The sequence below is a fragment of the Acipenser ruthenus genome, chromosome 37 (assembly GCF_902713425.1).
Source record: "Acipenser ruthenus chromosome 37, fAciRut3.2 maternal haplotype, whole genome shotgun sequence".
In the NCBI taxonomy this organism is placed as follows: Eukaryota; Metazoa; Chordata; class Actinopteri; order Acipenseriformes; family Acipenseridae; genus Acipenser; species Acipenser ruthenus.
In genome coordinates this window covers 10,127,101-10,268,380 of record NC_081225.1, presented here as the reverse complement: position 1 = coordinate 10,268,380, position 141,280 = coordinate 10,127,101, and the positions used below count along the sequence as shown (strand labels likewise).

The 141,280-nt window shown below is 44.1% G+C and overlaps 8 protein-coding genes and 1 long non-coding RNA gene across 14 annotated transcripts in view; 5 read left to right on the top strand and 4 right to left on the bottom strand.

Moving 5' to 3' along the window:
• The window catches only part of LOC117397907 (actin, alpha skeletal muscle 2), a 5,976-nt gene extending 296 nt beyond the window's left edge, over nt 1-5,680 (top strand). Inside the window, exons 2-9 of the mRNA XM_059008731.1 lie at nt 1,072-1,220; nt 1,707-1,835; nt 2,284-2,394; nt 3,394-3,478; nt 3,916-4,077; nt 4,194-4,385; nt 4,594-4,775; nt 5,464-5,680. Coding sequence (XP_058864714.1) covers nt 1,092-1,220; nt 1,707-1,835; nt 2,284-2,394; nt 3,394-3,478; nt 3,916-4,077; nt 4,194-4,385; nt 4,594-4,775; nt 5,464-5,607 — 1,134 coding nt within the window. The 5' untranslated portion in view covers nt 1,072-1,091 and the 3' untranslated portion in view covers nt 5,608-5,680. The remainder of the gene's footprint in view (nt 1-1,071; nt 1,221-1,706; nt 1,836-2,283; nt 2,395-3,393; nt 3,479-3,915; nt 4,078-4,193; nt 4,386-4,593; nt 4,776-5,463) is intronic.
• A 1,683-nt stretch (nt 5,681-7,363) lies between these two features.
• On the bottom strand, nt 7,364-16,877 carry LOC117969036 (STAM-binding protein-like A). 2 transcript variants are annotated; one of them, XM_059008728.1, is made up of 11 exons: nt 16,732-16,877; nt 15,223-15,302; nt 14,231-14,449; nt 13,375-13,450; nt 13,007-13,102; nt 12,083-12,440; nt 11,241-11,365; nt 10,741-10,878; nt 10,264-10,376; nt 9,654-9,753; nt 7,364-8,884 (listed from the first exon to the last, which is right to left on the bottom strand). In XM_059008728.1, exons 3-11 carry the CDS (start codon nt 14,431-14,433, stop codon nt 8,828-8,830), a joined length of 1,266 nt encoding a protein of 421 aa, XP_058864711.1. In that variant the 5' UTR covers nt 14,434-14,449; nt 15,223-15,302; nt 16,732-16,877; the 3' UTR covers nt 7,364-8,827. The 2 variants fall into 2 exon arrangements, with proteins under 2 accessions (XP_058864711.1, XP_058864712.1); XM_059008729.1 differs by having other exon boundaries at nt 14,240-14,449.
• A 1,412-nt stretch (nt 16,878-18,289) lies between these two features.
• LOC117969001 (RNA/RNP complex-1-interacting phosphatase-like) lies at nt 18,290-23,796 on the bottom strand. The gene is made up of 9 exons (XM_059008730.1): nt 23,365-23,796; nt 22,943-23,018; nt 22,077-22,208; nt 21,039-21,162; nt 20,892-20,952; nt 20,671-20,717; nt 19,896-19,971; nt 19,209-19,352; nt 18,290-18,968 (listed from the first exon to the last, which is right to left on the bottom strand). Exons 1-9 carry the CDS (start codon nt 23,646-23,648, stop codon nt 18,650-18,652), a joined length of 1,263 nt encoding a protein of 420 aa, XP_058864713.1. The 5' UTR covers nt 23,649-23,796; the 3' UTR covers nt 18,290-18,649.
• An 80-nt stretch (nt 23,797-23,876) lies between these two features.
• LOC117968959 (caspase-7-like) lies at nt 23,877-28,269 on the top strand. The gene is made up of 4 exons (XM_034916858.2): nt 23,877-24,854; nt 26,372-26,535; nt 27,012-27,144; nt 27,482-28,269. The coding sequence occupies exons 1-4, from the start codon at nt 24,644-24,646 to the stop codon at nt 27,730-27,732; spliced, it is 759 nt and encodes a 252-aa protein (XP_034772749.2). The 5' UTR covers nt 23,877-24,643; the 3' UTR covers nt 27,733-28,269.
• Nucleotides 28,270-32,014: 3,745 nt separating this feature from the next.
• Nucleotides 32,015-38,452, bottom strand: LOC117968958 (collagen alpha-1(I) chain-like). The gene is made up of 4 exons (XM_059008594.1): nt 37,865-38,452; nt 34,653-35,434; nt 34,232-34,315; nt 32,015-33,350 (listed from the first exon to the last, which is right to left on the bottom strand). Exons 1-4 carry the CDS (start codon nt 37,935-37,937, stop codon nt 33,345-33,347), a joined length of 945 nt encoding a protein of 314 aa, XP_058864577.1. The 5' UTR covers nt 37,938-38,452; the 3' UTR covers nt 32,015-33,344.
• Nucleotides 38,453-60,021: 21,569 nt separating this feature from the next.
• Nucleotides 60,022-61,821, bottom strand: LOC131706761 (uncharacterized). The gene is made up of 2 exons (XR_009310779.1): nt 61,640-61,821; nt 60,022-60,486 (listed from the first exon to the last, which is right to left on the bottom strand). It is a non-coding gene; the product is annotated as an uncharacterized LOC131706761 (long non-coding RNA).
• A 3,907-nt stretch (nt 61,822-65,728) lies between these two features.
• LOC117962397 (transcription factor 7-like 1-A) lies at nt 65,729-103,295 on the top strand. 4 transcript variants are annotated; one of them, XM_059008455.1, is made up of 12 exons: nt 65,729-66,826; nt 67,006-67,078; nt 67,219-67,346; nt 87,270-87,353; nt 97,315-97,525; nt 98,103-98,205; nt 99,025-99,108; nt 99,966-100,109; nt 100,527-100,728; nt 101,009-101,116; nt 101,255-101,309; nt 102,404-103,295. In XM_059008455.1, the coding sequence occupies exons 1-12, from the start codon at nt 66,641-66,643 to the stop codon at nt 102,865-102,867; spliced, it is 1,842 nt and encodes a 613-aa protein (XP_058864438.1). In that variant the 5' UTR covers nt 65,729-66,640; the 3' UTR covers nt 102,868-103,295. The 4 variants fall into 4 exon arrangements, with proteins under 4 accessions (XP_058864438.1, XP_058864440.1, XP_058864439.1 ...); XM_059008457.1 differs by having other exon boundaries at nt 65,731-66,826; nt 97,315-97,447; XM_059008456.1 differs by having other exon boundaries at nt 65,733-66,826; nt 100,569-100,728.
• A 10,395-nt stretch (nt 103,296-113,690) lies between these two features.
• LOC117397941 (ubiquitin-conjugating enzyme E2 D4) lies at nt 113,691-124,527 on the top strand. Its single transcript, XM_034916828.2, has 7 exons — nt 113,691-113,945; nt 115,479-115,542; nt 116,681-116,712; nt 116,937-117,014; nt 118,428-118,533; nt 121,662-121,755; nt 122,533-124,527. The coding sequence occupies exons 1-7, from the start codon at nt 113,922-113,924 to the stop codon at nt 122,576-122,578; spliced, it is 444 nt and encodes a 147-aa protein (XP_034772719.1). The 5' UTR covers nt 113,691-113,921; the 3' UTR covers nt 122,579-124,527.
• A 2,611-nt stretch (nt 124,528-127,138) lies between these two features.
• The window catches only part of LOC117397900 (drebrin-like protein B), a 14,613-nt gene continuing 471 nt past the window's right edge, over nt 127,139-141,280 (top strand). Inside the window, exons 1-15 of one of the 2 annotated variants that reach the window (XM_033996848.3) lie at nt 127,140-127,355; nt 131,431-131,486; nt 132,329-132,441; nt 132,738-132,812; nt 133,259-133,405; nt 133,830-133,907; nt 134,394-134,545; nt 134,637-134,691; nt 134,787-134,861; nt 135,316-135,427; nt 136,345-136,461; nt 137,405-137,476; nt 137,788-137,891; nt 137,970-138,051; nt 138,691-141,280. The exon at nt 138,691-141,280 is cut by the window's right edge and continues 471 nt beyond it. In XM_033996848.3, the coding sequence (XP_033852739.3) occupies nt 127,273-127,355; nt 131,431-131,486; nt 132,329-132,441; nt 132,738-132,812; nt 133,259-133,405; nt 133,830-133,907; nt 134,394-134,545; nt 134,637-134,691; nt 134,787-134,861; nt 135,316-135,427; nt 136,345-136,461; nt 137,405-137,476; nt 137,788-137,891; nt 137,970-138,051; nt 138,691-138,833 (1,464 nt within the window). In that variant the 5' untranslated portion in view covers nt 127,140-127,272 and the 3' untranslated portion in view covers nt 138,834-141,280. Of the gene's footprint in view, nt 127,356-131,430; nt 131,487-132,328; nt 132,442-132,737; nt 132,813-133,258; nt 133,406-133,829; nt 133,908-134,393; nt 134,546-134,636; nt 134,692-134,786; nt 134,862-135,315; nt 135,428-136,344; nt 136,462-137,404; nt 137,477-137,787; nt 137,892-137,969; nt 138,052-138,690 lie in introns of both variants that reach the window. The other variant, XM_033996850.3, reaches the window with a different exon arrangement.

Here is a 141,280-nt window from a genome sequence, read left to right as displayed (position 1 = left end):
GCCTGTTTTATTGGAAGAGAAATATCTTTTTAAGTTGAAATATATATTGTGAAATACTGGGTTCTGTTCAACTTTAACTCTTGAGTTATTTAAAGATTTATTTTTCAAAGTCTACGGCTAGTTAAGTTCTTCTTTTGTTAATGAATCCGACAGCTTTGGGAATCGGGTCCATGTTTCTTGTGTTTGTCTTGAACACCTGATTTTGAAACACAGTTCTCTTCAGTTTGTGAGTGGCAGCACTTTGTTTTTTTTTAGCCTCTGTTTAAAATCATGAAAAAATGATTACTTCTGGGGCGATACAGAACGGGGTTTGACGTGATGCTATAGGGATTATGTTGGTGGAATGTATGACTTTTGATAGAACAATGGTTATCTTTACAGTTTCATTTTTCAGTAGCGCAGCTACAATGTTACAGCATGAGGCTGTCATTAATAGAATGGACACTTAATGGGAACGTTCTCCCACTTTGACATAGCAATGGGATCACAATGGTTTGACCACACAGTCCACACTGCTGGTAATCCATTGCAGTCCCACGGTACCCTAGCAGTACCAGCCAGACAGAGTGCTCCTGTATCAGGACCGCTGTACTGTGCAGTATCTCATATCCATTGTGTTGCCATGGCTGCTAATGCTGTGGTCTGCTTATGGTTCTGCTAGCTGGGGCTTCTTCAGGGTAATGCATTAGGATCGCAATGGGATTTTGACGGAATATCTGCATGCTGTTTCTGTTGGATTTGTCTCCCCCCTTTAGTGCTGATAGAGTCGGAGGGGAAGAGTTACTGTATCTCGCTGCCTTGTTTGAAATTGAGCTGGAAGAGACAGAGTGGAGAAAGCCAGGGCTGTATTTAGAAAGCTCACAGCTGGGGCAGTCGGCCAGAACAGCTGAAAGCAGTTTAACCTGTGAATGAGCAAACTGACAGCTCTGTGTTAAAGGATCCATGGGCTTGTCTTTCAGCTTGATGTATTGCAGAGCCTGTGTGTGTGGGGGGGTGGGGGGTGGGAGGTGTCTCATTTCTGCTGGCACTCAAGGAGTTAACTCTTCTCTCTGCCTCTCCCCCCTCCTCCAGACCACACCCCCTGACCAATCATGTGCGACGAAGACGAGACCACCGCCCTTGTGTGTGACAACGGCTCCGGATTGGTCAAGGCCGGATTCGCTGGGGATGACGCTCCCCGTGCTGTCTTCCCATCCATTGTGGGCCGACCCAGACACCAGGTACTGTAGAAACTCTATACAGCATTGCTACAGAACACCAGGTACTGTAGAAACTCTATACAGCATTACTACAGAACACCAGGTACTGTAGAAACTCTATACAGCATTACTACAGAACACCAGGTACTGTAGAAACTCTATACAGCATTACTACAGAACACCAGGTACTGTAGAAACTCTATACAGCATTACTACAGAACACCAGGTACTGTAGAAACTCTATAAAGCATTGCTACAGAACACCAGGTACTGTAGAAACTCTATACAGCATTACTACAGAACACCAGGTACTGTAGAAACTCTATAAAGCATTGCTACAGAACACCAGGTACTGTAGAAACTCTATACAGCATTACTACAGAACACCAGGTACTAGATATACTCTATACAGCATTGCTATAGACACCAGGTACACTTTGTACATGATTGCATTGCTGTGGGTCGTTGCTCCTGGTTCCTGACCCTCTCTCTCTCTCTCTCTCGCAGGGTGTGATGGTGGGTATGGGTCAGAAGGACAGCTATGTAGGAGACGAGGCCCAGAGCAAGAGGGGTATCCTGACTCTGAAGTACCCCATTGAACACGGCATCATCACCAACTGGGACGACATGGAGAAGGTGGGCATCGCCATGTCTCTGCTTGCACTCTCTCTTAATGCAGCACGATGCAAAAGCATTGCACAAGTGAGAGAGGTCATTATCAGTACAACAGCTGCAGTAACACAGAATCCAAAATACTGCAGTGTCAGTACAGCTGGACTCTCGTCCTCACCCCTCCCTCCCTCTCCCTTACTCGCTCACTCTCTCCCTCACCCTTTCTTCCTTCCCTCTCTGCCCAGCTCTTGCTTTCTCTCCCTCCCCCTCTCTCTTACTCTCCAGCCCTCTAAACCCTCACTCCAAACCAGTAGCAGGGTCTGCCTCCATGCCTTCCCAGTGGAAGGTGTGCGGTCAGTATAGTGTGCTCTCTTCCCATGCTGGTTTAATAACGTGACCCCTGTGCTTTTTCACTCTCCTCTGCGAGGTTTGGAGGTCAGCTCGCTTTACTAATCCCCTCTCTCTCCCCTAGATCTGGCACCACACCTTCTACAACGAGCTGAGAGTGGCCCCTGAGGAGCACCCCACCCTGCTCACTGAGGCCCCCCTCAACCCCAAGGCCAACAGGGAGAAGATGACTCAGGTAAGGGACCACACCACCTCAGGGGCCAGAGGAACAGATGGGCTTTAAAAAAAAAAAATCATATTCATTATACTGGAATCAGAAGGTTATAAATGGTGATATTTAGTTCAGAGTCTACAGCTATGGACAAAAGTTTTGCATCACCCTATAGAATGAACTAATTTTGCTTCATAAAGTCGAATGAAACCTGCTGAGTAATGTTACGTTAGCATACTGAATTACACCCTGCTTTGTAGTATACTTCACAAAAAACTGACAAATTGAAACGTGACATTTTGAAATCGAACATGAAATACTGTACTACTATGATGGCTTCTGGTAGACTTTTGCGATTTAATTTTGTAATGAATTAATTATGTCTCAATCCTAAAATTCTCGGTGATGCAAAACTTTTGGCCAGAGCTGCACAGCTTCCCAAAATGACAACTGACCTCCCAACGTGGTGTAACGTTGTAACGATCACGTTTGGGGTCCAGAATTCTTAACAAAATACAATTCAATAATCAATGCAAGCATTACTGTCATGAACTCCGTTTCATTTTGACAAACCCCAATGACTTCCAAATCCAGATAAGTGCCTTCGACAATAAAGAACCAAACTAGACAAAGTTACAAACCGAGACCTGAACCTCAAATCTCAATGGCAGTCCAAGCCCACCAACATATATATATATATATATATATATATATATATATATATATATATATATAATAATGCCACAGAGCTGAAATCCTGCGTCTTCTTGTACTTGTGCCAAAACAAGTAGAATTAGGAGGTCCGTTCCTGTGAGGTCATGATTTACAGACTATGACATTCCCAAACAAAACTACCAGCTAATAACTACTTTAATTGATTAATTATTTCCAGTCAAATATAATAGCTGCGATTCATTTTGAAATATCTACAATTCATTTAGAGATATCTACAATAGATTCTGACAGGGTGATGGTCTCTTCCGCTCTCTCCCAGTTCACACTCCTCTTTTTCTCTTGTTCCAGATCATGTTTGAGACCTTCAACGTCCCCGCCATGTACGTGGCCATCCAGGCTGTGCTGTCCCTCTACGCCTCCGGCCGTACCACCGGTCAGTATCCCAGACCACACTGATCATCAGACTGACCACCCCCTGCACTGGTCACTATCTACAATAGGGGGTCTAATTTAGTCTTTAAGAGAAACACAATTGAATTGATATTAACAGCTCCATTTTTTATAATAATAATAATAATAATAATAATAATAATAATAATAATAATAATAATAATAATAATAATGCAGTTTACAATATTCTGCAAAAGGTAAACAAAAACACCTCAAAAGTGAGCCGTTTAGATTCAAGTTTTTGAACCCCCCTACCTCGCTGCAGTGTTGCAGATGTAAGGAGCACTCTCTCTCAGGGTTAGACTGGGACCTCCAAGCTCAGGGGATGGCGCTGGATTTGAATCCCCTGTGCCACCAGGCTGCAGTGCAGCTCTCCAGCAACGGTGGTCTAACTTGGCTTGTGTGTGTGTGTCCCTGCAGGTATCGTGCTGGACTCTGGAGATGGTGTGACCCACAACGTGCCCATCTATGAGGGGTACGCCCTGCCCCACGCCATCATGCGTTTGGATCTGGCTGGCAGAGACCTGACTGACTACCTGATGAAGATCCTGACTGAGAGAGGCTACTCCTTTGTCACCACCGGTGAGTCCGCTCTCACGCTCACCTAACCCTAGGGCCGTTAAAGGCGTGGATTTACTTGCAATCAGATGGCTTTTTTTGAGTCCGTTGAATTCATTGCGAACGTGTCTCCCCCTCAGCCGAGCGTGAGATTGTGCGTGACATCAAGGAGAAGCTGTGCTACGTGGCTCTGGACTTCGAGAATGAGATGGCCACCGCCGCCTCCTCCTCCTCTCTGGAGAAGAGCTACGAGCTTCCCGACGGCCAGGTCATCACCATCGGAAACGAGCGTTTCCGCTGCCCTGAGACCCTCTTCCAGCCTTCCTTCATTGGTGAGCAGCTTCAGCCTTCACCCTTCAGCCTTCAACCCGCCCTCACAGCTCTAACAGCTAGACCACATCGCTTCCCTCCCTCCCAATCCCTCAGCAATAACCACTAGACCACACCGCCTCCCTCCCTCTCTGTCCCTCAGCTACGCTGCATCCCTGCTCTATTCCTCTGTGAATTAACCACCTCCCCCCACCCTTCCCTGTTGAACAGGTATGGAATCCGCTGGTATCCATGAGACCGCCTACAACTCCATCATGAAGTGCGACATTGACATCCGCAAGGACCTGTACGCCAACAACGTGCTGTCTGGCGGTACCACCATGTACCCTGGTATCGCTGACCGCATGCAGAAGGAGATCACTGCCCTGGCACCCAGCACCATGAAGATCAAGGTGAGAACAAGCACTCTACAAGCAACCATTCCTCACAATACACACGCAAAATACACCACTTCTCTATATATGTTTTAAATACGTTTTCAGGAATATAAAATACTCTAGGGATACCTGCCAGGAATAGTACAACACACTTGCACCTCCATGAGAGATTACTTATCCTGGCGAAGGACAGAGAGGTTATAATATTGATGAAACTGGTCTGTATTCAGCAACTAATCAAGTCTCTGACTCAGGCACCACAGGGGCAATAGAGGGGTTCTCTACTAAGGGGGTTGCAGTGGGATGAGGATGCCATTGGAAGAACAGCGGCCTCTGTGCAAACACCGTCACGCTTTTCTGACAACAGAAAAAAATAAATAAATAAAATCACTGGGATCCCTTTACAATCCAAGTGTATTCCCTGAAAAAAAAATTTGCCAGCTAGCAGACCACAGCATTACAAGTTAACCCAATCGACTTGCAACAGATATTAGGCAGCCCTGATATTGTCAGTCTGTGATTGAGAGAAGCCCGGGGCTGCAGACAGGGGGTGTTCAGGTCAGGATTGAAGTTCTCTCTCCCTTGCAGAGCTGCATGAAGAAGCTCCTGCTGTCATTGACCAAACTCTTTAAAAAGCAAATGAATTGCTGTCTAACGTCCTGAAAGCAGAGCTCCCTGACGCCTCTCTTTCTCCTCCCCGCAGATCATCGCTCCCCCCGAGAGGAAGTACTCAGTCTGGATCGGTGGCTCCATCCTGGCCTCTCTGTCCACCTTCCAGCAGATGTGGATCACCAAGCAGGAATACGACGAGGCAGGCCCCTCCATCGTCCACAGGAAGTGCTTCTAAGCCCCGCCCCTTCCATCCTCCACCGTTCATCTACCTGTCTATTCAGTTGCAATAAAAGTCCCGTGCTTGTAAACGCTGCCAGCCTGCTTCATTCAGTTCTTTACATTCGCACTGCGATAAAGGCATTGTGCTTGTCACAGAAAGTCTCATGGTAAAGGAGAACGGTTTAAGATGTACCTTTTGTTTCACAGGTACATCCAGTACATAGATAATACATATAGTATTAGATTTGCATTGGAGTTTAGTTTTAGTGGTCAGTATCTGAGTTTTAATGCTGGTCAGGGTGGAAAAAATAAATTAGATGCTTCAGGAAAACTTATTTTCACAGAGATGCTGTCTGCTGATTCTGCACCATTTTTTGAAAAGTAACAAAAATCATTATTTGTTCCTGAAAAGTAATCCGATTACTTGTCAAAAAGTAATCCAATTACAAGTTACAGTAATTTATCAACCTTGGTAATATTTTTGTGTTGCGTTAGCTGGACTGCATTTCAGAACTGGAGCTGTGGAAAATCTGTCAGCACAGAACTATATAGGAAAAAGTGATTAATCGCACATTTAGATAGAAAATCGGAAGGGATACTTAGTGTTCTAGGTGGAGCAGAGCTACTCAACTTAATTAAACAGAGCAGAACTATTTAGTTTGGCTTCCAGCTTCATGGTTGTGGTGCCCTAGGCCCATGTTGCGTTTAGAACAGCAAATCTACTTTTCCTGGGACTCAGTGATAAAGACAGCTGAACAGTACTGGTACACGGTTACAGGGTGCTGCACAGCTGTCTACCCGCCCAGCCCCTGGCAGCATTCTCTGCAGGACACCTGTCTGCGTGGATCACTCTGCGAGTCAGAGTGCTGAGCGGTATGGCGTGTCGACACTCCCATTCCTCTCCTCTCCCCATCACTCACACAGAGGGGGAAAGGGACTAGCACTCTCCCTGCGACGGACACTATGCATCCCTGCTCTGCAGGCATCTGGCTTCGGAAAGCTGCATTAGAAACCAATCTTCACACAGGGATCCAGTTCCTTGAAATCTGCCTTCACTGCATCCCACAGCCCCCGCACTTAAAACCTCTGACTGAAGAAAACTGCTATCTTATAAGCAGGGGTGTTAGATTCAGTTTCTCGTGGCTGGGTTCACAGATCCCTGTTAGCACTAATCTTCGGCCACCTAATGCTAGCTTCAGTAAGGTGAGCCAAGACTAGGGCTTGTCAATACACTTTAAAATAATGACTACACTATTAGTGTGGAGGAGGAGACTATTACTAATGTGTACATGACCTAGGCTCTGAATAAGTACATATCCTCACAGTGTACAGTTAAGACTGTATAAGCACCAAGGCCAGCGTCTGTATTTTACCTGCCTATTTCTGTTAAACACTTTTGAAATTCTAAACATTAGAACTTAGATAAAAACTGGTAGTCCCTGTAGAAAATAGCATGCACAGAAAACATACCATTTATCTTTTTTTTTTTTTAGGCCAGAAAAACTGTGGGTCATTTAAAACACACCAACGCAACACTATTATCCCATTGAAAACACTGTTGATTCAAAACCCACTTTGATGAACCCAGTTTTCGGCTGAATTGGAAAACTGAAAGATCAGTGGAGACGTCCCAGTGATGTTTAGGAGACACAATAGATAAACGTGAATAACCCTGGCTTATTTACCTTCGCAGATCTCCAACAACATACCTCAGAAAGTTTAAAATAAACCAATTTTAAAAGAGAAAAAAAAAAAAAAATAAGACTTTGACACAATGTTTACAAAGTATATTCTCCCAAAACAAGCAGGCAAACATCATGATTTTCGAAAAACAACAAACGCATTTTTAAAGGCTCTGCGACGGTCTGTTTTTCTGACCGATTATCCTCAACACCAGTGAGAGATCAGGGATCCAGAACGGGTCTACCTCTTCTGTTGATTTTTAATGAGATATGTAGTGCTGGATGCAGAGAGGCACTGTGCTCAATTCCTTACTGCCCTCTAGTGGATGCACAGTGCCGCCATTCTTCTCAGACATTCCTTTAAAAATAAAGACTATAACATTCCTTTAGAAGGGGTAACTTTAAACAAAAGTTAAAATAATAATAAAATAATAAGAATAAAATCAAAAAACCCTATCATTTAAGTTTTTTTTTTTTTTCTTCACATTTCTCTTACTGTTTTATGATGTTTCTATATCATTCTGAATTTAGTCTGCGGTTACAATACTGAATGATCGTTTTTACTCTAAATCTGTCTTTACCCGGCTGTGAACTGGCTTTCAGCTTGTCTGGGGAATCCTAACTGCCAGGACTGAAGAGCCTTCTTCATCCCATTCAAGTCCTGTCACAGTGTGATCTTTCCACTCTGTCTATCTATCTATCTACCTATCTATCTATCTCTCTATCTATCTATCTATATGGTTGTACAGCTCTGGCCAAAAGCATTGCATCACCTAGAATGTTAGGATTGAGACAAAATAACATTTAATTTTATTTAACATCATGTATTCAAACTACAAAATGATATCGTAAGAGTCTACCGGAAGCCGTAATAGAAGCACAGCATTATTGGTCAATTAATTAATTAATTAATTAATTAATTAATTAAATTAATTAAATTAATTAAATTAATTAAATTAATTGTCAATATTTTTTGTATGGGAACACTCCAAAGCACTGGTGTGTAATTCAATATGTTAACAGAACATTATTCAGCAGGTTTCATTCAACTTTATGAAGCAGAATCTGTTCATTCTATACAGAGGGTGATGCAAAACTTTTGGCCAGAGCTGAAGAGTAAGTGGGTCTGGCAGAGACAGAGATTACAATGATAACTCTTTCAGCACTAAGCCACAGAAACACCTTCCGGGGTTATTATAGTTTCAGTGTCTTATACTGAGAAATAAATACAAATGGGCATATAAACATTAGCATGTGACATTCCCTTACTGGAATGCAGTTTTGACTGGAGTTATCTTTACTGCTAGAATGGTCTAGAGTTCTGTTGAAAGCGCAGAGTAATCCAAATACGGGAATCCTGTCCTTTAGTCGGGATAAATTATGCAAAGTGCTTTAAGACAACTGGAGAAGGCATTCTATATAAAAAGATGGTTGTTAATGTGAGGCTCTGTTACTGTAGGCTGCTGTCACAGGGTCTGCTCTTTCAAAAGCAGCTCCTCCTCAACACCTCTCAGAAGTTACTTGGCGATTTTCACAGGAAACAGAGGGGCCGGATCATCGCAGGTCCATCACCGTCACACTGCTGTCACTGATGGTGACGTGCCCGCAAGACTGCATGAAAACAAATGAAACTCAGGCTGGCTCCTGCAGGCATTGCACCGTCCGATTTGAATCTGACCCTAAAATAAGCAAGCACACAAGGCCCCCCTCGCCCCTCTTCACCCTCGTAGCTGCCCTATTTCATTACGGGCGGTCTCGTTGCCCAGATGGTGGGTCCTCAAACCAAATGGGTTTGAGGCAACGGGTGTTCATGGTCACGTGACAAATCAGGAAAACTAATTCATGCAATTTCACTTGTCTGGTGTCCTGAAGGGCAGGTTAGCAGAAATGAATACGGATGATGGATGCCACATTTAAAAGTAGTTCTGCTTTAAAATTATTAGTATTATTATTATTATTATTATTATTATTATTATTATTATTATTATTATTATTATTATTATTATTTATTTCTTAGCAGACACCCTTATCCAGGGCGACTTACAATTGTTACAAGATATCACATTATTTTTTACATACAACTACCCATTTATACAGTTGGGTTTTTACTGGAGCAATCTAGGTAAAGTACCTTGCTCAAGGGTACAGCAGCAGTGTCCCCTACCTGGGATTGAACCCACGACCCTCCGGTCAAGAGTCCAGAGCCCTAACCACTACTCCACAGACTAAAATGGTTGTAGGTAACTAACACTCATAAAATCACAGTGACACACACACACACCGACACACAGTGACTGACACTGACACAGTGTCACGCACACAGCGACAGTGTCACACACACACACTGACACACACAGTATAATGCAGCACTGGTGCTCACAGTGAAGAGTGGGGGCTCCTTGGGGTGCGGGTGAAAGCTCTTCTGTTTGCAGGATGAGATCTCCTCCATACCGTGCTCAGTCAGTTTGAAGTAGCCAGTCCTGCAACACAGACACACAGGCAATGGATCGACCTCCATAGAACGGTTATGTCTAGATAATGTAACACAGTTTAGAGTTTAAACATGTCACTGCTTAGCAACTGATAAACATTTAGATAAACATGTTATCTGATAAACATTTATCCCATGCATGCAACATACAACAAAAACATGTATATATGTTTAATAGCAGTTCAAAGTGTGGTTTGGAAGTTCATGCATTCTAGAAGGCATCTCTGTCACAACAGAAAGTTGCACAGTTTGAGCAGCCACAATCGCACAAGAGTGCATCTCGTATTAAAACATGAGGAGCCCTACACACAACCTTTCAACTATAATGTTGCATAACAGGCACGCTAAGGGGGCAGGATTTTCTGATTGGTTCCCAATTGATTCACTGGTTCCTAATGCATTGAAGTCAAACGCATTTAACCCCTAAAGTGTAAACGTTCAGGAAAGGAACATCTCCAGTTTTGTCCCCGGGCTGCAGCTCCACCGACGGGACACTCACTCGTTGAATTTGGGCGAGCAGACGATGGCGATGGACTCGGGCAGCATCATCTGGTAGGAGCAGTGTGTGTGCATGTCCACGCTGGACAAGAAGGCGGTCTGGGTCGGGTGTGTCTGGGGAAGGAAAGAGACAAGACTGGAACCGAGGGATGAGAGGGGAGGGCAGGAAAGCCTTCGGGTTAGGGTTAGGGTTAGGGTAAGCCTTCGTCACGGGGGGCTCGATTTGATCAACCTGGGATAAGACACAGCTGCAAGACCACCTGAACTGGATAATCCCAAAATAACCCCAGTGGTTGATGCAATCAAAGGTGATTCACCAGTGTTATAAAACACTCCAAAATCCATCCGTGGCTTATCAGGGCACTGGCTAAGTAATATTTCTTTGTGGTGGTCGTAGTCTTTCGTACATTTACATTGTGATCGAATGCTGTTGTCCTGATTAAAGACGCAGCACAAGGTGAATAATGAAGCTGCTCACGTGAATCCAGCCCAGAGTGATGAGGCTGAGCTGGTCCTGGATGATGAAGAGTTCCTCCTCGTTCTCTGTGTCGCAGGAATCCGGCCCGCCCCTCTGCTTCGGCACGATCACGTGGGTCAGAGTGAACTCGCTGCGCGTCTGAAACGCACACACACACACACACAGCTATTAGACACTCCGCAGCGCCGAGTTGAGAAAATAAGAACATAAGAAAGTTTACAAACGAGAGGCCATTCAGCCCAGAAAGACTGAAAGAACGAGAAACGTTTACGACTGGAAGTCTTTCTAAACATCTGAACGTGCGTGAAAATATCCATAAGCCAATTTGTGTGCTTCCTTATTTATTTATTTTTTTTAAAAGAGAGGAGAGAGCAAGAGAGAGAGAGAGAAAGAGAGAGAGAGCGAGAGGAGAGAGGAGAGAGAGAGCGAGAGGAGAGAGGAGAGAGAGAGCGAGAGGAGACAGAGAGAGACAGAGAGAGACAGAGAGCTTGCCAGCGCACCAGTTTTCCACAGAGAATGCCGCACGTCTCCACGGCCCGGGCAGTGTTGGCCTCAGCCAGCTTTAGGAACTTGCTGCACAGCTCCCGGGGAACCACCAGGGGCTGCAGCCCCTCCACCATCACACCTGCACAGACACACAGCATCACCACCCTCAGCAAACTCCACAGGCAATTCACATGCTCCTCATAAACTCTGGGAAGCAATGTCCTAACTGAGCTACCGAGCTGCTGAAGCCTGGCTGGTCTCGCCTCCTCGGCTACCTGACCAGCAGTGTCTGAAGGGTTAACAAGCCACTGGTCTAGCTAAAACTGGTCTTATCAAGGCTGTGTATGTGGCAGAGGGAACAGAACACAGGTTCAAGTACACGGGGTGATGGAGAGGACTTGGCATGATATCTGTTAGCTGTAGAATAGAAACACACAGAACTTAGATCCATCACTTGGGTTATTGGGGAGACTCATGATGACATTCTTTGCTCCTGTTCCTGAAACACTGCCCTCCGGTTCAGGTAGATTGAGCAGCTATTCTTGTAACTGTTTTTTAAAATAGACGGTATCAGAGGTATAATTGCAAAAATCGTGTATAAAACCTTTGAATGCTAATCCTTGAATAATGTTCAATAAATACCGTTTGATTGACTTTACTCACTGTTGTCAAGTATCATTAAGAAGATGAATTAAGATGAAAAGTGATTATAGTTGCTTCCACAACTCATCAGCAATAACCGTGCACTCCCGAATGTTACCTTATGTAGTCTAAGATCAGCGTGGGTGTATGGAACCAGCCAGTGTGCTTGTTACAATGCCATACCTAGAACAATACAGAACACAAACTAACTCACTTCTCCCAGGGCTGACGAGCGAGCCCGGTTTGAGCGAGCGGTCGACGGAGGGCGTGGGTCCGGGGGGGGGTGTGGCTGTTCCCCCGGTGCTCTGAGGCGGGGCGGGGGCTGCAGCGGGGGGCAGTGGAGGGCCCTGTATTCCGGGGAGGAGGGGGGTCTCAGAGGGAGGGGCGGTGCTGAACTCTTGCTGGATCCTCAGCCTCTCCTTCTCCAGCTCCTGCCTGCGGATCATCTCCTCGAAGGCACTGAACTGCTCCTGCTCCTGCTGCCTGCGCCGCTGCTCCTCCACGCGCTGCCTCTCCGTCTCCAGCTCCTTCTGACGGGACAGCTCCCGTGCCAGCTGGGCCGCCTCCGCGTTCTGAAACGCACACGCACGCTTTTACAGCTAACAAAATGACTCTAAATCTCACCCAGTATGTACTGCCAGCATTTCGTAGTTCTCAGCTGCTTTATTTCCACGGGAACCCCTCCAACGCACACGGACGCAAGCATCTTGAACTGACAGGAGATCATGATGGTGATCAACGGGCACAACTGCAGTCACTTCAGGTGTTAAACCAAAAGAAAAGTCAATGTATCACCTCACCTTAAATATTATGACGGGTGGCAGTCGAGGGGTTACCATGGAAACAAACTGTGCCCGCTGTGGTTCGTACCCTGGTCCCAGTGCACCGCCCTACCCTCGATGCCAGGGGAGGCCAACCCTGCTCCTGGAGAGCCGCTGGGTCATCTGTTTTTCGTTCCACCCGTGTTCTCACTTACTTAGTTGAAACAGTCCTTTTCTTAAATTGGTAACGTTTTTCTCCAGGTCTTAAGAAACTGACGATTTTGAGATACCCAGAAAAGCAGCAGGACCGTGGCTCTCCAGGACCAGGGTTTGGCCGCCCCTGCTCTGTGCTAAGCTCTCTCCCCAAGCCCCGCTACCTTCCTCTCCAGGTACTCCGCGTGCTCCTTTACGTATCTCTTCAGCAGCTCTTTCTTCAGCTCCTCAGCCTGAGGGAACGCAATCTCTTTCAGCTTCTGTTTCACAAGACAAAAGTAAGAATCCAGTTTGATGCTCATTTCTTTGCAAATAAGGGTTAGACTTATTTTTTATTTTATTTTTTTTGAATCCCTGCAAAGTCAGCGGTTTTATCTGGGGTTTAATGTTTGCAGGCTATGCTTTTGGGGTAGTGCTTCCTATCTCGTGGAGTTCCCAACTCTTCTTTTCTCCCATTAACCTTCCAGCCGGATCTCCTTGTGACCGACGCGCTCTCAGCCAGTCACAAGCTTTAGGCTCCAAAGCTTCCTACCTTCATGGTCTCCTTTTTTTCAGGAATGTTGGCGGTTTTGTAATCCCGATGTTTGGGAAGCTTTTCAATGAAGAGCCTATATAAAAAAAAAATGAAATAGTTACAGATTAAAACAGATTCTTTATTTCGATTTCTCTTCAACATCTTGCTTTTTTTTTTTTTTTTATTAAAAAAACTTAATCTCAAAATAAAATAAATAAAAGAGCCCCTCAACACATGACCTATTACCGTATTAAACATCACAGAAACAAAGACTGTACTGCTCTGGCCAAAAGTTTTGCATCACCCTACAATTTTAGGATTGAGACATTAATAAATATATATATATATATATATATTTTAATGATGTCTCAATCCTAAAATTCTAGAGTGATGCAAAACCTTTGGCCATAGCTGCATAATATATATATATCTATATATATATATAGATATATTATTTATTTCTTAGCAGATGCCCTTATCCAGGGCGACTTACAATTATTACAAGATATCTCATTATTTTTACATACAATTACCCATTTATACAGTTGGGTTTTTACTGGAGCAATCTAGGTAAAGTACCTTGCTCAAGGGTACAGCAGCAGTGTCCCCCACCTGGGATTGAACCCACGACCCTCCGGTCAAGAGTCCAGAGCCCTAACCACTACTCCACACTGCTGTCCTAAATATATTTCTGGATGTATAATAATTGTTTGCAATGATGTTATTGTTGTTTCGTTATTTTTATTGAGTGTGGTTTGCTTCAGTCTCTCTCTGTATTGGTGCTGCACTCTTGAGATGTACCTGTGCTGACCCTGCAGGCACAAAGTGAGTAAGCTAAGCTAAGCGAAGTGGCGCGGCTGCACAGGCTGCTCACGTGATGTACTTGTTGTAGAGGATGAAGGCGTGCTCCGTGTTCCCCTCCTCGGTGTAGATGTTGGCCATGCGGATGATCTCCATGCCCGAGCGGAAGTATCTGCGAGGGGGCACGTCTTCATGGACTGGCACAGAGCTTCCCATCTCCGTGAGGGCTCGGACCCGCTCCTCCGGAGTCAGACTCACATCACTGTACTCCGGCATGGTGCTGCCCCTTCGCCTGCCTGAAACCGTCAACACAGGAATGCATTCAAACACACGCTGAGCACGCTCTCACGCGTTACAACGTTTCAAACCTTGTCTTGCAAACCCGCGTTTCTTTGAAAAGACCTGCTTCCTCAGCGAATGGAAATGTTTATTTATTTAGCAGACGCCTTTATCCAAGGTGACTTACAGAGACTGTGTGGAACGACTTTCTTGGCTGCAATCACTGAGCCAGCACAGCCACGAGAGATAATCCCCCTGCAGTCAGACAGCTCTCCTTTTATTAATGCACCATTTCAGAACGTGATGCTTGGGTCAATGCTTGTGCAAGTGCATATATATCAGAAATATGCAATATCTAAAATTAGGCTTGTGTTAGGGACTGGGTTATCCCTTACAGCATGAAAATATATTTTAATATGTTGAGAAATATAATGTAATATACTGATTAATATATTTCAATATATCGAAGATTTAAAAATATATTATAGAATATATGCCAATATATTTTCATTATATTAGTATTATTATTATTTATTTCTTAGCAGACACCCTTATCCAGGGCGACTTACAACTGTTACATGATATCACATTATTTTTTACATACAATTCCCCATTTATACAGTTGGGTTTTTACTGGAGCAATCTAGGTAAACTACCTTGCTCAAGGGTACAGCAGCAGTGTCCCCCACCTGGGATTGAACCCACGACCCTCCGGTCAAGAATCCAGAGCCCTAACCACTACTCCACACTGCTGCCCCCATGCTCCTTCCCTGTGTACATGTATACTTGCCTGTGTGTACACTCTCCTGTGCACAGTATACAGAGCAGCGCTGAAGGAGGGTCGAGTGGAAACTGGTCACAATCTCCTGCAATACAGAGAAGGAAAACAATTAAACAGCCACAGGCAGAAGTGTTTTACAGCCCCAGGGAATCCCTTGTAGAGTAACCATTTATTTTTAGAAGCTATCCCTGGGTAACCACAGATATACACGACCGTGAGGAATCCCTTGTAGAGTAACCAATTATTTTTAGATGCTAGCCCTGGGAAACCACAGATATACCGTTAGGTGGTTGATGCAATTCAAGGTGATTCCCCAGTGTCTGTAAAATGCTGTGAAACCCCAGCGGTGGCTTATCCCTGCAGGATCCGAAGATAAAAGTTTGTGAAAATTAACTGCTGCTTCCTATGCTGTGGGTCAAACCACAGGACTCTCCTGCGTGGGATGAAGTGACAGGATAGCAGGAAGCAAGGAACAGCAACATTTCATTTGAAAACAAACAAACAAAAAAATAAACACATTCCATAGACCACACAAAAAAAACAACATCAAAAAGAGAAAACATACGCTTTGAAGGAACACCTCGATTAAAGATTAGAATGAGGCATTGTGTCATGAAGCGTATGTAACTAATAATAATGACAATATCAATAATGAATATTTTCAAACAAGGAAAACGTGTATCAGGTAACTAGTGCCATCTAGTGGTCATGACGTGAACTTTATTGTAATGCAAACGTACAGTTAACTTTTTTTATTCATATAGTTAATTTTTTTATGAGGGTTGGGCAATTTATACAATTGAAGAATTGAAGTAACAATTTTATAGAGTGTATACACTTGGATAGCTCCCCGACATCAACGATTTCAACACCCGGCTTTCAGACCTCTCGCCCCCGCACGGTTATAACTCCAGCCCCAGGCCCTACGAGAGCGACAGGCCTCGTTTTCATCTTTACTTAAATAATAATAATAATAACAATAATAATAATAATAATAATAATAGAGTCAAGTAAACAACGTTTTAGATCCCTGTGAAACGCTCTTGTAGGCATAAAATAGCGTGAACGTTCAACAGTACGAATAATAATAATAATAATAATAATACATTTGTGTTTGAATTCCGTTGTTGAATATTAAAATATGAACAATAACGAACACGACTGGCAATAATGTCTATGTAAAGAGAACAGACCAGTAAATAAATAAATTAACAACATTTTTTAAATCCACCTGCTAATTAATTGTGTATCAAATGATTAAGCGAGGCTTGCTACAACTGAAAACACTAAATTAAAACTCAAAGCGTATATTTAAAACTGCACAGTAACGCTCGGTGTGTGTGTATATATATATATATATATATATAATATATATATCGTTATATTGATAATAACTACTCAAATGTCACAGCAACGGTTAGAAACTTCTACCACACCATAAACCGCCTTCTTATATAATAATACATCGTTTAATTGTATGAAATTCAACTTCACCGTCTCCCAATAGATCTTACCTAATGATCCGCTTATTTACAGATAATTAATATCCGGCAAAATCATCGATAAGACCGCTTGATGTCTCAGAGGCAGAAACATTTAAACAACAGAAACGCCATTTACTTCCTGATGCAGCCCCGCCTTCTTTCTGCTACGTCACCGACACTGCCCCGCCCTCTCCTGATCAGTCGGGGATGACGTCACCGCGCCCAGGTATCGCCCGTGGGTTCATTTTTTAAAATGGAATATCAATTAACAAGATTCATCATTTAAATTCAGTATTACTTTTACACGGCAGTGCATTTAATGTTTACATCACTCCACTGTTTAACCGCCTGTGCATCCAAAATAAAAGGAATGGTAATCTGTTTGTCCAAACTGCGCTTTTGTGAAAAACATTTTATAGTATAGTGTGAAATGTAACTTTACACTTATGAGTTAAGGATTTGGTCTGTTTTTATTATATTTTAGTGTGAGTGGGGCTTTTATTTCACATTAAAAGTGCTTATACAAATGTAAATATGTAACGGAAAATGTACACTAAAGTGATGCAAGTAAATCGAAACTTCAAATAAGACAGGTAGGCATTTTTTTGTGATATTTATTAGCAAAGGTCACACCCCAGAACCAATACACAGGTATTACACCCCCTCCCTAAATAAACCCACAGCTATTCCACCCTAACTGCACACGAGAACCCGATCAAGCATCTCATTAACAAATAAAAAGAGGTTCACAACTAAACGCTACTGGCTAGTTTAACAGACCCAGCTTAGCACTGCACACGTACATCTCTTGATCTGCCCCCTGCTGCTCTGCACTGTATTCGCCTGACCTCTGCACCACGTTACTGGACCCTCAGCTGATGCACGATCCTTGCACAACAACCACCATGTCATTGTAGATATAAATGGTTGTAATCCTTACTTGTTGCATACACTTATTTCACATTGTGTTTTAGTAATTTGCAATTGATTTTTTTTTACATTGTAACCGTCCTGCCCGTAAATCTCCTCGGATAAAGGCGTCTGCCAAATAAATAAATAATAATAACAACTAATCCTGGACTACCTAATGTTATTTTAGCTAAACCCAAGGCGAGTGCTAATCTGGGTCTATGAAACTAGCCTTCTTCACTTCAAAGCCAGCACAGGAGTATTAGAGGGAGGAACAGTCCCATGAAGATCTTTTTTCCCCCTATCTCTATCGCTTTGGCCACAGCTGTATAGTGAAGCATGTTTATAAACACTTGATCATGGGAGCACATGCAGTCAGTGGCATGAGCTTCTATTCGAAACCGGAGAAGGTACTGCATACTCAGAAAGCAGAGTCTCCTCAGGTATAACCCCACACAGCTATCTGCATGGTCACACACTGTGTGGATGACATCAAATCCAACAGAACAGGCTGGGATTGCCAGTCTAAGGCCAGTTAAACTGGCCCTCAAAGGGGCTTCCAGTATATCCTACAACAAAGCATAATGTTACCAACGACTTCCCATTCGATACTTACGAAACCGACTGCTGAAGAAGATGGTACAGTTTCATGATTAAACTATTTACCGGAACTCATTAAAACAATTAAAGAGAATATTATTTATTTATTTATTTATTTATTTATTAAAATAACTCTTGATGAATGCCCATCTCCCTTAATGGTTTAATGCAGATCAAGTTTGAGCCATGCCAGAGATTTTGAATCTGCCCGATTAAACTCAGAGACAATGAACATTTAAGTTCACAGGAAAAAAACATGGTAGGGCTCAAACTGCTATGCAATTGGGTACCTTTTTATTTTAATAATACATACAGGCACTTTTGAGATGGAAAACAAAAAAAGTTTGGATCAGCAAAACAACACGTCTGTCTGAGACTGCAAGCAACACCTTGTAATAACCACAGAGTGTCTCGGAGCGAGTTTGCATTTCGTTTTTTCTCAAGTCCTGTCCTGCGGCTGTCCGCTCTGGGCTTTCCTGTGCAATTTCCTGCGTCTCCTGCTCTGGGTGTCCCATCGGTTTTCGGGGGGCGGGGGGTAATGCCCGGCCCAGGGCGGGTCCTGTCTGAAGTAGGGGTCACAATCGCTGCCGGTGTATCGGGGCAGCGGTGGGTATCTTGGCAGCGGGGGGTAGCTTGGTCCTGGGGCGTCCCATGGCTCTGGGTGTCTCCTCCAGGTCTCCATGTACTCGCTGGGTCTCAAGGGCCCCCTCCCCGCACCATGAGGAGGGGGAGGGGGGTAGAAACGGGGAGGGGGCTGCCTGAAAAAGACAACACAAAATTTAGACCACTGCAAGACTAAATTGCACCATTTCAGAACGCGATGCTTGGGTCAATGCTTGTGCAAGTGCATATATATCAGGGATATATTTCTACTTGGGATTCCATATCATTCTTGCTTGCATTCGTTTGTTCGTTTTACAACCTGCCCCCCCCCCCCCCCCCCCATTTTTGCTTAGCGTGACCCAACAGTAAGTTGACACAATGGAAACGGTTTGTACTGGTAGGGAGGTCGGCAGGGTCCTGGGGGGAGACGCCTCTCAGTGTGGGGAGCAGCACCAGAGACAGCGGAGGAGCTCTCAGTCAGAGCCGCCTGGCCGCGGACAGGCTCCAGCTCATGCACCGACAACTCAATCCCCTTGTTGCTGAAGAAAAAAAAGACAGAAAACATTAATTCAACCTTTTCAGAGAAATCTACCATTTAAAAAAAAAACTCTTTCTGGCCATTGGGAAAATGAAACCTCATGCAATGTGGGTTTTAATGCAGTTTGAAAACACAGATGCGTAAGGCAACTGCAATGGCTCGTCCGAGGATTATTTTCCTGCAATCTCTACATAAACCTTGCATAAAACACAGAGCAGATATAAATATCTTACAATGTAATGTATTATATACATTTTGGGAGTTGATAGCGCTGTTTCTAAATCTGATCCCACACACATACACAGACACACAGTCATAAATTCTCCGGCTGCTACAGATTTCTGATTTCTCATCTGAATCTTCATGTTATTCCTGCACCAGAGTGTTTTCTCCTAGATTTAAATGAACAGACTGATGCTGTGTGTTTGTAAAACACTGCGGACGTGTCATGTGTGCCCTGGCACAGCAGGAACACAAACCCCCTATTTACTGGGGGCAGACAAAAAGGAAGTATTCTTGTAGCAGTAAACGCTCCCGGGCTTACCTCCTCGTGGGTCCGTTCCGCAGGTCTTCAATGTAGTTTTGCCTTTCTATGGAGTGGCCTCTGGACTTATTGAAAACTGAAGACAACAGGACAAAAAGGTGAAAAGATGGGCAGAAAGACACACAGATACTCTCATGTCAAAGCTGAACCGTCTGGGACTGCTAAAACATTGCCAAGGATCTCTCTCTGTGCATACAAAACGTGAACGCAGGTCACAGATTTCTGCTAGCAGGCGCTGGGCACGCAGGTCAGGGGCAGTGGGAGTGGGCTGGGCTAATTCCCTATTGCAGTTCAAGATACTGAAGAAACAGCTGCTTGGATTTGTGCAGATTCATTTTACGAGGTAGAAGACTTTTCGAAACGTTTATCATTTTATCGGCACAAATTCAAATTCAAATCTAGAGACATGTATTTTTCCTGTTCACTTGATTTATCAAACTTTCTCTGCAGGAATTACAGAGCCTTACACTCGTGCTCCCAGCACAGCCTCGCTGTATTGCACACAGGGCAATGCTTGTCTGTTGACATTATAAATCCCAGATAGAACTTCAGTAGCCTTAAACCGAGGGAACACGGAGACACTTTCTGGCTTGGAACTTGGTTTCAGGTCACTGCACGGCACACCAGGGGAGACTTGGGGGTTTGATACAGCAACCTCAAACTAGGTCTCCTGGAACCAGGTTTCAAGCTGCTGCTCCTGAACAAGTATCTATGTGTTCCCTCAGCTTTAGACTTTTAACAGGGATCTGGTCAATACTCCATACACCACACTCACGGTTTATCGCCACACCGGGATCCATTCCATCCACATCAATTAGGTACCTGCAAGAACAGAAGAGAGTAACGCAGGTGTAATCATGAACGTGGCACACACTTTGTCATGAAGATTTTTAACGTTAAAACGATTACAGGTCGGATCAAAAGGAGGCAGCGGGGGCTGTACGATGTGAACTCCTAGTGGCTTTACAGGCAGTGTTTTTAAAAAAAAAAACATACCTGCAGACAAGATACCCGGTTCTGTTTAGTCCGTGGGTGCAGTGGACTCCAATCAACTTGTCTGGAACAACAAAAACAAAAGCGACAATCAGAAACGGCCGCGCCAAAAAAAAGACGCCTGTCTGGAAAGCAAGAAATCCAGCTCACCGTTGCCTTCGTTCTCCCGCAGGAATCTCCGGACAGCCTGCTTGAACTTCAGGATGGTGGCATTGCAAGGCACCTCATGTCCTGCAGTGAAGATCTTTAAATAAAACAAGCTCTCCGGCAAGTCCTGACAAGACACACAGAGAGTACATATTAAAACTAACAAAGCCCAGTTTACAAACCTCTCTCTTTCTCTGGTTATTATTTAATCGATCTAAACATGGAAATTTTATCCTTGACAAATTAAGCCAAAATGATTATTATTTCATTATTATTATTTATTTATTAGCAGACGCCCTTATCCAGGGTGACTTACAATTGTTACAAGATATCACATTATTTCACATTATACAGATATCACATTATTTTGACACGCAATTACATTATTTTTTTACACATTATTTTTACAAAATAATGCAAGCAGACCACATGGGTATCCAAAAACCTGATGAAAACATTGAGAGGAGAAGCCATTAACCCCTTCAGGTGCACAAGGAATTGAGCGCTTGTTCAAAACGGTTTCTTCTTAATCAAATACATTTGAGAGCGAGTCAACTATCTCAAGGAGGAAACTGACAATTTGGATGAGCACATCCCACCTGTTTCGTGCACCTCAGTGCAAAAGTAAAAAAAAGGTTTGCATCACTTATTTGGGGACACATACATCCCTTGTAAAGCATTATTGAGTCATTTAGTAGACACTTATCCCAAGTGACTTTCCAGAGACTAGGGAGTGAACTATGCTTCAACAACCGAGGAGGTAACTAACCGTCACTTCCAATAGGACCTCGTTTGTCTCATCCGAAAGACAGAGCACAAGGAGGTTCAGTGACTTGCTCAGGGTCACACACAGCGAGTCACTGGCTGAACTGGGATTTGAACCGGGGACCTCCTGGTAACAAGCCCCTTTCTCTAACCACTGGACCACCAAGCCTCCATAAAGAGGAGGAGATGGAAACAGAAATGTATCATCCTGCAGGCAAGTTTGAAAACAATCCCTGAAACAGCCCAGTGGGGTCTGGCAGCGGAAAGGGGTCTCACCTGGGGCTGGTAGTAGCGGGTGGTGAAGGTGAGGTCGATGATCAGCCCCAGCTCCTCTTTCTGTTCCCCCAGCTTCTGCACCAGGTCCAGGGGGGAGAAGCGCATCTCAGGGGGCAGGTGATGCTCAAACGCCTGAGGGGAGGGGGAGCACAGAGGGGTAAGACTGAGTCAACCTTCAAATATGTGTTTGTGTGGAGCACGGTCCATCCAGGATACAACAGGATACCTACTGACATGTTTCAGGTTTTGAAATTCATGCCATGCAGCTCATCATCTGCGTTCCTGGACCGTCACCTCACACATATTATTATTATTATTATTACTACTATTTAGCAAACACCCTTATCCAGGGCGACTTACAATTGTTACAAGATATCACATTATTTTTACATACAATTACCCATTTATACAGTTGGGTTTTTACTGGAGCAATCTAGGTAAAGTACCTTGCTCAAGGGTACAGCAGCAGTGTCCCCCCCACCTGGGATTGAACCCACGACCCTCCGGTCAAGAGTCGGGAGCCCTGACCAAAACTCAACACTGCTGTCATCAGCTGTCGTGCACCAGCATTCAGGGTCAACCACTACCCCACACTGCATAGGCAGTCCAAATAATACAAGGCTTACAGTACAGTCTATACTTTGTCAAAGAAATCTTGAGAACAGAAACAGTTAAGTTAAAATGGTAGTGTTCTTTGCCATTTTTCTGAAACAAGCAGTTGTTTATAATGTCTCATTTCTGAGTCACTGGACGATTGAGAACCGCTCCGTTCTTAATTCTGAAGCTACTTACTTTCTCAGTTTAAAATGCTGAATTATACAGTGCATGCAGTCAAAAAAATAAAAAGCGTGTAGGGCGCATCTCACCTGCCTCAGGGGAACTTTAAACGCAACGAAGCGCGTCCCAGGAATCCTCTTCCCAACCGCACTGTACGCAGTCCACCTGCGCAGCGACAATTTGAACACAGTCAGACGGATGAAAAGCACACAGCTTAGTGATTATTATTATTATTATTATTTATTTCTTAGCAGACGCCCTTATCCAGGGCGACTTACAATCGTAAGCAAATACATTTCAAAGTGAAATCCAAAAAAAGCCTAACTGCTGGTACAGAAATACGTTGCCAACAAACGGGACTGTTTCCAAATTTTACGGCAGCTTTGAAGACGTGTCCCGAACGCATGCAATCGGGTTTTACTAGTGTGGTATAAAATTAAACATCGTCCCACTCCACAACATCACAAATAAACAACACAAAGCCATATTCATGTGCGCAAAGTTTACTAACCTGTCCGGCACGTGATTTTTCTTGCGGTTTGTCATTGCTGGTGCCTGTGTGAAAAATCCTCTCTGAGATATTCCACCTCTTCCCTCATAAAATGGACTTCGTGCGCTGCCCCGCCCGTCCGTCTTCAGCTCGCCGGGATTTCCTGACCTCGCACCCGGACGCCCGGTTACTATCAGCCCCCGGCTCGGTCCGGCCCTGTCGCTAGTATTTAAACCGGAGCCATTCGCATTCATTAAGGCTTTCAATAGCGAGCGCGCTTGCAGGACAGGACGGGGTTTCAGCATGTACAAAAAAACACAAAATTACACAAAACTGTTACATTATTAAGATAATACTACTTTACTAATAAGCACCCCCCTCTAGAAATGAGCCTTCTCTAACGCCGTACGTTTAAAAAAAATGAACATCCGGAACAGTCTATAATCCAATATTATGACGTCATTGTCGCGCAATGAATTGATTTTTACATTATTCCACCAGATGGCGCTGTTGCGATGGAGCCACGCGTGTGTCAGCAAGGTACAGAACAGCATGACATCATCGCGCCTGCTGCTGCTGTCAACGAGTCAGGGCTCAGCCATGTGAAACGCGTAGTCCATTGGCTTCTTTAGAATTGCCTTAGTGTCGATATCCTGGAATTTCCAATAAACCGGTGTTGCAATTCCTTATGCCCCTTCGACTTTATGTGGGCCGATCGAAACAATGTTCTGAAACGATCTTCAGTGGCAGTGCAATAGTTTTGTACTCAGGGCATTTAAATTTCAATCAATCAATCAATCAATCTTTATTTTATACTGTTAAGAAACGTGTGTTTTAATGTACAATGTGTTTTATTTACAGCAATAGAACGCCATTCCTGGGGTCGAATTCTCACTTAAACATCTTAAAACCAGAACCACTATTTTATTTTTTATTTTTTTGAAACACAAATTGCAAATTTACAGCGAAAACTTGTTGTACTACAGTCAATGAGAAATTAGACAGCATATCTGCGTATGTTATTTTTTTTTTATTTCTCATGTGCTGAAAGAGTTAAACATTACACCTCATATCATTAAACACAGGGCAACTCCACCCTGTATCAACACTTCCCAGCATGATAAAGCAATCATGTTCCAGGTGACTTATTCAGGTGAACAGGGAGGAGCTGAAACATCTATTTAGTGATCCAACACTTGCTGTTAGTCTACTTTGGAGAGGGAATACAGACAGCTGCAACTCTGAAACACTACAGCAGCTGCATTCATTTCTAGTTCATCGACTGGTCTTGACTTCAGCTATGCCGATTTTTGACTCAAAAGCTCCTCCCAACAAGAACCAGGCTTTGCTGGTGTCAGTTATGGAGTTTTACCACGGGGTTCCCCTGGCCCCCAGGAGAGGGGTAAAGAAAGATACCAAGCGGCTGCACAAGATCCTGTCCAGACTGGGCTTCCAAGTGACCATCCACAATGACCTGACAGCTGAGGAGATCCGAAACGTCTTCAAGACAGGTGAGGAGCCAGCCACGGGCCGCGGCTTTAACCCACGAAATAAAAAACCACGCCAACTTTTCTTATTGTTTGCAACGAGGGGCACGAAACGTGGGTTTTAAAATGTACTGACCGGTTGGATCCGGTCATCCAAATGGTCAGTTTCCTCCTCGTGATACTTGAGTCGCTCTCAAATGTATTTTAAGGAAGAAAGCGTTTGAACAACAAACCCCTCATTTCAGAGCAGACTTACCAGGGGCCTGGTTGCTCAAACTCCTGGCACCTACCTGGTCCTTTGAATAGCAGACCTAAACAAGGGGAGCTCTGAAACCCAGGACTGGGTGCAGCAGGGCTAGTGGGAGTTTCAAGTGGGAGTTAGGGACTCCTTCAAATTCGTCTGTCTGTATTGTCAACTACATGGTAAACAGGATAACTGCTTATTGACTTTGGGTGTTGATATATGTTGAGAGCTGCATTCAATTCAAATAAAGAGTTCCTGTAAAGTAGTCAGAGATAAGAGTCAGAGGAGAGCGTAGGTGTTAAAACTTACTGAGCATTTTCAAGTTAAAAGCATTGCAAGTGTAATAAAGCAATGGCCAGAGAGGTATGGTAAAGCAAACCACGATACACTATAGTAACCATGGGGGGGAAGTGAAAGATTACTGTGCAAATGTACTGTTTGAAGGGTGCACTGCCTGGCCGTATTGTTAGGACCTATTATCGGGTTTTGGTCACTGTTTGCGTGGATCAAAGCCTGCATTCAAGTCAAATTTGGATGCCAAGCAGGAGACAGTGTGGCTCCATTGACTGATATAGAGGCCCTGAAGGCTTATCTGATACAAGGAGACAGCTGTATTTACTGGAAGCCACGCAGGTATGAGAAATCACCTGACGACTCTCCGTGCATGAAATCGGGTTTCCCTCTGATTGTGTAATCATCTGCTAGCCCTCATAAAGCAATCAGCACCCGTTTCTATGGTTCCTGCCTGAGGGCTTTGTACTAGAAATCCACTTTACAGTAACACATTGCTCACTTCTCTGTTATAAAAGAGAACAACAGGAAACGCTAAACTTCGGACTCGACCACACCCACAGTACAGAAATGTTCATTAATGATCAACAAAATGAGAATACGATGTAAAGCTGCTACATTCGTATCTCAAAGAAACTGGAGAAACGGATAACGACACAGAGCGTCTGTACAGCGCTGTAAATGACGTCTTCTTTAATATTAGCATCACAAGGGTATCCGAGGATTATAAAAAATAACAGACGGGCCTCTTCAGTGAGTTACAGGAAAACAATTCCATCTTGGGTTTCTGTGACAGTTTATAAACCACCTTCGCTCTCGTAGTTTATGACATCACAGAAACCCTGGATGGAATTATTTTCCTGTAACTCAGTGAAGCCCATCTACATATATATATATATATATATATATATATATATATAATTGTTAAATTTGGATACAGCAACTTTGATGACTGGACAGTGGATAGCAGTGTTGTTGAGCTCTTGTTTCATTTTATTCCCTGTAGCAAGTTTGGAGATGGGGGGAACATGCTTCGTGGGGGTCCTGTCCAGCCATGGAGAGGAGGGGCTGGTTTTCGGGGCAGACGGGAATGCAGTCAGGCTGGCAGAGATCTTCAGCTGGTTCGGGGGTCCCGGGACGTCAGAGACGACCAAGCTGTTTTTTGTTCAGGTTGGTGTTAGCTGTGGGATACCATCCTCTTTTAGCTGCATCCCCCTATAGAATGAACTCACCGTGCTTCATAAAGTCGAATGAAACCTGCTGAACAACTATACGGTAGACTTTTTTTGTGCTGTCATTTTCTAGTTTCTTTGATTACATGATGTTAAATAAAATATCTAAATTATGTTCATATAGTTTTGTCTCAATCCTAAAATTCTAGGTGATGCAAAGCTATTGGCCAGATCTGTATACCTTGAGATGTATATTGAAGACATGTAGCTGCTTTCAATGTTTCTTACTTGAGCACTATCGAGTGGTTTACAGTTATGGATGAAACACAAAGCATAAACCTTTAAAGACCTGCAATATATAAATATATAAAGGATGATTGCAGTACTCTGTTCTGCTGACCTGAGTCTTGGAAACGGCTTGTCCGAACTGTTCGTGGTTTGAGATTCCTGCTTGACGGTGGGTGTTGTCTGCAGGCCTGTCGTGGGAAAGAGCTGGACGATGGCGTGGAGCTGCAGGCGGACAGTGTGTCTGTCAGTGAAGAGGACAGCTTCTCTCCCTGTTTCTCCATTCCCATTGACTCTGCAGTCATGTTCGCCACAGCCCCAGGTAGACACGTTCACAGCTCTGGCACCACAGCGTCCAGCTCTGAGGATATTTACACCTTTTGAAATGCCTTTGCGCTGAATGTATGAATCCTCTAATTAATGACAAGCTTGCACTATAATGCATGGTCCAGCGTACATAATAACCAATGGCCTTTGTTTTAATACATTTCACAATTTATTTGTGTTAATTAAAATAGCAGTCTGTGCAGATAAATCATTTCCCAGTTTAGCCTCCTGTCCAAGGGGTTGTTTGTTATCCTAGCCCCCCCACCCATGCCAGGGGTACCCCTGGTTTGTAATCTGTAGGATGCACAGTAACCCTGCTTGTGTGTTTTCAGGGTACGGTGCTTTCTTGCACCCTATGGGGTCAGTCTTCCTCCAGACTCTGTGCGACCTCTTGGAGGAAGAAGGGGGACGGAGCCTAGAGGTCACTCAGCTCATGACCCGCCTCAACTACCGGGTCGCGCACAACTTCGAGGCCAAGGGGCGGGAGTTGGGCGGGAAGAAGGAGATGCCTTGCTTCGTCACGAGGCTCACGCGTCAGGTCTTCCCATTCGCCGACAGACTCAAGGAGCCCCTCCCACTATAGGGGAGGAGACAGTGAAACCACACCCCCCCAGGCACCAGCTGTGCTTCTCATTAAGGAATGTGCAATATCAAATAATGTTTACAAGTAAAAGACTGATACAAAAGGAAGTAAAATAAATATAAAAGGACATTTGACATGGTATAATTACACAGGCAGGGGTAGTGTGTGTGTGACAGTTCATTTCTGTTTTTGTTCACTCACTAACAGAGGGAATGGTGGTATATGTGGGTTAGAATGTGTACATTGAAAGTACACATGTTTTTTGGGACACAAAAACATTTCAAACACGTACTGTGACACGTATGTGTTAAAGTGGTCGGCGTCATTTCCTGCTGTTTAGTTTTCCAATCGATGTGTTTTGTGACTGATCACGTATGTGCTGAAGATCTGTGAGCGGAAGTTATTGTATTAAATTGTGATTTCGGATTTTTCGTAAAAATAAAAATGTAATGAAAGTACATTGTTTGACAGCAGTTGTCATTATTTTGTCATTTACTCAGGTATGATAAATACATACACAGCACATAGAGAGCTATTAACGTCTGTACAACGAAATGCAATTTGCACCATTCTGGTGAAAGAATAGATAAATACTACTGTTGATGTTATGGAGTTTTTTCTTTATATATTCTATACAGGTGTGCTCCCCTTCAAAGTTTCTCAGGGGCTCACATAACGCTATAATAAACCACTCACCTTTCAGAGTAACAGATTTCTTTTTGACTCGGGGGTACTCTATTGAAACCTCGTGAAATCTGTTCGCTGTGCAGTGCTTTGCAATGCAATCAAATTGCAATGTATTCCTTGCTTCTGACCAGCAGTGACCAAATGCAGCCGGGGGAGGAGCTATCCAAGCTCAGGAAAATCAAATGAAACGGGTGTCAATCATACCCAACGCTTTCCTGGTGCTGACTTTGAATAGCAGTATCTCGGCACCGGTCGATCACAGCTCCGCTGCTCAGGAACGACTCCTGCACTGAAAGTGGCGGAACCTGTTGTAGAATTAAGATGCTTCACGGTGTTCCAATGAAGAATCCCGGTCAAATACAAACTCTAAAAGGCGAGGGATTTATTACAGTGTTTTATGAGCCCCTGAAAAATAAACTTGTAAAAAGAGCAAGCCTAGAGATAACACTGAGACAACTGAGGTCAGCTGATAACGGTATCTTATGCAAACACGATGCTGTCCAGATGTTCTCCGAGTGCGGAGTTTGAACCTCCTCCACCCCAAAACAACTTAACAGCAGCCCGGAGACGCGTGCGTGCAACGCTGCAGGTTGTTTTTATACTCGCCTTGGTCCTGAAGCGGTTTCTTTATAGTGTGCTGATCAAACACACCCTGTTCTGATAAAATCGTGTGAGCTACGATTGGCACATACAGGGCTTTCCATTCCTGATGGTTTCAATATGAGCGCTCCTCTGTGACTAATCATATCAAGGAGGCTGTGTGGTCCAGTGGTTAAAGAAAAGGGCTTGTAACCAGGAGGTCCCCGGTTCAAATCCCACCTCAGCCACTGACTCATTGTGTGACCCTGAGCAAGTCACTTAACCTCCTTGTGCTCCGTCTTTCAGGTGAGACGTAATTGTAAGTGACTCTGCAGCTGATGCATAGTTCACACACTCTAGTCTCTGTAAGTCTCCTTAGATAAAGGCGTCTGCTAAATAAACAAATAATAATAATATGCATTGCCGGGATTCCACATTAAGGGCTGATATAAGGTCATTCCTCAATCAAGATATTTTTAATGTATTTTATTCTGTGTACTTGCTGTATTTAATGTATTTTATTCTGTGTAGGATGCTGTGTGGTCCAGTGGTTAAAGAAAAGGGCTTGTAACCAGGAGGTCCCCGGTTCAAATCCCACCTCAGCCACTGACTCATTGTGTGACCCTGAGCAAGTCACTTAACCTCCTTGTGCTCCGTCTTTCAGGTGAGACGTAATTGTAAGTGACTCTGCAGCTGATGCATAGTTCACACACTCTAGTCTCTGTAAGTCTCCTTAGATAAAGGCGTCTGCTAAATAAACAAACAATAATAATATGCATTGCCGGGATTCCACATTAAGGGCTGATATAAGGTCATTCCTCAATCAAGATATTTTTTAATGTATTTTATTCTGTGTACTTCAGCGCCTGTGTTGAGAGTTCTGGCTTGGCGTGACGTCATTTTAGAATCGATCACAAATTAAAATACAGCAGGAGTCGCTCAGCAGATAGGGAGCCCTTTGAGGTGCAAGGGGCAGACACGTGTCCCACAAATCAAAAAACACGCTAACTGTCTTATTGCTTGCAACGAGGTGCGCGAAACTGGGTTTAAAATGCACTGGCAGGTTGGATCTGGTCATTCAAACCGCCTGTTTCCTCTTCGAAACTGCAACACTGTCTCTGTCATACAGATGCAAGTGCAGCAGTGTGGAGTAGTGGTTAGGGGCTCTGGACTCTTGACCGGAGGGTCGTGGGTTCAATCCCAGGTGGGGGGACACTGCTGCTGTACCCTTGAGCAAGGTACTTTACCTAGATTGCTCCAGTAAAAACCCAACTGTATAAATGGGTAATTGTATGTAAAAAAAAATAATCATAATAACAATGTGATATCTTGTATCAATTGTAAGTCGCCCTGGATAAGGGCGTCTGCTAAGAAATTAATAATAATAATACGTGGCTGGATCACTTTCCAGTCTGCTCGCATTCCTGGCACATAGGCGGTTTCATTTCCGTTCACACTGGAGATAATTGACAGGATGTGTGGCATTCTGAAATTATGCAATACTTTGAAAATAAATTCCATTGGCATTCCATTATACCGCCCTTGTATTAAGAATGAAATGAATCCCCATTATATATATATATATATATATATATATAACAAATGAATGCACTTACCCGTCACACACGACTCCGTTCAGTTTTCTGATACAAAGACACAAGTCCTTTCACATCTGTATTTTTAATATTGTCCGTTTTCCAGGGAAGATAAATAAAATAATCACATATGCGTCACACACGTTTAACCGTCACTGAAGTCAAACTGTTATAGGGTCGGATATGCGAGTGCTGACTGTAATCTACCATTACCCCGAATACAACCTTGCAGATCCATCAGCAGACCACAGCATTGCCCTCCATGGCAACGCAATGCATTGAGAGCAGATACTGCACAGTGCAGTGGACCTGATACAGCAGCACACTGCCTGTCTGCTGCTGATAGGAGACCGCAGTACTTCACACATAACCGTTGCACTGCCACTGAATAAGCAGAAAACTCCATATCCAGTATACTGAACAATGAAAAGGGAGACATCAGTGCGTACGGCCAGGTCCGCTATACCCCGGACGCAGGGGGTATATATATATATATATATTTAAAAGCGCAGCTCATAATGCTGTCCTGCTGCTGAGTAAGAACAAACGTTTTTTCGTTATTCTCGTTGCTCAGTTGCTGCCTCTGGTGCAGCTTTCGGGAATTGCAGTATATTAAATAACCAGCCTGCACTACCACCACAGGCCATAGAGGGCGCTGTAGATCTCTCGGGGGGCAAAAAAATTACAGAATGAAAGCGGCATCCACATTCTAGAACTAGAAAGAGTGTTCTGGGGTCCCCAGTAGCTCCCCTAGTAAAAGCAATGCTGTTTGGAGTCCAGATTGGTTCGGTCTTAGCCAGGGGATACGCACGATGTGTGTGATTGTACCGTGCCTGGAGACCTGCTGGTTTGTTTTACATTAAAACGAGCCAACTTCAAATTGAACTTATATTAGATTTGATTTTTTTCTGCATCACAATACTGCCCAGTGAAACGCTATTAAAGGATCCCACACCCTATTCTTGTACTCGCTGAAACATTCCTGAAGTAAGATCAAAAGCTCTCTAAGGGTTCCATCCTCTTTCTGACCGTTTCAAAACTTCTTTGTGGAATTGAGTCAAGTTTCCAGACACTGCAGGACATGCCCCTCAAACACACCAGAAACGCGTGCTGCACAGGGACGTTCTTAAAACCAACACCACATGATCACCACTGCCCCAGCCACAACACTATACAACGAACTTCCTTCCTGTGCTCATGTAACAGGAGTCCCCTTCAGTCGTGGGGATCCTTATCTGCTGCAACACTGCAAGTGAATATGTGGTGTTGTAGCTTTGAAAAAAAAAAACAAACAGGAACACTTTGGGGCTAGTGACAATGTTACGCTAAACTTTTGAAGGCTTTGATTATTAAAAGTGATGGAAACCACGACTCAGGGGGGTTTGATTGAGTTCCACCTTAAGACAGGCAATACCAAGGGAAAGGCTGTAATATATATATATATTTGATTTTATTTGATTTAATCCACCCACAAGTGCAATTTAATTCCGGTTTAACAGCCATCCAGATTTAGGAGGAGCCTTCGATCTGCAAACAAGCTCAATGTAATCCAGTCTCTTCAAGAATACGTTCCCTCAGGTGTGATTGTGGCTGTCACAGAAAGTTACTCTCCTGCCTAGAAGACCCACCTTTCTTTACAAAAACAAAACATACACAACATCAAGCTTCCCTCGTCATCATAAACAGTTACAGCGCTAGCATTACTGCACAATTTAATACAGATTACATACTTAGTCAACAGTGCATCCCCTCATCTTAGCCACACTGCCTCCCTCCCAGTCCCTCAGCTCTAACCACTAGGCCACTCTGCTCACCTCCCAGTCCCTCATCTCTAACCACTAGGTCACACTGCCTCCCCCAGTCCCTCAGCTCTAACCACTAGGTCACACTGCCTCCCCCAGTCCCTCAGCTCTAACCACTAGGTCACACTGCCTCCCCCAGTCCCTCAGCTCTAACCACTAGGTCACACTGCCTCCCCCAGTCCCTCAGCTCTAACCACTAGGTCACACTGCTCACCTCCTAGTCCCACAGCTCTAACCACTAGGCCACTCTGCTCACCTCCCAGTCCCTCAGCTCTAACCACTAGGTCACACTGCCTCCCCCAGTCCCTCAGCTCTAACCACTAGGCCACACTGCTCACCTCCCAGTCCCTCAGCTCTATCCACTAGGCCACACTGCTCACCTCCCAGTCCCTCAGCTCTACCCACCACACAGTCCACCAGTCCCTAAACTCACCCACATGTATACATAAAACACTTTTTTTTTTTTTTTTTCACATTTCGGTTGCCACAGAAATTGCAGGCAAAACAAGGAAGCATCAGAGTGAACTGCTGCAGCGGCCCCTGCAGTGGTAAGAATCTCACGCCTGCAGCATTGACATCCACACGCCGGCAGCACTGACATCCACTCGCCAGAAGCAAGCTGGGGGGCGCCAGTGAGCATCTGCAGGCTGACCGTGGAGCATGCAGCACATTTACAGCATCATAAAAACAATCATCATTATCAAAAATAACGTATTAGAAAGATCGCATGGTTTTTCTTACTAAAAAAAAAAAAAAACAGAATTAAATGCCGTGTGATTTGAAAAAAAGAGGAAAAACTGAAAAAAAAGTTAAAGTTCATCAACATTTTTAGCTGTAAAAAAAAATAATAATAAAAATATTTCTTCGATTGCAAGCGGGTCCTTCACTCGTTCGTTCTGCCAGTGGTTTACAGATTTGCCGTGCTTCTGCATTCCGCTGCGCAGGCGCCTCACAGCTGAAAGAAAGGAGAAGGAGAAATCGCGTCGTTTTTTTATTCCAACTGTATTCCAGTCTTGTTTTTAGACTCTTTCAATTGTTCCATTGTTACAAACTTCGCTTTTTTTCTCATTTTACAATTAAAACCACATTTTTTAGCTTTTTTTTTAACTTCTGTTTTTATCAAATTCTGTATTTTAATTAAATGGTTTAATGGTTTATTTTTTTGGTGTGTGTGTGTGTATGAGAGCAACGCTTTGGGATCCTTGTGATGGATGTCGCAGGCTTCTAGGAACAAGATATGTGTGTGTGTGTGCACGCGTGGGTCTGTGTGTGTGTGTGTCTGTGTGTGTGTACGTGGGTCTGTGTCTGTGTGTGTGTGTGTGTGTGTACGTGGGTCTGTGTCTGTGTGTGTGTGTGTGTACGTGGGTCTGTGTGTGTGTGTGTGTGTACGTGGGTCTGTGTCTGTGTGTGTATGCGTGGGTCTGTGTCTGTGTGTGTGTGCGTGGGTCTGTGTCTGTGTGTGTGTGCGTGGGTCTGTGTCTGTGTGTGTGTGCGTGGGTCTGTGTCTGTGTGTGTGTGCGTGGGTCTGTGTCTGTGTGTGTGTGCGTGGGTCTGTGTCTGTGTGTGTGTACGTGGGTCTGTGTCTGTGTGTGTGTACGTGGGTCTGTGTGTGTGTGTGTGTACGTGGGTCTGTGTCTGTGTGTGTGTGCGTTGGTCTGTGTCTGTACGTGGGTCTGTGTCTGTGTGTGTGTGCGTGGGTCTGTGTCTGTGTGTGTGTGCGTGGGTCTGTGTCTGTGTGTGTGTGCGTGGGTCTGTGTCTGTGTGTGTGTGCGTGGGTCTGTGTCTGTGTGTGTGTGCGTGGGTCTGTGTCTGTGTCTGTAAGGGGTTCTGTCTTACCTTCTGATCCAGTCTCTGGTAGTCTGTGGATTTGGGCCGACGGGCACCCTGTGACCTTCGACCCTCCAGGACAAAGGCGATAATCTGGGGGAACACGACGAAACAAGCCGCTGTTAACCGTCTTGTAGCATCTCCTGTGTAGAGCAACAGGAGCCAACACCGACTCACCCCTACAACTAAACACTAAGTGATAACCTCGGCTTACTGGCATTATCCAAAGAACTGACACGGACTGCAGCTGGGCTGACAAAGGATGGAAATGACACATCTTGAGGTGTTCTAAGAAATGAGCACACAGCTGTCCGCACTCTTTAAATCATTTCAAAACCTGACTGATTTCCTGTCTGAGACACCTGCGCCAGGACGGTGGGCGTGTGACGAGAGAGGGAGGGGCCTGTGATGCGCAGCGGAGAGCCCTTACCTTTCTCTTGTTGTGGTAGCCAACGTAGAGCACAGCCACCAGCACTGCAGCCGTCACCAGGTACGCAAAGAAGTGGCTGCTCTCGGTGTCATCGCTGGGGGCCACAGGACCCAATCCGGGGGCTTGGGGCTTCTTCTCTGGCTCCCTGTCCCCCGGACCCTCTCCCTCCCCCTCACGCGGTTTCGGGGTGGGTTTGGATGTTCCTGGAGGAGAGATCGCCTTGGTGGAGTCTGGATTTTTAGGGCCAGGCTTCCCTCCCTCGGGGCCGGGCTTCCCTCCCTCGGGGCCGGGCTTCCCTCCCTCGGGGCCGGGCTTCCCTGTCTCCGGGACGGGCTTCCCTGTCTCCGGGACGGGCTTCCCTGTCTCGGGGCCGGGCTTCCCTGTCTCGGGGCCGGGCTTCCCTGTCTCGGGGCCGGGCTTCCCTGTCTCGGGGCCGGGCTTCCCTGTCTCCGGGCCGGGCTTCCCTGTCTCCGGGCCGGACTTGCCGTCCTCCGGGCCGGACTTGCCTCCCTCCGGGCCGGACTTGCCTCCCTCCGGGCCGGACTTGCCTTCCTTGGGGGTAATTTCTGATGGGCCACCACCTGGTTTCTGATTTCCAGTTTTCGACGATGATGATGATGCTGCTGTTGCTGCACCTGCAGCACCTCCTTTCTTAGCTTCTACAGGGTCTGTGCCTGGGTCTGTTTTATGAGGGTCAGGATTCACCCCTTCACTGCTGTCTGTCTGATCAGGCTGTCTGCCTGATGCAGTTGTTAAAGACGTTGTACTGCTGACTGGTATACCTGGCAGAGAAAAAAAAGGGGGGGTGGGGAGAGCTAAAATGAGTTACCATTCTTTAAATGTTGACTTCCCTGGTGCCCGAGAACAACACAACATTAGCTGGCCGTATTTGAATCAACAATGTTTTCAATGGGATAATAGTGTTGAGTAGGTGTGTTTTTAAATAATCCAGTTTTTCTGGCCAAAAAAAACTTGTTCACATCTGAAGATTGCATGTTTGATTATCTTGCACGCCAAATGAAAGAAGCACCAAATTTGATATACTGATATATAATACATGACACAGTTAAGAGGGAAGTTGTCTGTGCAATCAGTACTTCCTTCTACTTGTGTATAAACACAAATGTATAATTAAGTTGACTCCTATAAAGAAGTCACCAATTTTGTTTGTCCCGGTTTGCTGGCGTAATTACATTGTCGTAGAAGTTTAGCTGTATGCAAATGTCCGGTCCTTATAACACACACAGGGTATGAAACGGTAGGGTTTATAAAACGTTTTGTTTGGTTTTTTTGTTTTACAAATATCCCTATATAGTTTGGGAAGCGATTTAATTTATAATCCAGGTTACAAAACATGACTGAAGCCTTTCTCCAGCTGTGTACACGCAGTCAATCATTATCGTGTCATTTGTGCATATTTTAGTCGTTATTATCTGTAACTGTAATCCTATAGAGGGTCGCGGTGAGCCGGAGCCTAACTCGGCAGCCACAGGACGGGACGCCAGTCCATCGCAGGGCAACTAAGGGGCAATTTAGAGAGGCCAGCGTGTCTTTGGACTGTGGGAGGAAACTAGAGTACCCGGAGAAAACCCACGCGAACACGGGGAGAACATGCAAACTCCACACAGACAGAACCGAACCCAGGACCCTGGACCTGCGAGGCAGCAGCGCTAACCACCGCATTATTTAAGGAGGCTGTGTGGTCCAGTGGTTAAAGAAAAGGGCTTGTAACCAGGAGGTCCCCGGTTCAAATCCCACTTCAGCCACTGACTCACTGTGTGACCCTGAGCAAGTCACTTAACCTCCTTGTGCTCCGTCTTTCGGGTGAGATGTAATTGTAAGTGACTCTGCAGCTGATGCATAGTTCACACACCCTAGTCTCTGTAAGTCGCCTTGGATAAAGACATCTGCTAAATAATCAAATAATAAATAATAATTATTTATATTCTTATGTTTTATTCACGGTAATATTGTATTCTTGAGTTATTCTGTGTTGTATATTTTCAGTATTCAATGGGGCGTCATCGTTACACAATTTTACAGAATACCGTACAAACAATGTGCCACGCACACGCAATATAGACACACGGAAATTACATACTGGAAGTACACCGCGACGATAATTGTACATAACAAGGCAGGCGTTTTATCTAATAGGTATCGGGTTTACTGAAAAGGTTCACTTTTGTTGTTTTTTTAAAAAAAGGCTTCCAAAAGAGATTATTTGAATTTTTTTCCCCATATAGCAAATTTACAGTCTAGTTAAGCGCGTTTTCTTTTTTTCTTGTGTGAAGTGTCAATCATACTTATCAAACGTATTTGACAGAAATGAAAAGTTTTTGATCATTTCCATGGTTTTAAGTTTTCAGTAAATCACTTTTATTACAGCCCTCATTAGAACCGCAAATCCTTGATATTTGGTCCCGGTTTGTCGGTTGCAAAGCAGGAACCGGGTACCCGGCTTCAAAAGGAACCGGTTCGCACGTCACTAGTGATTACTGATCCACTGCGCGCACACGCACACGCACACGCACACGCACACGCACAGGTGTTTCACAAGTCTCATCCTTATAACAGCTTGCTATGGTGAATTTGCACAGTAACGCTGCAGTTTTCTCGTGTTAAATAACGTTTTTACCACAGTTAAACCCCGTGTGTGAGTATGCTGTCCCATGCCTCTCTGTGCTGTGCAATGCTTAACCACGCTTTAATACTCTTTACTGTGTTTAACTGGGTCTACTGGAACCAGGTTTCAAGCCGCTGTCCCTGACACAGTGACGTCGTGGTCCCAAGGTTTCGCTCATCCCGTTTTGATCAAATATATACCCCTTACGCGGTGTTTACTGGTTATGTGTGGGTTTGAACTGACAAGCAAGGACTACCCAATACAGAAGCAATAATAAATACCAAATTAGCTACTGGTACTTCCTGAATAGGGCCGGTAGTAATAATATTATTGATAACAACACACACCACCTGCGACTGAAGAACGCGTCACCATTAAAATCATAAAACACAACGCATCAAACTAATATAGAAAAATACATCTATGCATACACCAAGGGCCGGCGTCTTGCAAAAGCAACGCGTAGTCTTTGCACGCAACGACGCGACGCATCACTACCGACAGGCTGCAAAATATATATTAAAACGATTTTTTTTTATTTTTATCCCGCCTCCCAAACGAAGCCCATTCACGATGAAACACTCACCCTGTGCACACCACAGCCCGACGGCGGCGATTAGGAAGACTGTCGCTTGCATTTTGTTGCTCCTGCTGTGCATTTGGAAGACGCTCGCTCTGCGCTGCGCTGCTTTCCTTCCTGGGTCTCTGCACTGCGTCACCCGGCAGCACAGCCCGCGGTCTGAGCGAAACCGCGGCGTGGAGTCTGGAGTCGGTGCGGATCCAGCAGGTGCGTGGAGTTGGGAAAGTGTGTGCGTGCGTGTGTTAATGTATATCGGGTATTGTGACTAGGCTTATAGAATAAGTTGTATTTTTTTATTGCACAGTGTATTTTTTTTCTCAAAAGCCGGCACAAACATGCCCCCCCACCGTAAATTATAAAACACTAATACGAATATAAAAGGTAGTTTTAATAATATAACATTAACAGTGTTCACTTTTTATTTTACTCCTGCATGTTCCAGGGCTGTAAAGCAGCTTGAATGTGCCTATGCTAGTATAATATATCCTTCTAGGGCTGCTGTTTAGGTGCATATTAGTGTCGTATGGTCCATTGCAATCAAATAACAGGAAGTGTCGCGCGGTAAGAAATAAGTTCTGATTACGTAGTTGAGAATCCATTCCAGCTTTTTGTTCAAACCAGGAGCAGCCATCTTTGTAAGGGCATTGAGAGAGGGATGTTTTGTTTGATACACGAATTAATGGGCTCTCCTGCCCCCTGTAGTGGCTAGAGGTAGGGAAGTATACACCTGTGCCACCAGGGGGCAGACTAGCGCCAGGAATATAAAACCAGACCACAGTTTATACCACTGTGATGGTGGTGTGTGTGTGTGTGTGTGTATATATATATATATATATATATATATATATATATATATATATAGACTGAGCATATATCACTTATATCTGAGCATCAAAAGAAACTTATCACTTTTATTTGGATAAAATTCACTAGATGTGATCAAAAAATGACACACGCTGTTTTAGAGCAGGTGCAGTGACATTTTATCGTGCTGATTAAAAATTGACATCACGAAGATGCTGCTGAATGATCTGCCGATCTCGGGCAGGTGTTGTGACTCTTGGTCTCCCAGTTGGTGGCGCTGTCACTGACAGAGTGTGTCTGGTTATACCGTCTCGCCAGGTTTGAAATCGCTGGCTGTGAGCACCCAAGACTGCGAGCCACAGCCCGCTGCCCCAGTCCAGCCTCCGACATGCCGATCGCACGAAGGCGCTGCTCTCTTGACAGACGTGGCATGTTGTTTTTTTCTGTGATTTTCTTTAATTGCTTGCAATTCAGCAGCTGAAATCGCTCCCTATCCAGCGTCCAATCGACTGTCACACTAATTAGGTGATTAAGTGCATATGCTTTAGTCATGGTCACTCAAGCGTGTCATGGTCAAGGATGAATGATCGAGTGATTTAAAAAAAAAAATTAAAAAAAAGAAAAAAACACATTTTGTCGATGTTATATATTAACCAGCAGACACTCTGTGCTGGTTTTCATTCCAACTGAGCTCTCAATTACTGAACTAGACCCTTAATTGAACGGATCATTTGCTTAATTAGACCCTTTTAATTGTTTTCAGCTGGTAAACACTTACAGACTTCAAGTTACTTATAACATGTTACAGCTAACTTGAACTATGCAACTGTTAAGAGCTGTTTATTAAGGTCTAATTAAGCAAATGATCGATTCAATTAAGGGTCTAGTTAAGTAACTGAGAGCCCCGGGTTGAGAAACAGTGCTGTAGAAGGCACCAATTTCAACAGCAATAGTGTCTGGTAAATAAAATGATGCGTCTTGTGTGTGTTGTTAGTATATTCATTAGGGTCTAGTCTGTGTGTACCTCACTGACCAGGGGGCGCGATGCAGCGTCCGAGTTCCTCCCTCACACACTGAGAGTGCCAGTCTGTGTGTACGTCCCTCACTGACCAGCAGGGGCAGAGTTCCCACTGTTTGACCTATTTAAGTGTGATATTTAAGGAGGGGGTGTGTGTGGGAGTGTTGTTTTTGGCTCCCCGCTCGCTCGCTGAGAGATCACTCCCTCGGTTTACTGTATCTCTTCATTACAACTTCAAACAGAGTCGGGTCGTTAAAATTTCAAGAGGTGTCGCACTGCAGGCTGCAGAGAGAGAGAGAGAGAGAGAGAGAGAGAGAGAGAGAGAGAGAGAGAGAGAGAGAGAGAGAGAGAGAGAGAGAGAGAGAGAGAGAGAGAGAGAGGGGGGGGGGGCAGGAAACCGGGAGAGAAATTAGGACAATAAAAACCCTTTCCCTACCTCTAAATGATCTGTGCCATTTATCATTGCATAACATGTATACACTCCGGTAAGTAGCGGGACACACGAATAGATTTTTCACCTTCATTTTACCCCCAGTAACTGATTTCTATGACTCAGCAGAGAATTATTCCACGTTTAGAGTTATTTTATCAAACCTCAAATCCGCCTGTCTCTACCTTGAAATTGAGAAATAAAAAAAACAGGATTTGAAATGGTGTTGTGAGATGAAGATTTAATATAACTGCCACTGCGTATGCCAGCAGGAATGAGACTTTTTTTTTTGCCAAATTCTTAATTCCTCCACATGTATGGGATCCTATGCAAGTCCTTGTGATTTGAATCCATGGTTTATTAGGTGATCTTTAAACAGCATCGTCTTTAATAGTCATCAAACCTCCAACATACTCGAGACTGTTTGTTTAAAGACGCAGTTCGCATTATAAAAATAGACACGAGCAGCACTTCGAATTGAGCAAAATACCAAATACAAAATACACAGAAATATCATTTTTGTAGATCTTGCCCAAGTCGTTTGCATTAAAGACGAAACAACTTCCGTAATGAATACTTCATTTCCGGGGGATGTCCGGATGTCACACTTTTTGTGCAGAACTGCTAATCCAATCATCAGGAAAATGGCATTCACTTTTATTTAGCTAAATGTTGCTGGCAGTGTCGGATTGTGGAGGTGTGTGTGGGTGTCTGTCTGTCCCTATCATTCGGAATGGCGCTCTGAGCTGCGCTTCTAGGCCAGTCCTCCAGGGGGCGCCGCGGGGGCTTCTGGTTTTCATTCCAACTTCAGCTCTCAATTAACAGCTCTATTAGACATTTCTAATAGAGCTGATGATTTTAAATATGCACTTGACTCAAGGTACACGACCTGGAAAACACTTGGAGGCCTGGAGAGAAGTGTTAAATGTGTCCGATTAATCAAATAATTAGACCAATTAAGTAATTGGTCTAATCGGGCAGCAGTGTGGAGTAGTGGTTAGGGCTCTGGACTCTTGACTGGAGGGTCGTGGGTTCAATCCCAGGTGGGGGGCACTGCTGCTGTACCCTTGAGCAAGGTACTTTACCTAAATTGCTCCAGTAAAAACCCAACTGTATAAATGGGTAATTGTATGTAAAAAAGAATGTGATATCTTGTAACAATTGTAAGTCGCCCTGGATAAGGGCGTCTGCTAAGAAATAAATAATAATAATAATAATAATAATTGAGAGCTCTGGGGTGGAGCGAAAGCCAGAAGACACTGCGCCTCCCCCCCTCCAGGAGCTGAGTTTGACAGCCCTGCTCCAGGCCATTCCTATAACCACACTATCCGCTGAGCCACACACGTGGTAGTGCTGGGCAATCATTTACCAGGCACAGCCCTCCACGCACGGCGGTGTGGGGTGATCACGGGGCTTGAGACCTGCTGGCTTTGTCTGGGGATGTTTCTTGGTGCGCTGGTTAATTATCTAAACGGTAATTACCGGTCGCGTTATTTGTACCCCACAGCATGGAAGGAATACCGACAGAGATCTGATAATCATGAGCTTTAATTATGCTGCTTGACATTTACAGAGTCGGCACCACCCTTTGCAATCTCATTTGCATTGCGCGCATTAAGGTCAAGCGATCGTCAATAATAAATGAAATGTGACGCAGCCGGAATCACCTGTCTGTGTGCTGTGGATAAACAATCAATTTATCTATATCAAGAGCTCTCTTAAATATACCTTACTTAATTACAGGCTGAGATGAGAGGTAGAGCTAACAATCTTGCGCGAAAACAAGAATTTAACCAGCCTTGCCCACCGATACGCCTGCCCTCAACTAACATGGCGTTGAAGCTAGAATCCTTTCCCACAATACCCCGCTTCTGTGGGCAACAGCGCTGACTCAAGTTCCCCCGGGTCCTAAAGCCCTTTTCTCTGTACTCAACTGTGTCCTTAACTTTTTATGACGTTTGCAAACATTCTGAATTTGAGAAGGTGCTTTTGAGTGTAGGGTCTTTGATATATATTGGCAGCAGTGTGGAGTAGTGGTTAGGGCCCCGGACTCTTGACCGGAGAGTCGTGGGTTCACTGGGGGACGTGGGGGACACTGCTGCTGTACCCTTGAGCAAGGTACTTTACCTAGATTGCTCCAGTAAAAACCCAACTGTATAAATGGGTAATTGTATGTAAAAATAATGTGTAAAAAATAATGTAATTGTATGTAAATAAAAAATAATGTGATATCTTGTAACAATTGTAAGTCGCCCTGGATAAGGGCGTCTGCTAAGAAATAAATAATAATAATATTGTATATCATCAGTTCTAGGTGACAGCTGTAGGTATATGTATCATAGGTTAGATCAGCCAGAATGGGTTTGTTTTTCTAAGCGCCAGAGTAAAAACATAGTAAAGTGTAATTAATAAAACTGGATGCATAGGTAAGCATTATACAACCCAGAGGTGTATGGTAAAGGTATATTATAATGAAAGGCAAACCATGGTAAATGCATAATATAACTAAGGGAAAAGCAGGGGGAAAACTCTTTAAGGGTTGGCTAATCTAGAAGGCTGTGTGTGTGTGTGAGCCCGAATTGCCTTAGTAAGTATCGTAGATTGCCTGCAGGCCTGTGTGCAGATCCAGACCTTCTCATAACCCCGGATAGCACTGTCTGAAGTTCTGCACAGTGCTGAGTGACTCGCATCTCTCTGACATCGCCAGGGGGGGTCTGAGGGATTCATGAAGGAGCACATTAGTGTGGCTGCAAGGTTGGAAAAGGAGACAGATGGATCCAACTCTCCAACTGCCAAGAGCCTCAGACTCTGAAGGGGGAGAGGTTAAAAAAAATGAATATATTAAGCATGCTGAAGACCATGAAAGGGACTAGCTAAACACTGCTCTTATTAGACAAGCTGTGTGTGTTCTGCATCGCATACAGAGCGGTACAGCGCAGTACAGTTCAGCAGCCCTCAGTGGACCTGTTTGTTCAGTCAAGTTTCAGGGTTGCTTTTCAATTAGTTATTTTTTTTCTTCTTCACATTTGCTTTTATTCCAGACATTGCTTGCAGGAAACTGTTGAAAACCCCCCATTGGGAACCCACTGTAGTTTATTAGCGTAAAGAAATCTCAGCAGCAGAGGTAACACAGCGGAGCTGGAAGCAATGCTTCTGTTCTGATACAGTAGCAAGCTTTCTGTCTGTCACAGCAATTATTTGTTTTTATTATTATTTGTTTATTTAGCAGACGCCTTTATCCAAGGAGACTTACAGAGACAAGGGTGTGTGAACTATGCATCAGCTGCAGAGTCACTTACAACTACGTCTCACCCGAAAGACGGAGCACAAGGAGGTTAAGTGACTTGCTCAGGGTCACACAGTGAGTCAGTGGCTGAGGTGGGATTTGAACCGGGGACCTCCTGGTTACAAGCCCATTTCTTTAATCACTGGACCACACAGCAATGGGTTACCTGTCAGTGTGTGAAGGTTATCCAGCGACTAGGATATACTGGAGGCTGTCATCCATACCTATGTCACACTTCACACTATCTTTACATAGTAACCCTTCACATCAAGAGTCTCTAATTACCGAGTATTTACATAGCAGTAACCTAGTAAATACATGTGCACTTGCACATAATTACATGTTATTATGCATAGTTGCAATGTAATTCAGGTGTCAATCTTTTTGCATGATATATGTAAGTACACAATTGCATCAGAAAAGGGTTAGAGGGGGTTAGGGATAGGATTAGGGATATAGATGAATGAAACTGCTCATCCAGTTGTGATGAAACTTGGCATTGACAGTATTTAGCACAAGCTATTGCAAGTAGCAGATTGCAGGGATGTATGGAGGTGGCTTTCTGTCTGTACGTCCGTCTGTCTGTCTCTCTGTCACTCTTACATTTTTACATGTACAGCTGTGTTGTTAATTCTATAGGGTGATGCCAAACCTTTGGCCACAGCTGCACATGTTATTTATCTTCGTCTTGGTCATTGTCCTAATTTGGCTGTACAGCCACGGTGGGTGTATGTTACAGAAATCCTTGCACACTACCAGTGTCGGTATGTCAAAATACGATATCCCTGCAGCCCCATTCAGCCAACGGCAGCCTCATTTCATTGTAGCTGCTCTGGTGTTCCCATTGCAGTGCCTACATTCGGTTAGGATATTGCTTTTTAAGTACAGGTTGGAGGAAAATAACAAGTCTTATTTGAAGCCGCTGTTGTTATAAGAAAACTATGTTTTATGAATGTCAGCCAGCGTTCGCTATGCCCGCTGTTCCTTCTCCCCGCGCACGCTAGCCTCACTCTGTCAGTTTGAGAGGCTCTGTGCAGATAATACTGCATTGTTCCTCACAGAGAGCTCCACAGCCTCTCTCCAGGACCTGGTGTAACCGGATTCAGCTGGGAGGTAGGAGGCCTGAGGGCAGGGGCCTTGGATAGTCAGTCTGCCTGCTCTGAGAGGCTCTATGTCTGCAGACCTGCCCCTGCAGCTCCTCCCCTCCGCCCTTGTGTGGTGCCTCTCAGCTCCTGTTTTTTTAAAATCACATCGCACACATTTCATGAATTAGTCATAGTGTTCTCAGCTATAGCGTACTATTCTGGCTTTTGTAGGGTTTTTCAGTTTTATATTTTCGTCTGGTCAGAAACAGTAGTTATTAAATGGTCACTCCACAGGGACTGAGCACACATGGAGGCACTAAGCAGAGCTCACATTATCAGGAGCTCACTGATTACCTGGAAACCCAGCTTTAAAACGCACGCTGACGAAACGCATCTGCCTGCTTTGCAGTGGAACTCAAAAACAGTACCAGCTATTGCATTGACTACAATAGTGTTCGGTCCTAAAATACATTTACAATTATTATTTCTTTCTTAGCAGACACCCTTATCCAGGGCGACTTACAATTGTTACAAGATATCACATTATTTTTACATACAATTACCCATTTATACAGTTGGGTTTTTTTACTGGAGCAATCTAGGTAAAGTACCTTGCTCAAGGGTACAGCAGCAGTGTCCCCCCAACCTGGGATTGAACCCACGACCCTCCGGTCAAGAGTCCAGAGATCTAACCACTACTCCACACTGCTGCCCACTATACACAGTACTTTTCAATAGCACCACCCAAGTAGAACACACTGTAACAGCTGTCAATTCATATTCAAAACACTTCGATAAAACCGCTTACTGACTTAGAAAGCTTCTAATCTTTTGGTATAGAAAATGCATTCCTCCTAACTTGTTCAGTGGGTTTTCCCCTGTGCTCTCCCCTCTCAGAAGATCTTCCATGGCAAAGCAGAGTACTGGCAATGTCAGTTCAAGCTGTAATGGAATGAGTCTGTCTTGCCATAGCTTATAATGCTGTGGTCCGCTAATGGTTCTGCTACAATCTCTAACGCACTGATTTTAAGAAGGTAACAGAATCCCTGGCTTGGTCTTCAGGTATTTACTGCAGTGTAATAACTCTGCTTACTAGTGTTACATGTGTGACCTTGCATATTTTGACAGACTGGTGTTTGCTTTCTCTTGTCCCAGTATGTGTGCGCCTGGGGCTGAGTTTGATGCATGGCTATCGTGGGCGCGCTGTTGAGAGATTGATAGAAAGCGTGTCTGACCCCTTTCGCGCTGCACACAATCGATTGTCACGCTGTAACAGGAGCCCCACGCTCCAGGCAATCGCTGCTGCAGGGTGAGGGGTACGTTTCATTTCCACGTCACTCCGTCTGCGTTACCCCAGCTCTGATACTGTAACGACTGTCCCCCCCCCCCCTTTTAAAAACATACCCCCCCTTGCTAATCCCAGGCACAAAGCGGGCTTGTCATTTGAGATGAGAATGTTCAGATCGGACTATTAAGAGTAGTGGAATTTTCTCTGAAGCACACTAGCACTTGCAGTGTTCAGCCACCAGGGGTCACTACGTACATAGGAAAAAATGACATGTATTTATTTATGTATGCATCTATATTTTACACACACCAGGCAAACCTAATTAAGTTGGCCCAATCCGCTTGTTTTCAAGAGGGCCGTTTAACGTGGTCCAGTCTTCCACACGTTTGTCGTCTGCGATGTACTGAAGGAAAGTATCATGACTTGAAGCAGAGAGGCTGCACTTCAGCAAGCCCAACGGCATTCCATTAACTTGCTGACGTGGATTGTCAGTATCTTGGTCCATCACCACGCCTGCATATGTAAAGCATAGAAGGAAAATGCAATGGTAAAAGAGCTGGCAAAAACTCACTCACGAAATGCATTGCGTTACCCAACCTGTAACCATTTCATATCCTAGATATCCGTACAGGGGTACGCCGTTATCCTGCAGCCTCTCAGAACTCTTCACAGAGCAATCTGGAGGGTGGTTGTGTATTCTCTCAAGCTGATTGATTATGCAACCCCCCCCCCCCCCCCGGACCATGCTATTATCAAGTTTCCAATCAGGTGAAGCACCCTCTATGCACACAATAAGGATTATTCTTTTACCTGCTAATTGAAAGACATGCTCGCCGGCGTGCAAACTCAGTGCCTATGGGCCATTTCCTTAGCCAGGATTTAATTCCACGAGTCAATATTATCAGACAGTTTGATAAGGCTCACGTCTGCAAGGTTTTGATTTTGTCTCTTGTAGTGTCGCTTGGCTTTAAGAGGGCTGGCTTTAGATATGGAGGGCTTTGTCACTGTAACTTTGGGCATTGGGTGTCCAGTCTTATGCATTTGTAATTAAACCTTCTTCAGCACAAGTTATCTGGAGCCACTAGTCTGTCTGTTTTAATGTGTTTGCAATGTAATACATGTACAGCAGTGTGCAGATTTATTAAAACATCTCAAGATGTGTTATTTATATCCTTTATATACCTGCCTGCATGGATACCTCTGGGTGTGAGAATTTCAATTTCCGCTCAGTAATCAGTGATATAGAAACACACTCATGTTTGAAAATGTTAGATCACTTTGTGCGTTAATCAGGCATCTCAAACAACTTCTAAAAAGTCTCCTGCGTTTTACCATTTCTGGCTCTGTGTTCCTTTTCTCTTAGTATTTTTAATTAATTGCATGTGTGGCTTATTAAAGTCATCAATTAAATTAGACAATCACTAATTAGACAACCACTAAGTGTTTCAAGATTTTTCAGTTCCAGCGGTTTGATTTCATACGCACAGCGTAATGACCATTATTTGGAGTAAAGAGCTCTGAGAATATAGCTTGGATGTCTTGCTGTATAAAGAACAAAAAAAACATTTAAAAGAAAAGGAATTCCCTAAATAACAAAATGTAAAACACACTGGGGTCTATTTTAATGCTCTTAACAGCATGGGATCTTAATACCCCCGCCCTTTATTAATCCGAGCAGTGTTTACCCCCCAGGGCCAAACATCTATTGACCCACTTCTTACCATCACTGAGGGCAGTTACATTCAAGTGGAAATCACTCTGAAATAGTGGTTTGACACACAGAAGGAAGCTACTGAAGGAATTTTAGTATTGAGACATCATGTAAAAAAAAAAAGAGATATTTTATTTAACATCGTGTAAGAAACTACAAAATGATCTACCGGAAGCCATAATAGTAGTACAGCAGTATTTCATGTTAGGTTTCGAAATGTCCCATCTTTCAATGTTTGTCAGTTTTTTTGTTAAGTTAATGGAAAACTACAAAGCGGTGTGTCATTCACTGTGTCAACGTTATTCAGCAGGTTTCGTTCGACTTTATGAGGCAACATTAGTTCATTCTATAGGGGGATGCAAAACTTCTGGCCAGAGCTGTATAGATTTTTAGTAGTAAATAGCAAATTCGTTTTGTAATATTCCGTCTCTGGCGTTTGATAAGGATTAGCCTTCGCTCTCGTTTTTTATTTCACCACCAGATCCCCTTGGTGGAATTATAGTACTCTAATGTCTATTATTCGCTATGTAAGTCTATACAGAAAATACACATTTTGCAGGTTTGACACTGCTGTAGTGTAAAAACAATTGTGAGCATACAGTACGTGGGGCAATCTTAACACTTGGCCCCCCTCATTAGCCCTCCCTTGTTTGCTCTGAATAGCAGGTAGATGATGTGTTTGTGAATGGGGGAGTGGGGGGCTCCCCTGGGGGCTGGTGGGTTTATCAGCAACGCTCTTAATGGGGGCTATTAGAATTCCAGTTCACACCTTTATTACCAGCTGGGTAGCAGATCAACTGGGACAGGGGGCTCAGCCTGACTTGCACAATGGCACAGGGAGTCATTCTCAGGAAGAATCTGATCGGCAGTGCACATGCCCTCCTTTTGCAGGAGAGGGAGAACCAGCGACCAAACAATGCAATGCATAATAGATTGATTACATTTGTTTTGGTGCTAAGGGGGGGCTTGAGACTCCCCTCACAGCCCAGAGAGAGAGGTAGAGAGAGAGAGAGAGAGAGAGAGAGAGAGAGAGAGAGAGAGGGAGGGAGAGATCACCTCAAGCCTGACCTGAACACCCCCTGCCTCCCTGCCTCCCATTCAGTCCTCTCTCAAGCACAGACTGTGCCGTGCCAAATCATGTGGTGCTTTGATGGGAGGTGAAGACCAGCAGACATTGAGGACAGGCTAAGGGCAATTTTATTCGAGTCTTGAGCAAGTTAATATGCACAGCCGAACCTGCTTCCTACAGTATAGGAGGGTCGTCTCGTTTCTTGGCTTTCCAGTCCTCTTACCCACCCAAAGGGACGCTGTTATACCAGCTGTACATATTAACTTATACATTGTTTCAATCCTGTGCTCATTACACTGCAATCCACTGGTAAGCTGTTTGTGGAAAGCACATCATCGCACTGGTTTCCAGCACTGTTTCCGTCATCATCTTTGAAAAGTTTCTTGTTAATTTTATCATTGATCTCGAGATTGAGTTCTTCAAGTTATACAGCGAAACATTTCTCTGCTTGACTTGTCCCTAATCATTTCTGCTTAGTGCTTGAAGTTCTTGATTACCTATATTAACTACATTAGGTGTGACAAAACCCTTATTACCCCCACTGGAGATAATACCGGGGGAAGAGGGGGTTTTAGGGTGTAACATGAGGCAGCGGTGTGGAGTAGTGGTTAGGGCTCTGGACTCTCGACTGGATGATCGTGGGTTCAATCCCAGGTGGGAGACACTGCTGCTGTACCCTTGAGCAAGGTACTTTACCTAGATTGCTCCAGTAAAAACCCAACTGTATAAATGGGTAATTGTATGTAAAAATAATGTGATATCTTGTAACAATTGTAAGTTGCCCTGGATAAGGGTGTCTGCTAAGAAATAAATAATAAGATGGGGAAGTTAACTCAGGGTAGGGAAATGGTTTTTAAAACCCTAGTCTCTACATCTTTAAATCAATCTCTATAATCCTGGAGCTGCCCAGCATGGGGCGCCATGGAGCATACCACCCTCCCTCTCCCAGCAGCTTCCCCTCAGGCTGTTAATCAGAGATGGCCATTAGGGGTACCGTTAACACCTTATTGACACAACAAAGGAGCCTGTTGCCCCTCTGAGTGATCATTGAGTCCATTGTCAATGCAATTGGGACAGCCGGTCACCAGCTGAGTGGTCAGAGCTGAGGGACTGGGAGGGAGGGAAGCAGTGTGGCTCTAGTGGTTAGAGCTGAGGGACTGGGAGGGAGGGAAGCAGTGTGGCTCTAGTGGTTAGAGCTGAGGGACTGGGAGGGAGGGAAGCAGTGTGGCTTAGTGGTTAGAGCTAAGGGACTGCATAGAGCAGAGGCGTCCCCAATTCAAAATGATTTCAATGAAGCAGTATCCATTGATGGTAAATGCCACACTTACTTAAAAGAATAGTCCTTGCTCACGGGAACTGCCACTTACTCAAGAGAGTCAGCAGGATGTCATTGTACTGAGCTTCATATCCTGGGTCTTTGAGAGCTTGGGCAGGACAGAGCATTCCTCTCCCCCCGGAGCGTGGCCACACAGACGGACAGTCCGGAAGTCGAGGACAGGAAAGTAAGAGATTCAGTCCACACAATAAACAGTTTGTTTCCCAGGCGCTGTGTTCATGTATCTGTTGTTCCCATTGACTGCACACACTGGGAAACGGTCAAGCGGCCATTGTCTCTGGGGTCAAAGGTTACAGGATGCTGCTCCCGGATTAAAAGAAGGTGAAAGGTCAGGTGACAGCCGTGATAAGAAGGCGCACTATAGAAAAAGAAAGAAACTTTTTCTGTTACTTTTTAAGAGGCTCTTCATTCAGGGACAATACAAGATGTTTTAGTTAATAAAAACAAAAAAAGTACTTTAGTTTGCCCAATGAGATCCCTTATAAAAGTTTCCCACAGTAAAAGCACAGCAAAGTGTAATAAAGCACAGTGAAAGCATGGTAGCCAGGTTTGAAAACAAAACAAAAACAGATGAGCTATTGCCATTTAGACAGATTGCGTGCTGTGTGAGAGAGAGAGGGAGAAGGGTGCTCTGGGGTAGGGCTGTTTTAAACCACCAGGAGGCTCAAACAGAAAACGATTTTTAATGAAAGTAAACAAAACAGGAAGATAATTAGTCGAGACACTGTAGCTGTGATATTACTTCAGGTCAGGAATCTCACGCTTGCGATCTTCTCTCTCTTTCGTATCGAAGCCCAGCCCGGGGTGGCGCCGATACATTTTGAAATCATTTTGCTGCCGTTTCAATTTCTTTTTTAATAGATTACATATTTTGTTATTTTTTTTCGTCTTGATCAAATAAACACTTATCCTGCCAAAGAACCGAAGAATCCCGGGATTAAAATTCCTGTTTTGCTGCGTCGATCCCTGAGGACGCAATATTTATTTCAATGTTATTAAAAACATGAAGTGCAGAGATACAGTACATACATTCTATACAACATAACGACTATGCGTTTTCCCTGCAATGAATGAATAGATAAAGGGGCATTCAGAACAGAAAATAGGAGGCACTTTTTTACACAGAGAATTGTGAGGGTCTGGAACCAACTCCCCAGTAATGTTGTTGAAGCTGACATCCTGGGATCCTTCAAGAAGCTGCTTGATGAGATTCTGGGACCAATAAGCTACTAACAACCAAACGAGCAAGATGGGCTGAATGGGGCCGCCTCTCATTTGGAAACTTTCTTATGTTCTTATGAATATACTTTTTTGTTGTTGTTATTATTATTATTATTATTATTATTATTATTATTATTATTATTATTATTATTATTATTATTATTATTATTTAGTCATTTAGCAGACGCTTTTATCCAAAGCGACTTACAGTGACTTGGGTGTGAACTATGCCTCACAGCTGCTGCTGCTGCAGAGTCACTTCCAATAGGAGCTCGTTTGTTTTACGTCTCACCCGAAGGACAGAGCACAAGGAGGTTCAGTGACTTGCTCAGGGTCACACACAGCGAGTCGGTGGCTGGGATTGAACCGGGAGCCTCCTGGTAACAAACAAGCCCCTTTCTCTAACCACTGGACCACCAAGTCTCCCAACAGCCAACTTCCCAACGTTTCTGGGTGTTTAACACGCCTTTGTCAAGGGAAAGCGTGTTTGAAAACAAAACAGTGGAGGTACTTACAGGCTTTTGATGTCATGGCAACCACACTCACTTATTTCTATTGAAATCTACTAATGTGTTTGTCATTTAATACACAGTTAACGATGTACCAATCTACTGTTCCTTTCTATTTAAACCTCCAGGCATCGTGGGATTTAGTCTAGGATCCATTTATTCTTCTGTAGAGCATATCTAACTTAGATTTTCATTTTACAATCTGGTGTACTAGGTTAAAGAAAGCTCTGTTTGCAAGACATGTTTTCAAACTGTCCTGCACTTTCTGGAGAGTGAAATCATCCCCACCCTTTCTGGGTCTTTATTTCCAGTCAGTAACCAGCCAGCTCCGCCCCCTGTTGACGGACATGCTTTACAACCAATCAGATGCTTTGACTCAGAAGACAGTGCTCCGATGAAACGACCCAGGAAGTAAAGCCGTAACCGACTTTTAGGAAAGCAAAGCCAGCAAACTGGAAACTTTCTTTAACCAGATATCATGTTTTAAATGAAAGTACAGTAAGAGCCAGTTACTGTGAAACCCCTTTAATCCGAATCGCCTTATTAACCGCACTGCAGGAGTGTCTCCGACAAATTCAAAGTGGCGGACGAACGAAAAAGGACAGTACTCACTCGGGATGAAAATGTATTGAGCAGCTGGAAAAGGCTGAACACGCAGTTCAACTCGCTAAAGAGTATGGTGTGGGAAAGCCAACAAATACTGACACAAAAAATGCAAAACAATAACTTGTCCAAGCACCACCACGTGGTTCGTGTAAGAAAGGGGAAAGGACTCTCCGATTTCAAGAGAAAGCGCTTTTCTTCCATCGGCGACTGCATCCAGAGGACAAGTTTTAAAGCTAGTGATAGATGGCTGGACCGATTTTAAAAAGACACGACATCAGGAGGCTTTGCTTAGCAGGGGAAAAACTCAACGCAGATACAAGAGAGTTAGAACCGTTTCATAACACTAAGGAAGTGTTTGGGGCTATGACAAGAATGCTACTGTTTAAATAAACCTTTAGTGTACAATATATGTTACTATTATTATTTATTTCTTAGCAGATGCCCTTATCCAGGGCGACTTACAATTGTTACAAGATATCACATAATTTTTACATACAATTACCCATTTATACAGTTGGGTTTTTACTGGAGCAATCTAGGTAAAGTACCTTGCTCAAGGGTACAGCAGCAGTGTCCCCCACCTGGGATTGAACCCACGACCCTCCGGTCAAGAGACCTAACCACTATTCCACACTGCTGCCACATATGTACATCCATTGCTGTTTCTAGACTTCTGTAGATCAGAAGCATTTCTCCAGACCCTGATATTCTCAATGTGATAAAGTTTCATGACTAGATACAGTGCGTTTAAACAGCTAAATAACTGACTCCAAATCTGAAGCCAAAGGGCGTCAGAATATTAGTGTCAAACTGGACGTGATTGTGGGTCGTTGCAGCTGAAAAGGTCTTTATGTGTGTGGAATGTACAGAGCAGCATTGCATACAGGTTGCACCCTGCATGCTGTCATTGTGTGTGCCAGCAACGCAGTGAATAGACCCAAGGGGGGTTAAATTAGCCAAGAGAGACTTCTACAAATGTACCTCTGCAGCAGTCAACGTGTGAACTGGGGAGCTTTAAGAGATGGAACGCACAGACAAAACATAAATAATAAAGCAGGAAACTTTTCACAGTGGAGCTGAAAGGATTTGATCAGCATAAATCAGTCTCTGTTCACAGGTAGCCCCTTCCTTGTCTCTGTAATGAGCCTCGTAAATACTGCCGACACAAAGGAGACTGACAGGTCACTTGAGGGGGAGGCTGTAAATTCGCCGTTGAATGAGAGCCCTGTGGTGTTAAAGGAGTTTAAAAACAGCATTTAAAATGTCTTGCATATTTAACAGTTAAATACGACCGATTTGGACTTCGTTTCGTAGCGGAGGGGCCGAGGAGGGGGAGGGTTACACAGCTAGGGAGGGTTAGATTGACTCTCTTTGCCTTTGCTGGCAAGGCTGTGTTCTCTTAGGGTTCTTCAGGGTGTGTTACTCACACAAGAAGCTGCAGATGCTTGTGCATTGGGCTTGTGTGAAATGTAACGCGTGTGACTGTGTTTTAGAATTCAGGAGAAAGAAATCAGTGAAACTGTATTAGAAATCCAGCTACAATTGTATCGGTGTTCTCCCTTCAAAAGGTTTACCACAATGTAGTTTCCCATGCTTTTCCTCTGGTTATACTACCAATTTACTGTAGTTTATTATGGTTCGCCTGCCATGCTTTTTTAATATGCTTTACCAGACCTCTCTGTGCTTTACAATGCTTCCCTATGCTTTACCACACCTCTCTGTGCTTTACAATGCTTCCCTATGCTTTACCAGACCTCTCTGTGCTTTACAATGCTTCCCTATGCTTTACCAGACCTCTCTGTGCTTTACAATGCTTCCCTATGCTTTACCAGACCTCTCTGTGCTTTACAATGCTTCCCTATGCTTTACCACACCTCTCTGTGCTTTACAATGCTTCCCTATGCTTTACCAGACCTCTCTGTGCTTTACAATGCTTCCCTATGCTTTACCAGACCTCTCTGTGCTTTACAATGCTTCCCTATGCTTTACCAGACCTCTCTGTGCTTTACAATGCTTCCCTATGCTTTACCATACCTCTCTGTGCTTTACAATGCTTCCCTATGCTTTACCAGACCTATCTGTGCTTTACAATGCTTCCCTATGCTTTACCAGACCTCTCTGTGCTTTACAATGCTTCCCTATGCTTTACCAGAACTCTCTGTGCTTTACAATGCTTCCCTATGCTTTACCATACCTCTCTGTGCTTTACAATGCTTCCCTGTCCGTTACCAGACCCCTCTGTGCTTTACAATGCTTCCCTATGCTTTACTATACCTCTCTGTGCTTTACAATGCTTCCCTATGCTTTACTATACCTCTCTGTGCTTTACAATGCTTCCCTATGCTTTACCAGACCTCTCTGTGCTTTACAATGCTTCCCTATGCTTTACCAGACCTCTCTGTGCTTTACAATGCTTCCATATGCTTTACCAGACCTCTCTGTGCTTTACAATGCTTCCCTATGCTTTACCACACCTCTCTGTGCTTCCCTACTGTATGCTTCACCATGCTTTCACTGTGTTTTATTACACTTTGCTGTGTTTTTACTGTGAGAGACTTGCATCAGGGTACGGTTAGACTGTACCACGCTGGTGTATAGCAAAGCAGATGTGTATACAAATCATTGGCTCTCATTCTTTGCATTTTCACTCCTCTTCAACCATGCCCTTATACTAAGAGACTGCACACGGGCTTACATATGAAACCAAAGCAGTAAGAACATGGCTCCTATCCTTCAGCTCCCAGGTGGTGAATACCAGGCAATGTGAAAAACAACTCTAACAACAACAAGCCTTTTCATCCCACAATGAGGATAAGTGCATTTTTTGAGAACCACTTATAAAATAAATACAAAAAAAAACAAGTGGGCTGCATTCTTCCAAGAGAAACGTATTGGTAAGCTTTGAAGTCTGAAAGGAGGTTGTCATGCATCAGAAAAACAAGATGATTTGAAGTGATCATTACCAGACAGTGTGCTGCTGTATCAGGTCCTCTGCACTGCGCGGTATCTGCTCTCAATGCATTGCGTTTGCCATGGCTGGCAATGCTGCAATGGATCTGTGCAAATAGCAAGGCTTGGACAATTAGAAATGTTTTCCTTCTCGTGTCATTAAGGTGTTCTGAGCCAACTGGTATTACTTCAATCTGAAACACTGATCCTCCCTCCCAGTCTCTCAGCTCTAACCACTAAGCCACACTGCCATCCTCCCTCACAGTCTCTCAGCTCTGACCACTAAGCCACACTGCCTCCCTCCCTCCCAGTCTCTCGGCTCTAACCACTAAGCCACACTGCCTCCCTCCCTCCCAGTCTCTCGGCTCTAACCACTAGAGCCACACTACCTCCCTCCCAGTCTCTCGGCTCTAACCACTAAGCCACACTGCCTCCCTCCCTCCCAGTCTCTCGGCTCTAACCACTAAGCCACACTGCCTCCCTCCCTCCCAGTCTCTCAGCTCTAACCACTAGAGCCACACTCCCTCCCTCCCAGTCTCTCAGCTCTAACCACTAGAGCCACACTGCCTCCCTCCCAGTCTCTCGGCTCTAACCACTAAGCCACACTGCCTCCCTCCCTCCCAGTCTCTCGGCTCTAACCACTAGAGCCATGCTGCTTGTTTTGGTTAGCCTGCACTATGAACTGAAATTATAATTTGTGTGCACATTTTAACCTCATTTTTGGGTGAAATCGTGTTAAAATCGTGGGGGGTTCTTTCTGAATACAAACTGCATTTTTGCAGCCCTCGTCTCACTTCCCTGGTATCAATGCTATGTAGTAATATTATTAAGTGTGTTTAGATTACTGAAACAGACCCCTTTTCTGCAGCAGACTCGGCATTGTTATTTAATGACAGCTATGAACTACTCTGCCATTAGAATACATTGGGGGCTCACATCAAAGCAAGTGAGACCAGAGAGAGTCTTTGTGAATAAATGAGTGACAGCTTTCACGAGGGGAGGGGGGGTCTCCTTATTGATATTTCGGTCTCATGTTATTTTATGGGTAACACTTTCCATTGTGTCTCTAAGTACTGTGTATTTACATGGTAGTTACTTAGTAAATACATGTGTGCGTACACATCATTACAATGTGATTGTGCACAGTTACAATGGGCTTAATGTGTACATCTCTGTGCATGATATATGCAAGTACACAATCGCATCAGAAACGCACAGCAATTAGAGACACTTAATGGAAAGTGTTGCCAAAAAACTAAGGGGTAGATTTCCATTTACTTTGAAGGAGAAAAACACCAAATAAACATCTCGGCAGCATAATTCCAAAATCGCTTGCTTCTCATCTTGTAGTCGAATACCCAAGCACTCGGAATAAAATCACTATTCTTTGAGAACTTTGGCGTATTTTCATCACTCTCAAAAAAAACAAAAAAACCTGATTCTTTAGTGGCGTCAATGCATTCGATTGATTTGTAAAAGCTGTGAGAACGCGTTGGCCACAAGCATGACGCAGCTCTCGGGGGGGTGTGTCTGTGTGGATCTGCCTAACGCAGGTGCTGAGAGAGCTCCCAGTGTCAATCACTGCCCATCGTCACCCCGCTGGGCTCCTCTGACTCTGCTGATTGCTCATTATGGATTCTGAGTAGTTTGAGTTTCTTGATGAAAGTTTATTGTTAATCTGCGCTGTGTTTGTGCTCTGGTTTATATATACTGTGTGGATTGTTCTCTGTGTGTGTTACTCTGCTTGAACTATTGCATGCTATCATCTTGCTGTGCTTTAGTTATGAACTGCAGCCAGCTTTGATAAGGGATACACACACACACACACACACACACTGACACTGAGACACACACTGACACACACGCACACTGACACACACACACACACACTGACACACACACACTGACACTTAGACACACACTGACACACACGCACACTGACACACACACACACACACTGACACACACACTGAAACACACACACACACACACTGAGACACACGCACACTGACACACACACACACACTGACACACACACTGAAACACACACACACACACTGACAATGAGTCACACTGACACACACACACACACGTACACACACTGAGACTCACTGACACACACGCACAAACACACACTGACATACACACACACTGACATACACACACACTGACATACACACACACGCACACTGACTGACTGACGCGCACACACACACACACACACACACACACACACACACACACACACACTCTGACACACGTGCGCGTGCCCGGTGGGAGCAGAGTTTTAATGAGCCCTGTGGAGACCGCCACAGTTTGTCAATCAAGCTGTCTCTCTCACACAGCACACAACATCAATGAGAGAATCTCAGCAGAGGATGTGAGAGACTGGGAGGGAGAGGGGAGAGAGAGAGAGGGGGTGGGGGGCAGAGAGAAGCGGAAGGGAGGAGGTGGGAGAAGGGGGAGGGGGAGAGGAGGAGTGCAGTGGTAAAAGTGTGGTATAACAAAGTCTAGGGAAATTCAAACTATATGATACCCTAGTTGGGGGTCTAACTAGATTAGCGTGTTCAGTTCACTACATTAGTTCACTTGAACAGAAAGAGGGAGAGTGATAAGGAGGAGGGGAGAGAGGGAGAGGTAGAGAGGGGACGATAGAGTGGGGGAGTAAGGGAGAGGTACTGTAAAACAGGATTATTTTGCAGCAACTTAATTTCGCTAATGGCCTTCAAGGTCCATTTTTGCTGCAATAAATGTTTCACGCTTTTTTCTTCTAAGGTATGGCACATGTATGAATAATATATTTCACGACACGTTCATTTTGCGGCTTTTTAATAAACGCAAAATTAGCAAACAGGGGGGAGAGAGAAAGAGATAGGGAGAGGGGATGGGAGGGAGAGGGGGATAGGGGAGAGATAGAGGGGAGAGAAAGGAAGAGATAGGGAGAGAGATAGGGAGAGGGGATAGGAGGGGGAAGGGAATAGGGAGAGAGATAGAGAGGAGAGAGAAAACAAGAGATAGGGAGAGAGGTAAGACAGGAGAGAGATTGAGAGGGTAGAGAGATAGGGAGAGGGGATGTGAGGGAGAGGGGAATAGGGAGAGAGATAGAGAGATCGAGAGGGTAGAGAGAGAAAAGGAGAGGGGGAGGGAGATGTCAGTGCGGATCTAAAGAGGGTTTTCAACAGCTGTTGTTAAACCTTTAGAGCTCTGAAAGATTTAATGAGATCCAGCGGAGAGGAGTGCAGTCTGACAGCGCAGAGAGTGACAGAGAGAGGCAGATCGAAACACAGGCACAGGCTAATCATGTGTAGGCCCTCTTATGCAATCCTGCTCGTTTTTAAGGTCATTTTTCCGACTTTGATTCCATTAAAGTGAGCGCCGTCTTTAAACGAGATCACCTTTTAATATTTATCACATTTTATAAAGCTGAAGAACATACCGAAGACTGAAGCGGTTTAAAGGTGTGAAATATGAACAACGACATTAAAACGAGCAGAATTGCACAAGGAGTCCTCCGCAGGATTCGACATACTGTGGAAATAGACCCGTGCATTTCTCGGTTCCATTGAAGGCCGCACGCATTTAATTTGAAAAGATTTGTGTTTTGATATCACAGGGCTGAGTCTTCTGTCTGAAAGAAGATGCAAATGGACTCTCTGATGTCATTTCAAACAGGGATCCCCTCCACAATAGCATTGCATTGGTTCTGCTAAATGGTTGAACTGCCTAAGATCAAGTTAGATCCCCACCTAGAATACTGGTCAAAAAAGACATTGCAACCAGGCTTCTTCCAGGACTCAGCGGCATGAGCTACGAGGACTAGAATTAAAGCAACTGTGGTTTATAGAATAATCCCAGAAATCTGCTTGATTTTGCATTTCCATTAACAAATAGTTAAAGAAATATCTTTCCTAGCCACACTCGTGGACCGTTTTGCACTCCCTGGGTCATTTCACCTGGAGGGTGTCCCCACCCCTTCACCGGCTTCTTTCCTGTCAATCACCAATCAGCTGCCTCCCCGATTGACTGACATGCTTTCAGCCAGTAAGACGCTTTGACTCAGAAGACACCGCTGGGCTGAAATGACCGAGGAAGTGAAGCAGCCGCAGACTTCCTGAAAGGAAAGGCAAGCGAATTGAGAACTTCAGCGTAGTACCATGACGTCTGGGTCAAAATGAAAAGACAAGCTTGCAAGTGCATGGGTCTCTTTACAAATGCACACGTCAGGATTTATGGATTTGACTTTAAAAGTCCGCTTCTTTGAATGATTTAAACAACTGTGCTTTTTTTTTTTTTTTTTTTTTAAGATGGGCTTGATTAATTGAATAGACCGCATTGATCCGGAACGTAAGAAGACTTCATCAAACGATCTTTCCTTCATACTCTTATATCGCTGTAAGAGTTCTTGTGGATGGGTGGAGAGCATCTGGAAAAGGCGAGTTGGTTCAATATTCACGGCTGTACTGAAAGCTTTCTCCAAATAGCGCTCATTAGATGTTTCTTTTTCTCTACGATGAACTGGACTGATACTGGCAGTACTGTTGTTATGGTGATATGAGGGAAAGATGCAGTTCAATAAGAGAGCCCCTATCCTACTCCCTGCCTTTGATCTGCGAGAGACGAGTCGAACCTTTTAGTTGCCGCGCTCCCTCTCTCTCTCTCTCCCTCCCTCCCTTTCTCTCTCTCTCTCTCTCTCCCTCTCCCTCTCTCTCAGTAGGAGACTTCGATTCCTATGTCGTCGTGCGTAGGTTTCATCTTCCAGCCTTTGAACAGACACAGACATGAGACTTTGATTTGTGACTATCCAGGGTGAAATTTTAAAAAGTACCAAATAACAAAACAAGATGCTATAAGAATGCAGGTGCCATAGTTTAAATTGAATACCAGGGTGCGTTACATTCACTGGGGTCAGGTCTCCCTAAAATTACACCAGTTTCATGCAATTATAATGTAAAAAAAAAAAAAAGTGCTTCCGACTTTCTGTTCTGAACTTATTTGTTCTCAAAACTTTTAAAGCACTTTTCAACCCAAGACCGTGTTTATATATTTAAAAAAAAGTCCTTAAAAGAGGTTTTATGAATAGGGCCCCACATGTTGGTGCGGTAGATCTGTTTTTCTAACTTATCTGTTATTATTTTTGTAAAATGGGAAATGAAAGATTCAGGTTATCCCATCCCTACTCAAACTGTGATAAAACTTGGTAAGGACGTTCCTTAAGATTCTTTCTGAAGGAGACTTCCATGGTTGAGAAAGGTGTTCTGTCAGCTGCTCCTGTAATGATCTTCAAATATCAGCCCAAAGTCTTGCTGTTTTTTCTCACTGAAATGTAGAAAAGAAAAGATCTGTCATATTATTTTCTATAAAGGACCTATTGCAGAAATATCAATTGACATCAATATTATGCAGAAAGGATAAGGGTCTATAAGATGGGAGTTTTGTCTAGCAGGGATATCGGTGCTAATTGTACCCCTGCCTGGGGAAATGCATGGTACTTCTTTGATTAGTGTGATAATGCCCGGGTTAATATTTTGCTCATGAGAGTAACATTCAACATTTAATACTCTACGATATAGCTGTATATAGTCAAGTCTCGGAGTAATTGAAATAAAGATGAAGACACACTGGCAGCCAGTGCTGTTGGAGAGATGAATTATTCAAGTCCTAATATATTCAATTCTGTGAAAGATAAATTATTGACATGTTGACTGCATGCTTATCTAAAGCCAGGGGGATCGTTCCTCACTACCACCCCCGGCAACAAGGAAACGCACGCACTGATAGCGGTGGTGCCTCTCACAAATCAAAGCAGGCACCAAAATGAACAGGTACATGTCTGGCAACAACCACAATGTCCCCACCACCTCCAGGTGTCTGTGGGTTCACTGTACTTCCATGCCTCTCTGTCACGGCATACTTCTGTACTGTAATTATGTTTGTATTTTTTATTAGAGATATACAGAGGATACACAACGGATTTTCATAGAGTCGAATAACCCATATATATACTGTATATACTGTTGTGTTGTGAAAGATTGTCTGTATTGATCTCCTAGCAACATTACATCAGTAACCAAAACCATCCATTGACACTTCTCCGTTCAGATTTCCCATGCTGCACTGCACACTGGTGCTCTCCCAGAGGCCTCCTGTACAGAATACCCATCCACATCTTCCAACATCCATTCATAAATTCTGCATGAAGGTAAAGCTGAAGTGTGATTGACTTGTGGGTATGTTTTCCAGTCCTGTCTTTAAAAATACTTTTTTTTTTTTTTTTTTTAAGAAAAAACACCAGTTCAATTACAAAACTAAACTACAGAGTCATATAAAACGTAAGGAGCACTTCGCTTCAAGTTATGGGGTTTGAAATCATTCGGAGCGGTTGTGAGTTCTGTTTCAATCCTGTACAATTACAAAAAAAAAAACCATCTTTTTAGCTGCGGTCAGCGAACGTTACTAGCGACCAACTTACAGAGGGTTCCCAGCCATTGGCAGTGACATGGTTAATGGAGAGCACAATGATATTCATCTGATTTCTTCCCGTTCCGCAGGAGATGTATATCTCTATAAAGTCGAGCTGTCAGCACTGTGCACTGCTGAATACCTGTCAGACCTGTCTGTGGGTGCAGTAGCTAAGCCCCCAGCAGGTAACACTGAAACCTGAAGCAGAAACAAAGGCTTCAATCATTACAGCCACAGACACCCCCACCTGCAAGGGGACTGAGGCTTCCAGCGATCCAGACATCTATCAATCACTTTCTTATAGGGGCAAGGTGCTGCAGTGCGCTTAGCTCCCCGTGCTGTTTCATAGAACCATGTCTCCCACGGACACTTTCTGATTGTTATACTATGCATTTACCATAGTTTTCTATGTTGTTGTTTTTTAAATATGCTTTACTGTACCTCTCTGGTCTTTACAATGCTTACCTATGCTTTCACTGTGGTTTATCAGGCTTTGCTGTGCTTTTACTATGGGATACTTTTGCACGGGGACCGCCTGTCTAATTTTTGGTGGCATTGTATATTTTTCGTGTTCTGTGCGGCCTTGTGTGTTACCCAGGCAAGAACAGATTCTCACTGAAGTGAGACGTCCAAAGAGACGTCCTCACAAGAATGCTGCTGGAACAAGGTGTGTGTGTGTGTGTGTGCAAAAAAAACTCAATTTTACGAAAAAGCCAAGATGCCCCGATAGAGTCTGAGGGTGCTGTCTCAGTAGGAGGGCCTACGGATTCCTATTCAGGACGGGTATCAGTGCAAAGCCAGGCTAAAGCCCCGAAAAACAAGCCGTCTGATCCCTGCTGATAAACTGCATTTAAAATCCACGAGGCTTCTATTGTTCGTGTGCGCTAACGTGTCATTAACGCGGGGGCAGCGTGTAATTAAGTTCATTTCATAGCCTCTTATTATGACGCTGCGATTCTGAGCTGCTTTGTCAGGCTCCTGGGGGGCCCTGGGGGGTGGTAATGAGACCGGGTACTAGGTAGACACCAGGGAGGGTGGGGGTCAGACTGTCATAACACAAAACATACTGACACAAGCATAATTGTCATTATTTTGCCAGCAACAGGTAGGTTTAAACACCGGGCTGCATTACAAACTGTATATATGATACTTTGCACATGCTAGTATGCTTTCTTTTTGTATATCTGCCCCCCCCCCCCAGTACAGGTTTGCTCAGGGAATTTCAATAGCATAGACCCCCGAGCAAAATGCACCCATATAATCCTTACTAAAATGACAATAATAATCTATTTTAGACAGATAGATAGCTAGATAGATAAGCAGATCAATACTGATAGATAGATAGATAGGTAGATAGATAGATAGATAGATAGATAGATAGACAGGTGGATAGACAGATAGATATCATTGCTAATTAGGGTAATCACATGTAACATTATTTTAATAAGGAACACAGTATTTTATAATTCAGCGAGGTACCCCCTTTCCCTTATCAGCTCAGCGCAGTTGTGTTTCATGTCGCGATTGTGCTATTGCAGCATTTCCTTCAGTTTCCGGGACCTCCTTGAAATGCACGTTTCATCTCGATGGGGACATCTTGTTTTGTTTTTTTTGTTTTTCCTTAGGGTATGTAATTAAGGACAGGCAAATAATTGTTTATTTGTTTTCCGGGGAGTGGGGGGTGCGTTGTGCACCTGTCCCCCGTCAATTATACTGCATTAAAACCGGGGTACATTCAGCACGACGCGCAGCACCATTTCAGATCCATTCTTAACTCAATCATAAATCCTAGTGAAACTAACCGCACGGATGGAGTATTTTCAATGTTCTGTTGCTGGTCGGATGCGAGTTTATTTTTACAGCAGCATTACCTCCCCCCCTTCAATTTGACCACTGTAGAAAGCGTATCAAAGTGAAATCAAGCACAGTGATAGAATGGTTCCGAAAGCATTGTAAAACCTAGAAAGATATGATAACTTAAAGCAAAGTAAACTATGATAAATGCACAGTGTATAGCCTCACCCTGGGATGACTGTAAAAGTGTCGTGTTGATTTTAGAAGCGGATATTGCCAGCGAAAATACCAAACAAACACAAGGCCGTCGACCTCCTGCGGATTTTGTAAAGCCCTGTGTATCTCCCACAATAACGACGTGCAAACGTGTTAATTATTAAAATCAGTGGCGGTCTATAGCCAAGCTTGCCATTTGAATGCCAATTAGGAAGCCTGTTGTGATTCTCGCCAGACGAAAGTTTATATTTTTAAATAAATAAACTGTCAAGTTCTGACTAATGTATTTTCTAAAAGTAACACAACATGTAAATACCTTCAGAGATAATAGCAACAAAAACTCAACTGATTAGTTGCAACTAAGTAATTAATAACATTGCAGTTTTATTTTATGTCAGAAAGAGCGTGGGGGTCAAACTGCGCTCTCGCTTGAAAACAAGACCTCACACATTAGCCAGCGGCAGCGTGTCCTATCCCGAGCCAGGGAGATTGTCTCACCTCTGCCCAAAAACAGGGCGACCCCCGCGGAGGGACAAATCACAGCCCCTCCCTGTGTCTCCCGTTCGGCGCGGCTGACAAGGTGGGGCGCAGCGCTGTCAGCCCCGCCGGAAACAACGATGTCACATCTTTAACTCACACAATTTATCCCGATTTACTTATAAATATAAAGTACATGATACATATTTATATATATATTTTTTATTGATCAGGGTTTACTGTTTGTATTAGACGAGTTTGCGCTATTGAGATGTACACACACAGACACACACATAAATAGGTTATTTTAAGCTACTTTTCAACATTGTACACAGCATATTTTTATACAGTTTAACACATTTTTTTATTTATTTGTTTGTTTGTTTGGTATGTGACATATTTTGTGAAACAGATATTTGTTAAAGTCAGTAGTAACATTCCACAGTGGGTAACAGTTAGCCTAATTAAAGCTGTTGAACTCAAATGTAGGCCCACTCTGGTTGCCGTGATGGGATGCAACGTTGCGTAAATATAGCTTATGAGACTCTCATAAAATATACCATTAATTAAAAGCAACCCGAGCAATTGTTCAGCGATTGAAATTAGAGGGTGACCGTCTCTGGTTGCTGCGGGGAAGTACAGTCCCGATAAGGTCAGCTCAGGTAAAGTCCGACAATCACAGTTTAATTTCGTTAAGTCTCCAGTATACACGGCGCCTTTGTTAATTGAAACTCAGAGTTTCCCTATCGGTAGCTGAAAGCTCTTAGGTTAATGTGTTGTGAACGTCTTATCAAACAACTGTTTGTTTGTGGACAACTCGAGGCTATTTATTTACCAGGTATTGATATTGCTTGTTGAAATACAATGATCATCTGGATATTGCCTAACAATTATCAACACTCACGTATTTTAGAGGGTGACGTTTTGCCTATTATTATTATTATTATTATTATTATTATTATTATTAATAATAATAATAATAATAATAATAATAATAATAATAATAATAATAATAATCAGATATTTACAACATTTAAAAAATACATACGCCCTATATGGTCAGTAATTGTATATATTATTAATAGTAGCTATATTCTGATTTATTCGGAAATATATATTACATGTGTGTCATATTGTGTGTGTGTTGGACTCATTGTTAGAATTGTGTTTTATTTTTTCTAGACAGAGAATACAAATAATAATAATAATAATAATAATAATAATAATAATAATAATAATAATAATAATAATAATAATAATAATGTTGCATTAAATCATAGAATATTCTGAAACTTTTTTTTTTAACAAGTGGGTTTTTTGTAAACAGCGTATGCGTCCAGATGTTAAATAAAATAATCATACCAATACAAGAAAATTGCAGTCAACTGTTACATGAATAAAGTATTTATTTGTTAAAAAGGCGGTGATAAATAATTACAAGTTTGCGCCACTCCGTCCAAAATACACAATTGTTGGTACTCTGGTTCAATTCGTCGGTATACAGCTGCTTTCTGTTATATTTCAAGAATAAACCCACTGTGTTGTAATAATACTGTGTGGCTGAGACTGGTTTAGAAACTGCTCCCCGACCCGGCCCCCGTAAACGCGCTGTTTTGAATGGAGTGTCGGTTTTCATCGCAAACTCCGCCTCTGTGTTATAATGAAGCCTTCAATCTCCCCGTCTGGAACCAAACTAATATCTCCGCACATTCCTCCTCAACCTCGCTGTGGGAAGATCGCCTTTTCACGCAGCTATGCAGAGTGGTCGATAGCACCTAACCGGACCCAGCGCTACACTCCAGTGGGGACCGCAACCGAGAAAAGAGACTGGTTAATACACAAACCAATCAAGGACCAGGCTAAACTTCATCGCTGAAACTTTGTGTTTTTTTTGTAACAGCCTTATTGTGTAAATTTCAAGTCTGCAGCAGGCGCGCCGCACAAGATCGAAGAATCAGACTTCGTCCTAACTTTCTAGGCGTACAGCGCAAAAAAAAGCGAACCGCCTCTAATGGATCATACGAGATGTTTGTAGTTTATTTTCTTTTTTCGTTTTTATTTTTGTGTATCTACCTCCAAAAAGAGACCGAGGCTGCATTAGTCGTCCTATACCAGCGCGGGGACGGGGCACAAGTCTGAACGACACGGACTCTCCTTTCTGCGTTTCACTGTGGGCTTTTTAAATTTGTGTGCGTTGCGTTTGTTATTACTTTGTCATTTTTTTTAAGCCGTTGTGGATTACTTCTTATATTGATATTTTTTAAATTCGCTTTTTGTTTTTAAACATGAAAAGGAGAGAGATTCTGAAAATGTATATTCACAAGAATATCTGAACCGTGGGATCCGAAACACGCACCACTTTTTGCAGAGAAACTAAAGTGGACTCGACTGAGTGCTGCTGCAGGGTTGTTTTGAACGGGAGCCGGGTGCAGGCGGCACAGGATATAACAGGACGGCACTAAAGGGTTTTATATAGATATATTTTCTTATCTACTGGATTTAAAAACTGTTTTAACGCGCAGATATGCCGCAGTTAAACGGAGGCGGTGGGGATGACTTGGGGGCGAACGATGAGATGATCCCGTTTAAAGACGAAGGGGAACAGGAGGAGAAAATCTCCGAAAATGTTTCGGCGGAGAGGGACTTGGACGACGTAAAATCCTCGCTGGTGAACGAGTCTGAAAATAACAGCAGTTCGTCAGATTCGGAGGTAAATGTAAAAAACACACAACTGCCCTCGGTGTCAACTTTTTTTTCATCCAGCTGCCTGTCTCGTTTTACCCTAAACCACCGTGTCACTTTTTTAAAAAAAAAATGCGTTTTTGACTTGGTTTCAAAAGTTTTAAAAATGTATTTCTCTCGTGTGTGTCTCTGCGTTTCTTTTCACAGGCGGAGAGGCGCCCTCAACCAACGAGACAAGACTTAGAAAACTACGAGAAAGCTAGAGAATACTTTAGCGAAGGTAATCCGACTATACTTATAACGATACGAAAAAAATGCCTTTTAATATTGCCTTCTAACTGTGTTTTCGGGTTGCATGACGGAATCGTTGAAGAATGTCTGACCTAAAGTTTTTGTTTTCTCTCCGTGTCGCTTTCCCAGCTTTAAGAAGACAGCAAGATGGAGGATTTTTTAAGAGTCCCCATTATCCTGGATATCCGTTTCTAATGATCCCAGATCTCTCAAACCCATACCTATCCAGCGGTTCCCTCTCCACCGGCGCTAGAACGGTGAGTCCCAGCCCCCAGCTTGATTATTTTATCGACCTGCTTGTAACATTTTCTCCCTAGTTTACCTTCTCATGAAAAGTATACCCCCCCACAGAAAACAAATTCAACTTGCAGTAACTACCCCACACCGGAGCGCCATATTCCTTAAGTGGCTTCTCAAGGAGTTATAGTCCTTTGTTCGTTTTTAGGGATGTCATTTTTTATTTTTCAAAGTCTGTGACACGCTGTTTTGGTGTTGAGTGAACATTACTTCGTTGTCTTTTTGTATCTGGTTTGTTTTCAGAGGTCTGGTAATTCGGACGTAGAAACATAAAGGGCAAAACTCGGGACAGAAGTTTGCAGTTCAAGTTTTGAAACTTTTTTATCCCCCCCTCCTTCCCTTAAAGGGACAGTAGCGTTAAGAGTGTAAGAAAGGGTAGTTTTGTTTGCAAGGTGACGTATTGCTTGTCAGCTGGAGATTGCATATTTAAAACAAGTTTATTTAATCCTCAACACTCCCGACGAAGGACTTTTGTATTTTAGTTATTTCAATCCAGTTAAAGAATTGGAATGCATGCAGGATTGTTTTAGAAGTGATAGGCAGATGTTTAAATTCTTTTAATTACATCAACCGTTTAATATTTCTAGTTTTGGCAAGTGGTGACGTAAACAGTGGAATAATGTCCCGTCATCCACGGGCTCCGGAGACTTGAGTCTGTTTGGAATTAATTACGTACAGTATTCTGATAACAACGGGGACACTTACATGACACTGTACTTGGAAACGTGCCCAGACATCGCCGTTTTAATTCGCGTTTTTCAAGCAATTGTACTTGGATTTGCTTACATTAGAAGCAGTTGCACAGTCTGCAAAGTCACTGGTCTAATTTTCCTAACCTCCGAAGTATTAGTGTTTCACAGTGCTTGTATCTGTTGGAGTTTGAGAGCGGTTGCAAGCTGTCAATCTGTATCCCGTGTCGTCCCAGCAACGTTAATGTCAACAACAGTAACGTGCGCCAATAAAAACTACATTAGTAGCCAATATTATTTAGGCCTAGTCATAAATAAATAAATAAATGAGTGGATACAAAACTGGTATAAATAGTCAGCTGGTACCTATTATTATTATTATTATTATTATTATTATTATTATTATTATTATTATTATTATTATTATTTTCCACACATTTCACTTAACTACAGGTCATTTTAAAATGTTAAATTCCACACCGTTTTTTGGGGGAGGATTTTAATTTAAGAGTAAATTCTACCCCTGGTCTTGGTGCAATTAATCGCGAGTGGGTTCCCGAGCATGCACGGATTTGATAGCAGCTGGGAGCGCTGTGTTGTGTTTTCAATCAGTGACAGTGTCCTTAAATCATTAGTTTTGAACCCAGGTCCTGAGGACCCCACTGTGTCTGCCGGTTTCCATTCCAGCTGAGCTCTCAGTTACCTTAAATTGAACTAATAATTTGCTTAATTAGACCTTCTTAATTGTTTTCAGCTCTTAAACAGCTGCAGAGTTCCAGTTATAAAATTATAGCTCTGTTGAAATCTGCAACTGTTTTTAAGAGCTGAAAACAATTAATTAAAAAAAAGGGTTTAATTAAGCATATCATCAGTTCAGTGAAGGGTCTAGTTAAGTAATTGAGAGCTCGGTTGGAATGAAAACCGGCAGTCACAGTGGGTCCCCAGGACCGGGTTTGGGAAACAGTGCTGCAGACTGTTGGCAAGCCAGACTCCGAGGCCAACTGATATGATGTATACACATCTGTAACGCATCAGGCGGTTCCCAGTGAAATCAAAACTAAAGTTAGTTACGGACTTAAACAAATACACAGTACATTTATTTTTTTTTAAATGTATAAACCGTTTAATTTGGAAGTTCTTTTGTTATTTTGCAACATTTTTAATTTTCACAAAATGTTATCCGGCCGCTTTGTGAATAAACGTTGAAGCGTAGGCCGCTACTGTATTTAGTATTGCAAATATAGTATTTCAGCCCATACAGTGGGTTTAAATACATCATTCAATGGCGCTTAATTTATTTTTAAGCAGTCGGTCTTTACGAGTTTATAGCCTGTGAATATTAGCCTAGTTAAAAAGAAAAACGACGAAGGACTCAACAGCCAGCGGCAGTGCGGTTTCCCCCTCCTCACCCCCCAATTTCCTTACTGTACATTTATAATTAATGTTTCGGGCATAATATTTTTAATTGGATGTTTGCTGAAGGTGAAGACAATACATGCATTTAAATAGGTGTTACAGTTGTTAAAAAATAAAAAAAACGAACTATTAAGTCTCAGGTTTCCAGGTTTTTTTTTGTTTTGTTTTGTTTTTTTAAGGGCGGGAATATTTAATTCCAAAACCATACAAACTCGCGTTGTTGATTTCAAGGATTTCTTTTGTTGTTTGCTGTTGCGATATTTAATAGCAGCAGTCTTTTCAATTGAATGTGACCCAGCTTTTAAATTCGGGAGTTAGCTGTTTTTTTTTTTTTTTTTAAATAGAAAAACAAAGTTGAGCGCCAAGCGGGAAGTCAGGATTCTTTGAGACACACATCTGTGGAGAACTTGCTCCTTTTTAATACGTTTATGTGGATAACACGTTACAGTTGTTTTCCCTGGAGTTGAATGCAGTTCAGTATTACCTATATACCCTGGACCGCTGTGTTGAAAGGTACGCTTTTGAGGGGGTAGGGCCGCCACGACAATAGCCGACATTCCTTGGTTAAGTTGAAGGTTTTTTTTTTTTTTTTTTTCCTTGTGTGGGAAGGTCGTCACCCCTTTTAGATCAACGTCAGATTGCTGGATTCAGTGCATCTGGTTAAAAAGAGGGAGTGAGATATATACAGGGAGTTTTTTTTAATGGCAATTTCTATCAAAGCGTCAGAATTGTGCAAATAAAATACTATGCAGATAACAGGTCAACTAAATAATAAGAATATAAAACTGTTCTACTGGTTGCTGCTTTTAACCCCCCAGAATGGACTGTGCATGATACCCATACGCTCGCTTTGCCAAAGCTTAAACAATGCCAGTATTTATTTTAAGCTGGTATTACACCCACACTGCCTCCATTCTCGTGTATAGCAAGTGAGAGACCCCAGTGTAATCTAAGCAACTGGATTGATATTGCTAAGTGTATTTGCACCCCCCCCCCCCTTTCCAAAAAAACAAGTGATTTAACCCAAATCAACCAAGCGTTAGACTGCAAGCAAGTGGGAACCAATTACACCCAACCCCCACCCATACCAACTCCTCTCCAGCCACCAAACCAAACTATCCCTCCCACCTCCAATCGCTCCATTCAATTAGAAAGGAGTTAGCGGACCATTGTCGTTTGAATGGGGCTCTTGATGGCTTCATTGGCATGGGTCCCACACTCCCCTGAGCTAATCGCCTTTAACGGGAGCTCTTCATCTTAGGTGTGTGTGTGTGTGTGTGTGTGTGGTTCCGCAGGTGAAGGGATGGACTGTGCACAGGTTGGGTCAGTTTTAAAATGCAGAGCAATATTTAAAAGGGGTTGTTAGCAGGTTATTTTTTTAGCAGGACTTACAAAGACTCGGGTGTGTGAGCTATGCATCAGCTGCAGAGTCGCTTACAACAACGTCTCGCCTGAAAGACGGAGCACAAGGAGGTTAAGTGACTTGCTCAGGGTCACACAGTGAGTCGGTGGCTGAGGTGGGATTTGAACCGGGGACCTCCTGGTTACAAGCCCCTTTCTTTAACCACTGGACCACACCGCTGTTTTGCCTTTTCTAAAGCAATGCTATGTTGACCACAGGGATTGCACATGCTGTTTTTGTAATGTGTGACTTCACAGTAACACTAAAAAAAGACTAACGTTTTAATGAGTATAGTGTTATTATAATAGGGGAAGACAGTTCTTGAAGAAACGTTGGTATGATTGGTGTTTTAAAGTTAAGATGTGAGTGCTGTTTGGCTTCCAAAGTGGCAAATCAGGGTTAAGGGGAAAAGCAGCTGCATCTAAACTAGGGGGAAGTAAACAAACTGGACAGTAATCTGTCTGCGAAGGACACAGGAGTGAAAAAAAATGCAATAAAGCTGCTTGTTGTTGTTTTTATTCTTATTTATTTCTTAGCGGACGCCCTTATCCAGGGTGACTTACAGTTGTAAACAAAAATACATTAAGAATCGCAATACAAGTTTTAATCGAATCTTGTGTTTTGCATATTCTTTAAAACAGGAGCTTCATTTTGCAGATGTCTCGCTACAGATGTATTTACAGGAACAAATATTTGTGAACTTTACTAATACTGTATACGCACTCCGTTGAGTGATTGTGCGGCATGTTGTGTGTTTTGCAGACCTTTAATAATAAAGGCGTAGTGAATATTTCTTGCCAGTAATCCACCCCCCCCCCCTTCACTGACTGCACTGCAGGCACTTCCAGTGGGATTGTATTTATTTGTTTCTCGGCACATACATGGAAAATGTGAACGCATGTGCGGTTTTCTCGAATTCCTAAGCAAATCTGTAGCCAACCAAAAAAGTCGCCCCCGCAACATAACTGAAGCACCCCTCAGAACGTCACGGGTCGCTGCGGGCTCCCCATTACGATGCGCCTCTAATTTTAGCTCTGGAAAAAAAATTAATCTTTGGCTCCTAAAATTTTATGGAAAATGGAAACAGATGGCGTTGCAATCCAGGGAGGGGGTCATTAAATAAGTTGATGCGTCTTAGCGATGTAAATGGGAATTCTTGCATTTTCCAGTGAAAACGGGAAAAGAAGGATGGTCCCTTAGCTGGAACTGTCAATCAGCAATGTTTAAGAGTGGAGAGGGGAGGGGGGAGGGGGGCAATGGAGGCTGGCAGAAAGCTTCTCCATTCACATGACCTAAAACTGAAGAGCCAAACTTACTGCACAAGATATAGCGCACACTCCTAAACACTGCATTGCATAACGCGACCTCCTTTGCTGGAATCATCGTAATGGTCTGTTTAATGCATTGGCAGACTTTGATGAAGGTCCAGTTTGTTTGCACCCTCTAAAGATCGCTCTAGCTTTTGGGTCTAGCCGTGTTAACAGAGTAGGTTTGCAGCACTGAGAGGCTATAAACAGTGGACCATACCCACAAAAACCTTTTCAAGAATGAGTTTTTATTTTCTTAGATTTTTAAACTGGGCTTTTTAGAAACTGATATTTTCAGCCAACATCTTAAATTAAAAATGTTATATATATCTGGTACATAGTCCTATTGGATCCCTATAAGGACTACTGTAGTCTTTTGTTTCTGAGTGTAAAAAGCCCCTCTGTATTGAGTCGGCTTGGGTGTAGCCAGTGTTTTTCTTCTCTCTCCGTCGTATCTGTGTTTTTCATGTAACTCTAGCGCTACATTAGAGCTCCCAAGGCAGTTGGCACAACTAGCTCTAGCGGATTAAGTCAGAAAGGGTTTGAGTAGCTCAGTGGTTAGTGCTGGGCTGCAGTGTGGAAGGCAGTGGGTTTGAGTAGCTCAGTGGTTGGAGTCTTGGGCTGCAGTGCTGGGCTGCAGTGGGTTTGAGTAGCTCAGTGGTTAGAGTGCTGGGCTGCAGTGTGGAAGGCAGTGGGTTTGAGTAGCTCGGTGGTTGGAGTCTTGGGCTGCAGTGGGTTGGAGTAGCTCAGTGGTTAGAGTGCTGGGCTGCAGTGTGGAAGGCAGTGGGTTTGAGTAGCTCGGTGGTTGGAGTCTTGGGCTGCAGTGGGTTTGAGTAGCTCAGTGGTTAGAGTGCTGGGCTGCAGTAGTGGGTGGTAACTGTTAGACACACTGACAAGCCCCTTATTCAGAAAGCTTTCAAAAGCAGTTTACCACACAGCCCACAGAGTCTGCTTGCTGTTGTGTGTCGGGCCCAGGTAAGCTCAGTAAACTCTGCTTTGCACGCTCACCCAAACAACTTCCCCTAATCCCAGAGTCTGGTCTGCACAAAACAGCAGCTACACTGCGTCCCAGTAACGAGGGGTGGGGGGCTGGTGGAAAGGGGAGGGGGAGGGGTTGGGGGCTGCGTATGATGTTTGAACAAGTCTTTTTTTTCGTCTATGGTATTTTAAGAAGTGGAGACAATGCAAAGTAAACAGAAGGATTGCCCAGTAGTATAAGGGCCCCTCCTTACATAAACAAACAGCCTTTCGGAGAGTCAGTCTGTCAACAGCAAGCTGTTCCATTCTCTCTCGCACACACTCGCTCACACACACAGACAGACATGCAGGCATGCAGCCACTTCCACGCCTCTATTTGCATTTACAGTCAGGACAGACAGCCAGGCGGATGGAGAGGGGTAGGGCTCGGCACACCTTGTTTTCAGGGTTAGCTGGATCTCCACGTCTGGCTCCAGATCAGCTTAAAGTGTGTACTGTGTGAATTTGTGTACTGTGTGGTCCAGTGGTTAAAGAAAAGGGCTTGTTTACAGGAGGTCCCAGGTTCAAATCCCACCTCAGCCACTGACTCACTGTGTGACCCTGAGCAAGTCACTTAATAATTATTATTATTATTATTATTATTTATTTCTTAGCAGACGCCCTTATCCAGGACGACTTCGTCGTAAACAAAAATACATTTCAAGGATCACAGTACAAGTATTAATACAATTAAGAGCAATATACAATTAAGACTTAACCTCCTTGTGCTCCGTCTTTCGGGTGAGATGTAATTGTAAGTGACTCTGCAGCTGATGCATAGTTCACACACCCTAGTCTCTGTAAGTCGCCTTGGATAAAGCAGGCGTCTGCTAAATAAACAAATAATAATAAAAATGTCTACGGCTACATAGTAATTAAAGTTTGTGATTTTAATGTGCAGGCAGGTAAAATGTTTTGTGACAGACATCACGGCAGATATTTCCTTATACATACAAACCTTGACCCCATTTCAACACTGCCTGCAATTTTATTTTTATTAGAAATGTCCCCAAACTTTGTGAAACAATCCTAATATACTGACAAATAGCCCCTGCTTGTAAAAACATTTTTGGACTATTTTATGTAAGCAGATTATCATTATCGTCCCCTGAAACGGCACAGCCCTTTGGTTCCTAGCGTTGTGGTTTTGTTTCGAGCTCTTCGTCTGATCTGTGCTGAGCTGCCTTACGTTAGATCTTGTGTTTTTTACCCCCTCGCTGTGCGAGGGTGAAGCTCGCTGTCATGAGCACTAGCAGATCCGCTCTCGCTCTCTCTGCTGTGGTATCAGTGAATCCCTTTGATGTGCTGAGATGCATCCTCTTCTATCCAATCTAGTGGCTCAGGTGCTTCATCCTGTAGTGTTATTTCTGTAATGAGGATGGGTTAGAAAAATCAACACGGCTTGTTTTTTTGAGGTTTTGTTTTGTTCATCGATTCCTGTTTTGCTTGTGTGATTTCCAGCAGAGAATCTTGGAGTGTAGTTGCGCCATGGATTTGAGTCAATTCTGTTGTGCCCATGAGGGGCCCAGTAGTATAGAACTGTAGTTTTCCATGTGTAGTGAAGCCAGCATAGGATGTTTGCAGGGACGGCAGAGCAGTAAATGTGAGTCTGCTGATCTGCTTTTCCTTTCCAGTGAAGCAATACTTCTTTCATAACGTCAACCCGTCAGTCAAGCCAGAAGAAAACAAAAAAAGAAAAACCTGCACCTCGATGAGGTGTTGGCACACGTCCCTGTTTGTTGCAGTGGGAGTGGGTGAAGAAGGCAGAGGGAGGGAGGGAGGGAGGGAGGTGCTGCTCAGGTGGCTCCCAGGGTTGGGTCCAGCTCAACCCCCCTACCCCCCACTCCCCCACCTCGGCTGCCCCTTTTGTTCAGACCCTCCTTGCCTTTGCTTGTCGGACATTTTTACTAGATTATCTTTGTGGCGCGTCGCCATGGAAACGCCAAGAAAACATCTCTCATTGTGAATGGAGACAGGAACTTGGTTTCTGTTTACCAGAAAGACTAAAATCATATAGAGCCACCTCAGTTAATCTGTGTGTGTGTGTGTGTGTCTCTCTCAGTGAGTGAGTGAGTGTGTGTGTGTGTGTGTGTGTCTCTGTGTCTCTGTGTGTGTGTCTCTGTGTCTCTGTGTGTGTGTGTGTGTGTTGTCTCTTCAGCAGTGGTCTGGTCCTAAATCTGAAAGCACCGGAATGCTGCTGAAATACAGATTACTTTCTTAATCAAGAATGATTCTTCAAATTCACTTTATCTGTGTACTGAACGTCTAGTAGCGCATTTATCTCCATTTCCACAAAGTGTCTCTCTCCAGCTTGTCAGAGTGCTTTGCTTTGCGTGCCTGTGTGCCCGTGGCTTCGTTTGTGTCCACAGTCCTAGTCAACGCACTGTTGCTCTCAGCGTTTCCAGCCTTCTCAGAGAAGCGCTGTGTAAGAGAAGCAGCTCCTGATGCTCTTTGCACTGCATCGAGAGGACCGCTGACGTGCGGGAGATGGGAGTCATGTGACTTCGCTGGCATGTTATGGAATATTGTGTTCCGATGCAGTTTCAGTATTGCCACCAGCGCTCTCAATAACAATTGTTTGTAGACACACACTGCTGATCCTAATGTCTCCTAAGAGAAAGGTTACATACAATTAAAGTGGCTTTTTTTGTGCCAGAGAAGGAAACTGCTTCACTAATTGGCTAAGACTTTATTGCAAAATTCGAGCAGGGGTCAACTTATTAAGCATAATATATATATATATATATATATATATATATATATATATATATATATATATATATATATATAAATAAATAAATTAGTGTGTATCTAAAAAACGACTAACGTCTTGACTAGGAGTCTTTAAAACATTTTCTTTATATATATATATAAAAGCGCTCCACTCAGTGCTAATAAAACCCCATTGTTTAAAAGAAAAACGAAATCCTTCATCAGTCTGGCATTCCGAGCAGCTGCTTTTAGTTAGTGTCTCCGAGTTGCAGCTTCCTGCGGCTGGAGGGGGGGTGGGGGGGGGGGTGTGAGAGAGAGAGCAAAATGCAAAACGTAGGCATATAGCGTGCGGCACTGCACGACCAGGCCAGCACTGTAACGAGTGTGCATAACCCCCCTACACCCCTGTAACCCTCCCCTCCCCTCCCCTCCCCTCCTCCAGTGAGCGCTGCTGCTCCGCTCCCTTCAGAACGAGTGCACTCCCCCATCGCTTGCCGTGGAAGTTTATCTGTAGGAAGGTTCTTAGCTTGACATTCATTTTGCTTGCTTCTGAACAGATGCATTTTTTATACCGTAACTGGCTCTGTAATAAAAATAATGAAAGACAAAACCCCTCTTTTGAGTTCCTTCCATTTATCTTGAAAAACAGCCATTGTTGATTGTGGGCTTCTTGTTAATAAACGGCCTTGAGAAGATAAAAACAGGCATGAATCACAACGCAGTGCTATCAGAAGAGAGGGGGATAAAGGAGCTGGACGTGTCTAAAGCTACTCTTTGTGAAAACCGACACCGTTAGCAATGCCGTCTATTTAAGATGGAACTGGTTAGATCTAAGAAGTGTCGGATAGATCCGTCGCTTATCGGGGCGAAACACACAGAAACACACTGATGATCTTTAAAATCGCGTTTTAAGAGGACTTTTTAATCTTCAAATTTTAAGATACTCCTAAACCTATGCATTGGGCTCCTGTGCATGCAGTTATGGCTTTTTTAAAATCTTTAAACATTGCTGGGTTGTTCTGCCCTGATATGGTAGCCCTGCAAACACTGAGCATCTGATATAAACTGTTGCATGCCCCAGTTTTTCTAGCAGATTATTGAATCGTACTGTACACTGTTGTAAGTTGCTGCTGGGTGTACACAAAGCATTGGGGTGACATCGGTTACCTACAGCATGATGGATGTGCAGGACTGATTGCAGTGGTAGTCGGAGAGGTCCTTTTGTTTTTCCGGGGGTGGGGGGGCGGGGGGAGACGTCAATTGGAAATCCCTGAAGCAGGACGGGGGCCGGGTCGGTTCTCGTGTGAAATGAGGGGGTCTGTAAAGCAGCGCTCAGCTGACTGCTCAGGGCTGTATGTGCGCACTGGCAGCCTCAGTGCTGCCCATGAATAGAGCCTTTCAGCCAGGCAGACGGGACTGAAAGGCAGGACAAAGAGCACAGGACAGCAGCTTCGAGTCCCACAGCAGAGCTAGAGAATGGCTGCAGCCAGACCCCACTCCCTCCCTCTTTTTAAGACAAGGCGCGGGAGGGGAGGGGGAGGGGGAGGGTTAATACATCTATAACTTTTTAATCGCTGACAGCGTGCCCGCTCCTCAAAGAGTTAGCAAGGATTGTATCAACAGTACGCTGAAGTGTTCATTTTCAGCTTTAATATCACAGGAAATGCAGTGGTTCAAATCCTTGCTTGTTTGATTCCTGCAAGATAAGCAGTTACACTGCCTCCTCTCCGGCTCTGAAGCCCTGTCCCCCAGCTCTCTCGACAGGAGAGTCTTGCCTCTGTCTTCTCTTACAGAGGCGACACAGAGCTTTGCTTAACCCTGGGTTCAAGGGTCAGGGGTCAGCCGCCGAGGCAGAGTGACTCGCAGCAGACTCGGATTCCTTCATTCGTGGCAATCTTATGTGGCTGCTTCTTCTTTCCAGCCGATTTGGTTAAAGTCCAGTTATTGACCTGGTATCTTGCAGTATAGAAATACAAAAAAAGACAAACGTTTTGACTAGGGGTCTTAAGACGTGGAGATAAGACTTCCAGTGAAAACGTTTGTCTTTTTGAATTTACTGCGTCTTGTAAATCGCTTTGGTGATGGTGGTCCGCTATGAAAGGCGCTATATAAAATAAAGATTGATTGAATTTGTTGAGTTTCTTTCAGTTCTTCTATACTCCCCAAGATGCCTGCTCAGCAATACAGTGCACCTTTTCATATGTATGCCCGGATTGGTTTTGTAGTGCAAGAGATCTAGTCAGCTTGAGAGTAAAATTTATCTTGGGATTAATCTGAGCCCACAACTGGACAACACATGATGGCTCTCTTGACCGCTAACTTTTACTTTGGCAAGAAGTCTTGTAGAGTACAGAACGGCTGTACAAAATCATTTCCAGTAGGTAAAACTTTTAAGACTCCAAGTCAAGTTGACTATTGTGTTCGTGTGCAACACTGTAACTGATGAAGGCATCAGCAGAAATATTTGTCTCAAAATTTATGAGCGAAGGCTCAGCGTTTCCAGATGAACGACTCCCAGGTGAGGGAGATAACTTGGGCCGGCTGTGCATGACAACGCAACAGTGAAGCAGACCCCCTCTTTCCCTCGTGCACGGCGCGGAGTCCAGTGCTTGGGCTGTAGGGTGAATTTGAACTCCCCTGCAAAGGTTCGAGATGGCTTTCCGTTGTTGTCTGGCTTTCACAGAGTGCCGGTTGCTGTTGCTTCACGGAGCCACAGCCCAGCTGTGTTTTCTCTCAATCTGGATTGCATTAGCCTAGGCGCTGTGATTTATAAATTGTTTCTCAGGCTGTAAATCCCTGCAGTAATTGCCCCCCTCCTCCCCTCACCCCGTCTCTAATTGTTTGCAGCAGTGAGTTGGTGGGGTGGAGTGGGGTGGGGGTTCTTCAGCAGTTAGTGATGGATTTTAGGGGGGATCGTGGGTCTCAAAGCCCACCCCTCCTCTCCCCACCCCAGTAATAAATGTTGCTAAGACACTCTGGGCTTTGTGTTGGTCCTGAGGCTGTTTGCATCCTGAAACCCTGTTCTGCATTCCTCCACTCCCCACACACAGTCATTTACTCGGGCCTCCATTAGGCTATCGCCTTGGGAATACGAAATTCGAAACATAAACTTTTTCATATAGCTTCTGCGGTCAAATAAATGGTTTTGGTTTTGGTTTGGAGGGGAGGGGAGTTAGCTTGGCGCAGATTCTTTTGGATTTTAGATTCTTGGAGTTGTGTGTTTTGTTTATTTATTTATATTCTTCTTACTCCAAACGGAGACAATAAGCCTCTCTTTCTGTCTCATCTGGGTTCTGTTAACCTAATTAAGGTTAATCAACGTTTTTTTATGTAATGTGAAAAGACTGGCCCTATACAAAAACTGCTGTTTAGAAGAAAATCACTTTTTTTTTCAGTTGGATGTGGATTCTGTGTGTTGGGACATCTGCGTGGTATTTGTTTAACCCATAAAATAAGCAACATTAGCGGTCCAATATATATATATACGCAAAGGTTTTTGGAAGGCAGATTCGAGAGTACGCTGTCCCTACAAACTCCCTCTGGCAAGAGCAGCAAGCCAGCGGTTGTTGGAAGAAATGGATCTGTTTTTTTTTTTTTTGCCTAGTTGCAGTAGAACTCGATTTTGAAATCCCAGGAAACGCTGGCAGTCTTTGGTGCCGCGTTAACGGGGGCCTGGTAGCCTGTTGATTTTTTTGAAAGGGTTAAGGGGTTCAGAGTCCTCTTCCACTTTGCAATCGGCTGCATTGTCCTGCTATCTCCCGTCCGCTGATTTACTGGACCTTGAGGCTGTGTGGGATAGTTCCTGCTCTGACCTCCTGACCCCCTCTTTCCTGTTGCGAGCTCTCCTCCTCCATGTGGGGGGGGTGGGGGGGTTGATATAACTTACAATCCATGAAACTAAAGCCCCTTTAGAAAAGAGGTGTAATGCTGATGGCGATTTTGAAAGCTGGCTCGTTTTTAAGTCATAATTTTCATGGCAAATGTAAAATTTGCTTCTGTGTTTTATTACAGGAACTATTAAATTTGTTCTGTCTCCAATACTATCAAAGCTTTGTTATCACTATTGATTTTAACACCATCTCTCAGCAATACTACAGTAAATACTAGAGGGGTGTTTTTCATTTGGGGGTGATCTGGTGCTCTCTTCCTAATTTTGAGGTTCTGTATTTAAGCCTTTGCTAATCAACACAAGCCCCCACACATCCTCGGTGCCCTTTCACCCCTGGAGAATGCAAGCCCTCCTGTGGGGAGGCTCTCTGCAGCGAGGGAGTAGTTGAGGGATGCATTGAGGAGTTTATAAGAAGCACTGCTGTCTGGAGCACAGAGAGGGAGCGAGGGCAGCAGGAGCTGCAGAGGGGAGCCGGGCTCGCTGCGTTTCTTCATCTGCAGGCAGCTGTGTGGAGGGGGGAGGGGGGAGGGCAGGATAAGCACAATCACTCCTCTGTTTTCATAAGAATCGTGGTATGCGAGTAAAAACAAATGTGTTCAATTTAAACTTTTTTTTTTAAATGGACTTTTTTCCTTTTTTTATTTCATTTACTATACTCCTGTAGAAGCAACTTGCCAAAAAAAAGTTTAAAATAATTAGTTTTTTGTTTTTTTTTAAAATACACATTGAATACTGCACTGTGCATTCAGTCAGCATTGTAACTGAGGGTTCAAAATCACAGTGGTTACATTACAAGGATTTTTAATCACTTTCTATTACATTTTATGTCATTTTAATTTTAAAGCACCTTCTCAGAAAGCCGGCTGTTGCTGCATTTGCCAGAGAATAGTGATTTTTTTTCTCCAATAAATAGTCTCAAAATGCAGTCGCCTTTTGCAAATCTTTGCTTACACACAGTCTTAAAATAGTTGAGAGAGCCAGTTCTGCAGCGTGCTTTCACCTTATGTCTTTCTAGACCCTTTGTGGTTTCAGTGCACTGATACGTGGAGAGGGAGAGGCACACACAGGGAGATAACACCCTTCCACACCCCATAATGCCTCGCTGCACGTATCCTGCTGTTCCAGAGCTCTGGACAAACGTTTTGCAGCACCCTATAGCCGGGGGTCTCCAGCCCTGCTTCTGGAGATCCACAGTCCTGCAGGTCATCTAGGTGCATTTAAGTCGTCCATGGCTAAAGATCTGGAACGTGTTCATCTTGACTAATTAATTCAGCCAGTAATTGGTACAATTAAGTAACTGAGAGCTTGGTTGAAATGAAAACCAGAATACCCTGCCGCTCTCCAGGACCAGGCTCTATCGAATTAATTTCTGTGATTGAATGACGTTAAATAAAAGATCTAAGTTATGTTCCTAATTTATTTATTTTTTGTTATGTCTCCAAAGTTCTAGGCGATGCTAAACTTTCTGGCCGTAGCTGTAAATAAGCGTTTTTGGGGATAATCTGGAAACGTGGGTAAAGCCTTCACTGTGTAATACAGGCTAGGTTATTTGAATTTAATAATAAGCATTCAGTTTTATAAATAGAGCAAGGGCTGCTAGTTCCAGTAATAGAGCGAGGATTGCAGAGACTGCATTGTCACAGTGTGAATTGTAACCCCAGTATTGAAAACAAGACGCTCTTTCTCTCCCAGCGTGTTTCACAAGGAAGTGATTGAATCAGTTTCATTGATTTTTAGTGCTGTTGCTGATTTTCTGTTCTGTCTTGGATCTTTTTTTTTTTTTTTTATTTGTCCAGAAATAAAATAGTTTAAAAAAAAGCCAACACTTAACCATACAAAAATATTACGGCATTTGGTAGCGAAAAGGGCTTTTGTCTTTGTGTGTGAGCAGCTCATTCATTGATGCTATTGAAGCCTTTACAAAAACAGACTACTGTAGTATTTCAAAAGCATTGTAAAATAACAGTGAAAAGGGGATTTCAGCTGCTGTAGACATGCTCTGCACAGTTACCGTCTCAAACACTTTGTGAGGGGAGAAGACTCGAGGTGAACAGACCTTTATACCTTTTACTCCTTTTCACTAATAAACCTGCAGAAATGTGGCAGAACCCCCCCCACCCTCCTCGCCCCCCAGACTCTGGCCTCTATGGGATTGGGAGCCCTGAGAAATGTTCTTTCCCAGTCGTTTGGTTCACATTGGCTGTTTCATTGTGGAGTGCATAGCCTTCAAATTTTTTTTTTTTGTTTTTTTTTTTTGAGAGAGCTCAAGAAGGATTTTAACAGCGTGCTTCTAAAAAGCAGCCCCTTCAGACCGCCCACCCGCCCTCCCTCCCTCCCTGTGTGTGTGTGTGTGTGTCTCGCTCTTTGCTAATAGCTCTTTTGTATGAAAGTGGATATGAAGAGGCCTGTATGCCTGGCCTAAATGGGCCACGTTGCCGTGGAAACCCCAGCATTCTAGATGGCTGCCCTTTGACCCACTTGTTGCTGGCTGTGTGTAGGAGCGGAGGGCAAACGGCTGGGTCACAATAGTGCGGCCAGCGCGGGGTTAAGCCCGTCGCAGCCTCTTAATTCACCTCCTCATGCATTAGTGGGCACTTAAAATATATTACTGACCAGCGTAATATTAATATTATTATTATTATTATTATTATTATTATTATTATTATTTATTTCTTAGCAGACATCCTTATCGAGGGCGACTTACAATTGTTACAAGATATTGCATTATTTTTACATACAATTACCCATTTATACAGTTGGGTTTTTACTGGAGCAATCTAGATAAAGTACCTTGGTCAAGGGTACAGCAGCAGTGTCCCCCCACCTGGGATTGAACCCACGACCCACCGGTCAAGAGTCCAGAGCCCTAACCACTACTCCACACTGCTACGGGAGCTGTAACCGAGTTGTGGATTGCATTATGACCATTGGTAGTTGTGCATCATTTCTATTGCTTAATTAAAGTGCCGCTGGAGCCCCAGTGTGAAAGAACTCTGATTTATCTTGCCGTGTGCAGCCAGGGTTATAGAGTGCGTTCACCTGCACCAGGTGTGATTCCAGCAGTCTGTCCTGGAGAGTGGAATGGGTTTGCTAGCCCTGCTAGTTTCTGTGAAGCTGTACTCCTCTGCAGAGAACGTGCATGACATGAAAACGTCTGTGTCCATGATTTCTGTCTCTGTTGGCAGTGAAATGGTCTTGAACCGAGTTGGCTGCAAGAACACCCCACTGCTTCTGTAGTTTTGATTTTTTGCTCGTATGAAAATCAAACCGCTGGAACTGAAAATTGTCCGAAGAGGCAAACTAGTGACAGTGGTAAAATGCATGACTTTTTTATAAGCTGTTTAAGATGCCTGATTTAAAGCACAAAGCTGTCTAACATTTTGACATACTGTAGTTTCTAAATCGCTGACTGGTGAGCGGAAATTGAAATTCTCCCACCCAGAGGTTTTCATGCAGGCGGGTATATAAAGGATATAAATGACAAATTTTGAGGTGTTCCAATATGTTTGCACACTGCAGTGTGAGCGTTTAATTACACTCTGAAACCATTACCATTACATTTGTTTCAATTCTTTGTTGGCAGTCTCAATGGAAGATCATTTGGGCAAATGGAGCAGGTCCACCGGCCAGGAGACAAGCGTGCAGCCTGCGGTGCCATACAAACACCCAATTAACTGCTAATTAGCCCAATTAAAAGTATTGTTTGCCTAGCAATTGTGCCTTTTTTTTTTAATTGCCCTTGGTTTACAGCATACCAGGAGCCAATGAGTTTGAATAGACTTTGGGTTGGTGGGAGATGATTGCATTGTCTTTGCCTGAAAGCCTAGAGTCTTATCTCCAGCAAAATTAATCCGAGGTGCTAATTGCTTGCATAATGTGTGCTTGGGTCCAGAACAGTTAAATCTCTGGGGGTTGTAATGCAGGGGCCTGGTGCCCATTGTTTTCGGAGCTGTTGGTGTGGTGAAGGACAATGGAGGCCAACTTCTACACCCAGCTGTGTGGGCCATTTGCCGGGTAATATGGGGGGGGGGGGGGGGGCAGTGCAAATACTAGGGAAGAGGGGGGCAGGCTCAGGGCTGCCAGTACCATCGTCTGATTGGCAGAATTGGCGATGATGTCAGCTAGTTCCTGTCGTTTTCTGGTTCACTGGAATTCACTGCCATGACCCTTCCCTCCGCATTGAATTGGTTTGCTGTGGTTTCAGGGGTAAATACTCTGAAAAGAATACATACATAAATAAATGAATGAAAGGGGATTAGAAGCTAGGAATCAATACCATTGGCTTCCCTGTGCCAAAGACCCTGCAGACCCATTGTTCAGACTGATCCAGGTTCATTTTTATAAAGTCTTTTTATGTAGTTTCTGCCTCGTTAAACCAATGCCAGTCTTAATCACCTATTTAGTGTGCTTTTAAAATGAAGCAATTTCATCACAGCTAAGGATGATTTGAATGTGAATTGCAGGGGTAATGCTGTGCAGCTTGGGGTGCATAATATCGTTGCAGTTTGAGAGTGCATGGGGGAGTGCAGCCTTTTAAAAATCCTGAAAGAAACTTAATAAACTGAATGACTAAATTTCCGACCTAGAACCTTTTGTGACGGGGAGCGGACCCGACACCCACCTGGAGTAAACGTTAAGAATATAACGTTGTGTGCTGAACTGAAGACATCGCTTCCAGTCACGATTGATTGATTAATTAATTATTTGTTTATTTAGCAGACGCCTTTATCCAAGGCGACTTACAGAGACTAGGGTGTGTGAACTATGCATCAGCTGCAGAGTCACTTACAACTACATCTCACCCGAAAGACGGAGCACAAGGAGGTTAAGTGACTTGCTCAGGGTCACACAATGAGTCAGTGGCTGAGGTGGGATTTGAACTGGGGATTTCCTGGTTACAAGCCCTTTTCTTTAACCACTGGACCAGACCGGTTCAGATAAGCTTTCTGGGTCATTGAGTGGTACAGTATTTCAAGTTAGTTCCCCCCCCCCCGTTTGTCAGTTTTTCATTAAATATATGGAAAAACTCCAAAGCGGTGTGTAATCCAATATGCAAAACGTAACACTATTCAGCAGCATTCATTCGACTTAATTCTATATAGAGGGTGATGCAAAACTTTTGGCCACAGCTGTAGTTGTTTTGTGGAATGTCTAGTTTGCATGCATCATATTAAAAAGCATCTGTTGCAAGTATTAGAGAGCCCCCCCCCCCCCCCCACCCTCTTCCCTCAGACCCCCAGGCTGTTTATTTTGGCTGCTCTCCTTTCTTGCTCTGGGTGAAGTAGAGAATAGTTCCTTCTCTCTCTCTCTCCTCTGTCTGTCTGTCTGTCTGTCTGTCTGTCTGTCTGTCTCTGTGTTTTTTATTCTGCAGCATGTTCTTGCAGTTTCTCAGAGTTTACGGACTGCGGACTGTATTTTAATCCAGGGCAGCAATTTGACTGACCTGATTCTAGTCTGTAGATTTTTACTGGGCAGGTTCCTCCCTTTACCCTCGGGACACTGATTCAGTGTATGTGTGTCTTACTGCCCTGTGTGTCTTTTTTTCGAAGAAGTAGTCTAGTAGTTAAAACCGAGTGGTCCAATACTATAAGAGTTCGATTGTGTTTTAATACCTAAAGAAATGTAATTCTGACAAATTGCTCAACCAGAAGTCTCAATGCATACATGTTGAAATAGTTTGTCAAATAATTCTGCAAAGCTGAGGGACTGGGGAAAGCAGTGTGGCTCATTTTGTTATTGGGGAAGCCAGTGGCTTAGTGGTTTGAGCTGAGGGACTGGGAGGAGGGATGCGTGGCTTACTGGTTGGAGTTGAGGCACGCAAATTGGAGTCATTTTGGTCGTGGGCCTCATTTTACAGATTCAGTCGCAGCTGTCAGGAAACAGTCTACTCAGACGTGTTTTTTTTTTTTTTTTTTTTTTTTTTTAATTTTCTCGGCTGTAATGTCTTTTCCATTTTTAACCCAGGGCCCTCTCCAAACTTCCTTCCTTGTGATAAACGGAGGAATGAAAACAGACGTGCACACCCCCTCAAAGTTAACTCTCTGACCCTGTGCTGTTTGTTTTGTTGTCTCATAACGCCTGCAAGCAAATGCTACTTCAAACCAAAGCGCTTTTGTTCTCGGTTCACACCGTTTTTATTGTTTAGCTTGACTTTCCTTCCTATGCTGCAAAAACATGGGCTCAAAACAATAGCTGACCCTTTGCAGTTTATTAAGGACACAGAAGAAGCCAACATGTTAGCCTCTCTTACCTTGTTCAAATCTGATGTCTTTTGGAAAACTAGATATCAAACTTGTTCTTGCGCAATTACACCTTGCCTGAGGTTACATCAGGTAATCCAGGATGTGTTTTTTTTTTTTCTTGGAGGTTAAACAAAGACCCGTCTCTCAGTAAACGGACATGCTTGCACACAGGTTAAGTCTTCCAATAATAACACTGATCACACTGTTAAACTGGCCTTGTGCATTTGCCTGGGACGTTTCTGCGTGTCGCTTTGCACTCTGAGCCCTTACTTTTAATCTTGAGGCATTTAAAGATGTGTGTTTAGTCGAGAGAGTGCGTGCAACCTTAAAAACAACCCCCCCCCCCCCCCCCCTTTTTCAATTGAGCCCTTTTGAGTTTAGGTCCTAGGCAAGTGATCGAACATTTTTGTGATGGCTTTTAAACCTGGGGAAATTATACAGGCACTCCAGAAGGTGGATCGGTTGTCTGTCCATCTCGCCTGGATCCCATTGGTTGTCTTGCTGCCTCCCCCCGTCCCCATCCCCCTGGTGCATGCTGGGACTTCCTCCCAGCTGTTTTTAGAGGCCCCCCTGTCTCATTGGCGGGATTGCAGCGCACAGCTGTGGTCCCGTGGTGCCACATTCCCCGACACACACCGATTTCACAGTCCCTGCTGCTGCCTGTCACACACACACACACACACACACACACACACACACACCATTCCCATTGTTTCACAAGCTCGTTCCAGATTGATAGCGGAGTGCCGGGACATGCAAGCCATTTGGGTTTTTGGGTCGTGGGGTTGTGGGGGTGGGGGGCTATATTTTCATTAAAAGTCTGATGTGCTGCAGTTTTTTAGTGCTCAGTGATCTAGGCATGGAGTTCACTGTTCATTTTAAAAAGCCCACTCTGTTCTGATATTCCCATAGACCTTGCTGTATTCATGGCACACTGGACTGTTTTGAAGCTCGTTCAATACAGAATCGCAGAATCAAGACGGTTCTAGTATTAAGAAATGTCTTGCTAGTGTTTTTTTTTTTTTATTCCTCTTTTTGTTTCTTTTACACTTGCTTTTAAAACACGTTTTTAAAATCATCCCTGCTCTAAGAGCTGTTCATGTTTTGTTAGATCGGTCTTTTTAATTGATTTTAAATCATTTTCAGTTCTCGTTGTTCATTCCATTGTTTTTTTTTTTTTCCTTCGTTTGCCCGTTTCCTTCCCCGCAGTACCTGCAGATGAAATGGCCGCTCCTCGATGTTCCCGGATCGGGTGGACTGAAGGACTCTAGGGCATCGACGCCTGGACACTTAGTGAGTACACCAGCCCTGCATCTTCACTGCACGCTTATTTACTTCAATGCATTTTCTTTCCTCCTCCATTTCCACTTGGAATTTTTCACTTTTTTTTTTTACCAAGATTCTGATCCCTGCCCTAGGGCTTCCAGCTCCCTATTAGTTCTGCAGAGGACTGGCAATGCTGCCAGCCAATATTGTGCCAATTTGTGTGTTCTGTTTGCTCATGGAAATGGGAGGTTAATATCTTGGTGTGTTACTGTGCGTGCTGAGGAGCCTCTACTGCATTCTCCCTGCTGCAGGATCTGTGCTTTTGACTGATGTTTCCATATTCTCTGTGTCTTCTCGGCAATGTTTGAATCAGACAGGCTGCTGAAGATGCTTGCTAATTTTGTATTTACTCATTGTACCGCATTACGAAACGCATGCGCTCACATTGTGGGAGATAAGGACATTGGGAATGAAGCGGACCATAGTTACTGTAAATGCTGTTATTCAGCAAAGCAGTGCCTGCTTTCAGTTTGCTGGGAGGCATTGTTGTGTAGTGATTTAACGTTGGGTGGCTAAGTGGTTGGAGGAGAGGGACTGGGACGGAAGCACTGTGACCTAGTGGTTGGGGCTGAGGGACTGGGAGTTGAGCAGTGTGGCTTAATGGTGGGAGCTGAGGGACTGGGTGGTTGGAGAGGAGTTCCCAGTGCAGCACTGTAACCAGAGCCACTTGTTTAGATGACACGGGTCAGACGTTGACCCCCAGCTCCCAGCCACCAAATCCCTCCGTCGTCGGACGTCTGAGTCTCTAATTATCCGACTCCTTCTCTGCTTCCTGAGTGGAATCGGGGAGAGGGGGAGCGGGCGAATTGGCTGGCTTAGGGAGTGCTTCACCAGGGCTGGATTCCATTCTCAGTTTCCAGACCAGCTCAGACCACCCCTTTTTAAAACTGGTTCAGTAATTCTAGCCGAGGCACTGGGAGGGGTGAAAGCAGCGTGGCTAGAGCTGAGAAACTAGGAAGGAGGCAGTGTGGCCTAGTGGTACAGAGTCAAGTATTTTCTTTTTTTTTTTTCTTCATGACAATCCCTCATAACTTGTCAGTAGGCCCGTAACCAGGGTGAAGCCTGGGTCTGGATTTTTAATTGGGGTCCTGTTGCCTGAGGCTGCCGAGCGGGTGTTGAGTTTCTTCCCCCAGGGGCCTGTCAGGGCTGCTTGACGGAAGAGTGTTGTTTTTTTTTTTTTTTATTTTTTTTTTTTATTAAGTGGACATTTTTTAAGCTGTTTTATCGCTGGAGCAGAGAGGAGGAATTTACTTTCCCCAGTCGCTGTTTGTTTGTGTTGCAGAGGTATAGTGCAAGGGCCTGTCGCTCGCTGCGGCCTGGAAACCCATTAGTCGGCTCAAGCAGTCCCCTGGGGTTCCCCTGCCCAGAGATCAGCTCGGAGAATCGCTACCCCCCCCCCCCCCCCCCCCCCCCCCCCAAAAAAAAAAACATTTCCACAGCCTGCTTCAAAACTGGCCTGGGAACCTGCGATTGCCTTTGGCTGTGCCTGGCTTAATTTACTGCTCAAACTTCACATTTTTGCTTGTAGCTAGTTCTGTAACAGCTTTTTGGCACAACAGCAATCCGTCTGTTTTGCTTTCTGACTTGAAATGAAATCTCGAGGGGAGTGTGTCAATAAATGACATTCTCGATTGAAGAAAATGTATTGATTTTTGAGCTAGAATAAAATCCAGGCTATCATAAGAATATATCTGGATTATAATCCATCATCGGACCCGCAGATTGACATTAAGACCCGCGACAGTCGTTGTACAGAAAGCCTCAAAAAATACAACTCCTGTAAGATCACAGCCCCTTGCTTTCTTCATGTGCCCAGTCTCTGTAGTCATCAGTGTGGTGTTGGAGGAGAGACAATGGGCACAGTGTTGACGGTGGTTCAGTTTGTGAGGAAAGTGTTGGGAATTGATAGATCTATTGACGTTTACCCCTTGAAAATGCTGTCGTCAGGCGCGAGAATTCCCACACAGCGCTCCTTGTGTGTTTTACCTTTTATATGGGAATGGCATTATGGGGCAAACGGGAGCCGTGACCGTGCCAGCATGTAAGTGGTTCCACAGTATAAAGAGCCTCCTTATACAGGAGTTTGAAGTGCTGCTATTCAGGGGTACTTCATGACGTCTGACAGCACATGTTCACCTAGTCTGTGATTCCCACTCTGCAGAGCATCTGCTACACCCTAACTTACACATAGTACTACAGTTTGTGTCTCTCCACAGAATAGATTATTCATTCATCGTAATGCAATGATTGAGTATTAGCTACTCAACTTTTATTATTATTATTATTATTATTATTATTATTATTATTATTATTCATGTAAGATATCGCTCACTTCCACATACTAGAATACACATTCACTGATCAAATGCAATTTGTTGCTCCCAATGATTTAACCCAATAAGAAAAGGAACGTTCACTCCTGAAATTCCGTCCTAATACTTGATCAGAAACTTTATAAAAAAACTTTTTTTTTATAATGGACTCTTGACCGGAGGGACGTGGGTTCAATCCCAGGTGGGGGGACACTGCTGCTGTACCCTTGAGCAAGGTACTTTACCTAGATTGCTCCAGTAAAAACCCAACTGTATAAATGGGTAATTGTATGTAAAAAATAATGTGATATCTTGTAACAATTGTAAGTCGCCCTGGATAAGGGCGTCTGCTAAGAAATAAATAATAATGAGAAATAATTCTTCTGACCTTATTTGTTATTGTTTTCAAATGGGCTGCATCTCTCTCTCTCTCTCTCTCTCTCTCCTCTCTCTCTCTCTCTGAGATTGCATGCATTCCCTGCCTGTGTTTGTTGATTGGGTTCCAGCTCAAACACAATATCCCTTTTATTCTCTAATTGCCCTCTGCCCGCCCACACAACTCTGCTCTGTCTACCCATTGAGGAGGAGGAGGAGGAGGAGGAGGAGGGGTGGGGTGGGGTAGTCTCAAGAAGTGATGCGGTCCAGCAGACAGGAAGTTCTGGAATTTGCTTCCTAGGGCACGTTTTGTTTGGCAGAAGGTCTGGGTTCTGGTAAAGCGAGTGCCAAGACTGCAGAGAGAGCGAGAGAGAGCGAGAGAGAGCGAGAGAGAGCGGGAGAGGGAGAGTTTGTTCTTGGACTGAGCTCCGAGAATGAGAGAGTAGGAGTGGAGTCAGTCGTGGTGTTCCCAAGTTGTGCGTAATCGCTGTCAAATAAGCATGGCAAATATTAGCCGTGGCGTTTATCCACAGCGATAAGTGGAAGGCAAATTTGATCTTGTATGTTTTATTTTAAAAATATTTATTCAGAACCATTCCTAGTCGTGCTACAGATTCGGCAACACAAGCGGTTTTAAACATCTCACCGGAAGGACAGTTTGAAAAGGAGAGGAAATACTTGGGATCAGTTGCAAACGTAAACCGAATAAACGGGGATGTTTGTCCAAGCAGCTTCGTTCCTCTTAACCCCGCTCTGAGATGCATGCGATGAAAACAGACGGTTTAATAAAGTCTTCAGGTGATCTGTAAAGAAAAAAATTAAGTGTGGAGGCCTGCTGCTTTTTCATTTCTTCTCCTCTGAATGGGTGTTGAACAAGATCGACCCAGACCTCAGGATTGGTCCCAGCAGGGCTGTGTGTGAATAGAGGCAGCCGCTCCGGTATTCCAGAGGCAGAGCCCTGGTTAGCATTCCGCTGGATTCGCTCGGCTCTCCGTGCTGTCAGACTCCATCTGAACACTCCCGCCAAGGGGCCGGCACCTTTTAATAATACATCAAAGACTGCACGCCAGCAGGTGATGCATTGTGGGAAAGCGGGGGAGAGACTGTCCTGTCTATCACTGCCCAGATTGCTAATGAATTCTGCACTACAAAGAAAAAATACATAAGGAAAAACACAAAATGGATCCGGGGATCAGCAGATTTTTTTTTTTTTGTTCTTGCCTACATTAATACCGCCCTGGGAAAAGCTGAGTAGCGGTTATCCTTGACCGTTCGCTTCTATTGCACGCTTTCCAGCAGGTGAGCTGGCTTCCAGCCCGTTGATTGACAGAGCCCAAGGGCTTGATTGACAGGCGTGTTGAGGTAATCGAAGGCACACACGGCTCTGTTGATTTTTCGCAAGGAACCAGATTCCAAGCTTTATTTGTTCTGCAGAGGGAGTGACTTTGTGAAATATGCACAGACTCTCTAGTGCTGAGGCTCGAGTTACTCATCGCTGCATTTCACTGACTCCACAGGCTTCATGTTTTAGGTTTTTTTTTAAAATTTTGTTTAGATCCATTCCGTACCTGGAGCTGCCCAGAGTAGCTTACAGCTGAGAGGAGTCTGGCCAAACTCTCTCAAGAGCTATGAAGGGTGTTTCTTCACCATTGTCAGATCATTATGTCAGACGTTAGCCTTGGGTGTTTCATGGCAGTAAGGGAACAGCTCTGGCCAAATGTTTTGCCTCACCCTTAAGAATAAACTCATTTGGCTTCATAAAGTCGAATGAAACCTGCTGAATAATGTTACGTTAACATATTGAATTACACACCGCTTTTTAAAATATATATATGTACTTTGCAAAAAACTCATTTAAAAAAAAAAAAAAAAAAAAGTTAAATTTCTAAATCCAACATGAAATACTGTACTACTGTTATGGCTTCCGGTAGACTTTTGCGATATCACATACTTTTTCTCTTTGAATGCAGGATAACTATTTATTTTGTTTGATGTCTAAATCCTAAAATTGTAGGTGATGCAAAACTTTTGGCCACAGCTGTAAAGTGTCAGTCTAATTTTATTTGTATATTAAATATTTTTTTCTCTATTCATACTGTGACGTTCCACACCATTATTTATTATATTTCTTAGCAGACGCCCTTATCCAGGGCGACTTACAATTGTTACAAGATACCACATTATTTTTACATACAATTACCCATTTATACAGTTGGGTTTTTACTGGAGCAATCTAGGTAAAGTACCTTGCTCAAGGGTACAGCAGCAGTGTCCCCCCACCTGGGATTGAACCCACAACCCTCCGGTCAAGAGTCCAGAGCCCTAACCACTACTCCACACTGCTGCCCTGTAATCTTGTAGCCTACTGAGGGGTGAAGTTTGGTCCCACAAGGCTGTTAGGGACAGCAGTGCAGGGTTAAGTCCATCAGGCAGCGAGAGGGGGAAACCTGCCAATAGAAACGAGAGTGGCCGCGAGATTGCGTGGGTGCCTGCCTGATAATTCTCTTTTAAAGCACTAAACTATTTAGCGTTGGCAACACCCCGGTTCCTTCATTCCCTCTGGGTCGGGGAAGTTCTTTGGGGTGACATCACTGGGATTTATTTTTAGCTGCCTGTGGAGAGAAAGAAGACTCCCAGTGTTGAGTTTTCCCAGGGATTTCTTGGGCCCACCTGTGCGAGGGCGTCCCATACCCGATTAGTCCTGCTTAGCTCGGGGTGTCGAGGGGGGGGGGGGGGTACCGGCTTGTCCTTTTTTTTTATTAGGGAGGGGGGTCATTTTGGATGAATTATGATCTTTGTTTTGCAGTGGAACGGATGAGATTTAGGATATAAGTCGTTTCATCTGTTTAAGAATTCCACACAATGTTCTACTGCATAGCTGCCTGGCCCTGCGTTAAATGATGATTTGATGAATTTTGAAAACGCCCACCCCCCGCCACCACCCCCTGCAATGCCAGATCTCGTATTTAGGTTATCAACTCCTTGCTTGCTATAAATCTGCCACATTTTCTGGGTACGGCCACATTTTGAAGCTTCAGTCATTCAACACTGAAGACCGGTACACTGCACAGGACTAGGGAAGAATACTCCACTCACAACTGCGTACCTCTCCAGTAGTCAAGGAGAGATACGTCTGCTGAAAACAGCAGAGAGTAATCTAATCTAGCAATGTGTTTATCTGGGCCCATTTGAGTTTATTGTTTCAGTGCAAGACGCTCACCGAAGAGTCCACAGACCTGGATTAACACTAATCTAGGACTGCCTAGTGTCAGCATTACAGTTAATCAGGGTCTGTGAATCCGCCCTGAAGCCATCTAGCTGTCTCGTTAGTTCATCTTGGAGGGTCTTTTTGTTGAATAGAGTAAAAAATGTTAACTATACTGTATGCAGAAGATATTCATTCATCGTAATGCTATGATTCAACATGTATTAGCTACATGTATTATTATTAATAATAATAATAATAATAATAATAATATTATGATGTAGGGTGGATATATTTATTGCAATATCTCTGATGACCTATGCATACTAAGATACACAATCACTGATCAAATCCAATCTTTTGCTTTCGCTGATTTTAACCCATGAAGAAAAGGCGCATTCACTCTTGAAATTGCATCTAATATTTGATCACAAACTTCAGAAGACCATTTTTTTTTTTTTTTTGTTATGCAGTGCAGGTACGGGGGCAAGCAGGTCTCCCTATTTTTTTGGTTTTTTTTAATTCCTGCTCTGAAAACGCATCCGAGTTTGTGTTTGGCAGCGTAACGGGAGTACTGGAGCCCGATTTCTTTGTTTTGGTGCATTCCCAAAAGACATGTTGGAATCCGTCTCTTGGCGCTGGTGAACTTTGTGTTTTGCTGTAACGCGATCTTCTCGCTAATCTGCTCCGTGTCGGATCTGGCTTTGTGACGGCTCGCTGCTGTTGCACAGATGTGTCCAGCTGTGGAGTCTGTAGCGAGTTTCTGACACCTTTTGTTACTGCTCTGATTCCAGCCTCTCTGCCCTGCACTCCATATGGGGGGGGGGGGGGGGGGGGGCTCAGTGCTGCCACTTAGTGGTGGCCAAACACATAACACCCAGATACTGGGCTATGTATCTGATAAATGGCCGACAAAGTAAAACCATTGCAAAAATAGCTGGGGTTATTTCTCAGGGTAATATGTGGTTTTTATTAAATACTAATGATAACCTACATATAGTAGGATATGCAATCACTGATCAAATTAGGTTATATATATATATATATATATATATATATATATATATATATATATATATATATATGATTTATTTTAACCCATTAAAATACCAAATTCATTTTCTCTGGGGGGGGGGGTGGTGAGGGGGGGGTCCGAAGCTGTATTTTGTCATTTGATACATTCCAAATCAATATTGAAATGCTTTTGTTTTGGCTACAAACTGCTGCGTCTTGTTTTGAGGACAGTCAAGTTAGACGCGCCTGGAATCAGAGCAGTGAAATTTCACTCCGGAGCTATGAAGCTCGACGCGTCGTCGGCGTTATCATCCCAAGAAATGTTTCATTTTTAGGGTTCGGTTTCTTATTTTATATTGAGGCGTAATAAAAACAGAATCGAGTTACATTTAGACTACATGTGCGGTTAACAAAATTAGACTAAAGTTACATTACAGTAGTTTAAGAGAACATTGAAATAACCGGTAAATATTGGTTAATAATGACCTAGCCTGTTCTCAAACGTGGACAGTGGCACGTCATGGGTTAAGGTGGGGGCGTGTTCATGTAACTGGATCCATATGAATGATAGACTTTAAATTCTAATTGCTGGAATTTTTACTTCATCTGCATAAGATACTTTTCAAATTTTGTAGTTATTTGATTGATCCAGCTTCGCATGATTTTGAAAGTCAAATTCAGTGCCAAGCTTAAAACAGAATTCCCATTTAATAAGCAATACAGTGGAATCGTTGAGCACCCTCCAAAAGGAATGCGTAAACTGGTCCTGATAATAAACGCAGATCTCCAGCCTGCAGATCAGCGAACACATCTGCAGAACCGCTGTCTACTTTTGTTCGCAGGTCTTTTTCTGGATTGGTTTGAATCTGAGAAACAAACTCCCATTCCTGGGCCCTCGGGGGTTGTGGGATTTCTATCTTTATTATTTAAACGAGGTACACTCATTAGCTCAAGCTGAAGCAACAACTCCTGTATTTTTTTTTTTCTTCCTTTCCCTTAAGCTCTCCTACAGACAATGGGAGCGCTCAGGGGCACAAAGAGGCAGATTAATTTCCATGATCTGCTTCACGGACACTCTGGTGTGTGTGTCGCTCTCTCTCCTCTCGCTCTCGCTCTGTCTCTGTCTCTCTCTCTCTCCTCCCTCTCTCGATCTCTTCTCGCTCTCCTCTCTCTATCTCTTCTCTCTCCTCGCTCTCGCTCTCCTCTCTCTATCTCTCCTTTCTTCTCGCTCTCGCTCTCCTCTCTCTATCTCTTCTCTCTTCTCGCTCTCCTCTCTATCTCTTCTCTCTCCTCGCTCTCCTCTCTCTATCTCCTCTCTCTCTGTCTCTCTTCTCTCTCTCTCTCTCTCTCTCTCTCTCGCTGTCTCTCCGCTCTCTCGCTCTCTCTCTGTCTCTCTCTGCACGCTGAACAGTGCTCCTCTGCTCTCCTGGTTCACGTCGACGACTCCTCTTAAATATTGCATGTTTTTACATGCGTCTCATCCATCATTTCAAACTCCATAAAACAACAAGAAAGGAGAGCACTGTTGCAAGCAGATGTCCGATCCCTGAACCATGCTGTCGTTATTGAAACCCTTTTAATTTCTTTATGTAAAAATAAAATGCAATAATCAATTTGAATCAAATGATTACATGTGAACTAGACGTCTCAATTTTTTTTTTTTTTATAAAGCGTGTTTCTGTGGAACGGCCCATGGATAAACAAGAAGCCACTGCCTCAAAATATTTTTTTAAAGAGCTCTCGCTCTTTTTTTTAAGGAACAAGCCTCCATTCTCCAGCTCAGCTCCCATGTGACGTCCCAGCCTGAACAAGCGCCCTATTCAGAGCTCTGACAACGGGAAACCACTGCCCTGCTTGCACTGTGTGTAATGAAAAGCGAGACGCTGGCTATTACTGTTATCTGCACAAGCACCTCTCATCCAGGGGCTCTGCTAGCATTCTGATATACTCCTGGAAACTCGGGCTGAGCGGTGCTATTAACCCTTAGCTTTCCTTCCCTTCAGGAGATTCTTGGTTCAGTCGGTCCCAGAGCAGAGATGATGGGCTGTGTTCATGTTTTTCTAGACCGTTAGAGAGTCGACAACGTCCTGCAGTTTAAGTAACGTTCTCCAGTCGTGACCTGGTTTTTATAATCCGTGTTGATTTGGCCCCTGCAGGTATTTAGTTTCTCGGAAAGTGCCCGGTGTTTCTTAGAAACCTCAAGTTTTAATATTCTTTTAATATTTCTGAATTTAGCTCTATTATTGCGTGTTAGTTTTGGATGACGGCCAGTGTTTTTTTAAACATCTGTTTTCTGATGGGCTTGATTCTCTCTCTCTCTCGCTCTCTCTCTTTCTCTCTCCTCTCTGTCTCTCACACTCTATCCTCTCTGTCGCACACTCCTCTCACCTACACTCCCTCCTCTGTCTCACATTCTCTTTCTCCTCTGTCTCTCTCTCCTCTCTCTCTCTCTCACTCTCTCTCCTCTCTCTCTTAGTCTCACTCTGTGTCTCTCTCTTTCTCTGTCTCTCTCTCTTGTAATGACCTGTGCTGCTCTTGGCAGCCCGCCCCACATCTCCACTGTTCCTTGGTCTCTCTCCAGATTGCATCATGCGCGGCTCCCACACACTCCAGTGTTGTTTACTACAAATAACTGAAAAGTCATTGTGGTTTTGGGACTGTGTTTGTACAGGGGCGTCTCCTTTCTTTATTTAAGTAGTGGGTAAAGAAATAATAAAAAAAAAAAAACAACTTCAGTTTCCTGTACCCGGCAGACTTGAAAATAGAACAAAGTTTAAGTATTCTGGTGTTGTGTTTTTTTTTTTTTATGAAGCCCTGACGAAGAATTATACTGGATGTTTTACCTGAAACACTCTTTTTAGAAAAGCATGTTTTATTTTGTATTCTTTTGTTCTTTTTAGAGTTTGCTGGATGCTGACATTCCTTATTTATTTCATTTAAAACTGAACTTCCTTGTTGTCCCGTCGTTGACGCTGATTTTTTTCGTTTTGTCTCTTTTCTTTCTCGTTTTCTCTTCCTGCAGTCGAACAAGGTCCCGGTGGTGCAGCATCCCCACCACATGCACCCCCTGACCCCCCTCATCACCTACAGCAACGAACACTTCTCCCCGGGCACCCCCCCTCCACACCTCTCTCCAGAGATCGACCCAAAGACAGGTGAGACTGGAGGCTGGATGGAGCAGCACCTGCCCGCTGGCTCTCTGGGCTGGCTCAGCAAGGAACGCTCCTTTTATGGTGCCCGCTTTGTTACCCACTTCTTCCACGTTCATGAAAGATCTGTTCACATGTAGGGGTGGGTTTAAAGGCTGCAGTGCTGCTGTGTGGGTAGCAGCTGAAGGCAATGGCATGGGTGGCACCCAGCGTCCCACAGGAAGTAAATACTGCTGGGGCTTTCCTCAAAGCAGAGTCACAGGCATCGCAATCCCTTCATGGCGTTCTCCAGTAGAGAATGAGGCCAAGCGGGTGTGGATCAAAGCTGGGCACCTGCAGGCGTGCTTTTGACAGCCACCTCTATGCCATCCGCGTCGCCGCGGTCTTCCGTTGCTACCTGCAAAGCAGCATTGCTCTACAGCAACTTATTTTTAAGTGAAATTGTCAAGTTGCTTTTGTACAGCCTTATGCTTTGGAAATACAGACAGACCATTGGACTAATGTGTGTGCCTCTGTTTCCGTCTGTCTGTGTGTGTGTGTGTGTGTCTGTGTGTGTCTGTGTGTGTCTGTGTGTGTCTGTGTGTGTGTGTGCACGTCTCTGTCTGTCTGTGTAGTCAGGGCTAACCTGTTCTGTCTTTTTTTTTTTTTTGGCCCTCTGCAGGTATCCCAAGGACACCCCACCCCTCAGAACTCTCGCCCTACTACCCGCTGTCTCCCGGCGCTGTGGGGCAGATCCCACACCCTCTGGGGTGGCTGGTACCCCAGTAAGGAAACCTACCTTCCTTCCTTCCTTCCTTCCTTCCTTCCTTCCTTCCTTCCTTCCTTCCTTCCCCCCTGTCCAGAACATGCTTCAACCCTATTGCAAAGTCCAAACCGCTCGCAGTGCATAGCGATGCATTGAAGTAATACAACGATCCAGACGAATACAGAAATACTTTTTTTTTTTTTTTTTGAAGTTTTAAATGTGCTACCTTATGAAATGTCCAGGGTGTTCTGCATTTCACATTTCGATTTGGTTAGCCCTGTAATGGGTGTGTTTTTTTCTAGCATTGAGAAATGTGCTTGTGCCCTTTTTGGCAGGCCTCTTGTCAGCACTGCAGCAGTAAACATGTTGTCGCAATTCATTTGGGGGGGGGGGGGGTGTAAGTCTAAAAGGAAAGCTCAGTAAAGCAGCCGAAGCCTCTGCGGTCCTGCCTGAGTGACAGCCTGTGCAGGGGGTGGCTCTCCTCCAGTCCCCTGGGGACTCTATCGGCCCGAGGCTGTGCCTGCAGCCACAGCCAGTCCCAGGCGGGATAAACCCCTGGAGACGCCCTTTCTTCCTGCCCACTCGTTTTTATTTATTCCTTGCGTAATGCTAAATGACAGTCTGGTAGATCAAACTTCTCAACAAGTGTCTCTCGCAATATCCTTCAAGAAGTTTCTTTTGTTTTAAAATAAATAAATACATTTTAAAGTGTGTTTCTGGTTTTCTGATTTCAGCGTCTGCCAGCGATTTTTGCTGGATTGGCGCTCTGCTGTGCAGTAGGAATGTTGTCTAGATTCATTCCAGTTTGTCTCACTGTGGTTCTCCTGGTCTTTTTCAGGCAGGGCCAGCCCATGTACTCAATACCTCCGGGGGGATTCAGACACCCCTACCCAGCTCTTGCAATGAACGCGTCCATGTCGAGGTGAGTATCGGAGCTGGGGGGGGGGCTGCTTTTTGGGGGGTTAAGTTAATAAAGTGGTTGTGCACATTTCTTCCTTAAATCTTCCTTTCCGTACACTTGCTTATGTGGGGGTTTAGATTTGAGGTTATGAATTTGATATGCATCGCAAAGCTGTTGACAGAACAGGCTGTCCTGTCCTAGACGCGCAATCGCACGCACGTACACACACACACATTAATTCTAGTGTATTTCTAAAACAAGAAGGAGAAACATGAAACATCCCCGGGAAGGGAAGAGAGGCTGGCAGTTCTGTTCTCTCTTCTCTTTTTTTTCTCTGAACTGCAAAAAAGCGTTCCCCGTGTCCTGTAGGACTCCCTCCACCAGTCTGTCAGCCTGCTCTCCCCCCAGCTTCAAAACAAATCATTTAAAAAGCCCTAACTGCCGATAACTGCACCTTTTTGCATGTTTTATTTTTTAACTTGGTCATGTCCGTGGGTCTGTCTCTGCCTGTGTGAGATGGGTTGGGACCTGGCCTATTCGTTTTATTGAAAGCCGTGCTGCTGGTTATTATAATTCCACGCGTGGCGGAGAGCACACAGGGTTCTGAAGCAGAGTCCCTGAAATATTAATCGCATGTTGGTCAGACCAGATTGCAGAGATGCCTGGAACCTTTCCACAAGAAAACAGATTAGATGGAGAAAATAATGAACTGAATGTTTTGTTTTTTTAGCTAATTCCTGCCTCCTGTGCTCCAAGCATTGCAGATTGTTCTAGATTTGTTTCCAGTTTTGTCCTGGGTTATTTAGCGAGGGCATCTCTCCAATTCCTGTTTCTTATCTCTCTCTCTCTCTCTCGCTCTCTCTCTCTCTCCTCCGCAGTTTGGTGTCCAGTCGCTTCTCCCCCCACATGGTGTCCCATCACCCACACAGCCTTCACCAGACGGGCATCCCTCACCCCGCCATCGTCTCGCCCGCCATCAAGCAGGAGCCCAACCAGGGCCACCTCAGCCCCTCCATGCACTCGTGAGTACACCCTGACCCCGGAGCAGAGCTAGCGAGCTGGGGCGGGATCCAGCACTGTGTACCGAAGGGCTGCTATTGACAGCGCGTTCTGTGCACCTGGGACCTCTCAATGACTCTCTGCACTGGGGCAATCGTGTGTTTTTTATGATTTAAAAAAAATAAAAAAATTATAATGACATTTGTAAAGGCGTTGCTGCATAGGGCATGAAAAGAAAGCAATTAGAATATACAGGTTTTGTATCACCTAGAATTTTAGGATTGATTTTATATAATATATATTAAAGTAACATTTATTCAGCAGGGCTCATTAGACTTGATGGTTGCTGTTTCTATAGGGTGCTGCAGAACTTTTCTCCATAGCACGAGGAGCTGGGTTTCACAGACTTGTGGTTTTCGCGTTCCTGATTTTTATTTCAGCTTCCCTCTCTCTGATCTGGGATTGTTCACTGTCTCTCGCAGGAAGTCTCCCGCGCCTGTAAAGAAAGAGGAGGAAAAGAAACCACATGTGAAGAAACCACTCAACGCTTTCATGCTCTACATGAAGGAGATGAGGGCCAAGGTGGTGGCGGAGTGCACACTGAAGGAGAGCGCAGCCATCAATCAGATACTGGGCCGACGGGTAAGAGATGGGGGAGAGTACGAGAAAGAGCTCTGTGAAATGAAACGAGATTCAAAAGCAAGGGGGCCAAAAAACTCCCGCAGTAAAATATAATAGTGTTTTCATAGTCCCGGCTGCTTCCCTGTCCTATTTAACAGATCGAGGGGAAGAAAGCACTTTGTGTGCTGCTCCAGAAATAAACCATTCTAAGTAAAACCAGAGGTTGGGGGTGTGGGGAATAGGGAGGGGTGAAAGGAGAGCCCCAGTCCTGACCCTTCGCCTGTGTCTGTTTTTATCTCAGTGGCACTCCCTGACGCGAGAAGAGCAAGCCAAGTACTACGAACTGGCGCGCAAAGAACGGCAGCTCCACTCGCAGCTCTACCCCGGGTGGTCAGCGCGAGATAACTACGTGAGTATTCGCTCCGCCAACCGCTTGCATGTCAAAATAGCGTGGTGTGGAAACCGCTGCGCCATGTCCTTGTTATTGGTCTGTATTCTCCTGTGCTGACTCTTTTTTTTTATCTTTTGTGCTTCTCTCTCCGTGCAGGGCAAAAGGAAAAAGAGGAAGAGGGAAAAACAGCAGCCGGATGGAGAGTTGGAAGGTAGGCCTGTGTTCACACTGCAGCGACCCACGTCTCCCCTTCCAAACCACGCCTGCAATGTATCTATTCACACTGCAGCGACCCACGTCTCCCCTTCCAAACCACGCCTGCAATGAATCTATTCACACTGCAGCGACCCACCTCTCCCCTTCCAAACCACGCCTGCAATGTATCTATTCACACTGCAGCGACCCATCTCCCTTCCAAACCACGCCTGCAATGTATCTATTCACACTGCAGCGACCCATCTCCCTTCCAAACCACGCCTGCAATGTATCTATTCACACTGCAGCGACCCATCTCCCTTCCAAACCACGCCTGCAATGTATCTATTCACACTGCAGCGACCCACGTCTCCCCTTCCAAACCACGCCTGCAATGTATCTATTCACACTGCAGCGACCCATCTCCCTTCCAAACCACGCCTGCAATGTATCTATTCACACTGCAGCGACCCATCTCCCTTCCAAACCACGTCTATAATGTATTCCCCACCAGTCTCTCTTATTTTTCTTGCATGGCAAATATTTGTTTAAAAATGACCCCGATCGAGGAGTACAAGAAACACAGAGAAACTTTTGAAGCTCGCATAGAGACCATTTCAAGCAGCCTCTTGAAATGACTTGCGTTGTAGTTGCTTCAACAGAGGCCCCAGAAAGTCGCTTTGGGGTTACTTCAGTAGATTTTCACAGCTTGCTTTCCCTCTTTGCAGTGTCCTTCCTCCCCTAATGTTTTGATTTTTGCTGTCCAGTACTCTCATTTACTAATGATCTACTAACTGTCTCTCCCCTCCTCTCCTCTCCTCTCCTCTCTCTCTCTCTGTTTGCACACACGCAGCCTATGAGATTCAGTGCTAGCATTGACTGACAGGTATGTCTGGCATCGTTTACCTGGAAGTACAGTTCAAATGGAGACCTGTGCAGACCAGTGTGATATTCTTCATAATAAACTCTGCTGAAAGTTGGTTTCACTTTCTCTTAAGACACCAGTGTTTTAAATGTTGAATTAACTCCTGCGAACGTCAGTTTTTTTTTTTTTTCAGATGTACTGCAAGACTGTCTCTCTTACGTATTTAAAATCTTTTATCCCTTCAGATCAATTCTCCTCGCGGAACAAGAAGCCTTGCACGCAGTACATGCCTCCTGACAAGATGTGCGACAGCCCGGCCTCGTCCCACGGCAGTATGCTGGACTCTCCGGCCACTCCCTCCGTGGCCCTGGCCTCCCCTGCTGCCCCAGCGGCCACGCACTCGGAGCAGGCACAGCCGCTGTCCCTGACCACCAAACCAGAGGGTCGGGCGCACCACCCCCACCCCCACTTCTCACTGTCCAGCAAGCCCCGAGGCCCCTCCCCTTCCTCCGCCCAACCCGGCCTCTCGCTGTCAATTGGCTCTCCGGGCAGCCAATCTCCGCATATCCTGTCCCGGCCAATCCCCTTCAGCTCACTCCAACACGCCATGTTGACTCCTCCCACTTCCTTTCATCAGGCCGCCCTCCATTCCCATCATGCATTGCTCCAGTCCCAGCCGCTGTCCTTGGTAACCAAATCAGCCGACTAAAAAAAAAAAAAAAAAAAAAAAGAGAAGTAAATAAATGTGTGTTTTTTGTTTTGTTTTTAAATGCTGTATATTGCTTTTTACATTATTAGTTATTAAAGGACAAAAATTAAAAAAAAAAAAAAAAAAAGTTACTGAAAGGAAGTTTTTTATTATTGGTCAATATTTGATCACCAACTCCAATTATTATTATTATTTTTTTTTCTGTAAAGTTTACCACAGTTCATAAACGGGATGGTTATTTACTTTTTTTTCTTTTTAAATGCATTTATCCAACAAGCTATGTATAAAAAGAAAAACATGTTTCTAAAGGCTTCTTTTTTAATTAGTTAATCTTCATGAGGCTAGTTGGGAGTTTTATTTCCAGTACTGAGTGTGTGAACAATCTTGAGGCACATGTTCAATAAACCTTGAAATCCTCATTTGTAAAACCCTGCGGCCTGTTTTGTCTTTATTAACTGAAGCACCTTTTCAATTACTACGAAGGATTTTAAAAATGGATTATTCTTTAACCTTCTCAAATCCGGTCCGCGGGACTCCTGTGTCTCCTGGCTTTTGTTCCAACTGAGCTCACAATAACTTAACTAAACCCTTATTTGAACCAATAATGTGCTTTTTAATGAACCTTTTTTTTCATTCTTTTCAGCTGTTAAACAGTTGGAGATTTCAAGTTTAACTATACACTTTTTTTACAAGAAATTTAACTTTTTAGGAGCAGAGAACAATTAACTGTGTGTGAGAGAGAGAGAGAGAGAACACACTGCAGGGTCTGGCTCCATCATAATCCTATGGAGAAAAATACAGGCTTGACGTGCAGGGAAAATATGACATAAGAACATAAGAAAGTTTACAAACGGGAGGAGGCCATTCAGCCCATCTTGCTCGTTTGGTTGTTAGTAGCTTATTGATCCCAGAATCTCATCAAGAAGCTTCTTGAAGGATCCCAGGGTGTCAGCTTCAACAACATTACTGGGGAGTTGGTTCCAGACCCTCACAATTCTCTGTGTAAAAAAGTGCCTCCTATTTTCTGTTCTGAATGCCCCTTTATCTAATCTCCATTTGTGACCCCTGGTCCTTGTTTCTTTTTTCAGGTCGAAAAAGTCCCCTGGGTCGACATTGTCAATACCTTTTAGGATTTTGAATGTTTGAATCAGATCGCCGTGTAGTCTTCTTTGTTCAAGACTGAATAGATTCAATTCTTTTAGCCTGTCTGCATACGACATGCCTTTTAAAACCCAGGATAATTCTGGTTGCTCTTCTTTGCACTCTTTCTAGAGCAGCAATATCCTTTTTGTAACGAGGTGACCAGAATTGAACACCATATTCTAGGTGAGGTCTTACTAATGCATTGTGAAGTTTTAATATTACTTCCCTTGATTTAAATTCAACACTTCTCACAATATATCCGAGCATCTTGTTGGCCTTTTTTTATAGCTTCCCCACATTGTCTAGATGAAGACATTTCCGAGTCAACATAAACTCCTAGGTCTTTTTCATAGATTCCTTCTTCAATTTCAGGATCTCCCATATGGTATTTATAATGCACCTGTAGGTGTGTAAAATGTTATTTGGTTATAAGTGTCAGAAATTATTTAAAGTGTTTATTTATTAATTTATTGCTGGAAAGCGTGTTCTGATTGAAGCAGAAACAACGGAATATTAAAATAAGATATAACAGATTTTTTTTTTTTTTTTTTAAACCTGCATTTAAAAAAATTCCCCGTTTTGAGGGTTTGCTGTACAGGGGCCAGACCTTTGAGTCTAATAACCCAATTAACGGGAGTGAAAGCAAAGGAAACTGAAAGCACACTCAGCCAAGCAAGGGCCGTGCTTTTCAGACAGGAGCCCGAGCACTTGAGACGGAGAGAGAGAGAGAGAGAGAGTGTGGCTTCGTATCCTGAGAAAAGGACACAGACTTAATGGAGATGGAAGAGGGAGGGAGGGGTACAGGAGGGATCTTCAGCAAGGCAGGGCGAGTGACTGATTCAGGGCTAATTTACTGCTGTTCAGAGGGGACTCGCTTTGTATACCAGGCAACAAGCCCGGGCTGTTTTTATTTGTTTTGTTTAGTTAAAGGAGAGCAAAGCAAAGCCATTCAGGTCCATTGCCTGACCAACTGTGCAGATTGGACGGAGTTATAGTGCAGGCATTGCTGTACATGTACTTAGATAGACAGCATATACAGTGGAATGAATTGCTCATCTAACTGTAATGAAACTTGGTACAGACATTCTTATCCTGGCCGTAGCTATTGAACACCGGATCGTGCTAAATATAGGAATACTAAACGAAACTTTAATACGACGAACGTTTTCATTATTAGAGGTCTCTGAAGAGAAAAAGAAAAACACGTCTTCACGTGTTTCTGTCACTGTGGACTTAGGACTATTTTTCCCCCTCATTATTAATATAAAAGAGAATTCGTAACAAATCTGTATTTATGACTTTATTAAAAACTAACACAGACGCAAGCGCGCTGGAATTTTTTTTAAAAAGCAAACCGCAAGAACGCGAACAGCCGGTTCGCTCCAGACGCCGGCTCCCCAAACACACAACCGGTCAGAAAGTGTTTTAATATTTGTTTCGCCCCCCTTTTTCCCTCTTTTTTTAACATTTTATTGAAGCTTGCTCAACACGGGAGCTTTAATTAACTCGGAAGAGGCGGCCCCTGGGAACTCATTAGGCAATTCAATTAGCGAAACACACACACAAGGTCGATTCAGGCGCCGAATGGCCGAGGGACGGGGCAGCCTGCCAGGGTCTCGGCAATTAGCCCCTCGGTGGGGGCTGGGGTCGAGTCGACAGCCCCTAGCCTGGGAGGCGAGAGGGAGTCCTCGGTACCCTGCATTTCAGCAAGGGGTTGACCAAATGTGAGCAGCGTGCTAATTCAGGACCCATTTCTAAACACACGCACACCAAAATGGCATTTGTGTTCAAATTATACACCACTGTACTGCCCCGTTACTTGGACTGCGCATTTACTGTAGTCTGTGGGCGTCCGACAGACAGACTGACTGGCATTCTGCATGCCTATTAATGTGTACAGCTCACTCTAGATTTTATTTATAGTAATAGTTTATTTTGGGTTTTTTTTTTTTTTTTTAAAGAATGATGAAACTTTTAACCCTATAGTGTACGGAAAGTTGCCCGACCTAGATTGTTAAGAAGCATATGCATTATTAAATGTAGCATAGATAGGGCAAGTCACGTGGTACAGTTATACACACAGTGACTGAAGGCGATGTAATATGTATGGTTCGTGACTATTAAAAAAAAACAAACCCCCCCCCCCCCCCAAAAAAAAAAAAAAACTACGGTCAGTACTTTTCTGAGAATGCTGGGAATATCTGCGCACAGGTGTGTTGTGAACGGTACTCTCTTTATACTTATTTCGGTATCGAACAAGTTTACAAAAAGAACCCGCATCAAAACCATTCTATCAATCAGGTAGCATGACCAGCATTTAGGGCAGCTTATTTATTTCTTATTAAGGGTTCGGGGCATGCGGTGGGAACCAGTTTGAAACGTGTCAAGAATATATTTGCTTGAATGGCAGTGTTTGTGTTCTCAGAAGCCACGTTTGACACGAATACACGTGGTAAAGTATTCCAGTACCCCTGAGATGAGAGGCTTTATTCTGAGACGCTAATAAATACAGCTGGAAACACGAAGTGTTGGGATCTGACGCCAGTGCTGTCATTGGCCCTGTCCACACTGCATAACCGATCTCGAGAACCGTACTCGAAACCGCTCTAATTAATCCAGCTCCAAGCGTCCACACTGCAGTACCGTTTCAGGTTTAGTCAGGCTTATTGCGTCCACACACCATTAGAATAGTTCAGCTACAATTCCCAGCAGCGCAACGAACCGTGGAAATGAATACGACAGTATCCCACCATGCACTGGATTTTATTTTAAAATGATGTGTTATGCCCCATATCAACAGAGGTCCATATTGCATAAATTAAATATTACAAGTATTGTGGAAAAAGTAAATCCGAACGCACACACACACACACACACTGACACACGCACACACACACACACACACTGACACACACACACGCACACACTGACACACAGACACACACAGACACACACACACGCACACACTGACACACACAGACACACACACACGCACACACTGACACACGCACACACACACACACACACAGACACACACACACACACGCACACACTGACACACACAGACACACACACGCACACACTGACACACGCACACACACACACAGACACACACACACGCACACACTGACACACGCACACACACACACAGACACACACAGACACACTGACACACACACACACACACACTGACACACACACACGCACACACTGACACACGCACACACACACACAGACACACACAGACACACACACACGCACACACACACACACAGACACACACACACACTGACACACGCACACACACACACAGACACACACAGACACACACACACGCACACACTGACACACGCACACACACACACAGACACACACAGACACACACTCACGCACACACTGACACACACAGACGCACACACACGCACACACTGACACACTGACACACACACAAGTAGGGCTTGAAGTTTTCAGGTTTTATTTTTAATCAGGTGAAGTCCCTTTAAACAAATTGAGCCGATTCTGTTTTATAATTAAACTCAGAAAAAGCTGTTAATTACAAAACAATCTTTGTTTTTACCTTCATATCTTGCCTGAGCCTAATTCTGGTCCTCTTAATTTTATTTCAAACAGAGCTGACAAATTACGTAATTTGTTCATCCCCGATCCTACTTTTAACTCGCATTTCATTTTTGCAGTCGCCTAATTTAACGCTGTGTTTTTGTTATTTTCCTCACTAGTTTAACAGAGATGTCCTGACAGATTTTTTGAAGCATGAAAATGAATACCTAGTGCGGAGTGTACACTGATAGCAACTCCTTCGGGCGCCTGCTCTGAGTATTTCGCCAAACATACCACAAAGCATTTTGGGATATTGGAGGATACCCAAAACCTGTAGTTCGGTATTACAGCGTCCACACTTGTGATAAACCGCACTACCTGATGCGATCTAATTAGAACCGGACTCGAGACGACCTCCTGAGGTGGTTTAAAGGCATAGTGTGGACAGGGCCATTGCCTCCCTGTGCTGTACATAGCCTAGCTTACGGACGGACAGGCAGACAGACTCTACCATCGCTCTACAGCCCCCATCACAGCACTGAAAGGCAATGAGTTCTCAAAGGCAGACCCACCGATGAGTTCAGGCCATGACAGCACTTGTTAGAGCATTCTCCCTGGATTTCTGAATATTATTATTTGTTTATTTAGCAGGCATAGAGACTGAACTGCTACCTCCCTCCCTCACCCCCCTGAGAGAAACGGTGCTCCCTCCAGTCCAGGGCAGGCTTGAGGCATGGAGTCTGAACTGCTCCCTCCCTCCCTCACCCCCCTAAGAGAAAGGGGGCTCCCTCCAGTCCAGGGCAGGCTTGAGGCATGGAGACTGAACTGCTCCCTCCCTCACTTCCCTAAGAGAAAGGGTGCTCCCTCCAGTCCAGGGCAGGCTCTGGGTTCAGCTTAACGGTACCACATTGGGAACCAGTGGTATGTAATCTAGTATCATGGTCCCCCATCAACAGCAGACAGACAGTGTGCTGCTGTATCAGGTCCGCTGCACTGTGCAGTATCTGCTCTCAATGCATTGCGTTTCCATGGCTGGCACTGCTGTGCTCTGCTGATGGCTCTGCTAGCCGGGGCTCTAGAACACAGAGCTCAACTCTCTGCAGGCTTTTATCAATTCAGTGATAATAGGAACCTAAAAAAAAAAAAAAAAAAAAAAGAAGAAGAAAGAGACATGAAAAGAGGAGAAATTGGCCAGTCGCCTAATGGATTTTGTTTTTAGCCTCTTCGATTAGACATCTGCTTGGCAAGCAAGAGGTCAGGTTTAATAAATGTTAATTAGCCTCATTAAATTCTTGCACTCGCTCGCTGAGCTTTCCCCCCGTTCTCTTTTGATCTTTAGTTCCTGGCAGGTTAACCCTTTGGTACCTCGCCGTCTCGTGGAGTAATTATACCTTATTCAAGCGTTGGCCTTTTATTCATCCGTGTGTTGGTCCTGTTCTATTTCACTCACTTACAGCATGTATTTGACTGTATTTAGATCTGCCTCTGTCCAGATCAATTGAATTGACCTCCAGTTAATTTACTCAATTGCTTCTGCTGAACTATCCATATACTGCTGGACCCTGATCCCTTCCTTCCTGTGCTGTAGGTCCCTTGGTTTGATTGCAGCTCGGACCACTGCAGTGGATCAGACCTACAGCACAGGAAGTACCCTAAAGAGGAACAAGAAAACCCATTTTCTAATAATCATAAAGAAAATAATTTTAAACCCATGGTTAGCGACCTTTTATTACACTTTGCTGTGCTTTACCACACCTCTCTGTGCTTTACAATGCTTCCCTATGCTTTACCAGACCTCTCTGTGCTTTACAATGCTTCCCTATGCTTTACCAGACCTCTTTGTGCTTTACAATGCTTCCCTATGCTTTACCATACCTCTCTGTGCTTTACAATGCTTCCCTATGCTTTACCAGACCTCTCTGTGCTTTACAATGCTTCCCTATGCTTTACCAGACCTCTCTGTGCTTTACAATGCTTCCCTATGCTTTACCAGACCTCTCGGTGCTTTACAATGCTTCCCTATGCTTTACCAGACCTCTCGGTGCTTTACAATGCTTCCCTATGCTTTACCAGACCTCTCTGTGCTTTACAATGCTTCCCTATGCTTTACCAGACCTCTCTGTGCTTTACAATGCTTCCCTATGCTTTACCAGACCTCTCTGTGCTTTACAATGCTTCCCTATGCTTTACCAGACCTCTCTGTGCTTTACAATGCTTCCCTATGCTTTACCAGACCTCTCTGTGCTTTACAATGCTTCCCTATGCTTTACCAGACCTCTCTGTGCTTTACAATGCTTCCCTATGCTTTACCAGACCTCTCTGTGCTTTACAATGCTTCCCTATGCTTTACCAGACCTCTCTGTGCTTTACAATGCTTCCCTATGCTTTACCAGACCTCTCTGTGCTTTACAATGCTTCCCTATGCTTTACCATACCACAAAACTCCACACTTTGGTGTTTTTAGCCGACAGTATTCAGATCATGAGAACAGCCGCCCTGTCATTTAATAACCTCCATTGGGCTGTGTGAGCGGGACACAGCCGCGTCATTAAAAGAGGAACAAAAAACATTTTCAACATCAACTGGGAGTGCTGTGGAAACTGGAAAATGTTAAGACAGCAAAACACTGAGCGGAACGTCTTCCCGTTTCTGTCTCCAGACAAGCACAGCAATGACACCGAAAGACCCAGAGAGCAGTGCACAGCAGAGGTGACAGAGCAGGGCTTTATGCTCAACTGCGCTTCACCAGGCTTCCACTGTGCTCTATTATACTTTGCTGTGCTTTTACTAGGGGAGACTTTTATAAGGCAGAGCCAGAGAAACCTACCTGAAAGTCCAAGGCTTTTCCAACGACTCAATGTCCCTGTAATACTCACACGACCTCTTTGTAGTGCATGCTGGGTAGCAACATCAGTGCAGCCGTGAGATATCTGCAAGGAGCCGGCGCTACACTGTGTTCATTACCAGCTTAAAATAATTACCAATAATAATTAAAAAAAACAACAACAGAGATAACTATAATGTGCGTGTCTTTGATTACTGGAGCATGTGGTATCTACGAAGCGATGGCAAAGCAGATTAGGGAGGATTTGCTGGAGTTAGCTGTATAAGAAGAGCTGTTTTGATTGATGAGCACATGTTCGCAGTTCAATCTGTTTTTTTAAAGCACTGTTTAAGAGTCACGGTGCCCAGCTAGCCTATAGGATTGAGTGTTGTGAATAGGGTCCGTTATCATTGCATTGCTAGCTGTGCCAGTGCTGTCCACCTGGCCTGTTTCTTCAGAAAGTGCAAAGGTCTCGTCTGTAGCAAAACATTTTATTTTTGAAAGCGTCATCTTCACAGTCAAACAGAAAGCAGCACCAGTAGGATATCCACAATCCTAATTGACTTCTTGTTCATTTCCTCCCTGGTGAGTCAGTATATTCTGCAGTATATTGTGCAAGGCACTGCCCCTATTTTCCAGGAACAGATTATTTCTGTAAATGCTTGGTGACACACTGGCAAAAAGTTCAGATAGACAGGACAGGGTGTGCAAAATGAAAGGTTTTCTTTTTTTAAAAAAAGTTTGAGCTTTGCAAGGTTCACAGCAATATCTGCTAAAGCCCATTACAAGATGCTTCTAGTTAGTTCTCCGCGAGGGCTTTTTTTTTTTTTTTGCAGGGACTAAAGGTAACGCTGAGGGAAAGAAAAACTTTTTTTGATGGCTTGAAACCTGGTTCCAGGAGACCCAGTTTGAGGTTGCTGTATCAAACCCCCAAGTCTCCCCTGGTGTGCCGTGCAGTGACCTGAAACCTAGTCTCCTGAAACCAAGTTCCAAACCACAGAGTGTCTCCGTGTTCCCTCGGCTTCAGAGAGCTTCCCTGCTGATGACGGTGTGGTGGCGGGCTGGCTTAGTTAATTGTTGCTGCTAACGAGATGCAATGAGTCAGGTGTATCTGTTACACTTGACCTTCCTGGGTCATTTCACTTCAGCAGTGTCTTTGGGGTCAAAGCGTCTTACTGGCTGAAAAGCATGTCAGTCATTAGGGGAAGCAGCTGGTTGGCCACTGACAGGAAGGGGGTGGGGACAATTTCGTGTGCACAACATTGAGTTTTAAAGCATGTTTTATAAAGAGATAAAAATAAATAAATAAATAAAAACACCACATTTAAAAATACAAATCAGATCATTTATTAACAAAATGTTATCATTACCTACCTCGAAATGAAAAAGATATGCTTTTTAACATCCATTACACACCAATATCCCCTTTAAAAAGTTTACCCTAGTGCTTTACAAAGAAATGTATCAAATTACCATACTTTACTACACTCCTCTGCGATTTACCACACTTTACTACACTCCTCTGCGATTTACCACGCTTTACTGCACTCCTCTGCGATTTACCATGCTTTACTACACTCCTCTGCGATTTACCATGCTTTACTACACTCCTCTGCGATTTACCACGCTTTACTGCACTCCTCTGCGATTTACCACGCTTTACTGCACTCCTCTGCGATTTACCATGCTTTACTACACTCCTCTGCGATTTACCATGCTTTACTACACTCCTCTGTGAGGAAGCATACAGATTCTCTACAGACAAGCCCGTACTGGATGTGTGTGTGTAAAACACTGCCCTCTTGTGGTATGAGGACGACTGTTCAGACACTTAGGATTCAACAGACGAGCTGAAAGTAAAGACAGATCTAGAGAAAGTGATACAAGCTTAATATCGGAATAAAATGATAAGGGAAACAAAAACGATAGAATAGCGAGGGAAATGTAAAAAAAACAAACATTTTGTGACTATTTGTATCTGGAAATACTGAAAGAAATCAATTTCACGACAGACAGTGTAGACGTGTTACAAGATCTGACTATATCTGATAATTTCTTAATTACTGCAAAAAATGAATTTTCCTTCTTTCGATCATCCTAAACAAACTAAGGAAACGACTCACCGTACAAAGAGTCTTTTAGCCTTGCCTCTTCACCATTAGTAAATGCAGTACCGCGTAATGTTGACGATGCTGTGACACCTGGACAAACACAATTAACCATACCGCTCCACTTAAGACCAGAATGATTTAAATCTCCGTTCTGCGCCTTGGTCCAGTGATGAGCTTAGGGCTCTAAAAACAACTGGTGGAGCGCCAGTGGAAGCGATCGGGTCTGGCTGTTCACAAAGAAATGTGGAGAAAACAAAACACCGTGTTGATTACAGATCAGCCCTCAATTCTGCCTGGTCTAATTCTTCTATTATAACTGAGCGACAGGGAAACCCTAGAGTACTATGCCAAACTTTTCATCAGCTTATAACACCAACATGTGATGCAGGTCGTATTGGATCGTGATAACTTTGCTGATTGCTTCACTGACACGATTGTTACAATAAAGAATGATCTTATCTAGTGAAGATCTAACTGACGTGGGCATCGAGACCATAGCAGCTCCACACACACTCGCGCATTTTGCTACAACTGATATTGCTGATGCCTGCAATGAGAAAACGCAGCTCTTGCGGCGGAAGAGCCTTTAGTCGTCATGCACCTGGATTATAGAACAATCTTCCAATTGAAATCCGCACAGCTGAGTCCATAAATGCATTTAAATGAAAGCTTCAAACACATCATGCGGAGGCCTTTCTGTAGATTGGGATGGCCTGTTTTAATATGCATTTTATTTATTTTGTTTTATTTATTTATTTATTATTAATAATAATAATAATAATAATAATAATAATAATAATAATAATAATAATAATAATGCAGTATACTGTGTGTCTTGCACGGTCCTTTAAGTGTGTGCGTGCGTGTTGTCTTGCTGTGTGCTGTACAACACTGCCCCCTTGCGTTATAAAGCATACCTACACTAAAACTGTGAATTTTCCAAATACAGTGCTGTACTGTTGTACTGTGTCAATACCGGTTTAATATAACCGCTGTGTTACCCTTCTCTATCACCACCACATTGATTCCTATGCCAGAACAGCATAGGAATCACTAGGGGCGCGCTTCTGGTTAGGTCACCCACGCGTGTCGCTTTAAAAACTGTATGCTATCTGCAAAATGATCGCGTCCGTGGAAGAAACGATTTTGAAAACTACAATTCCCAGGGAACCCCGCGCTGGCGCGTCCCTCCCGGCTCTCGCGGGAGCACGGCGGCTGTGGCGTCATGCGCAGGACGGTGGGATCCTGTCAGAGGAGAGAAGGGGTCCGGACTGGAACCGCAGAGTTGAATCTGATAAAAAAAAAACAACAATAATAATATCGGGAAGCAAGCGAATCAAACCGAACAGCGATTCAATAGCACTGTTATTTAATATTACCTTCGTTTAAAAAAAAAAAATATTGAAAATAAACCAATAATGGCTCTGAAAAGGATCCAAAAGGTGAGTGTATTTTTTGACGTTTTTTCCTTTCTGTCTTCTGGGTGTTTTTATTCGATAAAAAACATCTCCGCGAACGGGCACTGAAATGCGGGCGTGTGTTGTTTTGTGTGTGTGTGAAATTGAGGTTTTTTTTTCAATTTGACAGAGTGGGAGGCTGCTAAATAGTGTCCCCCCCTCCTCCCCCGGCTTGTGCGTGAGTGGAGAGGCCTACTGCGCAAGCGCGGAGACAGACAGCTGGGACCACACTGCCAAATACTGAACCCCAATGTCAATGTGCCCAAATAAGGAGCGGCAATCGGGGCGCGGGGGGGGGGGGGGGGGGCAGGGAGGGTATTTTTAACAAAATTAACAAAGTGCATCAAGCGCCCCCCCCCCAAACCAGCTGCGGTATTGGGTAGTTTAAGAATGGGGGGGTTGAAATAAGAGCACATTTTCTGTGTCTATCTGGCCTTATCTTGTCATAGCCACCACTACTAGTGTAAAAAACATTGCACCGAAAACGGCGAGCGGTTAAGCCCTAATTTCGTGACGTGTAGTGCATCATATAGGGGTGTTGGATCCGATCTGCTTTATTATTTATGTCGCTAATGGGGTAATTCAGTCGGGTTGCTCTATAATAAGAGTTGTTTTCGGAATACGATTTAAGATTCCTCTGCCGCTCTAGCACAGCGTGTACTGTTGCAACACAACACCTGCATTGCAAACCGAGACGCCGAACAGCGACTGCGGACAGGATGCTGTCTTAATCGCAGCACTGTCTGCGTGTCACCAGCCTCTGCGGTCCACAAACGCGAGGAACAAAATGGACAGCCGCAATAAAAGGCTCGTCTGTGTGAATTGTTGGGGAGTAACGCGTTGCTGTAATCTGATTACATTTCAGTAACTTGGAAATGTAACTGTGCCTCTTTTTTTTCAGACAGGTAGCGAAATATGGCAACGGATTCTATTTTCTACGAAAAAATAAGTTATAAGGATGATTTTTTTTTTTTTTTTTTTAAAGGGACTGCTGCTAATGCATAACGTGAAAATCAGAAACAGCTTCCACGTCACAAACGCTTTTCTCAGATTATCGTGCTAGAAAACAGCGTCGGAGGGGGGAACGAGTTCCACAGCAGGATCTGTAGAGAATGTTTCGAGCCGCAGCCTGACCAAACAGACACAGGATTTATAAATAAAGGTTTACTTTATTTATAAAGCCTGTGTTGCCGCCGTCGTTGTGATTGAATCCAGATCCTTGTATAATCCAGAGAGTGTTTTTTTAATTTCGGTGCGCACATGCAATTTATGCATTTGGACCTTATTTACAAGGAGTAAGTATGCTTGCATTACAACCACTCTTGCAGAAGCTACTAGCAGATGTATGAGATACCTTGTAGAACAAATGTGGTGCACCAAGCATCCACTAGGATGTGTTATTACACGTCTGCGGTGCTTTGACTGGTTAACTTTTATAAGGGGTTATAGCTGCCTGCATAACCTGTGGCGCTGCAGCAATCATGATTCACAATAACTGGGTGTCTTTTGTGTTGGCAGGAATTGACAGATCTTCAGAGAGACCCTCCAGCACAGTGCTCAGCAGGGCCAGTGGGGGATGATTGTAAGTATGAGTTCAAAATGGATTTGAATCAAAGAGGAGGTGTCCTAATTCAATATGTTAACATTATTCAACAGGTTTCATTCGACTTTATGAAGCAGGATGAGTTAGTTCTGTAGGGCGATGCAAACCCTGTGGCTGCATCTGTGCTGTATTAGCAAAGCCGCTGCATGCTGTCTTGGTGTTGTCTGTATAAACTCCTTGCTTCCTCTCCACCTCACTGCTGGTCATCTAGACAGCAAGCCCAGGGCATACCCTATGTGCAGCGAGCGTAGCAGCTTGTCCTGCAGCTCCCACACTGTAGCGCATTCGGCCCCCCCCCCCCCCCCCCTTGATATGCGCATTTATTACAACACCCCCATCATGTGGTGTTTTGATTTGCAGTGCAAATGAAATTGAACATAAAAAAAAAAAAAAATCAAAATGAGCGATTGTCTAATTTAATCGATGACTTTTTTCATAGGCCACACATGCAATTCATTTAAAATAGAAAGAGAAAAAAGACAAACGTGGCCGCAAGTGGTGAAAGGCTTTTCAGAAGTTGTTTTAAGATGCCTAGTTAAAGCACAAAGCGGTCTGACGCTTGTGCCTTACAGAAACCAGCTTCACGAGCCTTATGAAGGCGCTGAATAGTGATCAAGCAGCGCCACGCATACACAGCCCAGTGAAACAGTCATCCCTTATAAAAACAACAAAGGCTTAACACTGAATTTGCTTTACAGTGCTCACTTCTGCTTTACCAGGCTGGGGGGTGGGGGGTCACACTTGTATTTTTAGATTCCAGATATAAGTCACAATTGCAGGCGCTCCGTTTGGATGATTAAACTTCTTTAGCATGGCTGTCAGCCTGCAGTGTTTACAGGCACGCTGGTGCTGTTTTCTATTCTTATGCTCTTCTATAAGTGCATGGAACAGCCTGCCAGGTGACGCAGCAGGATTTAAAACACATTGAACATGTAAACAAATCAAAAAAAAAAAATTATTCTGACCGTTAATTTAGACACTTCCCCCACCCGAATGGTGTTGCTAACAAGGAACGAGCCTCGACTGGCCAAACGGCCTCCTGTCGAGCAAACGTTTCTTATGTTGCATATATTTTTACATGTACTGATGTATCTCCTCTTCTTTTAATGTGTTTCAGTATTTCACTGGCAGGCGACAATCATGGGGCCGGTACGTAGAAACAGCACTTTACCTCTCTCTCTCTCTCTCTCTCTCTCTCTCTCTCTCTCTCTCTCTCTCTCTCTCTCTCTCTCTGTCTCTCTCTCTCTCTCTGTGCGTCTATCGCTGTTTCCTTTTTTTTTTTTGCAGCTGTCATGTTTTGCTTTGCTGTTTCTAATCGTTACCCTTGTGCTTTTTTTTTTGTTTTGTTTCTTTGTTTTGTTTTTTTCTTTTAGAACGACAGTCCTTATCAAGGCGGGGTTTTCTTTCTGACTATTCACTTTCCTACAGATTACCCTTTCAAACCGCCAAAGGTAAGCCGTCGTACAGGGGAGTCGCAGTAATGACACGGATCTGTTTCACAGCCGTCCTGGGATAGCCAGCGGTCTGACCAGCCTGGGGTGTGCTTTTAGAGGAGACCTGCAGCTGAGGGGAGGGTTTCAATGAGGTGGTACACAAGAAAGGAGTTTGTCAATTACAGTAGGGCAGCAGTGTGGAGTAGTGGTTAGGGCTCTGGACTCTTGACTGGAGGGTCGTGGGTCCATTCCCAGGTGGGGGACACTGCTGCTGTACCCTTGAGCAAGGTACTTTACCTAGATTGCTCCAGTAAAAAACCCAACTGTATAAATGGGTAATTGTATGTAAAAATAATGTGTTAAAAATAATGTAATTGTATGTAAAAATAATGTGATATCTTGTAACAATTGTAAGTCACTCTGGATAAGGGTGTCTGCTAAGAAATAAATAATAATAATAATAATAATAATAATAATAATAATAATAATAATAATAATAACATACACCCCCTGCCTCGGCTGTAAATTCAGAAATAGAATGAAGAAGTTGATGACAGTACAGAATACGAAATTGAACAGTTTAATGAAAATTTAACAAGCTGTATTTAAGACCTAGATGTCAATTGGTTTACAGTATGTGGAATAACTTCAGGACGCCCCCACAATCTGATACTCCTCAATAACCATAGAATGCTGTATTTAGACTTTAACTGTCACTGGGGTCCGTTCTGTAGCTCATTACATTTAAGAGAGCGAGCGAGTGTGTTGTACTGACAGGTAGCGTTCTGTCTTCACTGTGGCAAAGGTGCAGTGACTCAGGGTTTCAAATCAATGTTCCTGTTTGGGCTCTGATTTCTAGACCTCATCAATAGGAGGTTAGGCTTCATTTTCTGCACATAAATCTTTGAAGGTGTATCCCTCTGCACGGCCCACACTGATTGGCGCCCCTGTTAAATTTAGGGAGACTGTGAAAGAGTGCAGATAGCCCATGGAGGGAAATTGATTTTAAAATCTTAGTTGCTGCACCTTTTAAGGAATTCGCAGATTTAAAAAAAAAATGTATTTCAATGATAAGATTGCATAAGGTGATCCGAGATCAGTACAAGGTCTGTGAAACTAGCTGTACATATTTTTTAATAGCTTGTATTGATATTTACAAACATTAAAAAGAATACGCTACCCCTTAATAAGACCAGCTGGGGGAATGTTTAACTGAAAATCAACAGCTGTCTCTAGAAGGGATTACCGGTCCTGAGAAAGCATCCGAACCAGGATAGAGTTCTTCAGAACGGTTTCTCATTTGCACTGTTCTTAATAGATACTTCTTCAATGAAATGTGTTTGTCTGCAGAGGTAGCAGGTAGTTCTATAGGGTTATCAGAGAGCGCTCTGAGGGGGTGATCGCTGTGGTAATCTTGTGTCCTGGTTTCAGGTGGCGTTCACGACGAAGATCTACCACCCCAATATAAACAGCAACGGTAGCATCTGCCTCGATATCCTGAGGTCGCAGTGGTCTCCAGCACTCACGGTATCAAAAGGTAAGCTCCCCCCCCCGCCCCCCCCAATTTAAAACGTCATCGCGGTGGGGGCTGCATCGGGGAATCGTTTTTTTAATTAAAGGATACCCTCACATATTTGTAGTGCTGGAACAAAATATGAACCCCTCGTTGGCAACAGAAATTTAGTTCACATGGAAGGCAGAATGGGGGGGGCAAATGCACCCCAAAAAATGACCATGTGCACTCCGAAGTAGGGTCCCGAGTGGGACAAGGACGTTCTTGGTCATCGATTTAACATGTTATCGGGTGTAAGGGTACCCCGTGATCTTCAAGGAGTCGTGAGATCTGTTTATTTTAAACATGCAGGGGTGCATTTGCATCCCTGAACACTGAAGAAGGGCTAACGAGCTGGCAAACCAAAAGTATACAGTGAAAACGTTTCCAGAAAAAAAAAAAAAAAAAACATCTATCAGGAGTAAAATAAACATGGTGTCCCATCAAATTACTGATCAACCAACGTCATTTATGCATTGATTTCCTTTTGCATCTTCTTCGTGTGCGTATGTAGATCATTTGTAGATCCTGTTTTATGAACGAATGCTAACATCATCATTTTTGCAACCAAATACATTTCTAGAAGCATTTGTTTGAATATTTGTCACAATTTGCGATTTCTAGAGCGATGGCACTGAAACACACACACCATAATGGCTATAGTTAATGCATGCAGTGCCTGAAGCCACAGAGTGCGCTATGACAAGCTGTGTTTTTGCATTTTAAATTAAAAACGCATGAGAAATCCAAAAACATGGTATTTTCTCACCTTTTTATGTTTTGTATTTAACAAATAGCAGCCAGCTCTTTAAAATAATTGGTTGGCTATTTTTATTTATTTTTTATTTTACTGCTTAGAGTCTAGTTTATGCCTTTCAATGACGGTATTCTATATTTGTACCATGAATCACCCTCAGTCTTGCCGTCCTCTCACATTTCATCTGTGTGTGTATTGAGTTATGGGACATTGCTATGGAAACTGTGAGCTATGTCTTGCTCTGTTGTGTGTTGTGTAACAAGCATGGGCGCATATTTTCAAACTGTTTACTCCAGTCTTAATTAACTCCTGTTTTATTTTTTACAAAACTAGGGTCTGAGTAACTGAAGGGCTCCTGAAGCACTTTCAGGTTGTTTTGCTTCTCAGATTTCAGATGTAGAATTTTCGTCATTCAAAAAAATTAAAGACTGGAGTAAACGCTTAGAAAATACGGCTTGTGGTTTTTCCTCCCAAGAAAGACTCTTGAAACCTCAAAGCTCGTATTGGGAGAGTTTCCGTTAGCTGTGAAGGTTTCTGTTTCATTTACTGTCGGATTAAACGCCTTTTTAGATGTTAACTTTTGAATTTGCAGAATCAGGAATGTTTGTTACCGTGAGAAAAGGCGTCACAAGAAGACCTCCATCACTTTTTATAAATGACTGCAGCGTGTATCTGTGCGTAAGACTGTGTGTACAGCATTGATTTTTTTTATATTGAACACATATTGGATATGAAACACACTGGCCTACACTGTACACTTACTACTGTGGAAACGCAAGCCTGTATTGGACGTGCAGGGCACATTTCTGAATGTGTAACGCTTTGTTTAAACTCCTAATAACAACGCTAGTTAAAACAAAAAAAAAATTATAAATTATGTATCAAGCAAAACATGTTCAATACCAAGATAAATATAGACACTGTTCTTAAAAAAAGCTTGGCGGTGTGTTTTTTAGTAAATGTTGTTTATGAAAATCAAAGCAGCTGTGCATTGGCTTCAAGTGGCAAGCCACAGGTAGGTGGCAGTGTGCCTGAGCGCTCGTTGTCATGGAGAAGCAGATCAAAGCTGAGTGCTGTGTTGGTGTCTCAAGTGCTTTCCATGTTCCCTGTAGAACACTGGGAGGACAATGAAAGGGGGGATGTACGTATACAGTGCCTCTGATTACATCAGGGCTGTTTCTGTGGATTTCAGGGTGTTTATAGAATTGTGTGCGTATGTGTTCATTTTTTTTTTAATTGTGGGTGTATATGTGTGCTATTTAATTGCCCTGCAGTACAAGACCGCCTTCAGTTAGAGTGAATGCGTCTGCCTCACTACGTTCATTGATTGTTGCTCCAGATGCAACAATTAGTTGACAAGCCTGTTATTGATTTTCTGTTAGCAAGCCAGCCTCGATTGGAGTCGCAAGGTCAAACGACGGCTCCCTCGAGATGAGACGGTTCGAGCTCAAGGGGCACTTTTTCCAGTGATGTGGCTTTAGGTTTCTTTATAAAAAGCACACAGGGTCTAAGGGCTGTAACAGATTAAGGGTGTAAGTAGGTCTGTAACCATACGTATCACAATGTGCAGGTTGCAGTGGTCCTCGGGGGCTATTTGCATGATGCATAACAAGATCAAGTGATCATTCAACAAAGGACTTCTTAGTTAAAAGACAATGAGGTCGGGAGAGTATGTATTCATACCAGCTGTGTTCTTCATTCGAGAACTGCTTGGTGTGCCGCTATAGTTTACTAAATGACTTCACGATGTATCCCCATGAATTCTCGCGGCTGCTGCAGCTCTGCTCTGTCGGATAGGCTGCACCTCTGTAACAGCCACCTTGCCACGCTCGCTGACCACGAAACGCCAGTCGCCTGAAACGGAGCAGGGTACTTACCTTGGACCTGTGCAAAGGGCTGGTCCCTCAACGCAGCGGCTGCATTGAGCATTGTGTCCATCGAGACAGGCTCCTGGTTGATCCTGGAATGGTGATGTTTGCAGAAAGCACAACTCTGGAGGCAAGCGGGTCTTGATGGATCGAGCCCATAGAACTGTGACACGCAACAGACGTGCTACAGCGGCCCAAATCAATGAAACCTTCAGCGCTGTGCAGGTCTATACCCGCTCCCTGACAACATGGGCTTTGGTAGAAGGTAGAATTATTTTGCCGGTCAGGGTGCATTCGTCTCTAGTTTTAGATTTAATTGACAGCAGTAGGATGTTAAAATGGAGTGTATGCTATGTGAGCAACAAGGTGTGTGTGTGTGTGTGTGTGAGGGGTGGCAGTGCATGTTCACATTGATGCCAAGTGAGATATCCACTAACCCTGCAGCGTCTTTAACTCTTCATGTTTGTCTGTTTCTCTCGGCCACACAGTTCTATTGTCCATCTGCTCGCTGCTTTGTGACCCCAACCCGGATGATCCACTGGTCCCAGAGATCGCACACACCTACAAAGCTGACAGGGAAAAGTAAGTGTCTCACCTTAAAACAACACAAACCTCTGCCCTTTAGTGCAGTGGTCGATAAAGCTGTGCCCCTGGATGCCAGCTGACATTGCACAGAAAATTGAAATATTAGTAGAAGAATGATATCGTTACAATCCGTTACTCTCAATTTTTAGAAATGTGATGCATTGTAATTTAATTTTACAAGTAGTTGGTTAATTGTCACAAGAGCAAAATTGTCCCTTGTCATGGGGTTCCTGCAGTGGCTCACCTGGTAAAGGCACGGCCGAGTGGCGTGCAGGGTGAGTCGTGCAGTCAGGGGAGCGCAGGCTCGCGCCCTGGCTGTGTGAAGTGGCTGGTCTTCGCTGGGGATTCCAGAGGGAGCGTTGGCTCTGGCGCTCCTGCTGGTTAGGGAGGCAAAACCGGCAGGGACTGTTTCTCCACACCACGCTGTAGCGGACTCTGCTGGTCAGGTGAGCTCGGGTGGACACCTGCAGTGCTGGCCTTTTGCCCTCCAGAGGCCGGTAGCTCTCTGACCTCCGCTCTCGAGCTCCTGGGTGTAAAGAGGCGTTCGGCTCGGTCGTGGGATCGGAGGACGCCCGCAGACCTTCAGTCCTCCTGAGCTGTGAGGGGAATTGGGCATTCTAAATTGGGGAGAAAAATCAATGGTAAAATAATTGCGTGCTCGTCCTTCTGCGGGTGAATCTGAATTTAAAAGAACAGCCGCAAATAGTTTCCTATACAAAAAAATTGCTAATACGTGTTGCCTTTTTTCTTTTTTTTCTTTTTTTCTGATTTCAGATATAACAGACTAGCCAGAGAATGGACACAAAAGTATGCAATGTGAAAAAAAACGAGCATTTTACAAACACACACACTCGCACTCGCACGCACGCACACACACAACATAACAAAATAATTAAACTCCTGTGTAAATACAATCCAAACTGACTGCCTTTCGTTTACCTGGTGCCATGTGCCATTTGCAATGACTTTTCTACTGCGGGGAGAAGATCACACAAAACACAACCTTAGGGGATGAAGACACTCCGGACTACAAACCCAGAAACACGACTGTGTCTTTTAATATTATTATTATTATTATTATTATTATTATTGTTATACTGTTTACTTTGAAGTGTTGAATGCTAAATGCCTGGGCTAGGAGTTGGCCTTGAAAGTTGCCTCACTCCATTTGAAATGGTACGTTCTTGAACCCTTGGAAATGCAGACAGGGGTATTACAGTATATGCTGTTACTGGAGGCTAGAGCTATTAGTGCTGTGGCAGGCAAGCCTCCTTTTATTTGAGCCACAAACGGAGCTTGCTTGTCCCAGTTAATAGGAAGATTTGGGTTCCAGTGAAATGTATTCAAACTCCGCATTCATGTCTTTCTCTGCTGCCATCAGAAAAAAGCATATTTATTTATTTATTTATTTGGTTTTTTCTTTTTTTTTTGTACTGCAAACAGATTCTTTTTATTATTATTCAGGGATTCTCTGCTTTTTTAAAAAATATTTTATCACAGCTATATACTGTATGCATACCGCAGCATATATTGTACCTTCAAACCCTAGAAAGATGTAATAACCAGCGCTTTTAAAAAAAAAACAAAAAAACGTTTCATACCTCTCATTGGCGAAACTACTTTCAAACAAGACATTTCTGAATTATTATTTTCTCCCCCCACACTTTTACTGGGGCGTTCATTACTCCAGTTTTTAAACCGATACTGTCTCCTCAGTACCTGCTGCACAGGGAGTGAATTTGGACAGTAAAGAGGTATCAAAGTGAACATAAAGTTTGGGGAAAACAATACAAATAAGGTAAGTGTGAGAATGTAGGCAAATGATTTTTTTTTTTTTTTTTTTTTTAAGTGCTTGGTTAGCAAACTTGTTTTGTTGAATCTGAGGTATTGCATTTCCTGCTCTCTGTGCTCCTTCAGAACCTCGATAACCAGCCCGGGGGGTGTCATTCGTCCACAGCAGTGGTTCTGCTTGAAAGAGTAACACTCTTGTTCCAGGTACTGCTGTGAGCTTCACAACGTGCTGAAGTTCCTGATCCGTGTCGCACGGATGTGTCCGTTGCTGCTGGCATGCTTGCAGCTTTTATGAGTTCATCTGACCTGCTGTGTTTCGAGGAATCCTTGCAAAGGGTTTGAACAGAGGTTAGGAAGCTCTGTGTTGTTAGACAGTTATAAACGCATGGAGTATCTTAACAGGTGAAGATGTAACATCTGAAACATTGGGAGCATTCAAAAAGCAATTAGACTCCAAAGCAGATCCCTTTAGTAGGGGCCAAATGGTGTGCTATTAAGTTTTGAGTCATTGCTCCATTCCTTCACCACAATCTTTGCAAGGATTCTTGAAAGCATGGTGGGCTGTGCCATGAGAAATCGGAACACAGCTTTGAGAGCATTCTAAAAATTCTAAAGACGTGCAACGGTTCGGTTAGTCTTTGTTTTGGGCAGGGTTTGGAGTTCTTGAAGGAACAGCATTGAGAAACACAATCAGGGTTTTTTGTACCAGGCTGTCCCTGAAGGCACGTGCGAGTGCATGTTTGTTTGTTTGTTTGTTTGTTTGTTTTCTGCCAGGTGCCGGTGCTGCATTTGAAAGCTCGGTTGATATCCAGCGATGGAAGACGCTCGACGCAGACGCTGCTCCCACCCCGTTTACACTTTGATCATGTCATTGTCAGGATGCGCTCCCCCAGCGAGGACCTGCAAGAGGAATTTAGCAGAAAGAATCTAGAATGTGACAACACTAAATAAATAAATTCATCTCCTTTTGTTTTATAAGTACATTGAACGTTATTTTCCAGCGTGATAGGATTGGGGTGGTATTTAATGCTTCAAAGCAACGCGCTGGGGACAGAAATAAAAATGTGTTGGGAACGAGATCAGAAGGTAAAATGATCTCAGGATCGCAACCTCTCAGAAACTTTACGTTGAGACTGCAAGATAATGTATCTCAGGATCTTAACATAGCACTTTGAAATGTGGTGATTGTATTATCTTAGGATCCTTTGTGACAGTACCTTGGTACATTTGTCTGGTCAGAAGAAAAATAAACAGTTTCATCTGTTACTGAACTGATGGTGAAGATGGGAATGCTGGTGAGATCTATCATTATTATTTATTTCTTAGCAGACGCCCTTATCCAGGGCGACTTGCAATTGTTACAAGATATCACATTATTTTTTACATACAATTACCCATTTATACAGTTTGGTTTTTACTGGAGCAATCTAGGTAAAGTACCTTGCTCAAGGTTACAGCAGCGGTGTCCCCCACCTGGGATTGAACCCACAACCCTCCGGTCAAGAGTCCAGAGCCCTAACCACTACTCCACACTGCTGCCCTAGATGTGCTGCTTCACAATGCTGCGTTGCTTCTCCACGGCTCAAAAAGCCTCGTTCTAGTGAAGCTGGTTACGATAATGGAATCGTTCCATCCTGTCTGTTCGATCCAGGATATCAGGATGAAGAAGAACCAGATGAATAATCTGAAAATGCTCAAATGCTGACTGCAGCTGACAGCGAATGATTTGGGATGGCAGCGAGGACAAAGCCTTCAGCTCAACCATCTTGCGAAAAAAAAAAATGATATCACGATACAGACGACTAAAATATACAGGATAATGAATTGAAGGATGTTATGAGCCGGGCTGCTGTGGAAGGCTCTTTTTTTTTTTTTTTTAATTAGAAACGGCCAGCAGAGAGGAGTATGGCCTGCATCAACACACTGCTTCATGAAGACCCTGTGCTTGTTCTGTGCAGGTCTTGGCTTCTGCTGTAGTGGCATGCTAGAGTGAAAAGGCCAGTTTGAAGTCATGGCATTTTTATTTTTATCTCATGAGGTGGTTTATCAAACTATTAATTCAGCTACACAGCTGACAAAATAATTAGTCAATCTTTACCTAATGTGCATTCCCATCATTTCTTAGATGTCACATTTATATGAAAGGTGTCGGCATCATATATATATATATCAGTAAGAGTGAATTGTTTTTCCAAATTCCAAGAACTCAAACTCCCAGAAGCACCCCCTGTATTTCTAATATCGCCTGCCTTCCTTACAGCATTGGATGCTGTGAGGGTTACTGGACTGGGAGCAAGGCAGGCTCTTATACTCTCCCAACAGCCTCCCTCTGCTCTTATACTCCCTGAACAGCCTCCCTCTGCTCTGTGCTGGTGGAGCAGAGAATGAGATAGGGAGGCTCTTATACTCTCTGAACAGCCTCCCTCTGCTCTGTGCTGGTGGAGCAGAGAATGAGATAGGGAGGCTCTTATACTCCCTGAACAGCCTCCCTCTGCTCTGTGCTGGTGGAGCAGAGGCTCTTATACTCTCTGAACAGCCTCCCTCTGCTCTGTGCTGGTGGAGCAGAGAATGAGATAGGGAGGCTCTTATACTCTCTGAACAGCCTCCCTCTGCTCTGTGCTGGTGGAGCAGAGAATGAGATAGGGAGGCTCTTATACTCCCTGAACAGCCTCCCTCTGCTCTGTGCTGGTGGAGCAGAGGCTCTTATACTCTCTGAACAGCCTCCCTCTGCTCTGTGCTGGTGGAGCAGAGAATGAGATAGGGAGGCTCTTATACTCTCTGAACAGCCTCCCTCTGCTCTGTGCTGGTGGAGCAGAGAATGAGATAGGGAGGCTGTTATACTCTCTGAACAGCCTCCCTCTGTGCTGGTGGAGCATAGAATGAGATAGGGAGGCTCTTATACTCTCCGAACAGCCTCCCTCTGCTCTGTGCTGGTGGAGCAGAGAATGAGATAGGGAGGCTGTTATACTCTCTGAACAGCCTCCCTCTGTGCTGGTGGAGCAGAGAATGAGATAGGGAGGCTCTTATACTCTCCGAACAGCCTCCCTCTGCTCTGTGCTGGTGGAGCAGAGAATGAGATAGGGAGGCTGTTATACTCTCTGAACAGCCTCCCTCTGTGCTGGTGGAGCAGAGAATGAGATAGGGAGGCTCTTATACTCTCCGAACAGCCTCCCTCTGCTCTGTGCTCGTGGAGCAGAGGCTCTTATACTCTCTGAACAGCCTCCTTCTGCTCTGTGTTGGTGGAGCAGAGAATGAGATAGGGAGGCTCTTATACTCTCTGAACAGCCTCCCTCTGCCCTGTGCTGGTGGAGCAGAGAATGAGATAGGGAGGCTCTTATACTCTCTGAACAGACTCCCTCTGCTCTGTATTAGTGGAGCAGTGTGTGCTGTGGTTGTTGGTTCTGCAGTAGCAATACTCATGATAATTGTGCACTACACGTTCATGGCTCAGTATTTACTGTCGAACGGGGGAGATGCAGCACCTTTTTCAAAGGGTCTTACAGTAAAACAATATATATTTTAGCTAAGTTCTCCTCCAATCCTTGAGAGGGCACTAGTTTACGAAAAAATTAAAGGCTGCGTCGTGTTTTGCGTGTGTGTGTGTGTGTGTGTGTTTGTGCTCGACTATACTCGCTTCCTGTAAGTAACTGTCGAGTTCCCCACGTCTTCTGCAAGCAGCACCGACACGGAGGATTTGTGTGCAGAGCGCAGGCAGATAGAATCATGTCTGTGAACCTGAGCAAAAACGGAGCGGCGCTGCAGGCAGCCTACAATGAGGTGGTGGACGGGAAATCCAACACGAACTGGTAAGAAAAACAGCCGCATGCATGCAGCGCCGTTGCTCGCTCGCCCTGTTTTGTAGATGCGTTTTGCAGCAGTCAGTCAGTCAGTCAGTCGCATTCCTCACCCTCGAGTTATGTGGAAGGTCGGTAGGTGTATGTGGGCGCTACGCAGTGATTTCCTGGTTGAAAAATAAAACGTCGAATTTATTTTCTGTTTTTTATTATATATATTATTTAATATTTGATACATTTTTTTTTTTGCTTTATCATCTCGTCTGTGATGGTTCTGCCTTGGAAATTAATCATAAATAATGCAGCGAAAGAGTTTGCATTTTTAACATTAACTAGTAGAACTAGCTACTGTGTCCCATTTGCAATGTGGGTATATTTTATATTATACGCATTTAAAAAAAAAAAAAAAGTAGGAACAGAAATGCTATGTGGGAAATGGCTTAACTGATTTTGAAACAAAATACTTCCTGATTGAATTTTTTTAGTTTTTTGGTTGCAGTTTTTTTTTTAAAAAAAACATTTATTTAAACTAGCTACCGTCCAGCTGTTTTAATTATTAATACAAAAACATCGAGACGAATTCGGTTAGGATGCATTGTTGAATCTTCATCGTTGTTTTTTTTTTTTAAATGTTTTAACTGGTAACTATTTCTGCTTTAGTTTACATGTGCAAATATTGCTGTCTAGCCAGGTGAGCCTGCTGTACAATAACCTCAAATGAATGAATACGTACAAAAAACCGTAATAATAAACACACAGATACAACGAACTTGTAATAGCTGACGTCATGTTTTTGCTAATGTTTTGTTGATTTACCGAATAAACAATTCTAAAAAAAAAAGGGGGGGAGGTATTTATCAAAGGAGAGCGACGCGCTCCGCTTTATACAGTTCAAATCCCAGGAAAGTACTAGAATTTACTAATCAAGATCCGAACCCACCGAACCGAACCGCACAGAAACGCCCGACAGCACTGTCCAGCCCACGGATGCAACAACACCGCGTCGACGGCAAAGAATGTTTGTTTTGCATAATATAGGTGTTATATAAGCATTTAAGTTTGACTTCGACTTGATAGTGTTTTTAACCTGAAGTAAATGGCAGAAATAAACAGATACTGCGTACGTTACAGGGACGGAAATAAGCCTAGCCCTGTTTCATAGCAGTGTCACCCATTCCAGGTCGTACTATGAGTTTGATTAGCCCCAGTATGGAATAAGCACAGAGGAAAGTAAAACCAGGAACGGATCGAGCTGCTATGCAACGGAAGTCTTATTGCCATCCCTGCAATTCGCTGTTTGCTTGTAGGCAATTGAAACAGACTCTGTTTAAAACGGAATGTATTATAAACGCATAGGCATGTTGGTTCACACTGAATTATATTCAGTTCATTCGTGTATTTTTCTTTAAATACAGAGTGAGTGAGGTGGAGAGAGGGACCTGTGCAAGTGTGACTCCCCCAAACCAAGTAAGAGTGTGGAATTAAATCACACTCACTTAATTACAGTGTTTTCCTGTGATAATTAACCTCAATGTAACCGCATGGGGATAGTGCAGCCAGTCTAGTCTGGCAGCTTACAGTCTCTGTGTCTGTGTATTGCATGGAAGACTAGCTAGCATTAAAGAGATGTTTTTGACTAGAAGTCTTCCTCAGTGTCTGTTTTGCATTGATTTCTATATTTTTGGAACTTGTGCCTGTGTGATAAACGCTTTGTGAGGGTCGAAGCCAATTCAAGAGAGTCATGGTGTTCACCCTGTGGAGCCTAACAAGGAGAGTGACGATGGGTTTCCATGTGCAGTTTGGTTACAGTGAAATGCTGGGGTAACAGAAACACCTGCCATAACAGTGTCAACAGCGCGTGAAAGGCCTTCAGCACTTCCGTTGTTGCGCAATCAGGAATTTCTGTCTTGGAGAAGCACCTACCAACTGAGCATCTCAGCCCTCTCGCAGAGTCGGGTCAGGTCGCAGAATTGAAACAGGGAGATGCACGTTTTTATTGCAGATTTCATACAGGATAAAATGAATTGGTCAATCGTCCGTTTACACACAAGTGTGTGCTACATATAGCGTTCTGAGAATTACAAATAAATAAAGCTCTTCAGAGAGCTTCAGCTGTAAGCTTTTCTTTCTGTTTCTCTTTTGAGAAAAACTTCCTCAATATTGTATGATACAGCTCTACTCAAATCAGCCATATACTGCTGTGCCTTCCTCATTCCTCGCGCTAACGTGTGATACAGGAAAATCTTGTTTATTGTTTTAAAAAAAAAAAGATTTATCTTTTAACTGAAGGGGAATGTGTCCCTCGGCTGATTACACTTTTAATTAGGAGGAACGTTTGAGCTGTCGGCAGCAGAGAATTCAAAAGAAGACGGTCGACTTGAAAAATACATCCGATCTCTCTCAAAACAACCAGAAAGAAAAAAAAAAACTTGTGCAAATATTGTGTAATCAGTAATGCCAAAAATAAACCTACAGATGCCTTGATTAATGTTAAACTGTTACTTTCACAGTTCACGAACAAATGTAGGTATTTTTAAAAATTGGTTTAAAGCGAATGGCTCTCGTCTGTGGTTTGAACAGCTATATTAAGCTAAACCTCAACAGATCGTAGCGGTGCGTGGTTCTCAAAACGGAAGAGCTCGGAGTGGAGCCGCACCAAGCCTGGCTGAGATACTGCTGTGCACAGACCGGCCGTCTCACAAGCAGAATGGGTACAACGCGTGGGCTGCTGCTGCTGCTGCAGGAGCTTGAGGACCTGCTGAGCAAAGCAGCCTAGCGTGTATGTGAAGGTGGGCGAACGATTCCACCTTCTACTCCCTTTTTAAGGTGTTAATTACGTGTCATAGGGGGTGCCGATCCCAGGCAGGCGGTTCCACGGCGCATGAAACAGCGCTTGTTGGTGTTCGGCTGCATTTGCATGCTATCGAGAAACGTTCACAAACAGATAAGGCCTTAGTGGCGGCTACACTAAATACATGATAAACAAAGCCTTTGTACCGCTTAGTGAAAGGAGTGTAATGTTGGGTTAGTTGTTATTATTATATTTCTTAGCAGACGCCCTTATCCAGGGCGACTTACAATTGTTACAAGATATCACATTATTTTTTACGTACAATTACCCATTTATACAGTTGGGTTTTTACTGGAGCAATCTAGGTAAAGTACCTTGCTCAAGGGTACAGCAGCAGTGTCCCCCATCTAGGATTGAACCCACGACCCTCCGGTCAAGAGTCCAGAGCCCTGACCACTACTCCACACTGCTGCCCATAGTTTAGTTGACTCACTTTGTGCTTGCAGGGTCAACACAGGTACATCTCAACAGCGCAGCACCAATACGAAGAGAGACCGAAGCAAACCAGACTCAATAAAAATGAAAAAAACAACAACAACATCATTCCAAACAATTACTATACATCCAGAAATATATATTAAAAAAACTCTAAAGCGGTGTGGAATTCAATATGTTAGCGTAACATTATTCAGCAGCTTTCGCTAGACTTCATGAAGCAAAAGGAGTTGATTTTATAGGGCATGGCGGAGTAGGGGGAGGCAAGATGTAGTCCAGGGGTTTGCTGCAGGACTACATCCCCCAGAATGCCATGGGGTTGGAGCAGAGCCAGAAGGGGAATCACCTGGCTGTAGTTTCCTCAGAAGGTAATAAAGGAGGCAGGTGTATAAACCAGCTCTGAAATGCGTGCGTGGTCTGTGTGAAGGCTAAGCCCTGGGGAGAGACCTGTGTGCAGACCGTGACCGTGTTTTCATGAATAAATAGACAGGCCCCTCCCTGTTGTAATATATCTGGGCTCCAGCGTTCGTTTTACACAAGAAGACAGTGTGAACGCTCGTGAAAGTGACAAAGCTTACCCCACTTTGTCACAAGGGTGTTGTCAAACTTCTGGCCATGGCTGTAGCTGACTGCGGGACCTTCCAGATGTGGTTAAGCATAGTCAGAAGCAGCTCTAACCATGAGGCTGCACCGTCTCCCTGTACAGTGACCACTGTAGTTTATGAAGCCTGACATCTGTATTTCGTATGGATATTTTGACAGCAATTTAAATGTTTACCGGACACGTGTTCTTTTCTCCAGGGCGCTGTTTACGTACGAGGGGAACAGCAATGACATCCGACTGGCTGAGAAAGGAGGTGAGTGGAGCATGATGTGGGAGAGGGAAGAGGCTGGACACAAAATTAGAAACACCCGCCATAACACTGTCAATAGGGACTGGGCAGCATCCTCCCTACAGAACGGGTATGTCCTGTCGTAAACCCCAGCTCAGACCTCGACGACACAGACCTGTACTGTCAGGCTGTCTGCAGTTTGTCACATTGAAATAATAATAATAATAATTAATAAGTATAGCAAAAAGACTTGTTCTGACTGTATCCGGATACTGTGGTGGCGTGCCTTCGATTTGATATTTGTCGTAGCATGTTCCAGAAGAAAAACGTTGTGCTTCTGTCAGAAGTATTGTGTTAAAACCCGCGTTTCACTGTTCTAAACCCACAGCCTGACGCTTCAGACTCACTCAGAGATTCTGCTAATGACACAAGCATGCAGACCACATCCTTTGGTAAAGGAAATGCATCTACAAAAACAATTCCATAAATCTTAGCTATTGGGCCCTTTCATTAGCTACATGGTCGGCCTCAAAAGTGCAGTTTTGAAAAAGCACACAGTGCTTGAGACGTGTTTTTATTTTAAAATATACTGCTGTTCGGTTAAAGGAAGTTTCAGTTTTCTTTGCCCAGCGTAGCAGCAGATTATGTTTTATCTGCAGTAACTGATGCTTCTTTCAAAACTGGACATGTGGTCTGTATGGAAAGCATACAGTGCAGCTGTTTTGTGAGCTGCAATTCAACAAAACGTTTTGAAAACGCTTAATTCAATAACTATATGGCTTGTGTGTAACTGGGGGAAAAACAGTTGTAATGCCGTCCCTTATGCATTCTGCATTTTACTTGCATTGCATTTTACTGTGTTTCAGACGGAGGTCTGGAGGAGATGGTGGAGGAGCTGAGCAGTGGGAAGGTGATGTACGCTTTCTGCAGGGTGCAGGACCCCAACTCCGGCCTGCCCAAGTACGTCCTCATCAACTGGGTATGTATGGAACGCAGAAGGGGGTGCGGGACGCTGGACTGCGTGTGGAAAGCTGGGGGAACATGAAGGAGCTTGGTTTGAGGAGACTAGGTTTCAGGACAATGCACACCAGGGGAGACGTTGGGGTTTGATATAGGAACCTCACGCTAGCTTCCTGCTCTGGAACCAGGTTTCAAGCCTGCTGCAAAAGAGGCTTCATGTTCCCTCAGCGAGTTCAGATTTCTGAGCTGTCTGGCTCGACTCTGTGTGCGATTGCTCCAGACTGATCCGGTCTGCTCTGTGTGCGATTGTTACAGACTGGCGAAGGAGTAAAGGATTCCAGGAAAGGACTCTGTGCCAATCACGTCACCTCCATGGCCAACTTCCTGAAGGTACCGTCTGCCAGACACGCCCACAACAGCAGGGTTCTACTCTTTATACAGATCAACGGGAGTCAAGTTACTCCACCAACTAGATAGCTGAACCTACAGCACAGGAAGTGACCAGCTACTAGCAAGCTGCAGCCACCTTTTTAATTTATAGAGCTGCATTTGAATTAAAATACAGAAAAGCTAGCTAAGAACCAAAATTAAGATGACAAGGTAAGAAAAGGGATTTCAGGACCTCGGTCCGCACGTCTTTGAAGGGGAACAGTGGGAATGTTGCAAGGAGATGGATTTTAAAGGCAGGGAAGCGTGATCATGTTGGTGCTGGTAATGGATCTGAAAGCCAGGGTTAGTAGTTTGTGAAGCTTGGAAGAGGATGGGTTTGAAAGGTAGTAACGTCACGAGGTGAGGATGTGCTTTGCCCCTCTCCAGCCCTGTCCGTCTCTCCTCAGGGCGCTCACGTCACCATCAATGCCCGCTCCGACGATGATGTGGAACCCGAGGCCATCATGCAGAAAGTAGCCAAGGCGTCCGGGGCCAACTACAGCTTTCACAAGGAGTCGAATCGTTTTCGGGACGCCGGCCCCCAGGGGCCTGTGGTGAGTGCTACCCCGCAGGTGCAGGGAGGGGCCCGTGCACACGTGTAGAAATGTCACATGTTGTATCCGTAAGAGGTGCTCACTTTACACGAATGGAATGCAAAACTCAAAAAAATAACTTCTATACTTGAAACCTATCCTTGGAGCAGTTTAACACTGCTCTGGGCACTAGGGGCCGCTAATTCAGAGCTTAAACGGTAAGTCAAGATCAGAAACGTTTCGTTTTAGTGAAAACGTTTATCCATTGTCCAAAAAAAAAAAAACACAGTGTGCTGGCCAGTCTATTTAAATGAAACTACAACACTGCACAACTGTGTGTCTACCAGACTACAAAATTTCTTTAGTTAAACTTCAATACGTCTTCTCCCCCCTGTCTGCATGTGTGTCTGCGTGTGTGTCTGCGTGTGTGTGTGTGTGTGGGTAGGGCTCAGTGTACCAGAAGACCAATGCCGTGTCTGAAATCAAGCGCACCAACAAGGATACCTTCTGGGCACAGACTGAAGTAAGTGAGCTTTTCCAGCCCTGCAGTGGGAGGTGGAGATAACAGCCATGCGCTGCAGAGGGAGGTGGAGATAACAGCCCTGCTCTCTAGAGGGAGGTGAAGATAACAGCCCTGCTCTCTAGAGGGAGGTGGAGATAACAGCCCTGTGCTGCAGAGGGAGGTGCTCAGGAGTCCACATTAAGAATGCCTGAGAGAAATAATTCTAAATGACTACACTTGTTTCATGCAAAAGTATTTCTGAATCTTTTAATAGAGCGCAATTAAAACACAGCAAACCCTGCTTAATATCACTTCAGTTATTAGGGGCCCGGGAAATTCACAGTATTTTTTTTTCTTTTCGCAAATGACAATAAAAAAAACCCAGTGAATACACAGAATTTGAATGCATTTCTTAATGGCCTGAAGCGGGGGGGGGGTGAGGGTGGAGCCGGGTGGCCATCGCTGGGTCTCTGAGCTCGGGGGGTGTAACGGGGCCTGTCTCTGCAGAGGGACGAGGAGAAGCGGCGCCTGGAGGAGCGGAGCAAGGACATAGAGGAGCGAGAGCGGCTGGAGCAGGAGAGACGAGCCCGGGAGCAGCAGGAGGTGCTGGAGAGGGAGAGGAGAGACAAGGAGAGGTCCAGTCAGATCGACCAGCAGAAGTGAGTTACCCAGGGGCGCCAGGGAGGTGGGGAGGCATGCCTCTCGTCCAGGCTGCACTGACCCTGTGCTCTTCTCTCTCTCCACTGGCAGGGTGCAGCAGCAGCAGCAGGAAGCGGGCAGCCGTGAGCAGGAGACGCAGCAGCGGGTGAGTCTGGCATTGGTTCTTGGTTTTCGTCTTTTTATCTGGAAGTTTGCCTCGGTTTGGCTGTTCTACTAACGCAAGCTCGTTGCATTTCCCAGGAGGAGTATGAGAGGGAGCAGCAGGCTGCACGGAGGCCAGGCCTCCAGCGAGGTGCGTCTGTGGAGAAGGCAAACGTGAGTATTTGTGCTCAAACTGTGGCATCCGCAGTTCCGTCTTTTGACCACCAGATGGCACTGTGAACTCAAAACAAGCACGCTTGTGTAGTGTTAACTCAAGACTGTCATTTGTTTTTTTTTGCAAAAAGTTGAGGGTACTTGAAGGAATCTGAATTGCTTGGTTTTAGTTTTGTAAAGACCGTTTAACAACCAGACAGCAATCGGGGGAGGCTTTATTACTTAAATAACAATTTAGAAATAGTAAAAGAAACTAAAGTCCAATGTTTTCAGCGATTCCACTCAGTCTTTCTGAAGGTCTTCTAAATGTAGCACTGTTCAGTGTTCAGTACTAAAGGAACATCTTAAATACAAATTCTTTCTGTGTAGTCGTGGGGTGGGGGTCCTGCAGACTGCAGGAAACGCTTTGCATGTTTCCTTGTATGAAACGGCAATGCCCCTCGTTGTCCTGCAGGAGGCAGCCTCGCTGATCTCCCAGCGCTCCCAGAATCCCCGGGACATGTTCAAGCAGAAGGAGAGAGCCATGGCCAGCGAGCCCAGAGACTCCCCAGACAGCCCGCAGCCAGGTGAGTGAGCGGGGACCCCCAGTGCATTGCGAGGAAACCTAGATCATGCAAAGACAGCCCGTGAATCCCACCTTTTAATGTAGGCTCCTGGAGATCGCCCCCTGCTGGCCAGGACACTCATTGAACTCAGCATGTGTGGAGTAGTGGTTAGGGCTCTGGACTCTTGACCGGAGGGTCGTGGGTTCAATCCCAGGTGGTGGACACTGCTGCTGTACCCTTGAGCAAGGTACTTTACCTAGATTGCTCCAGTAAAAACCCCACTGTATAAATGGGTAATTGTATGTAAAAATAATGTGATATCTTGTAACAATTGTAAGTCGCCCTGGATAAGGGCGTCTGCTAAGAAATAAATAATAATAATAACTCAAAGCAGACACCTGCAGGTCTGGCTTGTGTCCACTAGGGGCCAGTAACGCACCAACATCCACTATCGGTCTTTCTGATCTTCTATTGCTTAGGTCGTTATTTGCCCAGTTTGCTAACAGGTGTGTAATGATTCGCTGTGTGTCGATGAAGAAGATTCCTTTAAAAATAACGACTTCGAAAGAAAAGGATTAGACAGAACACACATGCATAAGAAATTCTATTGAAATGCATTTGAAAAATGCTGTTTTGTTTTTTTTTAGCCCTTAATATTAATGTCTATAAAGAAGTTTCTTTTAGTTTGTGTTTCTGTAAAGATTGCAAAATATGTTTTTAATGCATGCTTTTATTCTTCTTGTTTTGCTCGCACAGTTACCCTGTGTGAGTGCGTTGCTGTTTCTCTGTCTAGCTGCTAAGCTGGGAGAGGTTTGATGCCTAACTCTGTGTGTGTGTGTTTGTGCTGCTGTGATCAGGGTCCATGCTGCCATTGCCTCCCGTGTGTCTGATGGCCTCTCTCTCGCTCTCTCTCGCTCCCTCTCGCTCTCTCTCTCTAGGAAAGCTCAGGAGCCCCTTCTTCTCCAGACAGACCAGTGACTCGGAGCCACCCCTGTCTCCCCATCGCCAGGCCTCGCCCCTCCATGCCACACCCGCCTCGCCCGTGCACGCTGCAGGTCTGCCGCCTGTCTGTTTGCATGCTTCCCAGGGACGGCAGTGAGACTCCCGCTGCATAGCAGTGTGATCCGCTCCTGGTTTTACTGTAATAAGACACACCTGAGCTTGTTACCTATTTACTGGGGCTTGTAGTAAGACCTGGAGTGCGTGAAGCTGCTATGCAATAGGAGTCTTATTTCCGTCCTTGCTGTCTGTGTTCAGTGAGGGGGCCCCCAGCCTCCTCTGTCTGTCTGCTTCCCCAGCAGAAGCTTGCAAGTTTGCAACCCCCTGTCGCACCTGCAGCTGTGGCCAGATGGACAGACTCACTTGACCTCCATATTCTGATCTCAATAACCAGAGCTACAGAAGTCCTGAGCAAGCTTCATTACATTTCACTAACTAATTGCGCTTCATGAAGTCGACTGAAACCTGCTGAATAATGTCACGTTAACATCTTATTTCTTAGCAGATGCCCTTATCCAGGGCGACTTACAATTGTACAAGATATCGCATTATTTTTACATACAATTACCCATTTATACAGTTGGTTTTTTACTGGAGCAGTCTAGGTAAAGTGCCTTGCTCAAGGGTACAGCAGCAATGTCCCCCACCTGGGATTGAACCCACGACCCTCCGGTCAAGAGTCCAGATCCCTGACCACTACTCCGCACTGCTGCCCCCAATCTTGAATTACACACAGCTTTGTAGTTTTTTTTTTTTTCCATTAAAAACATTTGTCATTTCAGAATCTAACATGAAATACTGTGCTGCTATTGCGGCTTCCGGCAGACTATTTTTTTTTGCAATCTAATTTTGTAGTATCTTCGATTTTACGTGGGGCAAAACGTTTGGCCCTAGCTGTAGCGCAGGTTAGCGGAGCGTTGCTCCTTGTTTTGCATGAACATCTAAGCACGGCAGCCTTGCCGTTTCCAGAGGACTGACTGTCCCTTTGTCTCCGTCCAGTGCCCAGCGTTATGGACCAAGCCCGCTCCCAGTATGTAGAACCTGAAGATCCAGCACCGCAGGATCTGAAAGGTGGGTTCAGCTCATCATCTCGTATACTGGAGACCACAGTCTGTATCTAACAGGGCTGTCACGATCGCTGTGTCTCTGAATCACAGATGGTTCTTTGCATGAAGAATAACTGTGTAGTTGCTGTGAATTACCCTCCTGCTATGTTTTAAAGAAACCGTGCAGCTCTCTGCAGCGTGTGCTCAATCGTTTACCGGAAGCAAACTGAACCAGCTGTCAGGTTGTTGCTTCAATAAAACTCTGCTGTATTCTGTTTTGATATGTTTGGTAATTCACAAACTTGCGACTGACCCTGTGCTTTGTTCCCGCTCCAGAGAAGAGCATTCCCATCCAGCGCGAGCCGAGCCCCTCCGCGGACCTGTACGAGGACGTGGGGGGACAGGAGGAGCCGGAGAACCTGTACGAGGAGCCCCCCCAGGTGGGACCCCGGTCCGGAGAGGAGAGGGAGGGGGGTGCAGTGGGCTGCAGTGTGACCCCGTCTCTTTGTTTCACGCAGGTGGAGGAGGCGAGTGCAGTGTCAGAGGAGCCGGCTGCTTTGAAGGGGGTGTGCGCGCGGGCGCTGTACGATTACCAAGCTGGTAGGTGTGCCACTCTGCAGCTCATCCGGCTGGAAAGCCAAACATTTTATCCTCCTTTTTTTTTTTTTCAATCCAGTCCTGTGTTAATGTCACCCTCGGGCTTATTATTATTATTATTATTATTATTATTATTATTATTATTGTTATTTATTTCTTATCAGACGTCCTTATCCAGGGCGACTTACAATTGCTACATAATATCACATTATTTTTACATACAATTACATTATTTTTTACACATTATTTTTATATACAATTCCCCATTTATACAGTTGGGTTTTTACTGGAGCAATCTAGGTAAAGTACCTTGCTCAAGGGTACAGCAGCAGTGTCCCCCCACCTGGGATTGAACCCACGACCCTCCGGTCAAGAGTCCAGAGCCCTGACCACTACTCCACACTGCTGCCCCTTATCATTGAAATGTCCCGAATGACAGAATATAACGCAATGAGAACTCACTTTGGTTATCTCTGTACAGAATTTGGATGAGTCTGAATGATGCTAAGTATAGTATAGAGAAAACACAGTTGAATTGATCTGTAAATACTGCAACGCAGGGAAACAGTCTACGCATGTCTCAGCACCGCTGTGGGTGTAGGGTTAGTGGTTTTAATGATTTGATTTATTGATTTCTTGCAGCGGATGACACAGAGGTTTCCTTTGACCCCGATGACATCATCACAGAGATTGAAATGATTGACGAGGGCTGGTGGCGCGGCTACGCCCCGGATGGGCGGTTCGGAATGTTCCCAGCCAATTACGTGGAGATCCTGGATGCCTGAACACGCCCCCACTAACCTGAAGACCCAATCACAACCCGCCTTCATTAACAAAAAAAAAAAAATACAAAAAAATTATTATGTTAGTTACTCTGGGACCACTAACAGTAGGCAGTAACTTTTCATAGACCGGTCCTCGGGGAAGCCCTGATATTCTAGAATAATGAGAACCGATTAAACCATAGCCATGGCTGCCCTGGGGACCGCATTAAATGTAACACCTGAGCATGACAAAGATAACAATTGTATGGCTTTTAAAACAGCGTCCTTTCTTGAATATCAAGCTTTATTGAAACCATCGAAATCTAAAAACGGACTCGATTTGAGACGGGTTTGCTTCTTTCTAGTTTTTAGGCTGCGAAATTGTTTGAGTTCTCTCAGAAAAAAATGGCTTTGGATTAAGAGCAGAGCCCCCAGTCTCTAGTCTGTGGATAGGAGGCACTCTGTTTTTAATGGCTTCATTCCTAGTTAATGAATGAATAACACAGCTAACAAAGTGTCTAGTTTCGACCTTTCTTAAACAGGCGTTGGGACGTTTCTCTCCTAGATTAAGAAGCTTCTTAGTTTTACTCCTTTTTTTAAAAAATCAATTAGCGACACTTTCCCTGCCTCCCCTATCATTGCGTACCCCAGCTTTTCAGTTTGTGTTGGTGTTTTGTTACTTCTCGTCTTATGAGAGGTATCCCCAATACTTTTTAAAATAAATGTGTGCAGACGTCCCCGCTTTCTGAAACGCAGACCAATTTGAAAACATTCCAAAAAGGAGACTGTATAAAACCCATACAACTGTTATTTGCTCCTGGATAAATAAGGACTTCTGTAAAATACATACGGACATCAATGAGGATGAAAACAAGCTCATTGGTCACCAGCGGTTGATGCTATTGATTGCCTATCCCAGCTTGTAGCCAATCCTTGCAGAGTTCCTGGTTTCTGGGGTTCTGCTATTGGCTGTTGGTGATTGTAAGAGACATGAGGTCACGCACAGCTCCCTGAGTTTAAACACGGTGAAGCGCTCTGTAATATCCATTTTAATCATGTCTGGTTGCAGACTGGGTTGAATAGCATGGGGAATGGGAGTTCTGATGACAAAACGCTGTTGAGTTAAACTGACCACTGATTTTACCTTCAAGCGTTTTCAGTCCTAGTAAAAACAAAAGTCTAGCCAAAGAAATTTGTTTCTTATCCCCTGAATTTTTATCTTTTTTTTTTTCATTGGGACTAAACTTTGGAAAACCAGTTTCGCTACCATTCCGATTTAAATGTGAAAAGGCTGGGGTGGGGGGTGGGGGGGTTAGAGCATTTTACAGCACCCTGGGCTGCACTGACCGCCTGTCTTTATGGTTCCTGTTTGATGCAATCCGGGCGGTGCTGTAAAATTCTCTACATTGAAATGCAGCTGTGGCTTCTCCCCACGGGGTGCAGATCGAATCAGCCTTTGTACCTGGGCAGGGAGTGGAAGCTGAACACCCACTCCACGCCGTGCCTCTGCTGTTTCTGTGCACTCCTTGATGCTGTAACTCTGAAGGCATGCCAGAAAACAACATGGGGTCTGCTTGGTTTTGGTTAAAAAGTGAATGCTCTAATAACACCTGGATATCGCGTGTGCGTGTGTGTGTGCGTGTGTGTAGAGGTCTCAAATGTGCAGCTTTGCAAGACACCTGATCTCGCAAACATTGATATTTTGAAACCTGACCTCTGGTACCACACCAGGTAAAATAAAGTACACCGTTTGCTTGTGTTCCCCTCCAGGAAACCTTGCACTTCCTGTGTCGTTTCACGCCAGCAAGTGTCTTCAGGGTCAAAGCATCTTCCTGGCTGCAGAGCGTGTCAGTCATGAGGGGAAGCCAGCTGATTGGTTATTGACAGGAAAGGCAGCCCTGAATGGGGCGGGGCTACCGTTTCACTCTCCAGATGACCCAGGAAGTACAAGACTCTCTGAAAGCAGGGCTTGCAAACAGATTTCATTTAACCCCGTGTAGTTCCAGATGCCAAGTTTTTAAAATGAAAATGCATGTCTGCTTAAACATTGTCTTTCAAAACTTTTGAGACCTGCACAGGGAATGAATGAGCGTGATGTGGAGAATGTAAGGGCTTGTTTTGATTGTCACTTTAAGGGTTAAACATCCACATGCTTCAGTTTAGTTCACTGCCAGTACTAAACGTGTAGCCCTTTGTTTAACAGTTAAAGAGCTGCTAAATGCCTTCAGCGTGTTGCTCAGTTTTTCAGCAGATTCTGTATTACTTACTAAAAGGGGAGCAGTTTTACACTCCTTGCATAATTACCTGGAACTAAATTGTCAGCCCTTTGTATTAAATGCAATTTAATAGGATTCAGATGCACTACAGCGCCCTCTGGCGGGTGGTGATAAAACAACTCCCCAGTAGATCGAGTCCTATTTTTTGAACTGATCCAGTTTGAGAAGTAAACAAAACAAGTGTGCCTTTTC

Excerpts from the sequence above, each read along its gene's own strand:
- LOC117969036 (XM_059008728.1), bottom strand. The coding sequence starts at position 14,433 with ATGCCGGAGTACAGTGATGTGAGTCTGACTCCGGAGGAGCGGGTCCGA. Across the intron at positions 13,451-14,230 it reads CTCTACAACAAGTACATCAC|GCTCTTCATTGAAAAGCTTC; the intron begins GTGAGCAGCCTG and ends TTTTTTATATAG. Across the intron at positions 10,879-11,240 it reads GCATTCTCTGTGGAAAACTG|ACGCGCAGCGAGTTCACTCT; the intron begins GTGCGCTGGCAA and ends TGTGCGTTTCAG.
- LOC117969001 (XM_059008730.1), bottom strand. The coding sequence starts at position 23,648 with ATGCTGAAACCCCGTCCTGTCCTGCAAGCGCGCTCGCTATTGAAAGCC. Across the intron at positions 23,019-23,364 it reads AAAAATCACGTGCCGGACAG|GTGGACTGCGTACAGTGCGG; the intron begins GTTAGTAAACTT and ends GTCGCTGCGCAG. Across the intron at positions 19,972-20,670 it reads TCCCGGTGTGGCGATAAACC|TTTTCAATAAGTCCAGAGGC; the intron begins GTGAGTGTGGTG and ends TGTTGTCTTCAG.
- LOC117968959 (XM_034916858.2), top strand. The coding sequence starts at position 24,644 with ATGCCGATTTTTGACTCAAAAGCTCCTCCCAACAAGAACCAGGCTTTG. Across the intron at positions 24,855-26,371 it reads CCGAAACGTCTTCAAGACAG|CAAGTTTGGAGATGGGGGGA; the intron begins GTGAGGAGCCAG and ends TATTCCCTGTAG. Across the intron at positions 27,145-27,481 it reads CATGTTCGCCACAGCCCCAG|GGTACGGTGCTTTCTTGCAC; the intron begins GTAGACACGTTC and ends GTGTGTTTTCAG.
- LOC117968958 (XM_059008594.1), bottom strand. The coding sequence starts at position 37,937 with ATGCACAGCAGGAGCAACAAAATGCAAGCGACAGTCTTCCTAATCGCC. Across the intron at positions 35,435-37,864 it reads CGGGCTGTGGTGTGCACAGG|GTATACCAGTCAGCAGTACA; the intron begins GTGAGTGTTTCA and ends TTTCTCTGCCAG. Across the intron at positions 34,316-34,652 it reads GCTACCACAACAAGAGAAAG|ATTATCGCCTTTGTCCTGGA; the intron begins GTAAGGGCTCTC and ends GTGTTCCCCCAG.
- LOC117962397 (XM_059008455.1), top strand. The coding sequence starts at position 66,641 with ATGCCGCAGTTAAACGGAGGCGGTGGGGATGACTTGGGGGCGAACGAT. Across the intron at positions 98,206-99,024 it reads CTGGGGTGGCTGGTACCCCA|GCAGGGCCAGCCCATGTACT; the intron begins GTAAGGAAACCT and ends GGTCTTTTTCAG. Across the intron at positions 100,110-100,526 it reads CTCAGCCCCTCCATGCACTC|CTTCCCTCTCTCTGATCTGG; the intron begins GTGAGTACACCC and ends TTTTTATTTCAG.
- LOC117397941 (XM_034916828.2), top strand. The coding sequence starts at position 113,922 with ATGGCTCTGAAAAGGATCCAAAAG. Across the intron at positions 115,543-116,680 it reads AGGGCCAGTGGGGGATGATT|TATTTCACTGGCAGGCGACA; the intron begins GTAAGTATGAGT and ends AATGTGTTTCAG. Across the intron at positions 121,756-122,532 it reads TACAAAGCTGACAGGGAAAA|ATATAACAGACTAGCCAGAG; the intron begins GTAAGTGTCTCA and ends TTCTGATTTCAG.